At 41.3% G+C, this 115,512-nt stretch overlaps 2 protein-coding genes and 1 long non-coding RNA gene across 3 annotated transcripts; 2 read left to right on the top strand and 1 right to left on the bottom strand.

Moving 5' to 3' along the window:
• Positions 1-24,364: 24,364 nt before the first annotated feature.
• On the top strand, positions 24,365-61,529 carry LOC120404503 (cytosolic phospholipase A2 epsilon-like). The gene is made up of 20 exons (XM_039537198.1): positions 24,365-24,400; positions 26,402-26,474; positions 31,090-31,226; positions 32,080-32,211; positions 34,819-34,859; positions 38,685-38,727; positions 39,359-39,422; positions 40,747-40,913; positions 41,058-41,135; positions 42,057-42,094; positions 45,228-45,363; positions 46,953-47,089; positions 47,818-48,040; positions 49,284-49,398; positions 52,116-52,253; positions 54,100-54,207; positions 55,496-55,687; positions 56,474-56,643; positions 59,335-59,521; positions 61,204-61,529. Exons 2-20 carry the CDS (start codon positions 26,447-26,449, stop codon positions 61,437-61,439), a joined length of 2,370 nt encoding a protein of 789 aa, XP_039393132.1. The 5' UTR covers positions 24,365-24,400; positions 26,402-26,446; the 3' UTR covers positions 61,440-61,529.
• Positions 61,530-68,564: 7,035 nt separating this feature from the next.
• On the top strand, positions 68,565-113,017 carry LOC120404532 (cytosolic phospholipase A2 epsilon-like). The gene is made up of 21 exons (XM_039537266.1): positions 68,565-68,610; positions 69,937-70,055; positions 72,426-72,501; positions 86,075-86,211; positions 87,512-87,643; positions 88,716-88,756; positions 89,631-89,673; positions 90,768-90,831; positions 92,508-92,668; positions 92,808-92,891; positions 96,446-96,483; positions 97,174-97,330; positions 98,073-98,209; positions 99,100-99,322; positions 101,999-102,113; positions 103,924-104,061; positions 106,105-106,212; positions 107,723-107,914; positions 108,755-108,921; positions 109,901-110,087; positions 112,410-113,017. The coding sequence occupies exons 2-21, from the start codon at positions 70,029-70,031 to the stop codon at positions 112,646-112,648; spliced, it is 2,466 nt and encodes an 821-aa protein (XP_039393200.1). The 5' UTR covers positions 68,565-68,610; positions 69,937-70,028; the 3' UTR covers positions 112,649-113,017.
• Positions 94,106-103,408, bottom strand: LOC120404533. The gene is made up of 3 exons (XR_005598032.1): positions 103,380-103,408; positions 98,739-98,949; positions 94,106-94,136 (listed from the first exon to the last, which is right to left on the bottom strand). It is a non-coding gene; the product is annotated as an uncharacterized LOC120404533 (long non-coding RNA).
• Positions 113,018-115,512: the final 2,495 nt, after the last annotated feature.

Raw genomic sequence — 115,512 nt, 5'->3', positions numbered from 1 at the left:
ATTCATTTAATCTCATCTCATTATTTTGAGATCACTAAACCTAGTAATTTGTACAAATGGTTATCCCCTGAATGTTTTGAATACAAAGGCAAACAGACAGAGTTGGTTAACAATAGCAGTCCAGAAGCAAAGCTGTGGTTAAGTTTGAAATAGCCATTCCATTCTCAGAGCAGATCTTCAGCAGCTTGCATCTTTCTCAAAAATGTTCCTTGTGGGATAAAATTTGGCATATTTGTCTTCAGGCTGAAGGTAATTGTTGTTGTTGTGGAAATCTTAAGTAAATCTGAGCTGCTCTTGTGTTGTCTGAATGCAAAAAAGTTTTTAATGCTAACAGACAAAGATACCAGCTGCTTTTTTTTAAAAATGCAATTGGGTACTTGTAACTTAAAACCAGTTTTTGTTTTAAAATGTAAAAATTTGCATCTCTATTGCTTCCACTGAGAAATGTGGCTTAATAAAATATTAAAATAATTAAAAGTAATTAAATTCTAATTGATTACAAACTATATATTTGCATACAGTGTACTTTAATTTTCCTCAATTAAATAAATATGTAAGGGATGTGGCCATCTGAGATCCACGTGCACAAATGTGCATGTATCAAAATAATACATAGGATTTACTTTGGTTATGCTGGTCCATGTGCACTAGTGAGTTGGTGAATAGCTGCAGTCTGCTCTAATATCACAGCAGGTGCCTCTGGGCATCAGCAATTATTGTCATTGCTTCCTAAAAGAAGTGAGAGAACACAAATGTAACTTGGTTGTGATGTAGCCTTAGAAGTCATACAGTGACAGAGTAATGTAGTTCAGTAATATAAAGCATACAGTATTAACCATTTGAAAACCAGGGATCCTTGTCCAGCACAAGATGACATTTGTGTCAGCCAACCAGAGTGCCCAGTGTCAGTGTCACTCAAACTCTTTCTTTTGTTTCAGAGTAGCATCCGAAGAAGTGAGCTTTAGCTCACGAAAGCTCATGCTGAAATAAATTTGTTAGTCTCTAAGGTGCCACAAGTACTCCTGTTTTCTTTCTTTTGTGTGACTTGCATCCTAACTTACAATACATGTATTCACTTAATTATATTGCAATTCCCTAGTTGAACTCAGGTGGCCCTGCCTTAAAAGGATGCTGTCAACTATAATTTTTTAACTATTTTAAAAAAAAATCCAGTTTCTAATAGGGCACCTTTTAAAAAGGATGTCTAGCTTTTGCTTAAAAAAATTGAATAAATTACTAAGGTTTTTTTTGTTTCTTTGACGTTTACAAAGGTTTTTTACAACCAGGGAGAAATCGACTGTGCAGGAGAAACAGTGAAACTGACTCTAGTACACACACCCCCCACAACACACCTTTCAAGATCTATGGGTCCTAGACATGCTTATCACAACATCTAGGGCATGTCTACACTTTCCTCTGGAGCGATCGATCCAGTGGGGGGTCGATTTATGGCATCTCGTGAAGACATGATAAATTGACGGCTGAGTGCTCTCTCATCGAGTTTGGGGGCATTGAACGAGAAGCGTAGGCAGAGCCGACGAGGGAGCGTTATTCACGTAGCTGAAGTTGCGTAACTTAGATCGATTCCCCCCCGCCCAGTGTAGACCAGTCCTTAGCATACCTCATCCAGTGCACTAAATGCCCCAGTAACAACTATGTGGGTGAAACCAGACAAGCACTATGCTCTCGAGTGAACTCACACAGGAAAATGATACAAGACAAAAACACCATATAACCTGTGGGTGACCACTTTTCACAAAGTGATCACTGTATAGCTGAGATGTCAGTCCTCATCCTCAACAGAAACCTTCACAACACTTTCAAAAGATGAGCCTAAAACTCTAAAAATCATGGTCTTAATAAAGAGACTGGATTTTGTGGCTCCTTATACATTGTAACCCTCTAACTCCACTTTTTGTCCTATGACTACAGGGGTATTAACAGGCCACTTCACATTGAATGATTCCTTAGAATATGTGCTAACTACTTATGCTAAACTATCTGTTCAATCTTGTATTTAGCTGTACCTTTCCTAGACCCGAGGAAGAGCTCTGTGTAGCTTGAAAGCTTGTCTCTCTCACCACCAGAAGTTGGGTCCAACAAAAGATATTACCTCACCCACCTTGTCTCTCTTAAATCCTGGGACTGACACTGCTATAATAGTACATCTCATGCTGTCAGACACACATAGTACACTAAAAATCAGAGAAATATTTTCTTCACTAACTTCCTTCATTTTTTACTACCTTTTGGTGTTACCTGTAACTACTGTAGGTATACTGTTTTGAGGCAGAAATATGATTTTTTTAAGTTGATGAGGGTATCTCATTAAATTTATTTTCCTTCCCATTCAAATACATAACCAAGATTAAGGAAGCAAATACACTCTGTGTATTGAATTAAACAAATATTCACATAGTATTTGCCTAGAATGAAGCAGGTCTCCCATCTGAATCTAGTGAGGTAGATGATAGTAGGTCAGGAGTGGCTCTAGCGATTTCGCCGCCCCAAGCACGGCGGCACGCCGCAGGGGGCGCTCTGCTGGTCGCCGGTCCTGCGGCTCCGGTGAACCTCCTGCAGACGTGTCTGCGGAGGGTCTGGTGGTCCCGTGGCTCCGGTGGACCTCCCGCAGGCACGCCTGCGGATGTTCCACCGAAGCCGTGGGACCAGCGGACCCTCCGCAGGCACGCCTGCGGGAGGTCCGCCGGAGCCGCCTGCCGCCCTCCCGGCGACCGGCAGAGCGCCCCCCGCGGCATGCTGCCCCAAGCACGTGCTTGGCGTGCTGGGGTCTGGAGCTGGCCCTGTAGTAGGTGTATCAATGTGTGAGAAGCAGTGTAACCTTATTATATAGAGAGAGCTATACAGACAAAGCGTAGCATACCTTCTGGCTTCTTCAAACTGGCACCTCTTTATAATTCATCAGATTCCATGATACTTTACTCAGGGTTAGGACATAAGAATGTAATAAAACATAGACTAGATGCCATTTACTCCAATAATATGTACAGTATGTCTCTTCTCTCACATTGTTGGCTATAATAGGATCTCCTTAATCTGCAGTTCATGTTCACAGAGAGTGGTAACTATATTTTATCTACAGGGGTTAAGTGACGGAAGAGAAATAGTCTTATAACCTACATCCTTTTTTATATTTATGAGTTAGGCACTGTCATTTAAGATAGCATGCCAGTTCATTGAATTAACAAATACATCATTTAGTTTGTTCAAAACAATAATCCTAATTCTACAGAAGCAGTGACACTCTCCCAGATGCATGTTACTTGCATTCACTTTCCTGCCACAAGTACTTCTGTTCTTTTGGCAGATACAGACTAACACGGCTGCTACTCTGAAACCTTTCCTGTCTCTGTGTTCCTCGGGACATACAGCTTACCTAGCAGGTTCTGCATGTGAAGTAGGAATATTTACTATGAAACTGTAAATACATTTCCCCTCAAAACAATAAAATATGTAACAGTAACTAGAAAACTTTTTTTTTAAGTAGAGAAGGGAAAGCAGGGCTCAATTTTAGATTTTGGGAGCGTTTAGTCTAGTTAATCTTTATTTTGTCTCTCTCTTCATCCCCTCAATGTTTTCCCCACCTTCACATTTCTTTCACACAGCAGCAGATCACTTGGTTCTACCTTTGTATTAGGTTTCTGGCCAATTGGGACTCCATCTCCTTAGTTGTGGGTTTTGAAAGCCAAATATGGGGCTCAGATACCCCTCAAACAATTCAGAAAACTAACTAAAAGGACCTCAAGAAGGCCAGAGGAACTTAAACCTAGGGACTAGAATAACTTGCCTACTCTCAACCTGGAGATAGGCTCTGGAACAGACATAATTTGGATTCATGCTATGATACAAGAATTCTTGATAAAAGAATATGACAAATTTCATGAATATAAGTCAATATGACACTTGTGGATCTGATGCTGACTGAAAGCATCTTAACATTTGCTTCTCTTATTAATTCTGGGGAGCTAAACAATAATTGTAGTTGGATAGTTATTTTCACATAGATACACACACTCACTCAGCATGTATATAGTCATCAGTGCTGCACTAATGAAATAATTCCTCACTGCAATCTGTGTGAAGTAGGCAAGTAGCATTATCCCCATTTTACAGTGGTTAAGTGTCACCCTGTAGTGAGTCAGAGTCAGGATGAGAACTTGAGAATTACTGTCCGCTGGCATCTTGAACAGTTCGCTGGGTCACAACGTTACCAGCAAGTTAAAAAAGTATGGATTGGATGAATGGACTATAAGGTGGATAGAAAGCTGGCTAGATTGTTGGGCTCAATGGGTAGTGATCAACAGCTCCATTTATAGTTGGCAGCCGGTATCAAGCGGAGTGCCCCAGGGGTCGGTCCTGGGGCTGGTTTTGTTCAACATCTTTATTAATGATCTGGACAATGGGATAGATTGCACTCTCAGCAAGTTTGTGGATGACACTAAGCTGGGGGAACAGGTAGATATGCTGGAGGGTAGAGATAGGATCCAGGGTGACATAGATAAATTGGAGGATTGGGCCAAAAGAAATCTGATGAGGTTCAAAAAGAACAAGGGCAGAGTCCTACACTTAGGACGGAAGAATCCCATGCACCGCTACAGGCTGGGGACTGACTGGCTAAGCAGCAGTTCTGCAGAAAAGGACCTGGGGATTACAGTGGATGAGAAGCTGGATATGAGTCAGCAGTGTGCCCTTGATGCCAAGAAGGCTAACGGCATTTGGGCTGCATTAGTAGGAGCACTGCCAGCAGATGGAGGGAAGTGATTATTCCCCTCTATTTGGCACTTGTGAGGCCACAGCTGGAGTATTGCGTTCAGTTTTGGGCCCTCCACTACAGAAAGGATGTGGACAAATTGGAAAGAGTCCAGCAGAGGGCAACGAAAATTATCAGGGGGCTGGGGCACATGACTTATGAGGAGAGGCTGAGGGAACTGGGCTTTTTTAGTCTGCAGAAGGGAAGAGTGAGGGGGGATTTGATAGCAGCCGTCAATTACCTGAAGGGGGGTTCCAAAGAGGATGGAGCTTGGCTGTTCTCAGTGGTGGTAGATGACAGAACAAGGAACAATGGTCTCAAGTTGCAGTGGGGGAGGTCTAGGCTGGATATTACAAAAAACTATTTCACTAGGAGGGTGGTGAAGCACTGGAATGGGTTACCTAGGGAGGTGGTGGAATCGCCATCCTTCAAGGTTTTTAAGGCCTGGCTTGACAAAGCCCTGGCTGGGATGATTTAGTTGGTGTTGGTCCTGCTTTGAGCAGGGGGTTGGACTAGATGACCTCCTGAGGTCTCTTCCAACTCTAATCTTCTATGATTCTATGATTACAAGACAATGTAGCTCTGTTAAGAATTGCCAACAAAGCTCTGCTATTTATATATGTAAGCAGCATTCTTTTTTTTTTAAAGTGTTTGGTATGGTCATACAGAGGGTGGAGTTCTGCTTCTGTTTATATTACACCTGTTCTCCAGATTCTGTCTGTTTTAAAGGTAGCATCAAACTAGAATAGTCACCTCCAGCCAAAGAACTGGTTTCCTTAAACTGAGCAGAAAGTTTTGCTGTTTTTAGCATCTGACCTGCAAGCAACAGTGACCATAATGTCTGAAGGGGCTGTCTGCCAATTCTCATCAGGTAAATATTTTTGAAGAAGATCCAGATGGACACATCTGGGAGCAGATCACAGGTATTGATTTCTGCATTTGGTTTACAGTGATTTCTAACAAATTAGTGTATGTTGGACAAAGCCAGGTTTATAGCCCTTTTATCATCCACAAACTTAATAGAAGTTAGTCAAGTTTGAATCTGTGTTCCCCAATGATAACAGTCATTCTGAGTTTGTCATTAGAATATGAGGTTCAGTGTTATTAGTTGCAGTTTGACAAATATTGGTAAGTACAGTACAGGCATAAACAGTGTTATTTTTGTTTCTATACACTCTGGGCCTGAATGTGACTGTATATGAATGAATGAGAATGTATCTAAGACAAATTCTAACCTCTTCCCAGCCTCTCCTTGGTTATAGTTTCCAACATCAAGTGGTTACATACATTATAACACGATGGTCTGATATGCTGTTCAAAATATTATTATTCTGAGCCCGTTTGGAAATTAGGATGATCTTAGCAATGTTAGGATTGGGAGCAGGCAGCTCTACTTTTAGGTAGTCAGTCTGTTAAATACGTCTCATTACAGACCAGAATTTACCTCTAACAGAAGCTTGAGGTTCTTTCACTGTTGTTTACTGTGCATCCAAAATGCTGAATCATGGAAAAATGAGGATTAAAAAAGCCAGTGTTGCTAAAGAAATTGGCCTCACATTATAGTAAGTATCCTGCACAGTTCTTTTTGTCCTTCACTTGAGGACTTTCTCCTTCTTCTGGGCCTTGGCCACCTGAGAATTATATTAGGGATTTGGTGGCCCCAGTTGAAGACTTGCTAGTTTGCAATTACACAGGGATGCTCTGACATTGAGGGAAGACACAATAGCTGTGATCAGGGGCGGCTCTAGGATTTGCGCCGCCCCAAGCAGGGTGGCACGCCGCGGGGGGCGCTCTGGCGGTCGCCGGTCCTGCGGCTCCCGTGGACCTCCTGCAGACGTGCCTGCGGAGGGTCCGCTGGTCCCACGGCTCCGGTGGACCTCCCGCAGGCACGCCTGCGGATGCTCCACCGGAGCCACGGGACCACCAGACCCTCCGCAGGCACGTCTGCGGGAGGTCCAGCGGAGCCGCGGGACCAGCGGACCCTCCGCAGCCATGCCTGTGGGAGGTCCACTGGAGCCTCCTGCCGCCCTCCCATGGGATGCTGCCTCAAGCGCGCGCTTGGCGTGCTGGGGTCTGGAGCTGGCCCTGGCTGTGATCCAACCAAGTGCTATGAGTCTTGGGTGAGTGGTTTTCAAATCTTCCTTTCAATAAAAAATTTCCAGAGTTTTGTTTTTAGTAAGAGCCTGTTGCAGGAGTTGCCTTGTATCCTCTGGCAATCAAGCAACCTGTGTGAAATTCTTAAGGAGGGCAAGGGTTTCAGGAAAGCCACACAAGCTTCCTTGTAGCTGGGGATCAAGAAAAGTATGATGTATTGCAAATGTCTTATGTAAATCACAGAAGTATACATAGAAAGGAGGGTAAATATGTTCCCTGGGCTAGGAAACATTTAGAGTCCGGTAACAGAAAATATAGAGAAGATAATTTCCCTGGATTCTTCCCATAAAAATAAATCACTGTGAGTTTATTTATCACTGTGAGGGAGGAGATATGATTAATATGTTTCCAGCTGAAACTGCACAGGAATTTTAATAGGCAGAATGGAATGACCCACTGGAATGACTTGGAAATTTGCCAAGCTGCCAGTGTTTACACCTGTCCTACATGCTTCTAGACTGTGCCATGGAGATCTCTAATTATTATGAATGGTCATGACATTATCTCCTCCTTTTTTTTGGAGGACAGCAGCGCAATGCTTCTTTGGCATGGTGCTAGGTTGTTGGTTCAGTAGGGACGCACTAAGTATGAATGCTAACTCCTTAGCATCCAATGGCTGCACCCACCAGGATGAGATGCCCACTACTGGTTTAAAACAAACAAAAGGAAGTATTTTTTTTTACACAACACACAGTCAACCTGTTGTGAAGGCCAAGACTATAACAGGGTTCAAAAAAGAACTAGATAAGTTCATGGAGGATAGGTCTATCAATGGTTATTAGCCAAAATGGGCAGGGATGATGTCCCTAGCCTCTGTTTGCCAGGAGCTGGGAATGGGCAACAAGGGATGAATCACTTGATGATTACCTGTTCTGTTCATTCCCTCTGGGGCACCTGGCATTGGCTACTGCCAGAAGACAGGATACTGGGCTAGATGGACCTTTGATCTGACCCAGAATGGCCATTCTTATGTTATGGAATCTAATCAACTTCCAGGTTATAACCTGCCACCAGGGGCCTGGATGTGATGACCTCTCGAGGTCTCCTCCAGCTATACATTTCTATGACTCTATCTAAGAAATACTGTACTGTACTACATTCTGGTGGATGAAGAACGTGGAACTGTAATCTGTCTTGATATGAGTAAATTATTATTGTTTTGTTTCATATGCTATTGTCTATTGACAATGTTGGTTTTAGACATTTAGAGAAAAAGAAGGATGGAAGAGGGGAGTGGAGAGAGTCGAAGCGCAAAAGTGGGAAGATGACAGGCTGGCAGAGAACAAGGGTAAAGGGGAGAAGAAAAGAAAAAACATCAGAGAAGAAGGTAGACAGAATCAAGGTGAGAGGGAGAATCAGAAAATTAAATTGTTGAAAACAATGGAGGCTGAAGACTTGTGTTAAAGAAAAATAAACATACTTCTAGGTATTTAGCATCCTCATCTTCCACTCATTTCAAAGGATAATACAGCACCTCATAAGACTGGGCCTAGTATTACAAAACCTTCATGGTGAGTATGTGTCTCTATGTATCTAGCTGTTACTTTGTATTTGAGACTGTAACAGGGCGTAGCTGGGCCCGCCTTGGTCCTGCCTCTGCTCTGCACCAAAAACCACTCCGAGACACTTAGGTTCACCAGTGCAGTTTATTTACAGAGTGAAATCCCACCACCTTCTCACCAGTTATATCTTGGGGATTTTAGCCTTAGGGACTTCTCAGTCTCTGCACCCAGGATGGAAGAACTACCACTCTCCTTCCACTCTCTGGCTTCCCCCTCTGGACCTGTATATAGCCCCAGGCTAATTAGGCTGGCAGCTGTTTCCCCTTTTGTCAATCAGGTTCAGGTTTCTCTAGCCAGCTCCAATTTACTTCCCTTAATTGGAGCTGGCTTGACAGAGAGCTGGCTCAGTAGTTCCTGACTGGCACCCTGTCACAGAGACCAAAGATGTTTTTAAGGAAAGATTGTGGCTCCAGGGAACCTCATGTTGGGGAGGAAAAAGACAGCAATTTGGGCCTGGAGACCACATAGTGTGATGAAGAGGATCATTAATTTACCATGGGGGAAATGGTACAGGGATGTGGGGTGGACAAAGTGGCTCTTCCTGGTTAGTCTTGAACATCCATTGAAAATGTATAAGTCTCACTCCTGGCAGAGGACTGGACTGGATGACTTAATAAGGTTTTCTATTTCTTATTTCTATGAACTATGAAGTATTTCAGTCACTTTGTGTCTCAGAGTATCTGTTTGGGACTGGAAGTTTTCTAGACACAGCACTTTGTCAAAATCTAGTGCAATAGAGTCAATCTATTAGATTCCTGATTAGCAAACGCATTATAAAGTTTAAAAAAAGTTTACAGCAAACAAAGGAATTAATTCACTTTTTAAAACCCCCAATATTTTAGTTGAATCTATTTTCCCTATCTACAAACCACACTGGGTAATGCCATTTACTGGCAGGGGCTACATTCATTTAATATACTTGTCCTCCTGTTAGCAGGCACTAGTTCTGGTGCACTAACAATCAGTTATAAATATATTCGTTTTAAGAATGTATATATCAGATTTTCTCTTGTCTGCTGTAGTGAGTGCAGCTGATTGTTATGTAAGCTAGTGGCTGCCAACATCTTCAAAGGAAGAGGCCAAGATGAAAACTATTTTGAACTCCAGTGAACCTGAGTGTAATGAAACCTTTTACTTCAGGATCCAGAACAAAGTTAAGGTAGGGACAGTGACAGCTCTCAGTTCTTCAGGGCTCAGATGGTTTACCCTCCGGTACTACTTATCTAGACCATGAGGGACAAAATTCTTGACCAACCAATTGATAGTTGAACAGTCTTAGTGTTCCATGTTGCCGTGTTGTTTGATCATAGGAATGCTTGCATCACTTCCTTGTTCTCTCTATCCTCCCCCTTCTGTCCTCCCCAAAATAATTCTAACTAGGTCCAAATTGGATAGTACTGTTCCATAATGAGGAATTTCTAATTCTCAAGCATTATGAAAAACAAAAATATGCAACTCTTGAATATCTTATCTTGTCTCCAGAATATCCTGGAACTGAGGATCTATGATGAAGACCCACTCACGAAAGATGACCTTTTCTTCACTGTTCTCTTTGATGTGGCTGAAGTCAGACCTGGAGAGACAGTCCATGCAACCTTCACTTTGAATTCAGAGGTGAGAACTGAAATTCCAGGTAGAAATGGGGAGCACCAGCATTTCCCAATCTCCATCCCATATATTGCCCCCTGTGTACCTTTCTTATGGCTTTGTATTGGAAGATACCATATTCCAACAGGGTAAAATTAGGTAATGAATCATTTTATTTTTCTATGTCAGTTTCATCATTAATTGTTCCTCCTCTTTTTGTTTTTCTGTATCTTTCTCTGGAATGTGTGTGTCTACCCAGCTTTGGCCAAAAATGTCATTAGGCCTCTTCTTTCTGTTTCCCACCTTTCCATTTTTTTCTATTTTCAGAGAAAGGAGGAGCTTGAGGTGGAGTTCATAATGGAGGAGATGTAAGTACAAAAAGGGAGAGGGAGAAAAAGTTGTGTTTGTAATGAAAGCAAGTTATAATCCAGAACAAAGGATTTAAATCATTAATGTTCTCACAGGAAATGCCTCATTAGTTTGCTGACACTTCAGTTCCTGATGGCATATAAATACCTTTTTCTGATGATGCAAAATGACTATTGAAGTGCAGGAGCCAATCAGAGTCCAAGTATGTAGTGAACCAAATGAGGACATGCTGGCTTAAGGTGCTTGCAAGGCTGAAGGCTTCTAGGAGAAATGACCCCTACTTTGCTTTTGCTGGGCATGATTTTTAATTGTGCTCAGTCAGGAAAAAATACAAGCCATTTTAACCCATAGACATCCTCTGTTTCTCTGACAGTTACCTTCTACCCACAAGCTCTCCTCTGCTGGTCACAGGCCTGTTCATCTTTGACGTGCTAGAATATAGTGCATTGTATTATGAAGTGTGATATGGGATATCCTGTGATCCATAGAGCTAGAGAATCCTTACTGGAAATTCCAGTTGAAAGTTATCTATTAGTTTGTACTGTTTTCAGTTGGCCTGTTAGGTTTTTAAACAGAACAACCTGACTAGTAATCTGCAGGCTACTGGTCCTCCTATTGAAACCAACAGAGACCAGTAAAAACCAATAGATGAAGGATTCTAATGGACTTTGCTGGAATTTCTATTGAGGATGCCATATGCCAAGGCTTTAGCTTTGCAGAGAGGAGATGTTTGTTACACAGCAGCAGGTAGGCAGGTCTGTACCACACGGAGGTTCTGCCCCTCTTTTAGTGGCCCCTCTTTTAAAGGAATTACATCCTACCCATCAAAGGGTGTCTTTACTTGTGGGCTATGAAGGGGCTTGGAAGAGGGACGGGGATGGATGTCTGCCTGAAGTGGTGGTTTGAAATGGTGGGAAGACTGGAATGATTGGGAAGAAGAGAGGAGGGAGGAGCATCTGCATTTAGGAAAGAGGTATTTTTGCTATGACCTGTGCTTGCACTTGTAGCTGAGTAACCTGGTGCCTCATTTTCCAGCATATGAGCATCATATAACTTATGAAGTCCAGTAGGAGTTGTTCATCTGCGGTGCCTGAAGAATCAGGCCCATTGCCTATGACCCAGCCAGTCTGCTGTAAGAAACATCCTTTCTTCTGCATCTCTTTCTAAACTGGTTGCCTTTGATTGCATTATTTCACAAAAAATCAGCTAAATTCAATCTATGTTGTTGAGAGAACAGGGAGTGGCATTAGGAAGGCCAGGGCTAACCTGATAGATTTATATCCCTAATATGAATTCACCATCATTCTCCAAATATTGCAATCGCTTTCCTGAAATTTCACATTTTGACACACTGAAAAAAAAGTCAACTTTTAACTTGCAAAAACTGTTTTCCTAGCTCTTGTGAAAAATTCCCAGAAACCAGGAGGAGGAACTTTTGTCTCTGTATGAAGATGGCAAGAAATTCCAATGTGTGAGTTGTGCCTTGTGTGACATTTCCATCACAATTCCAAATGGCCACTGGTTAATGAGATTCTTAAGTGATTGGTTGATGGGGCTATTTCTCTTCACTTTCCACCATGGTTTTGGGAACACTCTTCATCTTGTGTCTGCAGAGGAAGATGACCTTAAGCTTAGAGTGAAAGGATCACATGAGGAGACACAAAGAACTGTTTTGGACTCTGGCTCAGTAGAATCCTTCCTTTTCCACTACCCAACACACTGGGAGCCAGAACTGAATGCCCATCTGCAGGTAACCATTTTTGCCACTGTAACAGAGCTGTGCTATAATTCTTTTGGTGAAAAATGATGAGTTTGGCATACATCTGTAAAATCAAACAGTTTCATGAGTTGTTTTCGCTATGCAAAAAAGAAGTTTTCCCAAGTGAAAAAATGACATTTTTCATCCGGCCACCTGCTTCCCCATCTAGCAGGAATTTTGAGAAACCTTGCTGATTGTCAAAGAAGGGAATTTTCAGGAATTTTTCTTTTTGCAATTCAGCTCCACCCCTGTCCCCATCCCTTTTCAGGGACCCTTCTCACAGAGGTCTCTTAAGACAGAAAGTACAATCCCTCCTGCTCTTAGGGATGATTGACCTTATTCCATTGCTGCTTGTAGGAAAAGGTTTTTACTTTAGATACTTCCTGGTTCACAAGAAAAGAGGATGGTGGAGACTGATTCTGGATCTCAGGACTTTAAACAACTTCCTCCTCTGTCAATGGTTCAGGATGGTAACCCTGGCAGTGATTATTCCATATTTGGATCTCCAGGGGACTGGGTCATCTCTCTGGATCTCTGGGACACGTACCTTCATATAGCTATGCATTTTGCTCAACAACGTTTCCTATGAATGTTTCCTACCCGCTCCTGGGACTCCTGCCCCTAACTACCCTCCAGAACCCCTCCCCCATCTAAGCCTCCCTGCTCCTTGTCCCCTGACTGCCCCCTTAGGACTCTACCCCCTACCTGTCCCCTGACTGCCCCAACCCTTATCCACACCCCCACCCCCTGACAGGACCCTGAGAACTCCCGACCCATACACCCCCCCACTTTCTGCCTGCCCCAACCCCTCTCTACACTCCTGCCCTGCCTTCTGACAGGCCCCCCCCCAGAACTCCCAACTCATCCACCCCCCCAGCTCCTTGTCCCCTGACCACTCCCTCCAGAGACCCCCCCACACCCTAACTGCCCCCAGGACCCTCCTTGCTCCCTGTCCTCTGACTGCCCTGAACCCTATCCACCCCCGCACCCTGACAGACCCCAGGACTCCCATGCCCCATCCCACCCCGCCGGCTCCCTGCCTGCCCCACCCAGAGATCCCCCACCCCCTACCTACACCGCCTGGGATCCCACCCCCTATCTAACCCTCCCTGCTCCCTGTCCCCTGACTGCCCCCACCCCTTCTCCAACCCCCGCGGCCCCGGACCCCTTACCATGAGGCCCCTAGCAGCATGTTCTGCTCTGCGCAGAGCCAAATAAATGGTTTGTCCGATGAGTCTGTTGGCATTTTTTACTACAAACAGACTACCAGTGAAAGATCTGATGGCGAGTAAATTTCCTCTAGAGAAATATTCCTCATCCAAAGGCTAGAAAAACCAGTTTTACAAGATGCACAAGGAAACTGCACCTCAATTGTGGGTGCTCCACCCAAATTTATTCATAATAATTTAACATAGATTTGTTTCAGGGAGGTGTTGTGAAACAGGGATAAGGGGAGGTTTTGGTTCTCTTTGGGATGCAGATGCTCAGTATCCTTTAAAAATACATTTCTAAGGAGTCCTTCAGAGGCTGAACATTCAGATTTTCATCCAGAGCTTTTATACTTTAAATTGGGTCTGCACCAGCACCAGATTATAGCTGTCTGTGTAGTGTACTACTGTGGAGTCAGGGACATTACTCTATTAGTAAGTTACCAGGTCACTCCTCTGTGTGTGTGTGTGTGTGTGTGTGTGTGTGTGTGTGTGTGTGTGTGTGTGTGTGTGTGTGTGATGAGATCTTATGAATAAGGCTAAGATTTTGTGATAGTTATTTTTAGTAAAAGCCACAGACAAGTCATGGGCAATAAACAAATATTCATGGAAGCTGTGACCTGTCTGTGACTTGGTGCTGCGGCTCCATGGTTACCCCTGCCACCTTAGTGGCTGGGAGCTGTGGGAACCCCCGTCTACCGGCGGCTGCTGGAAGCTGCAGAGGGCTCCCCTGTCCATGGTGGCTGGGAGCTGCAGAGTGACCATATTTCCCAAAGAGAAAACGTGACACCTCCAGCTGCTCACCCGAGGCATTCCCCCTGCTCCTCCCCCATGTGAGGCTGTCACCATCGTTGGAACCCTGAGGAGGCCCCCTCAAGAGTCTGTCACCTGTTGCTGGAACCTCACAGAGGGTCCCGTGTTGCTGCTCTCACCGGAGCCCTGCCAGGGCCCTGCTGACTGCCAGCTCCAGAGTCCCGCAGCTCTGGGGCTGAGGCAGAAAATGTCACAGAGATCTCTGGAAGTCACAGATTCCGTGACTTCCATGACCTCCGTGACATAAATGTAGCCTTATTTATGAACTGTGTGCACTACACAGACACTAAAAACACACCAGAAACTTTGGTAAGAATAATAGGGGTTGTCACTGGACAAAATTACCAGTACTTCCTTCCCAAGTGCTGTGCTGTTGGTTGCTAGCCTCCACCCTACAGATGACTGCATTTTAGAGGTGTTGTATGTAGTTTATAAAGTGATTTTCTTTGGTACCCTCAATAAGTGAGTTAACAATAACAGTCAGCCTGAGCTAGATTGTGACTGGGACTAACTACATACCCCTGGAGCGAACTATAACTTCCTTGTATGGGCTTTCTAAGTCCTGGAGCAGGTGGGGAGGAAAGAGTGAACGAGGCAGAGTAGGGACATGAACCTGCATTGCCTACGTTATAGGCAAGCACCCTAATGATTAGGCTGTTGGATAGTCTGAGGGTGGGGAGTGGGTGTTCCATTTGTCTTTGGTTTTGACCAGCAATTTCATCCTGGACCTGAGAAACCTTCCCTGACAAGAGTTGTGTTGAAACTGGCACATTCCCATGCAAAATTTAGGTTTAGACAAATTGGCATTTTCTGACTGAAAAACCATTTTGTTGAAAAATTCCTGAGTAGCTCTAGTTATTACACTCTGGTGCATGGAGGACACAGGGAAGCCATTGTCCCTCAGACGGTGCCTCTCAGGGGTAGTGCTGGCAGGGACTACTTCTGGGATGGATTATATTTATATATATATATATATATTAATTTCTTTTAACTGAACCACTAAAATGAGCAAATTCTTACTGTGAAGCTGCAGGTTCTTATTGCTGTAACCCTTTCCCTTCCTCATCCTGTCCCCCCCCACACTGTTCATCATCTCCACTAGTCACATCTAAAATTAGATTGTAAGTTTCAGGGCAGGGACTTTATAGTTGTACTGTAAAGTGTCCAGTATGCTTTTCAGTGCTGTAAAATTAATTGGCCATATGTGTGTTGATATCCTTTGGGGATTACAGGTGCTGTATAACTGTACTACATTATTTATTATTGTTTTTTGCTAGAAGGCTGTACTTGGAAGGATGGGGCCCCACTGATCTCAGTGTCCTCAGTAAGGTAAATCAAGGCAGCTGCAAAATAAATAATCCCATCTTCCATTAACTCAGTAGACTTGCCTTAATAGGCTGAGGAAAGAAGGAAGAGATTGCTTAATTTTTGGAAATGACAGAGGGGTGGGGCTCTGAGTCAGTTAATAAAACACCTGCTTGTCCACTTCTGCCAGTGTAAAGACTGTAAATCTCCATCAGGAATCACTGCCAGCTGTGCGGGACATAGTACTCAAGTGCCTTTTTAACAGCTGACTTGTATGCAACAGGGAGCGAAATGGGATCAAATTCAAGTTCCAGTCAGGTAAGGAAAACCCCACCAAAGCTCAACAAAATTGTGTGAGGTGCAGGGGAGGCGCCAGGCACCAGCACGCCAAGCGCATGCTTGGGGCGGCAAGCCACGGGGAGCATTCTGCCGGTCGCTGCGAGGGCAGCAGGCAGGCTGCCTTTGGTGGCATGCCTGCGGAGGGTCCACTGGTCCTGCAGCTTCGGCGGACCTCCCGCAGGCGCGCCACCGAATCCGCGGGACCGGGGACCTCCCGCAGGCAAGCCGCCTAAGGCAGCCTGCCTGCCATGCTTGGGGCGGCAAAATACCTAGAGCCGCCCTGGTGAGGTTCCAAATCAGATATTATTTCACATGAAAAGAAGTGGCGAGAGTTCTGCTTGAACTGTGGGGAGGATCTGGGAAGAGCAAGTCTGCTGTTCCTCAGGTATCCGCAGTTGCAAGGGCTGTCCTCCTACTGCATGTGGTTGTTGTAACTAAACTGTATGCCCAACAACATTAATAAAACAAGTGTATGCAGAATAACCTGTTGTTCAGGGCAGTGGGGAACTATCATGGTCTCCGAGGGCTTATTGTGTATCTTTAAATTTGGTTTTAATGTGGGATTGTAAATGTAAAATTATAATAAAAGCAGAAATGGAAGATTTTTTTAAATGTAAACATTTCTGCTCTCTTGATTTTTCAGGGCCTAAGCAGCATCTCAGGACAAAAAACGAGACAGGTGGGTACTAAACAGATGGAACATCACTAAATGCTGTCCAGTGCTGATTATAAGATTCGATACAGAAAATGTTAGGAACAAAATCTGGAAGTTTGGGGTGGGGGAAAGAGTAGTGACATATTTGCTAATCACCATTCAATTTAACTTTAGGTGTGAAATACCTGTATGTATAACAGTTGGATCTATCCAGTCTAATCTATCTATCTATGATATTTCTAATGTATGCCTAGCATTGTCATACTGCATCTATTCTGTGTTCATTTTAAAATGTCTTGCTCTCCTCTGTGTTTTTCGGTGCAGGAACACGCATTCTTTCAGTGTCTCCAACCCTTCAGAGACAGAATTTATTTAAGCGGAGCCTCTGTCATTTATTAATTTCAATTTATTTGATTTACTTTTTGTAGTTGTAGTACTTTGCCATAGCACTTTAAGTGCACTATGCAATACAACATTTTAAAGCATACCCTACAAGGAATGTGTCAGAAATGTGTTTATTGGGTAAGGTGTACACATTTGTTCCCCCCTTAGAGAATTTAGAGGCTAATGATAGGACGGGGAACACTATGAGAGAAAAAAACAATGAGGAGTCCTTGTGGCATCTTAGAGACTAACAAATTTATTTGGGCATAAGCTTTCATGGGCTAGAACCCACTTCATCAGATACATTAAGTGAAAAATACAGGAGCTGGTATAAATACATGAAAGGATGGGGGTTGCTTTACCAAATGTGAGATCAGTCTAATGAGATAAGTCAATTAACAGCAGGATACCAAGGGAGGAAAAATAACTTTTGAAGTGGTAAGACAGTGGCCCATTACAGACAGTTTACAAGAAGCTGTGAGTAACAGTAGGGAGAAATTAGTATTGGGGAAATTAAGTTTAGGTTTTGTAATGACCCAACCACTCCTAGTCTTTATTCAGGCCTAATGTGATGGTATCCAGTTTGCAAATTAATTCCAGTTCTGCAACTTCACGTTGGAGTCTGTGTTTAAAGGTTTTTTTGTTGAAGAATTGCCACTTTGAGGTCTGTTATTGGGTGACCAGAGAGATTGAAGTGTTCTCCTACTGGTTTTTGAATGTTATGATTCCTGATGTCAGATTTCTGTCTATTTATTCTGTTGTGTAGAAACTGTCTGGTTTGGCCAATGTACATGGCAGAGAGGCATTGCTGGCACATGATGGCATGTATCACATTGGTAGATGTTCAGGTGAAAGAGAGAGAAGAAATGCTTCAAATGAAAGAAGGCTCCCAGAGGGATGAGGGTGTAGTGATTGTAGCTGGAATGTTCCTCTAAATAAAAGGCCTTTCCTGAAGTTGTTAAGGGCCAGATTGTGGACCCCTTACTCACACTGATAAACCCTTACTCATGCAAGTAATTCCTTTGAAACTAAGGGCTCCACAATTTAGTCCTAAAGTGTGCTTCTACTCATAGAAGTGCCTGAGGGCTAGATTCTGGTGCTCTTAGTCATGCTGGGTAGCACCTTGCTCCAGAATAGTTGCATTGATTTCAGTGGGACAACTCAGGAAGTAAGGTACTAGTCAGCAAAATCTGGCCCTCAGTAAAAACAATCACTTCCTGCTCCACCTGTATGTGGATTTCTTATATAGGTATTTGGGGTATTGTTTCTAGAGAAGGTTTCTTCAGGTATAAATTGTAAATTTGAAGGTAAAAGATATATATTTGGGGATTTTATCTCGGTCTTCAGAGGTTTCCAGGGAGCCTGGAGTATGGAATAGTTTTGTTGTAAGGCCTTCCGTAATGTTTAGAAATACGTTTAAAAGTCATAGTTGAAGATTATTATTAAGAAGTAGTTAAAATTTTCACTGAGCAGACTGGAGAAGTAATTAGCATGAAACTGCATCCTACAGTTACCGTAGGGAAAAAAAGTTGGGAGGATGGAAGGAAAGGATTTTCCCCAGGTTTATGGCAACATGTCCACAGCTAGAGAGTAGAGATAGACGCTAGTGTATAGCTTGTGTTGAGAACCGGATGGGCAGGTTCTAAGGTTTTTTCACATCTTCCGAGATTGGCCACTGTTGGAGATGGGACACTGTATGGGAGGCCAAGTGCTCTGTGGTGGTACAGAGAATCTTCTTTCTAGATGTCTGGCTGGTGGGTCTTGCTCATGTGCTCATGGTCACATCAGTCACCCCATTTGGGGTCAGGAAGGAATTTTTCCCCAGGTCAGATTGGCTGGGACTTTGGAGGTTGTTTGCCTTCCTCTACAGCATGGGGCAGCATGGTTCACCTGCTGGGATCTTTTGGGCATCTCTCACCTAATCAGTTCCCTGCCATTGACAGGACCTCTGCCACCTTGATCTTTCCTGTTCTCTGCCTGTGGCACACAGTTTAGTCTCCTGAGAACTGAAATGTTCTGGTTTAACTAAAGTCTTTGTGCTTAATATTTGGGTATCTATGGTCCCTTCTAGCCTTAAACTCTATGAAACTATTCCTGTGCACATGCAAAGCCTTGTTGATGTCAGTGAGGCTCTGCATGGGTACCAGGATCTGCCTGTGCAGTTCTCAGTGCAGACTCAGGGTCTAAAGCGTTATATATAAGAGACTTAATTTGAAAAAAATGGAGCCATTGTTAATGCAGACATTTTCAGGAGGGAATTCCACGTCAAAGCGGAGAACAGCAGGAACTTATCCAGCAACTAAAAAGGAGCTATAGCATGAACCAGTAGCATGTACCAAAAGTGTCATATACCAGGACAGAGGCTGTCTGCCTACTGAGAGAAACGGTGACCATCCAGCTCAAATCAGGGATGCAGTGCCAGATTATTATTAATAATTATTATTACTACTTATTTATTATTAGTTATTTTAAGTGCCATGAATGTACTTGGTACTGTTTACAGCTAGTAATAGAAAAGCCTGCAATGGGCACTGAAAGAACGCTGACTGTAAATTTTGTTTTCTGTCTTTGTCAGAATGTGAGAGATCATTTTTTGAATGAGCAGGGTTATTCTGACAGAGGGAGGAAAAATATACAAAACATTTTCTGAGTCAATTCAGTGTATTACATATGACTGTTGAAATGTTCACACTGAGGTTAAAAATAATGGCTTTTGAATATATACATTTTCTTTCCTGTGTTATAAATAGCACCTCAGTTTTTTTAAAATGGAAAGAATTTTGAAGTCAGATCTGGTTTGTTGTTTATATTTGCTGTCTGTACTTTTGATGTTTTTTCCTCATTGTGAATAACAAAAATAGATCAATCAGTTACTCTTTAGGTTCTAGTCAGTTTCCCTCTGATGCATTTGCCACATGCTGTAACAATTGGGTTACAAACACTAAAGAAAATATTTTTATTTAAAAAACATTTACATTAATTACCATTGGCGGTGTTTTAAAAAAAATCATAGAAGCATTTATATTGGTTTAAACTTTAGTAAAACTTATTTTTCACAAAATCTAAACTTGGAGCTCTATTTGACCTGACAGTTTACCATGAAATTGGGTGGGAATTTGGAATTGGTGTCTACCGTAAGCGTTTAATTCTGCACACCCATTCATTTGGTAATAGAGAAAGGAGGACATTTTTTGGCTCACAGCATATATGTGGAAGAAAATTCTCACAAATTAATGTTTCACTGCTCTTCTTGGCAAGAGGCTGGAGAACTGGAGTCAATGGGGTGAGGAGGATGGAGAAGTGCATATGAGGGAAGGAGAAGTAGAGGAGATGACAGAAGGGGCAGTTTTGGGGCAGACGTGATCAGTGGCATGAGAAAGGGCAAAAGTGTGAGGAGGATGCTGGGCAGCTGGGAGAGAAGCAGGTGCAGCAGAAAGAGGGAAAGTTTACAGTAAAGAATACGGATGCCAAATAGGGTGTGATGGTGAAATTTGAAAACTGAATGGGAGAAGCACAAGGCAAGACAAGACAGGAGATCAGGGATCAGGAGCCAGGAGATGAGTGAGAGAAGCATGGTAGTGAGGAGAATGGGATTAGAAAGAGGTTAGACAATTACTGAGGATGGTAAATGATCCAAAAGACTAGGCAGGCAATATATCCGTTAACAATGAGAAGGCAATTAAAGAAGTGAACAAACAAAAAGGCTTCCAAGTAGTCTCAGTGAGAGACTGGTGTAGTGGAAACTATGCAGATGAGTAAAGTTGTGGGGCAAGTTACAAGGAACTGAGGATATGATGGCAGTGATAATGGTGAGGGAATATGTGAGGGCATTCCTTCTGGACGCACTGCTTCTGGCAGCTGTGATAGCTCTGTGGGGACTACGTGTTAGATGTCTTTAGAAGAAGAGTTCTGTTCCTTACTGCGTGGAGTGGTCACTCTGGTCATCAGTGATGGCAGACCCAGCCTGGACTTCTAGAGCTTGTTTCTGTGAGGTTGCAGTGTCAGAATCCCAGGAGACTATTTATAGCTCACCTCAGTAAGTGGAGATTTGGTCTTTGCCTCATGGAGAAGTGACTCTCATTGCTAGTGGCAAAATCTGCTGATAATATAGTAATTGTATCCTGGAATAATTCTGTGCTTTACTTCTTGGGTTTGAAGTATATATACAAGAGTGCAGTGAGGATTTAAACTGCAGAGTTCTCTCAAAAATGACTCTATAAGAATGGGTCAGTGGGGTTCCTTGTTTATTATCTATCAAATGATCCCAATCAGGAGTGCTCAGTGTACAAGTAAAAAAACCTGTTTATTTTAACTACCAGCCTGGGCTCTGTGTCAAGCAGGGTTCCATCCTCCATGCACTTCATCACCTTGTTAATGGATCCGTAGTCCAAATATTTCCTTTCATGACACCCCTACAATCCCATTGTCTTTAAATTATGACTTCTGTTTTCAAGGAACTTGCACAAGTGTAACTGATTTGAACTTAGTAAACATTTCTGTTGATTATCAGAGGGGTACCCGTGTTAGTCTGGATCTGTAAAAGCAGCAAAGAATCCTGTGGCACCTTATAGACTAACAGATGTTTTGGAGCATGAGCTTTCGTGGGTGAATACCCACTTCGTCGGATGCATGTAGTGACTACATGTATTCACCCACGAAAGCATGTATTCACCCACGAAAACTCATGCTCCAAAACGTCTGTTAGTCTATAAGGTGCCACAGGACTCTTTGCTCCTATTTCTGTTGATGATGCACAAGATGGACTAGGATCCAACTCTTTTTCTCTCAGGTGGGTTGGCTGTTCAGTGCTGATAGGAATAAAAAGCAGTTAAAACGTTATTTTTGTCACCGAAGTTGGCAGATGTCACTGTGGATACACAGGGTAGATCTGTACATAAGAAGATGCCATTTTTACACAGTTACCTTTTCAGAGAAGTGCCATACTTTAAAACTTGACTCTGAGGGCAACCTGCAGTTTTGCTTTAGTACAGATGATACTTAAATCGGATCAGTTGGCCGACATAAAACATATTTATTTGGTGGAAAGTTGTTGGTTGTGACCCAAAAGAATATGGCACTCATGCCAAAATGCAATATAATTAATAATTATCCAGCTACTTAAGGCACTGCACCCCATCAAAAGAATGTGAAGCATGCAGATTAGCACTGTATTGATGCACAGTCATCTGAATCATGGCAATGATTAGGTCAGTTTCTCTTTGCGTTTTTGAACCCATCAGAATGAGAAACTCGGAGCATGGGCCTATGCAGATCAGAGGTGAGGAAAAGTTTCACAAGAACTCTTGCAATCTGAAACCAGTGTAGTTTGCATAGCCCTGAAAAAGAGACAGGTCCTGATTCATCACTGTGTTACTCCAGTTTCATGCTGGGTAACTCCATTGAATTCTGTTGAATACAGTAGCGAATCAACCCCCTTAGGTGACATTTCAAAGGGAGAGAAATAAGTATGTTACAGCAGCAAATACAAGTGGAGGTGTTTTAAGTGCAGTTGACTTTGCTTGAGTTAGGGGGCATATAAAGGAAGAAAATGAAATCCTGCCTCCCAGGAAGCTCTGGTGCACTCTAATGGTTATTAGCTGCTATCTACCTGATGGTCAGAGCTGAGAACTGAGCCTGTGGTCTGCACTTGAAGGGCTCCAGATTTCACAGAATCAACATTTTATGTATTTTACTCTTCTATTTTAAAAACATTTTAAATAAGAAGCACATATCCTAGTTCTCTCTCTCTCTCTCTCTCTTTTTTTTTTTAAGAACTTGAAATATAGAAGAGAGGAAAAAAAATTTTGTCATTGTATTTGGCAGGCTATTTTGCTTTGGTATTTACCCTTTTCTCTTGATATAACACAAATGTTTCCCAAGTTTCATTTTATTTTTCACATAAGACTCTCCATATTTTCATAAGTCGTGACTTATTGGGATCTGAGATCGATTTCTCCTCTTTTTTTGCATGTTATATCAGTCTATTGTCTAAGGATTCTTTTGCCACTGTTAAACTGAGTGTAAGAACCCTATTTGGCCATTGTGTATGAAATATCTGACAGTACTGAGCAGTCAGGGTACGTTGACTAAATGTCATTAGGATAAAGACAATCATAATCGTAGTTGTCAGTAGGATATTCCAGAATTTCTGGGTTCATGGGGGACCCCAAAATACGTGGGCCTGAGCCTGGAGGCATCAGTTAGCAAAACACTCCTAGGACCTACTTGTACAACTCTTACATGAGCACTTATGCATGTGGGTGGTTCCATTGACTTCGGTGAGAAAAAATGTGTAAGTAAGCATTGCACAGTTAGGTTCATAGATGTTAATGGGACTTTTGCTTGAGGGATGACTGCATGAAGCATGACTGTATGATCAGGCCCTGTGTTTGTAACCTCATTTTTTAGCAATTCTGGCAGTAGTAATCATAGTGATTACACCGTGCTTCGTGTTTATGAGGTAATAAGCGATGTCCAAAATAGATACAGAGACTGAAAGCTGAGGTATTTGTAACCAGTGAACTCAGAGGCCTTTGGCCTCCAAACTTATTAGCCTATGATAGGGTTATTGTTGAGTTTAACAGGGAAGACGAAAAGTTGTTGGTTATTGATAAAGAGAAGAAGGATTGTCTATGGTTAGAGCATTAGCCTTTGACTTTGGAGACCTGCATTCAATTAACTGCTCCTCCACAGACTTCCTATGTGTCCATGGGCAAGTCACTTAGCAACTCTGTGCCTCAATTCCCCATCTGTAAAATGTACTAGTCAGTAAATACTTCCTTAGTAACTAGTACTTCCTTACCTCAAGTAATTTAGTTGAAAAATGTGGCAAAATTATTAACCCTGTACATTTTTTGCCCAATATTATTTGACCAGCTCACCTCAACTTTCTTATCCATCAACCAATCAGTGCCAATACTGAAGAATGCTGATGACAACAGAACACAGCCTTGCCAAACTCCTGTGGAGATAGAGAACCATGTTGTATGTCTGCCATTGACTCAAACGCAGCTTTCCATTCTATCAACGATACTACCTTCCCAGGGATGCTGAGTCACCTCATCAGATCCCACAAACTTGCTTGATGCTCTGAATCAAAGGCCTGATGGAAATCTAAAAAGTGCTGCATGGGGTTTATTAAACTCATCCATCTTCTCAGAAGCTGTCTCAAGGTACAGATCTGGTTGACCATGGAACAACCTGGTCTAAAGCCGCACTGAGTATCCCAGGCTTTGCTACCCAGTGCAATATCGACATTGAATGGCTGATGGATAAGCTTGAGGAAGGAGCTAACAGTGGCATTGTGGGCTGAATGTTGTTCTGCTTTGAGATCTCAAATATGCCATAGGTTGGCTCAGTTTGATGTATCGCTGCAGATGATGGCTGAACTAGTTAGGCAAAGAACAGCGCAAATTGGTCTGGTTAATTATTAAGCTGGATAAAAAGAAGTCACTGGTTATTACCATCAAGCAGCCTCCAGTTCCAGATTACAACCAGGTCAGTATTAACTTGTCCAGGCATGACACTGAGCAGGTGGCAACTGTCAAATATTTGAGCAATGTCACAATCAGTGCTTGGAGGATGCTTGAAAATGTGGCCACTTGAATAGCAACAGCTGCTGCCATGTTTCAGCCCCTTTAGAGGTCTCTGTGGGGATGCCATGTCATTAAACTTGCTAATAAGCTGTGGATTTATAGAACCACAGTTATGCCAATTGCAGTGTATGGCAGTGAAACAGGGGCACTGAGGAAGGCCGGAGAACAATGGATTCATGTTTTCGATTCTTGTTGTCTTCTTCAACTGCTCCATATCAAGTGGCAGGACAAGATCGGAAATGAGGATATTTGAAGCCTAACCCAGCAATTGCCTCCAACAGCAATGAATCAGTTTTGCTGGCTTTCTTTGTGTAGATATATTATTTAAATGGAAGACCAACAAATACAGAAGCCTATGTACCAAGGAATGTGGCTACATGGCAAATGATCACATGGATGTCAAAACTCCAATGGCACCACAAGATTGCCAGTGAAGGACATAAATAGAATATACAGCCAGACACCACCTGCAGCACCTTGCCAGAGATGGATCTGGGAGGAGCTCAATTTGCACAGAGGCTAGTCCCTTAGATATTTGACCAGCTCTGCTAGCAGAAAGTGATCTTGCCATGCCCCTTTTCATTTGCAGTTGTGAAAAATGTGGTATTTTGTCGAACAAGTCTGACTTTTTAAATTGTTTTCTGGCTCTGCTTATCCCTAACTATGAGTAGCCTGTTTCCCTTTACTATCTCACAGATGTATATGCTTATGTGAGTATTTCCTTGTACGCATTTTTTTCAGAGTATTTTCTTCCATGTTTTCCACATGTGCATTGGACTAGAATCAGTATCATGTAAATCAGAACATGAATAAATAAATAGTGTCCTGAATGTTTGGTATTAGTAATACCTTGTTCAGTGTTTCCCTAGGGCGTTCATGTTTGTTGATGTACTTGCAAATACTTTAACTTTTGGCATAAATAATAAGCTATTTGATGTACTTTTAAATTTGGCAGTTTGAACCCTGCATTGCATAGACCACTATGTCATTTGAACCATTTTAATTTGAGTTTGTAATGTTGCTACAAAAAGATTGAAAGTGTTCTTTCTGTGGCCATGAAGGACCTTGGATACAGCAAAACAGGTGCAGTTTTGCTGCACTGGGGTATGGATGGTAGGATTTCTGGAGCCCATGTAGGGTGTCTGTCTCCATGGTGCCACAAAATCTTGCTCTCTATGGATGAGTGTGCAGTGGAGTGGAGTTTGGGCAGGCTCAGGAAATGTAGAGCTAATTCACCTGCTGGGGCAAAGAGATTGCTCTAAATGATATAAGTTTCCTGGCAACTGCTCTGCTGCCAGAGAATTGCTAGGATGGATTGTGTTTCAGCGCTGCCTCTTCGTGCCTTCTTCTGCATTCTGTGCGCAGGAGTGGGGTGGGTGGACTATGCTGGCTTTACATACCTATGCTATTGGTATCCCAAGCTGTGTTCATATGACAACTGTGCTCGTTCTTTGAAACATCAGAGTGGCTCAAAGAGGAGAAACTGGGGCTAGGGTCTGTTCCATTACTTATATTGTGTTAATGTCCAAAGCTAATGAGGTTGGGTCCCCATTGTGCTAGGCCCTGTACAAATAGGTAAGATTTGTTTCACAGATGTAGAGACGGTATACAACTGAACATTTTTAGCTCTAGTAGATTTAAAAAAAACAGTTAAATATACTGAAAAAAATGGTGGTAAAATACACAGATTTTATTAGCACTTATTTCGGATGACCTATGTATCAGTAACTCGCTTATGCCTTTTCCTCTCTTGAGTAATATGGTTATTGCAAACTCAGGCCAATAAAGCCTTTGTACCATGCCATACCATCATGTGTCTCATTTCTCTATATTAGATGCGTGTCTATTGATGAATACACACCTTAATATGCATCTGTGTATCTTGTTAATCATTCTTCTGCAGGAAGAAGTAATTTCTATCAACTTGCTCCATGTAAAAATAATAGGAATGAGAAATCTCCGGAAGGCTGACTTGTGTGAGTATTTCTACTGTTCTTAGCTGTTTTTTATAGTTCTTGAAAGCAACGAGAGTATTTAATAAAAGTATTATTGTCATTGAGATGCACTCAAGCACTAAGAGCTCCCATAACACCCTGTTTATTATCAGAGTACAAGTACCCATATGGGTGTCCAAGTATAACTAGGATTTAAAAAGCATAAGGTACCTGACACACTACAGTCTATATGGACTACCATACTTATCGACTGTAATGTCAGATTTCAATCCTAAATGGAGTTACCATAGTCTGTACCTTGTACTACAGGATACCCACAGAAATGTCAGACTCCAGCATCTTGGAGCTAACTGGAGGAAAAAAGAGATAATCTTAGAGTAAATAATTCTAACATACAACAATTTTCTAGGGTGAAAGGAAAAGGAATAATCTTTATTGTATATCTGTGCTAGCATTGTATTTTGTTGCTGCAAACTTGCAAGAATTATTTTTTTGTGTGGTGTTAAAATAATATATTTTATTCTTGTTAGTCTTATGGATTGATATTTGTAACAAGGAGGACAATAGATTACCTAATAGGTTACAGGTTAAAAGGGTGAAATGATCCAGTGATTTTTAGGATTAAAAAAATCTCACTATGCCAGATTTTCTTTCAAATAATGATATCAGGACTCAGTTCCAATAAAATAGATGTGTATGAAAGAGTGAAGAATTGATTGACATACTTTTCATTTAGAAACCTGACTAAACTCTCAACAATCCCAAAGGGGGGAACCTGATAATTCAAATTTTAGTGCAATTTTCTTTAACATCAAAGCTCAAAAATAAACACAAAGAAAACCACACCTGAGTTCTTCATATAGAACATTTTGGAGACAAGTAACAAAAAAGAGAGAGCTACGTGCAGAAGACGTGGTAAAACTCAACATGCATGGAAAATGTTCACCACTCACAAAGCCGAATAATATAAGAGTCCGGAAAAAGAACACTCTATGCCACTCTGTGGACCTTAAAATAGGTGGAAATGATGCATAGTGAAGAAGAATCAGGGAAGGGGAAGTGTCCACAACAGAGGTAATTAAAGGACTATCACTATCTGATCACAGCACTAGAGATAATAGCAAAAAAGAGCCCAAGATAGTGGAGACCTTTACAATAGAAGTGGTAACAGAGCTCTACCGACGTCTGATCATGGCAGTGCTGGGATTGGGAATGAAGTTCCATCTTCTCCACCAATACATCTTAGTGAGAAGTAGCTTACTGAAGATTGTGATCATAGATGAGTGATGGATTTAGATGCAAATTTAAGACTGATAGCCTTAGAAAGCAGGGAACTTGTAGCAAGTGGAAAGTAAAGTTAGCTCACTGAGTGGATACTAATTTGACTCTCCCAGCAAAGAATTTGAGTCCCCCTCTGGGTTTAAAAAGGTCCAGCTCCTGGAAGAGCTTGCAGATGGCTGATGATCAAGTCAGGAGAAGTGAGCTTCTTTTCCACCAGACCAGGTCTTACATGGCCCAAGTCCCAGGCTGCAATGAGACCTATTGAAATGCCATTGGTAAATGTGATGATGGAAAAGAGAATGATCTGTGTGCGCACTTTGTTCCTGAACTTCTGAGTGGTCCATCAGGTTCTTCAGAGAATCCTGAGCTACAGAATGTGGAAAGGTAGGTAAAATAAAGAAAGAAAGAAAAAAAGAAAAATGCCAGATATAAAGACTAAGGGAAGAAAAGGAGAGAGCCCAAAATCAAAGCGAGGGAAAAAAAGTAATACGTTGTTAGAGAGCCTGCTGAATAGGACTCTGAATAATCTTGTTGGTAGGCTAGGAGATTCAGGTAGTTTACCATGTTCTCCCATTAAAACTTATATTCAGCCTTGTTGATATTAATATGTGTTATAAATTAAGATTATAAACAAGTATAAATAACCATGGTTTGGGAAGAATGTTTTTGCATTTGGCATGTGCTAGAAGGCACTCAGAGTTAATTCTGTGGGTAATTAATACGCCCATAAGTAGGGCTGACTAGTTGGGTCGCTTCCTGATTATTGCTAACCTCTGCTGCAATCACATGTGACTATGCTTCCTGCTCCTACCTGACCCACAGTATGACCCTGGTAAAGCAGTATGCAGGGTTGTTGTAGCTGTTGGGCCCAGCGTGTTAGAGAGATAAGGTGGGTGAGGTCATATCGTTTATTGCAGGGGTTCTGAACCTTTTTCTTTCTGAGGCCCCCCCAACATGCTATAAAAATTCCACGGCCCAGCTGTGCCACAACTGATTTTCTGCATATAAAAGCCAGGGCAGACATTAGGGGGTAGCAAGCAGGGCAATTGCCTGGGGCCCCAAGCCACAGGGGCCCTGGTGAAGCTAAGTTGCTCAGGCTTTGGCTTCAGCCCCAAGTGGCAGGCAGGGGCGGCTCTAGAAATCCGGCTGCCCCAAGCAGCGCGGAGCGCTGCGCCGCCCTTCCCCGGTCCCGCGGCGGGTCCCGTCTTCCCGCGGCTCCGGTTGAGCTCCCGCCGGCATGCCTGCGGCAGGTCCACCGGAGCCCGGGATGAGCGGACCTGCCGCAGTCATGCCTGCGGGAGCTCAACCGGAGCCGCGGGAAGACGGGACCCGCCGCAGCCATGCCTGCGGCAGGTCCGCTCATCCCGGGCTCCGGTGGACCTGCCGCAGGCATGCCGGCGGGAGCTCCACCGGAGCCAAATGCCGCCCCCCCGGGAAACGGCCGCCCCAAGCGCCTGCTTGGCGCGCTGGTGTCTAGAGCCGCCCCTGGTGGCAGGGCTCAGAGACCTGGGCTTCAGCCCCATGTGGCAGGGCTCAGAGACCTGGGCTTCAGCCCCAAGTGGCAGGGCTCAGAGACCTGGGCTTCAGCCCCATGTGGCAAGGCTTCGGCTTTCTGCCCTGGGCCCCAGTGAGTCTAATGCTGGCCCTGCTTGGCAGCTCCCCTGAAACTGTTCGAGACCCCCAGGCAGTCCTGGACCCCTGATTGAGAACCACTGTTTTATTGGACCCACTTCTGTTGGTAAGAGAGACAAGTTTTCAAAATTACACAGAGCTCTTTTTCAGGTCTGGAAAATGTACTGAGAATGTCGCAGCTAAATACAAGATGGAACAGATTGTTTAGTATAAATAGTTAAAACAACCACAAGACACTAAAAAGTCATGGACTTAGTAAGCCATAAATCCAGTGTCTCTGTTACAAAGATCTATAACCCACTATGACTCAGAGGTGTTAATTAGCCACTTCACCTTGAATGGTCCCTTGAAATATGTGTTAACTACTTATGCTAAACAATCTGTTTCATTTTGTATTTAGCTGTGTACATTTCCCAGACCTGAAAGAAGAGCTCAGTGTAAGCTCGAAAGCTTGTCTCTTTTGCCCACAGTTGGTTCAATAAAAGATATCACCTTACCTACCTTGCCTCATTGATAATGTAACTCTGTCAGACATTACTGTCAGGCACCTCTTATTCTCAGGTTTTAAAGGCATATCATACGGGTGGAATAATCTAAAGTCTTATCCGAAGAAGTGAGCTGTAGCTCACGAAAGCTCATGCTTAAATAAATTTGTTAGTCTTTAAGGTGCCACAAGTACTCCTGTTTTTTTGCGGATACAGACTAACACGGCTGCTACTCTGAAAGAAGGGTATGTTATGTACAAAGCAACTTTACCACCAGGGGCGGCTCTAGAAATCGGGCTGCCCCAAGCAGCGCGGAGCGCTGCGCCGCCCTTCCCCGGTCCCGCGGCGGGTCCCCTCTTCCCGCGGCTCCGGTTGAGCTCCTGCCGGCATGCCTGCGGCAGGTCCACCGGAGCCCGGGACGAGCGGACCTGCCGCAGTCATGCCTGCGGGAGCTCAACCGGAGCCGCGGGAAGACGGGACCCGCCGCAGTCATGCCTGCGGCAGGTCCGCTCGTCCCGGGCTCCGGTGGACCTGCCGCAGGCATGCCGGCAGGAGCTCCACCGGAGCCAAATGCCGCCCCCCGGGAAACGGCCGCCCCAAGCACCTGCTTGGCGCGCTGGTGTCTAGAGCCGCCCCTGTTTACCACACACACATCTTAGTGGTTTGTGTAAATATGAATGCATGTGTATGTAGAGATGTGTTTGCACATAATTATTTTTCTGATAAAAATGTTTTAAGAAAAAAGCTAGGTAGATGTATAGAAGCAGGAAAAGGGCTGAGAGATGTGTTTTGTGGATTGTAAAATGGTTGGGGGGCCTATCTTACAGCACCTGCCTCCTACCAGACCAGGCTTTGCTCTTGTTGAGTCAGCTCACACCCTGGGTTAATTCTGTCTGAACTCTCTGAAGGAATCTAGAGAAGCAGTTTCCAGCAGGGTTAGCTGTTTTATTTAAGCCTTATTTAAGCCTTCTTAACGAACAAATCAAAACCTTGTAGACTCTTCCCTCAAATGTCTGTGGAGGCCGAGTAGTCCCTCCCTCAATTCTCCCACTCATGCCAGCAACTTCAGTAATCAATATTTCCTGGCTATTACCTCAGACCCTCAGCAATGAAGGACTCCACACACTCCCTTCTGTCGTTTTGATTTTTAAGTTTTAAATGAGTCTGATGCACTAATTCCTTCAGTGATACTGCACATCGGGTAGACTGTTACTTATTATTTACCTTCTTTTATACAGTGAGCCAGTCCGATTGCTATGTAGAACTGTGGCTGCCAACTGCCTCAACTCAAAGGGTCCGGACCAAAACAATCAAAAACTGTAAAAATCCAGTCTGGAATGAAACCTTCTGTTACAGGATTGACAATCGTCTTAAGGTATGATACACGAGAGCGCCCCACTCCTGTCAGGGATCTGAAGCTCTCCTGCAGATCTAAATGGAGCCAGAATTTCTTTAGACTTCACCCTGACATTAATTACCCACTCATTTACTGGAACTCTTTGAAGGACCCTTAATGGATGTGTGCATATCTCACCTGTCCTCTCCCATTAATTCATCTCCCCAAGAACTTATTCTAACATTCTCAAGTCCTGGACAGCTTCAAGGGGCAGCCATTTTATTTTCCAATCAACCTATCTGAAAAATGCTTCCTCCTTCTTCCCCAGAAAATTACCCCCATCTGAGGTCTAGGACAGGCAAAATTCAATCCTGGGCCAGGGACTGTTTTCCTAGCCATAACGTTGTTATGAATATGTAAAGTCCTATATCTTGGAATTCTGCAGGATTAAATATGAACCATTGGAAAAGAAAGTTTCTTACTGGGGACCATAACCTACTTCTAGTCCTACAAGGTACCAAGATAATAGACTTAAAAATAGAGACATTTTAAAGCATGGAAATACTATTTTAGGTCATTTTTTGATGTTTTATTCTCACTCAAACCCTATAGTTACATAGGCCCAGAATCAGACTCTAGAGAGATATACATATGCATATACATATGGCCTGAGTGGAACCCGCCCCCCCCCTTATTACTCAGTTTATTTCTTTAAAGTAGAATAAGTGTAATATGGCCTCACCCATTCTGTCTTACTCTCTCACTTCTCCCATTCCTTCTTTTACTACTTGCCCTATGTGCATAGACTAAACACGCATAGCCTCAAGGATTTCCTACTAACAGGGTTCTTTGAAATTATATAATTTATAAAAACCTTTACTTCTGTTCCCAGAACATGCTGGAGCTGAAAGTCTGTGATGAAGATAGATTCAGCAAAGATGATGAACTCTGCACAGTTCTTTTTGACGTAGCTAAACTTCACGTTGGGTATAAAGGTCGTGTGAAGTTCGTGTTGAATCCCCAGGTGAGCAATGAAATCAAGGTGAGAACTGAAGGAAGAGACACTTGTGTGGGTTTTCCTTCTAAATATTTTCTTGTATTGTATTTTATTGGTCCTTCCTGTGGATTGGATTGCCCCCATCCGTCTATCAATCTTTCTTAGATTGTTACAGGAAAAATCTGCTTGAAAATTTATTCTGCCATTATTATAATGAAGAGTTTGGCCAGAATTTCAACATTCTTGACCAGTGGAAGTTGACTGTGGTTTGATACGGTTGGTCAGGTTTGTTTTTTTCTGGGAAAAAATCTCTCCACTGACTTGCAAAGATTGCACTTTCCAGAGATTATGAGCACCCGATAGCACTATTCAGAATTACTCTGTCATAACTTGTTTCCCATGAGTTAGTAGCTCTGACTTTCCAATCAGTTTGGTATAAAACAGCTGATAATTTTTACCTAGGTAGTTCAATGTTAAAACATGAGCCGCCTAAGTAGAATAGCTAACTCCTACCTCTGGATATTCACATTGGCACCGAGGCATCTAAATGTTGATTCAAGCAATCCGTGGCATGATTTCAGCATACAGATTAGGTGCTCTGTTTTGGGAATTGGGCCCAGTATTTCAAGAATTTTCCTAACTGATAATTTACAAAGTATATATAGCTGGGAAAAGACTATGTTGAAGAGTTGTACAGTGTGCCGAACACAGGTGATGAAATGGTGCTGGGGAAGCTTCCTGGCACTAATGAGGGAGAGCAGATGCCAGAATTCTTAGAAGAAGTAGAAAAGATTTTGATAGAAAGCTGAAAACAAAAAGGTGCCAGGAAGTGACAATATAATTGCAGAGTTGCTTCAAGTAGGTGAGGAACACACAGTAAAGATGATGCACCAGCTATTTAACAAGATTCACAAACAAGACTGTGCTGGGAAAAGCATTCACCAAGATTTGCAGAAGAGAATGAAGAGCTATGTGGAACTGATGCTTGCAGGTGAACAGGCCGGATTTAGACTGGGACAAAGTACAATAAATCAGCTCTTTGTAATAAGACAGATATTGGAGAAATAGAACATTCTCTGGGAACCAAACTTGTTACAACAACTTTATAAACTTCAAACTTGCATTTGTCAGAAAGGGTCATGGCAAGTCTTGGGAATGTCTGGCATCCCTGAAAATTTGATCAAGGTGATAGAAAATGTCTACAGTGGGGGTAGTCAATTATTTTTTGTAAGGTCCAAATTTCTTGGTCAAGGTATAGTCAAGGTCCAGACTCCAGAGAAAATAATAATTAGAAAAGATAATAAGTAAATAAAAAGATTTTGGGGCCCATTCAAAATTTGGCTTATGTTCCTCTTATTGATTACCCCGGTCTACAGCATGTAGATGAGTGCAGTGAGAGTAGGCAAGAAGCTGATAGAATGATTCAAGATGGCTATAAGAGTAAGACAAGGATTCATGCTATCACCAGATTTGTTCAACTTGATACTGGAAGCAACAATGGCTGTAGGGCTGAGAGATGAAATGGGAGAAGTCATATTATATTGGAGGACAGTGAATAGAATCTCAGATAATTTTGACCTCAAAGCATTGATCAAGGAGGATTTACAGGGACTAACTGACAAGGTAGATCAAGAAAGCAGAAAATTTGGACTGAGGAACAGCACAGAGAAGAGAAATGTTATGGCAACTGGGAGACAAGAGGAAAAGATCAAAGTCAGATACAAAGAACTAGAACAATTGAAAAAACCGTGTGTACACTGGAAGACTAATATCAAAGAATGGGAATTGTGAAGATGACATAAGAAGCAGCATCAGACTGACTGCTACTGCATTTGGAAAACTCTAAGATCTGGAAAGCTAAACATATTTCCATAAAAATGAAAATCAGCATATATGAGACAATTGTGCCATTACTGCTGCTTGGGTCAGAAAGCTGGAGTATGAGGAAAGACATTGACAGCAGATATGAACTGACTGAAGCTGAAGGACATACCAAGAATTTCAAGACCACAGAAAATAAAAAATGGAGTGATAAGAAAACAGCAAGGGCAAAAAATAATGCTATTACAGAAAATTCAAGAAAGATGATTGTGATGGTTTGAACATGTGTCAAGAATGGACTTGGAAAGGATACCATACATGGTGATACATACCAGAGTGCAAGGAACTAGACTAGAAGCAAATTTGTTGGATAGACATTGAACAATAAGGTTTAAAGATGAAGAAAGCCATGAAGCTGGTACAAGACAGAAAGTGGTGGAAAGACTTCATTTGGCCCAATCATTGCTGTTTAGCTGATGGATGGGAATCATAGAAGAAGAAGAATATAGATAGGATGGTGGGTGTTGGCAGAAAACAGATCTGCCCAATGTCTTATGTCCAGGTAACAATGATGGCATTTGTGGTAAGGTGCTAGATATGTTAGCTAGGAGAGTTAAGAATCTCTCTTCCTCATTCAGTGATGTCCATCTCCACTGAAGTGCAGGAAGCTTTTTCAAAGTAACCTTTGCTATTTTTTTCCTGCCGATACAGTCTCCTTGTACACCTGTGAATCCAGGCTCATACAATCAACAGTTACCCTTATGTGGAAGGGTTATTTCATATTGACTTAATTCACTTCTCTTTGATTTTCAGGAACAGGAGGAGCTGGAGGTGGAGTTCATACTGCAGAACCTGTGAGTAAAACCTTGAATGTTATAGACTCTCTAAATGGTAGAAAAAAAAACAATTTGGAAAGTAATAAATTGGCAACGGGGAATGTATTCCATGTGTCTGCTGCCTCCTAAGGAATATCCAGACCCACCAAAATTCTGTCTTTTTCCAAATTCTTATGGATTCTTGAGTGGAACGATGTACACAACTTATTTCCACAGCTGAGTATGGTAGCTTGTCATGTAATGTAATCATCGTCAAGATTAAGTTTTTGTCCCGGTTATTTGTAGTAAAAGTCAGGGACAGGTCATAGGCAATAAATAAAAATTCACAGAAGCCCCGTGACCTGTCCCTGACTTTCACTAAAAATATCCCTGACAAAAAGGGGAGGTGGGTTCAGCACCCACTGTTGCTAGGGCTCCCAGGTACTCCACTGCTGCGGTGTGTGTGAGCTCTGGGGTTCCCCTGCCTGTGGAGCTGGGCTGCTGCAGGGTCCCCTCTCCCCCGTGGCAGCTGCGGGTCCCCCAACTGCTGGCTATGACTGGGCAGCTGCAGGGGGTCCTCCCATGGCCCGCTGAGGCTGGGCAGCTGCAGGCTGGGCAGCTGAGGATGGACAGTTGCAGGGTCTGCTGGCCGGCTGCCACATCTCAGCACCTGTGGGCAGTTCCCCCGTCATTTGTTGCAGCAGTGCCAGCCCCTTGCTGCCTGCCTTGGCTGCTGGGCAGCTGTGGGGTCCCCCAACCAGGGCGGGAGCTGGGAGCTGTGGGGGCAGGGCTGGCTGGGAGCTCCAGCCCCAGGGCAGAAAATGTCATGGAATTCAATGGAAGTCATAGAATCACAGATTCCGTGACATAATCGTAGCCTTAATCATCATTCATGTAAAGAAATTTAGTCTGATGTGGTTATTGCCTGTTGTCTCCCCAGCTTAAATCAAGGTCTTGTTGATTGCTATTAAGAAAAGCTTATTTGTATGGGTCTGTTACTTTCTTACCAAGATCTTAAAATAATAATTTTATTTAGAAAGTGTAATCACAGGCCCAGTGCTGTGTTGCAGCACAGTACAGTGATCCTTTAACATTTTCCTTTGTTGATTTCATGACTCTGGCCTGCAGTGTGACCGCAGTGGAAAAGTTATGCCTTTTGACTTCTAAAAAATTTTTGTTGAATTTTCTGTACTATTTCATCACCAGAAGGCAGCATGAAATTAATTTTATGCATTTATTCCAATGCACTTTGATTTAAAGGGGAAGAAAATATTTTGGTTGTTTAGTTTCTGTGACTGTGATGAAAACCTTCTTTAGCCTTCTGCCTCCACTCCTTACACCACTACCTGCAGTCTGACAGGTGTATACCTGTCACTAGAGAGCCCCACTTCTTAGTATCAATATTAATAGTATGGTCCAAGAACCAGATACTTTGGTTCTGACCTGCCCAAGTAGCTGCACATGCACCTACCTGCAGACTGCCTCTGCACCAACAGCTGAGCCAAACCATGGCAGACACATTGCCCACTGCCTGTGGGCCCATAACCCAGGCCTGTGTGTGGGTGACAACTGCTTGTCCCTGGGTAGCAATGACTGAAGAGGTAAGTTATTTTTATTTAGGTGGTTGTTTTGTGCCTTTTGTGTTGATTTTTGTTGTGTATTAAACTGTGTTTAATCAATATTCATGTTTCCTTTCTCTTTCATGTTTCCGCTGGTAGGACCCAGAAACGGGGCGACCCTGTGAGAAGGGCTGAAGGGATAGGATCCAGGCTAGCTGGGTGGCTTGGCTTGGCCAATATTCCCATTCTCCGTGATCTAATATAGCCCAGGCCCTGATACCAAGGGGCAGACAAGGACTTGTGGCAGATCCTGGCAAACCAAAAGGTACTGTCAGTGTATAAAGAGGTTGCGGGGACCTAGAGGGCCCAATGGGTTGTTGACTCTTGACATTCTTTCTTCCTTATGTCTGTCTTTCAGATGTCTCAACTTGAGGAGGTGCTTCAGTCTTCTAGGAACTGCAGCAGAAGGCCCTTCAGTCCCCCTCCAAAGGCTTTCATGTCACACACACTCCCTCCCTCGTTTGGAAATGTGAAGGAAAATATTTTTTAAAAACATGTAAAATAGAAGAAATAAATGTAAATAGATGTACAAAAAGTTGTGTAAAATGTCAATGTTAAAAGATAATCACAAAAGGTGAAAGCATGTTTTTTGCAATTTTTAGTAAATAAACGGTCCTTAGTTGCTTTAACTCTGGTATATTATTTCTAGAAGTTTCCCCTACTGTGCTAAGAGCAGCTGATTCCATTAGTTAGCTGTTTTGGGTCCTGCAGAAGGAAATCAGAGCAACAGGCACAGGGGATGGTGGCTTCTGAAGCTTTATGTATATTGTTTCTTTAAATCCGAAGCAGGAAGTCAGGCATAATGGTGGGACTGGGGAAGGTTCTTGACAGAAGCTTGAAAGTGAAGGAGAGGGACAGACAAAGTAGCTTTGAGGCTCATAATTGTTTCCTTATTCCAATATAGTGTTAGAATCTGTGATTCTTTTCCACTGTCCCGTGAACATGGTATTTTCAGGAGATGAGAGGCTGGTGACATGAAAACCCAGACTTATAGCCTGATCCTGCGCTCACCCAGGTTTTACACCATTGTAACTTCATATTCTTCAGAACACATACTCCAGATTTATACTAGTGTCTCTGAGAACAGAATCAGGTCCACAGCGGGCTCATGAATCAAGAGGCCACTGAGCTGAGTGTGGCAACTATTGAAAAACAGGGAGGCCAGGTCTTCCTGTGAAAAAGTTCAAAAAGTACATATTTATCTAGGAATCCATCTTATCTTGTATTTATTAAACACAACATAATCGCCCACCCCTGCCTGTAGCAAGAACTGTAATGACAGTATCTGTCTAACTACAAGTTTAATTACTAACACAGGAACCAAATATCAGGAGCTTTGGTGTCCATTTCCTGGAATCAGCTTTGTGTAACTGTGAATGTGTAGGGTGCAGGTTGTGACATCTCCACACACCCTCCAGAATAACATGCCATCCATCTCTGGTTTTATATGCTCATGTTCCCTATATAGCTCCATTGGGTAGCATATTTACATATTTAATACTTAAGGGCCAGATTTGCAACTGGTGGAAGTCATTTAAGACAATGGAGCAACAATGTACATGAACTTGAGGATCTGACTCTAAGTTATTATGACTATGTTCCATACCTCACTAATAACATGAGTTACATGGGCTGCAATGTGAGTTTGCAACTGTAATATCAAAGAATAATGCATTATATGATGTCTTGAATAGATCAGGAATTGCCTGATTTATCAGAGAGGGACACACACACACACACACACACACACAAACAAAAATCTGGTATTATTTTGAGTTTCATTTCCATTTTGCAGTTCACCTGTAAAATGAGTGTAGAAAATTCTCCCCTCATTGTGCTAGTATGGAATGCATCCAGTTTTCATTTATGGAGGCCTGGGTTTGAACTATTCAGACAGATTTAATGATCTCAAACTCTTCACAGTTTAGGTATGGAGTATATAAGAAATTGCTTCATGCTTTGACACAGTGCACAGCTTCTGCTTGGCACAGTGCCAGGGCTGGAATATCAGGGGCTTTAAAGGTTAACTTCTGTTTTTCACTGTTAAAGAAGTGCATGGAAACTTGCACAATACCCATATACTAGAACTGGCTTCTAGTGCTAGTCCCACTTCTGGGACATCTATGAGTTTAAAAAAACGTTAAGTGAGCAATATAAAAGTTGAGGGGAAAAGTCTGTGTCTGATATACTTAGTCATTTAAATAATTCTAATCTTGACATTTGTATTTTTAATTTTGTTTTTTAGTCTGGACCGTCCTGAAAACATCATTACTAATGGAATACTAGTGGTAATCTTTTTATTTCCTGAGATCTTTCCTGTCCCACACAACAAGTACTGGTATTACTGCTAGCACTAGGAAAATGCGCTGTCCAGTGCTCGAACCACACACTCCTATGGAGAGACAGTCTGGAACTGGGATAGCTGTGAACTCTCTTCTACTCTAGCAGAGTGTCACCTTCTTCTAAAGTCTGAAAGTGGTACAGCTGTGAGCACCCAGTATTCCCACCTTCTAATGCAAGTGTGAGAATTTCCCTAGCCACTACTCCTATGTTGTTCCCTGAAGTGGTTAGTGCTTGATTATTCAAAGTGATAAAAACACACACAAGCAGCTTCCCTCAAGCTATTCTCTCTTAAAAAACCCCTGTTATCTGAATAGTTTTCCATTCCATTATTCCCCCTCCCTTGAAGCGTACATTACTTTTCTGTTCATCCTTGAAAGACGCGCCTATTTTCTCCTCCTTTATACTCCCCAACATGGAAACAATGTCACAGTCACCATCCCCCCATCTAAGGACTAGATATGATTCCCTTTGTTGTCACTGCTTAATCAACCAGAGGAGTTAATGGAGAACAATGTGACTCACTTAGAACTCGATCTGTGTCACCCTTTGTCATTTATTTGGTCATCTCTGTTACAGTCACGTGAAGTTTCCTGTTTGGAAGTTAATGGGCAGGCAAAGAAGCTAAAGCAACAATCCACAAGTGAGGTTATTGCTTCATTAACTGGCTGTTTATATGTTATGATTCAGTAGTTATAATCAAAGTTAGAAAATGAGTAATCCATTATTAAGGGCTTTATAAAGGGGACTGTGTTCAGTTGTTCTCCCTGCTCACTGACAGTAGGACAAGAAGTAATGGGCTTAATCTGCACTTTGGGAGATTTTGATTAGATATTAGGAGCCACTTGCCAACTGTAAGGGTAGTTAAGCGCTGGACTAGGCTTCCAAGGGAGGCTGTGGAATCCCCATCATTGGAGGTTATTAAGAACAGATTGGACAAACACCTGTCAGGGATGGTCCTGCCCAGGGCCGTCCCTAGCCATTTGGGTGCTCTATACAGTCCCACCGCACGGGAGGAAGGGGGGCACTGTGGGGGGCTCCAGGACTCCCCCGCCCCAGGGTCTGTGAGGCAGGGGCTGTGGGAAGTCTGTTTCTGTACTGTGGAGTGCAGGGGAGTCTGCAGAGAACTTCACCCCTGGCAGTACTGGCTTGGCTCGTGTGCTGTGTGGATTAGAGACAGGGTACTTTCTGGCCGAGGAGACCTAGGGACTCTGTGAGAATGGGGGCCAGAACAGGGTCCCTGACAGGGTAGGAAGGAGTGGAATTTTCCCCCCATCCCACCTCCAAGAAATATCTGAATTGGCGCCACTGAATGGAAAGATCGTTTCAGCGGTAACAACACCATTGCTGCCGCTTGTTAGCGTATGCGCAATGTGCCTCAGGTGGCATGTGACCAGGATTCATCACTGAATTTGGTCCACTGGTTGGATCATTAGCTTCCCTGGGCCGGGTACTGACAGGGAGTGCGACATAAATGCTTATCCATGTCCCCCACCATTTCTACTGAGCAGTTATCACAGAAAGACACTGATGAATCAGTCTATTTGAATTGCAATTAGGACCTTTGGCTTTTATAAGGAGTATGGCATAAAGTACAATGCGTATCAGAATAGAATGGCAGTGAATAAATGGCTCCCATATCCAGTTTGAATCGTATTTATCCAAAAAACCCCTTTAATCTGAAATTCCTTCTAATCTAAATCTTGGTTAGAGTCCTCCAATTAAAGCACTTACTCAGTGACTCACTGAATTATTTGAATCCTCATTTACCTGAATATTTGTTATGGGATTTTAGATAGATGGGATTTTTAGTATCTTTTTGGGGCAGTCTCTAGATTTACTAAGCAACCACTATTATGAGGACAATGCAAAGAACTCCTCAGTGAATATAGTGTATAAATCATGAAAAGTTTATTTCTGGGCAACTACTGTTAAGGTTCTCCTTGTTCACTGTCTTTTGTCTTTAGAGGAAGAACTCACACTTACAGTCAAAGGATCCTATGAAGAAACCCAGAAGATTTCATTGGATGCTGACTCCAGCCTCAGGAATAGAGATTCCATTGTGTTTCACTACGTAAAGAATAACCAAACAAAACTGGATGTTACACTGCCAAAGAAGATGCATGACTTTGGTGTATGTAATCATTAGCCTTAATGAAAATATCATTTGGAGTAGAATGTAAACAGCAACATCAGTCTAATTCATGTGTTTTGGGGAGGGTTAGCCCCTTTCTCCTTGTGATAAATCACCACCATTTCCACTTTTCTTTTAATTCAGCCGACCTCAGATAAAGAAGAATCCCTGCCTCTGCCTCTAAATTCACTCCCTTTGCAAAAGAAAATAACAATAGCAATGGTGAGTGCTGCAAATCTTTTGGAATAAATATTTTAACTACACCTCTACTCTGACATAACGCGACCTGATATAACATGAATTCGGATATAATGTGGTAAAGCAGAGCTCTGGGGGCGTGGGGCTGCGCACCCTGGCAGATCAAAGCAAGTTCGATATAACGCAGTTTCACCTATAATGCGGTAAGATTTTTTGGCTCCCAAGGACAGCGTTATATTGGGGTAGAGGTGTATGTTTAAATTTTTACTAATGTGAGAAAGTTATTAACATCATAATTGTTGTGCAAAGTGTAGCTGATTATGTAGGTTTATAAAAATTGCTCAAAAAACATCATACTTATTATTAAAGTGCCAAATAGCAACAATCATTTTTTTTGTCCTGATAATCATTTGAAACCTACAACCTTAAGATTCTATACTTAAATGACCTATAAGACTACAAATCCCTCTGTCACACACATACCAGAATGCATTTATAAAAAATGGGGGTAATGCCTTTTCATTATTGTTGGTGAAAAAATGAATTTTCAGTGTACATTGTTTAATTACAATCAGATGTTCCTTCGGTGTTGATTTTCTTCATTATACTGAAGACAATCACAATTTATTGATAATACTTCTCCCACTATATTCTATCTAACACATGGTATTTTATTAAACTAACAATTAATATTGCATTCTATTACTAACATCCTGCCACAATAAACCTCCAAACAGAACATGAGACTGTTCCACTTATTACTTTATCCATTGAACATGTGCATTTTTCCATTATCTGAAAATACATTTGCAGTTATTTGAGCATATACTATAGTTAGACGTTTCAGATATTGCTAATTGGAGAGCAGGCAAAACTCACTCTAAAACTAAGAGAAAGGAAGGTTTAAAAATATGATGGTAATTTATCTACTTTCTAAATTTCCAGGACAAAACATCTGACTTGCATGTGAAGGCAAAAGGCTGGTAAGATTTCTTATCTTGGTTCTTAGGCATTGTCTATGCTGGCAAGTGAAAGACAAAACTTTTGTCCTTCAGAGGTGTTACAAAACACATAGCCCTGAAAGTGAGAAGGGTTCCATTGCTTCTCATGCATCATCAAAGGAAATGTTAACTGAGATTCAACCAGTTGTATCTGCACAGGCATCACTGAAAGCATTATGTGAAGACAATGAGGTTGCACTGATATAACCGAGGCACAATTTGGCTGACAGAACCTTTATTACTGGGTCTGATGCACAAGTAAAAAAGAACACAGCTTGACTTTCAGGTGGAATTTGTAGGGCCAGAAGTCAGGGAAAAAACTTTTTACTTGTAAACTTAGCACATTTGATATGGAATCACTGAAACAGTAAACATGGAATCCCGTGCTGCCATTTCTGCAGTTGCTTTTGGAGGGGAATAATTACACTTTACAAGCCAACCAAACATAAAAGAGCACATGTTGTGTGTATTATAACACGCAATTGGCCAGATTATGGAGTCCAGGTGAAAGTCTTCCAGCACAAGGTGTGGGCAGGGTGGAAAGCTGACTGTCACCTATGTGGTCTCCCAATGCTGGTGCTGCTCTAAGCTAGGTCAGACCCCAGGTGCCAATGGCCTGCAGGAGCTTGTGGCTGTTGGGAATCACTGGGTTGCAAGGATTTTTTGGTGACCCCCCACTTCTCCTTTCCATGTCCTCTGCTCTAGACAAGGGGAGAGAGTGGCTTAGGCACTGCCAGGGTGGCTCAATGCCACTGGAGAATCCTCTTGTATTGGAGAAATCTTTCTGTGGCTGGCTAAACAAAGATTCCATCTGCACGAGCAAGTCTGGCCCAGTATGGTCATTGTTTTCATGGGGCTCATAAAACAGAGGTTAGCCAGCAATCTGAAATTTAGACACACACTGACTGATGCTTCCCTTCTCCTCAGATGAACCAATAATCTTGCAAGGTAAAACTAATATTACATGTAATATTGTAATTAGAGCTGGTTGGGAATTTTTGATGAAATGTTATTTCACTGGAAAATGTCAATTCATTGAAATGGACCCTTTCTCATGGAAAGTTTCAGTTTCAGCAAACTTTCTGACTTGAATTTTTTTTTAAAAAGGTTTGAAATTATTGAAATGTTTCATTTCAACATTTTCTTAATGAAAAATTCCAGTTTTCCAGGCTGAAGTGTCTTTTTGTTTAAAAATTCAAGCTAATTATAGTACTGTAAAAATGTTTTTTTTAAGGTCAAAAATCTAAACAAAATGTTTCAGAATTATTAAAACAAAGTTCTTCAACTGAAATTTTTTCAGATTTTGTTTTGTGGAAATTTTTGAGATTCTGACTTTTCATCCTGATTCAAGATGGGAATTTTTTTTCAAAATCTTAAGGTTTTTTGCAGGATGGGAAAAGTGTTTCCTGTCTGGCTATAACTTCAATATCTTATAGAATATTATTTAGTCAGACTTGATCAGAGAAGACATGGTAAAGAATATGTCACTGCAGCCTTAAAAAAGTTTTTCAGCTCTTGACAGTACTGTAGTTTACAAAGAAAAAGGACCACATGAACTATACTCTTCCACTTTCTAGAAAGGAGAAAGAGCTATGTGCTTAATCTCAGTCCAGAAGTGAACTTTATTAGAAAGTCTGAAGAAAATAGATACAGCTGTTTGGGATTTTTTTGGGGTGTGAGGGTTTTTTCCCCTACCATTCTGAAAATATTCAGACACATTTTTACATTCAGAAAATCATTAAAATGACTTTGTTTTTAAAGATTAAACTTGGTAAGTGAATGATGTGTGCTTTGCAAAAGTGGCTGGGAATGGAAAATTATAGTAGTCACCCATGAAACATAGGTTTCAGAGTAGCAGCCATATTAGTCTGTATCTGCAAAAAGAACAGGAGTACTTGTGGCATCTGATGAAGTGGGCTGTAGCCCACGAAAGCTTATGCTCAAATAAATTTGTTAGTCTATAAGGTGCCACAAGTACGCCTGTTCTTTTTCCATGAAATATACATACTCATGAACTATCATTTCAGCTAATATCCTGTGTAAGTTTGCAACCACCAGAGGGTAATGTGACCAAAGCCTCTTGTGAAATTCTGACATTCTATCCTGTAGGAGTTTTTGAAGACAAACACACAGATATGAATCACAATCTGTGTTTTTGTCTTTTAAGTCCCAATTCTGCAAACACTTAAGCACATGCTTAATTTTACTCATGTGAGGAAATTCATTGGAATTGTCCATGTGCTTACGTGTTTGCAGGGACAGACACTTAGATTAGCCCAAATGGCCACGGAGGTCTACTTGGGAGGGGAGGTCTTGCAGGATCTGTGCCTTAGATTGCAAGCTCTCCATGCATATCTCTAGGCAACACCTACCACATTTTGGGTGCTAATGTAATATAAACAAATGAAGATAGAACATCGACCTTGCCCAGCATACTTGTTCATTACCAATGTAAGAAGTGCACACAGAGTGGGGTTATCCATCTGTTTTCTAATAGAAGCAAATTATACTTAGAACTACACCTGTACAACTGCACACAAGTCAATGGGGTTTCATGAGTTAGCTGAGGACAGAATTTGACCAGGTGGTGCAGTGGTAACTGTATCACAATTAAGGTTGTGTTGCAGAATTCAGTTTAACAGGAACACTAAACATTTACTTTGTACACAACCTCATTGCAAGGGCAAAAACCAAAAGATGAAACTATAAACTCGGAGTGCTATTTGAATTTTTCAGGGTGGTTTGGTGAGAAATAGATTGACACAGAAAGAATACTAAGAGTTCAAAAATCACCCTTCAGATGAAAAATTGCCAAATTGTCACACTTTCCTTTGTGACTCCTTTTGCAAGAAACCTGAAGCATGCTGGGACCTATCCTTTGTCCACATTGTTGCTCCTCATGTGCCGGTAATAGAAATATCACCCTCTTTTTTACATTGCTCAGTCTATATACAGGTGTGGAAATAGCCTGTCGTGTAAGTCTGATGATGGAGTTTATTGATTGTCTGCTCTATATAGGTCCTAAGTAATAATATATGTACATACATTTTTTGTCATTGCTGAGCTGATGGATGGGAATCAAAGAAGATGACATTTGCTGTGGTTTGTGTTTCAGGCCAAAAGACATGGACGTGCGCTTTGGGTTTGACTTATGCACAGAGGAGCAGGATTTCCTGTGTAAAAGGAAGAAGTATGTTGCTGCTGCTGTGAAGAAAGTGCTCCAGCTAGAGGAGGACCTGCAGGACCATGAAGTATGTGGAACTGAATTGTGGGTATCCCCCCTCTCCTCTTTCCAATCGTAGTGCTGCGTTCAGCTGGTGGCATTTTTCTTACAGGAGCAGTACATCTTCCGAGTAGCCAGGAAGCCTTAGAAGTAAGCAGTGGGTTATTTGCTTTCAAGGAGTGCAATGAGTGGCTCCAGGATTAATCAGACATATTAGGCTGTATTTATTGGTAGCTTTGAACAGAGATGACACTCCCTGGACAGATGCTGGCCACTGGCGGGAGAAACGAGTCTAGGAGTTGTACAGCCTGCCAGTGCCTCCTCCCTCCCACACATCCCCAGGCAAAAGTTTGAGGATGTCCAGAGTACTGGGTCCCAGCCACCCACCTCCACCCCCTGCTCCATGCAGGGCAGGAGTCCTTTCCCTCCTGTTACCTCCCAAGGGCTGGTCCAGATGTCTGGACAGAGAGACTGGGAGCATAGGAGCTGCCAGAGCAGTATGGTGAGCGAGGTGGGGCAGAGCACGTCAGGTGATGTATGTCTTTACAGCCTCTCTACAGTCCCCTGATGTTATGAGTTACAGTTTCCTTTTGTACTGCTCATTTGTATCAAGGAAGGGAGGATGGTTGTCAGGCAAGAGGTTTGTAGTAGACACTAAAGAAGTGTCTGCAATTGCTGAGTGGAGGTAGTTTGAATGATGGAGGCAGGGTGGGAATGTCTGTTGTAATGGGGATCTTTGGCTGACTTTATTTTTTAGTTCAAAATAAAAAGTCATTTGGAACTTTTAGGCAAGTTACACTAAAAAAAATTAACGATTTTTTTTGCAAAGGTCAAAATCAAAACAAAACCAATGTTGCTGAAAGAAAATGTTTCCATTAATGCAATCTGATTTTTGGGTGGGAGGGTGGGGTACTGATTTGCAAAAATTGTTGCCCTCTCAAAAATTCTTGGGGGATGGGAAAACTGTTTCCCACCCAGCTCTACTCATTTACTCTTTTCCATGACAAAAGAACAGCAGAGCACATGATGAAATTAAAAGATAACAAATTTAAATAGGCAGATGAACATATCTTTCTATACAACATATAATCAGCCATACAACTCACTGTCACAGGATGTTATGGAAGTAAATGGCTTAGTAAGATTAAGGAGGACATCAAGTAATGATCAGATTGGGGTCAGGAAGCACCCCCATGATATTGTACTGCACAATTCCACTTATTATAAGGTGTTTGTGCATTTTTCTGAAGCCCTGACCAGTGTCAGAGCCAGAATCATGGATTAAAAAGCAGTTCTGGTAGGGCAATGCCTATATTTTTATGCTGACTTCCAGATGATGCACATTAGGTGAATTCTAATATAGTGAGTTGGTCTCCAATTGTATAATAAAAACAAACAAACACATCTGAAGCAACAGAATGCGAGCTTTCACTGTCCCAGCAGTTAGGAGATAGGAATGGAAGTAGTTAACATAAATCATGTAATTGCTCACAAACTGACATCATTTTATATTGGTATTATCCATGCCTTTACCATTTCTATCCTTCATACCAAATCATTTCTTATCTCTGACATTCAGTTGTTTTTCACCTGTCTTCTCCTCTGTGTGTTGAGCAGGTGCCGGTGGTGGCAATCACGACAACAGGGGGTGGGACCAGATCATTAACAGCAATGTATGGCAGCCTGTTGGGTCTTCAGAAACTGAATATCTTGGACAGTGTTTCTTACATAACCGGTTTATCGGGCACTACATGGTAAGCTGGACAATGAGCAACGATTTTATTTGATCTTTCTGCATGCCACTATTATTTATTTATTAGTTATATAACACTGTTGGTTTGTGTGACACTTTACAGATAAAAAATAAGCCCACATATTTCCCTATGTATCCACTGAGAACAAAAATACCATAAGCTAAGCGGTGGGCAGTCACACTGACCAATTGCCTGTGCCACCTAATGGATACTGTGTGTGTCTTAGATCTCAGAAGCAGAGTTCAAATCACTGTTAAGAATGTATATTTATTTAAATGTCTATTACCTTTCTGTATTATGTCAATTATACCCTAGATCCATCATACTGAATCTTGTCTTTGGGATAGGATTGGAGACAGGAAGATGAAGGGGTGGGATTTTACATCCTGGCCATGCACACTGACCATTTCCTCCTACAGTGGAGTTGGAGGTGTAATTTGCAGTTTGGATAGACATACCCGCGCTAGCTTTAGCATATTAAAATTACCAGTGTAGCCATGACAGCGGGATGGGCTAGCCAACATGAGAGCAATCCCATCTGAAACCCTAGGTGTGTACTCAGGGCAGCTATCCCATCCCACTGCCATGCAGCCTCAGCTACACTGCTATTTTTAGCAGGCTGTCTCAATAAAAGTAAGTGCTAGTATGTCTGCCCAAGCTGGAAATTATATCTCCATCTCCAGTGTAGGCCTACCCTTACTGTTTAATATCCTATCTCCCTTCCTCAGGACTATGGCAAACTTGTACGAAGATGCTAATTGGTCACAGAAGTATCTGGAGGAAGCAATCAATAACGCTCGGAAGCAAGTGACCAAATGCAAGATTAAGGGTTTTACTTTGGACCGTCTGAAGTACTATTACAACGAGCTGAAAGAGCGGCGCCAACAAGGACACAACACATCTTTTATAGACTTGTGGGGGCTCATGGTTGAATACATGCTACATGATGAGGTATTGAATATACCATTCTTTTCAGAGACCTGATGAACTTCTATCGCTAAGAATGAGCAGAAAATAAACACGGAAAGGGATGCCTAGCCAACAACACTGTAGGGTTATTGAGGCAAAGAATTTGTTAGGATCTTTTTTTGCAAATAGATAAACTATATATTCAAATATAAACACTGTTCTCACTTTAAAAATGTGGCAGACCTATGGGTACCATGGCACTTTAAACTGTTCGAGCCAAGAAATTCCAACATGCCAGCCTTTGGCTGCCACTTTTTGTCTTTAAAAATCTGAATCCCTGGGATTCATTTTGTAATTCAGATACCTATTTGCACATTGCATATGCTCGAACATTCATTTTTGGTTAAAAACTAAATTGACACTGTAAAATTGGTTTCAAGAAGGTGACATAAATCCTAGTTACATCACAGACCACTTGTTTTGTATGTGTTTGAATGTATTATTGTATGGATTTCACTTGTACTCATTGAGAAATGTATTTGCCAAATGGTATTAGATCAGCTATGCAACTAGTTAAATCTGTTTTTAAAAAAGTATTTGACAAATGCATTTTTTGGATGGAAAATGGTGAAATTTGTCAAATATATTTGCTAAATATTGGACAGGTCTTACTGTTATATATGCATATCTAAAGAATTTTAGAACAGCTAAGGAAGTAAAGCATGGATTTATTAAATCATTTGGTGCTGGAATAACTCCAAAATGTTTTTAAAACTTCAGGCAATGTCACATTAGGATGAGTGCCATTAACAAGGTTGAAAAATTTTTTGTTTAGAAATAACAGTATTTGAAACCCAACCAAAATAGATTATTTCCTAATAATTTCTTTTTACAAGCAAAGAAGTTTAATGCATCAGATCCAGTATAATGCATACCTCAGCACTTATCTATCTGGAACATTGCAGCATAACCTGCCTAAGATGATCATAACTTAGACAGCTCCAGTCCCTGCTGCACTCTAGTCACCTGTCTCTTCCCATGAATTCCCTCTCTGTGCTTGTTTGAATCTACAATCAAACTGACCACATTTCTTAATAACATGTAAGCATCAAAGAATTGCTGCTGTTCCTAGGACTTTTGGGAAGTTTGGAATAGCCTAGAGAAACATTTGTACACAGCCCAATGAGTTGAGAACATAAAAGAAAACCTGGCTGAAGTTCAGATGTTACATAATAAAAATTCAAATGCACATCCATTTTTTCTTATTATTTTCCTTCAAAAACAGAAAGATAACCATAAACTCTCGGATCAGCGACAGGCAATCAATGAGGGCCAGAATCCGCTGCCCATTTACATGGCTATCAACCTCAAAAACAGCTATAGTGCGCAAGATTTTAGAGGTAATGGTAAGATTTTAGAGTATGTGATAAACCAGTTCCACTAACATTATAACCCTTTGTCCCTAGCCCCAAACTAACCCTTTTTTTAAAGTTCAAAAAACTGTGGATACAGGTTTAAAAAATAACGTTAAATGTTTTTGTTTGGTGCATGTGGTCTTTTGAGTTCTGACCTGGACCAGAAATGAAAGTTCATTTCTAGCACAGGACATGTCAAGTTCAGAGTTTATCCTCACTACAAAAATCAGGAAGTCCAAGATAAACCGGTGAACCTGTGGGTGCAATGCCAATCAAATATACATCTCATTTATTATTGATTTAACTATGCTTCCTTAGTATGAATAGTCAAGAGGAGAGAAAGCAAATAGAAGTACTGGGCTTCTTAACAGTGTTGGCCTGGAGGAAATAACTTTTACCTCAGCTATAATGTATGTCTGTTGTATCTGATGGTGACATCACAGCATCACGTGTGTTGTCATGTGGCTGTATAGTTCACATCTGTGAGGAGCATGAACACATGTCACACAGGAATACAGAAGTTCCCACTGAAGACTTGGTATGATGCTTGGTCCTTTAAAAAAATTTTTTTTTCATCTGTCTTCCTTAAAGTATTTACAACCTTTACTGATAGTTGCTCTCCATTCAGGTCTCTCCTTGGCTATGTCTTCAAAGTTGTAACAATTTATGCTGCATTAGGTCCGTTTCTGCCTAAGGATGTCTTTGAAGTGTTTTTGTTGACCGCCCTTCCTGCATTTTCCAAGTGTCAGCTCACCACAGAGAGCTTTTTTTTTTTTGGGAGACTGTCATTGCCCATTCTGATAACATAACCTATCCCTCTAGAATTTTCCAGAGGCCATTTCTACCCATCTTGTCAAAACAAATTGTTTAGATCAACAAAGACAGCATACAGTTCAATGTTTTGCTCAGTGCATTTTTCCTGAATCTGCCTCACAACAAATATCAGGCCTGTGGTGCTCCAAATTCACACTGGGTCTCTGATAGAAACTTCTGTGATACTGTTTCCACAAGCTGACTGAGAAAAATGCAAGCAAGGATTTTACTATCAATAGATAGCATGGAGATATCCTGGTAGTTACCTCAGTCAGATTTGTAGCCTTTATTGTTGTAAAGATTAACTAGGATTGTATATTTGAAGTCCTGAGGAATTTCCTTGGCTTCCCAGATATTCTTAATGATTTTGTATAGATAGCTGACAGTTTTGGGACCTGCAAGTTCAAAGATTTCAGCTGGGATGCTCTCTTAATCTGGTGATTTACCTGACTTCATTTGTTCGACAGCTTTTTTCACTTCCTCAGTGATAGATGGCTGGTCAGTTTCTTCATATTTGGGGTACTAGGTTGGTTCCTCTAGCACCTGTTGGTTGCCCATAGAGGGGTGGTTGAGTAGTTCAGTGAAGTTCTACACTTATTTTTCAGAGATGCCTCTTGTCCTCGATTAAGGTAGATCCATCTGAACTCTTTAAAGGAGCTAGTCTGGATTTCAATGGGCCATAAATGGTCTTCAGGAACTCCCAAAACAACTTTGTGGTCTTAGAATTGGCATATTGCTGTATTTTTCTGCTTTCTTTTCCAACCAGTTATCCTGTAGAACATAAAGCTGTCTTTGATCCTTGGCTTGCGGATATTTGAACGTATCTTTCTTTGATGTTGATTCTTTGTCTATGTGCCAAGACATAAACACGTCTTTAATATCACCAATCCTGGTGCTATCTTTGATTTTTGCGTAGAGTTTCTTCTGAGGCTTGAAGCATGGCTGATTTGAATATATTCCACTTTTTTGAGTCGATTCCTCTAAGTTTTCCCTTAGTTTTTGTTGATGAAATGGATGTCTCAGCTTTGCTTGGTTCAATTTTGATTTAATCTTGTTCAGCATTGTTTCGCTGAACAGCATGTAAATTAAAAATGGCTCTGATCATCCCGTGGCCAGCTCAACAGTTTGTCCCTTGCAAGTTCTGGTGATCTTGATGACCCTGACGCCTCTTTGCCTTATCATGGCATAATCAATCAGGTGACAGTGCTTTGATCTTGGATGCATCCAAGAGTTTTTATGTCTGTTGGCTTGCCTGAAGATTGTGTTGATAATAACAAACTCATGCTCAGCACACCATTGCTGTTTATTTTTCTGACTCCATTGCTCTTTATTACAGCATTCCAAACCTCACTATCTTTTCCAACTCTGGCATTCTAGTCTCCCAGAAGTATGAGCTTGTCTTCGCAGGGTATAGATTTAATTATGTCATCCAAATCAGAATAGGACTGTTCCTTTGTTTGTTCTGTACTGTTCATTGTTGGAGCATAGGCACTTAAAAGACTCTTAGAGCATGATTTTCCAATGGGAATTTGACCTATATAAAACATTATAGATGAACAACTATAGCTGAGTACTAATGGCTTTGTTCAGTCCAAGCTCCTTCCACCCCCAAATTGCTGTATTAATGGACCTCAGTCCGTACATGGAGGGACCATCCCCTGCTGCTGTATGAGGAAAATTTGCTTTCTAGGCTTATTGGTGTTGCAACCAGTATTGAATAGAAATATAGCTAGTTACAAAATCTGATGGTTTTTAAATTAGAATTATACACAAAGAAGTTGATGCTGGAAGGTGTATTCCACTTGATTTTTTTCTAGTCATATGATATGAGTGTCTTTCCCCACAGTCTAGCACTGCAGTAAAAGCCCTTTTTGTTGCTCTCGCTATAGAATGGTTGGAGTTCACTCCCTATGAGGTGGGATTCTGGAAATATGGAGCATTTATTCGCTCAGAAGATTTTGGAAGTGAATTTTTCATGGGAAGGCTGATGAAGAAGTTCCCAGAAAGCCGGATTTGCTACATGGAAGGTGACGATTATCTAGATTAAATGTTAACGTAATAAAAATACAGCTGGGTGTATATCTAGGCATTGGAGAGCAAGTGATCTATCACTGGTGACACTGGTGTGGAATCACCTGCCAGAAATCTACGTATGGTACCACCTATATCACTAACAGATAATGATTTTCCATGTGAATTTGAATTGTCCTAGTGTAACTAAACCTGTTGTATGTTTGGTTGAACTGTGCTATGAAACCAGGCAACTCACAAACATAGGGCAGCTGCTAGAGTCTATACACCTTTACTTGAGTTGATTTGTCCAACATTGGCATTTGCTACCTTTTATATCACAATTATTTGGAATTCAGCCCTTTTCAGTTTTAAAGCCTGACTTGAAACTGACCAGACCACAACAAATTTGAACCTGACCCAAGCTAGAGATCGTTGAGTTGTTTTCATACCCGACCTGAACCTAACTCTTGCAGTTCAGTCCTGTTGCAGTTGGGTTGGGTTGCAAGGGGCTTGTGTGTAATGGGGGTGGAGAAGGTGTGGGAGAGAATGGGAGGGGGCAAGTGGTGCCATTGCCTGCAGAGCCAACAGCTACTGCACCCGTTGTAGCTGTGCCCAGGGTGAGGATGGTGGTAGTAGCTGGAGCTGCTTCAGTTTCAGTCTTTCAGTGGCTGCCAGGCTCCCCGGCATTGTGCCCCATCTGTGATGGCTCCACACTTTGGCTTCCCTGCCCAGGGCCCCAGCAGCACTGGGTGAGCCCCTGGCTTCCCACACCACCTCCTGTGGATGCTGCCACACAGACAATGGGGAGCCTGCTCAGGTGAGCCAAGTGTGGAGCTGCCTGCAGGGCAGAAGGGCAGAGTTTTGCTTCCTGCAGCTGCTGCACAGTCCCCGGGAGGGAAGGATGAAAGGAGACACAATGGCAGTAGGGTTGGATTCAGGAGGTCTGGCATGGTAATGTGAAGCAGGGTGTCCTCTCGTTACAGCATTGCCCTCTGCGGACTTAGGTCTACTTGGGCATAATTTTAAAGCCTAATCCAAACATAACCTGAGCCGAGAATTTTCAGTTGTTTTCGTATCTGACTTGACCCACGCCCAACCCTTGTTGTCAAGTTTGGGTGGGGCTGCTAGGGTGTACTTTGCAGCATAGTCCAATTGCTAACTTTTAACTGTAGCTTCTGAGAAAATGTTCATCAAAACAAGATTTTGACCAAAAATGAAACAGAATGTTTTTACTTATTCTATTCTTTTCCACTTGGCACTTATTTGAATTCTGATGCATTTAACAACATAGCATTGAAATGTAGCCTAATAAACATCAACATCATTAAACAGAACAGTAATGTTCTGAGACAGTAGAATACAAACCAGCTTTTTAATGCAATCTTCAGAGAGCTAATAATGTTATTCAAAATTAAATAATAATAGCAAAGGGAGAGAGAAAGTGAGATATTAAAAAAGGAACAAAATATCTATGTTTTTCTGACGAAATATGGAGAAGCTGCAAAGCTGAGATGGGAAGATAACTTGAAAACTGCTACCTTATGTAGTTAAACAATTTAACATTTTCTGAGTCTGACTTAACTTGGAACTAGATAGCATTTAAAGCTCCTACAGCTGAAGTAGTTATAACAGTAGCTCAGATAGGCTCCAGTCTTGCAAACACTTGATTTCAATGGGAATACTCATGCAAAGAAGTGTAAGCATATGTGTAAGTGTCTGCAGTATTGGAACTATGCCCACAAAGATGTCTATACAATTTGGAAGGAAATGTTCAAGGGGTAGGACAAAAGGCAGTTTTTAGTTAAAATGCTTCCAAGACTTCATCAAATTAGTTTCCACTGAATCTCTTCCACTTTACAGGCATGTGGAGTGGTATATTTTCCTTGGATGTGATGTACTTCTGGAATTTAGCCTTTGATTCAGAGGACTTCTGGTACAGATGGACTAGAGACCGAGTAAAAGACATTGGTGGGTGGTTTATCTTTTTTTTTATCTCATTCACTTGTTTTTGTTTTCCTGTACTTGGTACTCCATATTTGTTTGACGTATAAATAATACACACTCATTGTAAAGTATCAGAGGGGTAGCTGTGTTAGTCTGGTTCTGTAAAAGCAGCAAAGAATCCTGTGGCACCTTATAGACTAACAGACGTTTTGCAGCATGAGCTTTCGTGGGTGAATACCATACCCACGAAAGCTCATGCTGCAAAATGTCTGTTAGTCTATAAAGTGCCACAGGATTCTTTGCTACTAATTTTGAAGGGATTTTAAAGCCTTACTGCAAAGATAGCATAGTCAGAGGGGGAAGGGCAGGAAAGGGGTTAGCAGGATCTTCTATTGTTGTAAAGCGATCTCTTTGCTTGATTTAGGAGCTGCTTTGCCTTGAGTAAGGGAGATGCAAAGGACATAGGAAAAATATTCAAGGGTAATCGCCAAATTACCACCTCAAAAGTTGAGGGAGCAGTGTTGTCTTCATAGAGGGCCCTTGACTCTGCATACTATTCCCTGCACCATACACCAAATCATAGGCATCAACTCCATGGGAACTCTGGGGCTGGAGCACCCACAGAAAAAAATAGTGGGTGCTCAGTACTCCCAATGGGCCCTGCTGATCAGCTCCTCCCACCTGCCGGTGGGCCCTGCCAATCTGTTCCTCTCCCTTCATCCCAGCACCTCCCGGACGTGGATTAGCTGTTCAGCAGTGAGCAGGAGGTGCTGGGGAGGGAGAGCGGAGCAGGGGCAGGAAGAGGCGGAGCAAGGGTGGGGCACATTCAGCAGAGGGGTGGAACGGGGTGAGAAGAGGCAGGAAGAGGCGGGCAGGGGTGGGGACTTGGGGGAAGGGGTGAAGAGGGGACGGGGTCTGGAGCAGAGTGGGAGTTGAGCACCCCCCGAGAAATCAGAAAGTTGGCACCTCTGCACCAAATTACAAATGGGACACCATTCTAGTTAAGTCTAAAATATTAGGTTTTAATTGTAGACTTAATGTTTTATTTGTGGGTAGTAGTTCATTTAATGTACTGAGTTTTTGTGGGGTTTCTTTATCATTTTGCTCCCACTCTGAGTTTTATTTGGATTCGAGGCCGTAGCTTATTACAATTATCCTTTTTATGGGTTGTTCCAGAAATTCAATTTATGAATGATTGCATTATTATTATTATTATTATTAATTATTATTCTTTATTGCTGCAGAGAACTCCCCATCCCCAAATTAATCTAGACAAACTAAGAATTTTAGATTTTTTTCTCTCTTTCTGCAGAGGAAGATCCTGTTCTGCACATAAAGCCTCATGAGACAGAGACTCGCCTGTTGACTCCCGCAGGCGCCCTTTCTACTGCTTTCCGAGATGTCTTAACAGGGCGCCCAACAATTGCAGAATTCCCCAATTTCCTAAGGGGTTTCCAGATGCACAATGAGTACCTGGAGAATGAGCATTTTTCTACATGGAAAGGCACAGTAATAAAGCATGATTTGCAGTGGTATATTTTGAGATGGTTTGGAATGCACTGAGGAGAGCTACGTGCTGTGGAGAATATGTGGATTTCATGTTTAAATTCCACCTCCCCTTCCTCTAGCACTGAAGTTTGAACTAAAGTTCAGTCTGTTGGCTTGTACAGGGCTGAATGTTCATAATGAAATTGCTTTGTTGGGTCTCAGTCAGGGCCGGATCTACAGTTTTCGCCTCCCCAAGCAGCACACCGAATTGCCACTGCGGACGGCGGGGGCAGTCCATGTGCACTTAGGGCGGCAGGTGTATTTCCGCGGCGGCGGCAATTTGGTGGCAGCTTCTATGTTTAGTTGAAGCCACCGCGGACAGCTAAACATAGAAGCTGCTACTGAATTGCTGCCACAGCGGAAACGCGCCTGCCGCCCTAAGGGCACACGGACTGCCCCCGCCGTCCATGGCGGCAATTCGGTGTGCTGCTTGGGGGCAAAACAACAGGGACTGCCACCCCTTGCACATTGCCGCCCCAAGCACCAGCTTGGAATGCTGGTGCCTGGAGCCGGCCCTGAGCTCGGTTAATTTTTTGTTGGGTTGCATGTCACCAGGCACAGTGACTGCAAAGTTGTGGGGAAGGGCAAAATAGATAGACAAAAAGGCTGAAAACAATGTGAGGTTGCAATGGGGTAGGGGCAGAATTCTCCTTTCTTCTCTTTGACCCATTTATCATTATTCATCAGGGAAGCAGCTCATCTATTCTTATGGTAGTTATAACAGGACATGTTTGTATTTCAGACACTGTGATAGACACTTACCCTAACAAACTAATTGAAACAGCACAGCACCCTCTATCCCTGGCAGATACTGGATTTTTTATCAATACCAGTTACCCACCACTCTTGATACCTCAGAGGAAAGTGGACGTCATCCTGCATTTAAATTACAGTGGAGGATCACAGACATTGGTGAGAAGAGTCAAATTATCCTTTGGTTTTTCCATTATGGCCATTTGCCTCAAAGCGTTTAGTATTTAGTAGCCAAAATCATAGGCACCAATTCTGTGGGTGCTCCAGGGCTGGAGTATCCATGAAGAAAAATTAGCTGCTGCTTCTTAGCACACACTAGCAGCCAAGCTCCCCCCTACCACCCACTCCAGCCCACTGATCAACTCCTCCCCTCCCTCCCAGCGCCTCTTGCATGCTGAGGAACAGCTGTTCCACCACATGCAGGAGGCGCTGGGAGGTGCGGGGATGGGGCGTGCTCGGGGAGGGGGGGGAGAATAGGTGGGGGGGTGGGGAGCGGGGGAGGGAAGAGGTGGGATGGGGCTTTGGGGGGATGGGTGGAGTGAGCCCCATCACTATCACCTGGGGCTGAGCACAGATTGAGCGTCCCTGGGGAAAATTAGAAGCCGGCGCTTGTGGCCAAAATTACTAACTTTCCAATAGTAGAAGAGGAAATTGATTCCAGAAGAATGAAACTTCATTTAGTTTGCACTACTAGTTCGACAATGGCACACCTCCTTGTCTTAGAAACTGTGGCCTAAATTCTCTATTTAATTGACACTATCTATGCTTCTAATTCTCTGTTTTAATTACTAAATCTGTCAATGGCTGATCTGACAAGAAATGCTAACAATGGCATTGGTCCATTACTAGTTCAAAATGGTAGAATTGTTAATAATAATGCTGAAAAATAGAGGTGTTTGATCAATCTTTCTGTTCTGTGTATTGTACTTGAAGCAGGACTTAATTCAGGGAAGTCCTATGGCCTGTGTTATGCAGGAGGTCAGATAATAGATGATAATTGCCCTTAAAAATCTATGAATCTATATTATTCCAACAAATTCACGGAAGATAATTTATGAAGCAATTCTCAGTGTTCCTCAGTAATTTTCTAGTAAAACTAGGAAAAGTAATTGGCAGACACACACAATAAGAAAAAATAATTATTAAGGCTGATAAAAATTTCTTGTGAAGAAAATATACCTACCAAAAAGTACAGTTGTGTTGAAACTGATTTTTTTGTGGGGGGAAATGTCAATTCCGACAAAAATTAGATTTTCCTACATTAAATCTCAAATGACAAATCAACATTTTGAAATTAAACTCATTTTTTCATTTTATTGCAACTTACACAGTTGTGTCATTTCAACTTTTTGGTTTATAAAAAACCCTAAAAACCCAACATTTTATTTCAAAATGGTGACTTGAAATGACAGTTTTAATTTTGGACTTAAAATGTTTCATTTTGGGTTTCTGAAACTCAAAAACTTGAAACAAAATAACATTTTAAGTTCTATTCTATATAGGTTTTCATATTGTGCTCATTACCATAATATCTGAGTGCCTTCCAGTATTGCATTAAGCAATGTGACTACACATCTGTCACATGCTGTTTGTTCTCTCATTTTCTCCCCAGAGGGAGAAGTGCATGGTGTGTCTTGTTTGGTAGGTGATGGTTGTTAAATAAATGTACCTGTTGATTTGTATTCCTGTTAGAGGAGGCAAGATCAACGAAATTCCCCTTGCACTTGGAGTGGAAAGTGATGAGGTTTTTGATGGTCCTTTGTGGGGGAGTTCTTTTCACTGTCTCAGATCACCTCTGGAGAAGGTTATATCTCCTGCACAGACCAGCTTTACTCTTATTGTGGAGAGTTCCATTGTGACATAGGAGTGAAGTTGTCTAAATGAAATGAAAAATGTTTCATTTTGAAATGTTGATTTGAAACAAAAAATGTCACTTTTAATCAGTTCAAAAATGTTTCTGAAGAAAAAACTGTTTTCTTTTTTTTCTAAAATATTTAAGATGAAGATTATTTTTTTTGTCGTTCAAAATTGCTTACAGGAAAAATTTCAGTTTTCTGACTAGTTCTAATAGCGACAGTGTTCATCACAAAATTACATGTAATTACATGGCTATTACTTCCTTTTTGATTAGATGATATGAGGTTTTCTGGCAGCTGACTCTGGTAGATGGGACAATTCAATACCTTTTGGACTCAAATTTCTACAAGGTCTTTCATTAACTAATTTTGCATGTTACAAATTATCCCAATGAAGGGTGGACTGGTAGTTGGAGCACTAGCCCAGGCTTTGGGAAGTCCAGGTTCAATTCCCTGCTTCCCCACAGACTTTGTGTGACATTGGATAGGTCACTTAGCTTTTCTGTGCTTCATCCTCTGATCTGTGAAGATGGGGATAATTGCACTTCCCTACCTCAGAGGGGGGATGTAAAGCTAAATACATTAAAGATTGTAAGGTGCTCGGATACTTTCGTGATGGGGCCCATATAAATATCTTAGAAAGATACATATACTCTTTGTGCTTTTCTCTCTGATGTTCCATTTCAAAATCTATTTAACGAATCCTCTTACTCCGTAGTAGATTTAAATTAATACTTTAGTTTTCATCTGCCTGTGGAATCTATACTATTGTAACTGCTTCCTCATTTTGTTTAAAGTGCTACAGGGAGCAAAATAAACTGCAACATCAGTATTCTATGATGTAGTCTTTCTCCAACTTCATGTGTTCCCGTAGGAATTCCTGTGTAACCCTTGAGGTATAGAAAGGCAGTTTAACATTGGTTACTGTGTTTCAGGAAATCCTGGTCTTTGTCCCTTCTTTGAGTTCTAAAATCTTTGTTCTGTGATGATTCAGCCTCTGGACCTAATTGCGAAGTACTTCTCGGAGCAGAGAATCCCATTCCCCAGAATCGAGATGAGTGATGAAGACCGGAAAAATCTAAAGGAGTGCTATCTGTTTGAAGATGCTGAGAATCCAAGAGCTCCTATAGTGCTTTTTTTCCCATTAGTAAATGACACTTTCAGAAAATACAAAGCTCCTGGTAAGTTATCAGCAGACAGTAATGTTATCTCCCTGATCAGCCTGTCCTGCCCATTTCATATCTGATAACTCTCTGTTGGCTGTATCCTCCTTTCTTATTTCAATATGATCAGCTTTTCCACGGACAAGAATTACCATTTTCCCTGAGTCAATGCCACTGAACCATCCATCATTAAAGGCACAGTGCTCATTTTAGCCACACAATTATTTTGATCTCACACACACAATGTTGTCTTGCTGTATATAAATGAAAATTAACTTAATAAAAAATGCAAATCCTTAAAATGGAGGGTCTGAGAAACATTATATTGTTGAAGCGAAGCCCAGAACCACTACAAGCTTCATTGACATCTACTGGTTTTGGGGTTTTTTACACACATTTAAAGGCATGTGTCATACACTTGGGTCTTGACGGGTTGAGAACTTTGCTTTCTGCATTGTTGATAAATTGTATAGTCAATTGCTTGACCACACTTCAGTTTGTTATGAAATATACTCAAGAGACCAAATAACCAATGTCGGTCAGGTTTATTGCTATAACTCAATAATAATATAGTACAGGAAAAAGGTTCTATGTGATACCACTCTCAGAGAAGCCATCTTGTGCAGCAGTGTTACATTCATTTTACGCAGAAGGTGTGCTCCCAAAGTTACACCTCATGAGCCATGTTTTTATACCCTGCCGGTTTACAAGCAAAAGATATTGTGTACATCATCTGAGACGGGATTTAAACGATCAGCTTTCTACCTTGTTTTTCTGGTACTATGATGTACTTCTCTCTCTGTTCTGAACACCTGCATTTCAGGCACCAACAGGCATGAAGACACCTCCTAGGTTTGTACTAGGGTAGAAGAATCATATGTCTTGTCCTCTTTTCTTTGGGACATTGCAATACAGGCCTGCGAGAGTAATAGACTTTCTGTTGCCATGGTAAAGCACTCATCTGTCCTGATCTTGACAGCTTTCTTAATTGCTCAAGCCAAAACTTACTTCAGGGGATGCAACGGGTTATGAGATACTTAGCATAAGTGAGCAGCATTATATAAAAATCATAGGCCAATTTAGGCCATATAATGCTATATTTGTGCTTAATGATATTTGTGCTGAACACTTACTAATACTATTATTAATAGATGTATATATGATAGCCAGCATATATTAGTCAACGGTATCAACAATCTGCTCACTGAATGGGTCATCGTTTTCCCTTCAGTATGGCTAGCCTGTGTTGGCTGGGTCATTCTTTCACTAATTATAATACATTTTTGAGTGGCCACCCGTCTTTTACATTTTCTCCGGCTCTCAGTATTCCATTTTGTTTTTGCTCACTACCATTGAGGCATCTTTCTTTCTTGATTGGGGAAGCAGATATGCAGGTCATGTAGGTTCCCTGTAAATGATACTCAGAGGGCTGACCTGTAGTAAGTGTTGTTACAATGGGTTCTTCCCCATCCTGACCCTATCAGCAATCTGGTTTTCACCAGTTCTGGAGAGTGGTGATGTAGAGATTGAAAAACTTGATTTTGCTAGAGATACTTGTACATCCCTATGGCAATTAACTTTGCAAGCTATCTCGCTAGAGAGAAATCTCCCTCCCTGGCCAATTATTCTCTTGTTAATTGATATAAGCTCCAAACTGCAGTAATGTTTCATTGGTAAAACTTGCAACATTTTTTTCTTAGGTGTGGAACGCAGCCCCACAGAGATGGAGGAGGGGAAAGTTGATGTCTCCAGTCGCCTTTCCCCATATACTACAAGGGAGCTCTCATTCAGTGAAGAGAATTTTGACAATCTGGTGAAAATGACTGACTACAATATCCTGAATAATGAAAACTTGATTATTCAGGCCTTGCGCACAGCAGTGGAACGGAGGAAACAGCAAGCTCCCATATACTATAAGGGAGCACTCATTCAGTAAAGAGAATTTTGACAATCCGGTGAAAATGATTGACTACAATATCCTGAATAATGAAAACTTGATTGTTTGGGCCTTGCGCACAGTAGTGGAATGGAGGAAACAGCAAATAAAATAGTCACTATCCAGTAGACTTAATCTCCTGGGATTCTATTTCTTGTGTCTTCTACTATGTAGAGAGACCAAAGCCTTCTGATGGCTTGCTAATGTTATATATCTAATAGTAGCCTCATCGTCATGCCTCCATGGACTCCAGTTCATCCCAGTTAAGTGAAGGTTCAAATAAACAGAGTTTTCTAAATCACATCATGACCAAGACTTTACAGATGGTTCAATTGCAACCAAACTTCACACCATCAAGGTTAAATTTTAGATTTTCTTACCTTATCAGTTTATCCACAGATATACATTTATTTTAAGTTAAAGAAGTGCACCTTATCATGTTGTTAAAATATACAACCCATTAAAAAGTATTTTAACATGCTCACACAAAAATATAACTGTGTCTAAATCATCCTTTTAAAAAGTCAGTAATTGTGCTTTGTTTTCTGCCAGAAATGCTGCTTTGTGAATTGGAGTCTTTATAGCACATAGCTAATCCATTTTGCTGGCACTATTTCATTGTCGTGGACACACAGGAGAAGAGTCTGTCATCGTTGATCTGATTATTTATCTCTTGTCTCTGTTATTTTCAATTGGCTCTCTCTGCTGCCCTCAGCACTTCAGTTTGATGACTCTTTGGCATTCTTAAAAAAAATCTGTAAAGTCGTCACTGTCCATAAACAATATCACAAGGTTCAGTGATTTTTGTTACAACTAATTTTCACTGCCACGCAAATTTTTAAATAACACATTATTAAAGGAGTAGTTCAAGGTGTATCTTTTCATAGGTTGCCATGCATAAGGCAGCATGAAGATTATTAGGAATGTGCAACTTTGATAGTGATTTTCAAGATACGTTGTTTGTGTGACCAAATATTGACTAGAAATATGTGGGTCCCAAGTGTTCAACTTGCCCAGCCTTCAGGTAGAAACACCTTCCTTCCCCTTCCCCAAGTGGCCTAAAATACCTCTCCCCACCAGTCTAACTTATTTTGGAGCTGGATGGCCCTTCAACTTCTCCCTGATCTTTGGGAGGTGGTAGGTAGCCACAACCCTTGCTATAAATGGTCTTCTAGGGGGCTGCCCTGGGTGGTTCCTCTCTCTCTCACCTATCTTAGAAACATTTTGTGGGTTGATAGTTGCTTGTGACAACCTTCCCACAATCCTGCAGCAGCTAGATCATTCATGAACTATTCCTGCAGACAGTGCTAGCACTAGACAACATGGCTGAGGTGTTCATCTGGCCTTGCCGCAGCCTCTAAGGAAACCCCAGGCATTTTCTAGCTGCAGCTAATGGGCTCATACTCTTGCTACCTATTTACAACCCAGAGCCAGTGAATCAGAACTGACAGTGAGAATGGGAGTGTGTTTTGCTCATGCTCAGGCAGGATGGACAGGATACTTCTAGCTCATCCAGAAGACTTTTCTGGACATGGGTGGGAGCAAAAAACAAGTCTGTTCCCTCAGAGAAACAGTGTTGGGGGGCAGTCAATCGGAACTACTTGAATATTGGATGAAGAGAAGTGGGCCATCATTTTCACATACTGTAGTGGTTATGCAGTAGGTATGCACTTGAAAGGATATGATGTAATCTTGTTTTTGTGTGTGTGTTCTGCACCTTTAAACGTAGAGAAGTCTTCCTGCTGGTGACAAGGACAGTTGTGAGACAGCCATAATTGTATGTTTCAGGTCAGACTCGGTACGTAACAGAGTCAGCAACAGTTGCTCACTCTATCATGGAAATCTATATATGTACTTTTGTTGTTTGTTTCTTAATTGGAAATAAAACACATTCAGACTAGAGGTACATGTTTTACTCTTTGCATATGGGGAAATACAGACTACGAAAAGATTCAGGTTTGAAATGATTTCAATGGCATAGGCAGAATGCTCTTCATTTATTATATCATTTTGCCAGCTACCTTTCAATTCTTAGTTACAGCTATGAAAAGAGATTTGAAAGATTAGCACTGTTTCTAATTTAGAGAGCAGATGAATAAGAGAATGCATCATAGAGGAATATAAATTAATAAATGGTACAATATAGAGATCAGTTGGGTACTCCTATTTATCCTTTTCATAACACAAGAGCAAGGGGAACCTTACAAAAGGTTTACATGAAAAAGGTTTACATGAATACTAAGAATATCATCCATTGTTATACTAGATAGAATAAACATACGCGGATAGCAATTCTCATGCTCCAGGGCACAAGACAATATATCACTGCCTGGTATTAGGAAGGCTCTTTTCCCACAAGCACACTATTGAAAAATTGTACTATATGGGGGTTTTACACTGGGAAAATTTTGCTACAATATTTTTTGTCTTAATTTGTTGATTCAGCAAAATTGAACCATTTTGTGGAGAAGGTTCAATTTGGCTGAAGTTCCGATGGGTCTATGGGAAACCTGACCATTTTACTAGATGCTTACCAGTCTAGCTCTTTAGCAACTTGGACCACCAAGGTCCATGGCTTTGTGGCAGCTCAGCTCTCCGTCAAGACTGCCTCGGGGTCATGAATTCCAGTGCTTGCAGGGTCTATGGCCTTAGGGTAGCCCACCAGGAGACTACCACAGACAGGGCAACCTTAGTGCTTCTACTGTGACTCTGGGGCAGCCTCACAGCAGGACAGCCCTGGGCTGTATTCTCTTTTGTGGAGAATGATTAAGTTTTTGGTTTTCATTCAGAATGAATCCAGATTTTTAAATATCAAAATCTTCTACAAAACAGAACCTCTTTCCTCACCCAGCTCTATTTTACAATGTCCCCATAAACTTCAGGTACTGGCCACTGTTGAAAATAGAATCCAGTATGGCATTTCCTACAGTGCTGTGTTCCCTTGTGAAAGGGTGAAGATTTCACTGCTGTGAGAAAGAATCACAGTACCATTCAGTCACTGCTGCCTTTAAGGGAACTCTGTCAAGACAAAGTTGCTGTATCTGCCACGGCTTGTAAAATTCATCTCTGCACCAGCACAAGGATAAGCACATGGACACAGGAGCTATTCAGGAGCTGCCGAGGGCTAGCTTTAGGACTGCTTCAGTTTGGACCCTGGTTCCAGTAGCCGCTATGGTGGCAAACAATTGTTGTTCACGGGCAGAGGGCAGGGGGACTACCATTTACTTCCCTTGGCAGTGACGGTGTCACTGCTGAGGCTGAGAGCAGTGATTCCAGATGGAGTGCATGGTAGGGTGAAGCTGTCAGGAGCAAGAACTCAAAGGAAGAGCTCTGGTGGCTGGCAGCTTACGAGGTTGGCAGGTGGGAATGAAGGTGGGAGGAATCATGATTTTTTCAGAAAATTCACTGAGACAAACTTAAAGGCAAAAGGAGTCAAAAATCAAAGATGTGGAAGAGCTTGTAACATTCACCAGACCTCTTGTGGAAGTTCTAATACATTTAGAGACACCCCCCCCCCCAATAGGATAACTTTTTCATACCAATTTAGTGCAAACAGTCCTGTCCACTAGCCCTGATGGAGTTTAGTATGTAGAATAAGTCTGACTTTTTTGGATTAATTTAATTTTGAGTTACGAGTGGACCATCCCCTTCCCAAAACAAAAGATAACAAAACTCCAAGAAGTCCAATTTCCCAAAAGTGCTTAATAAATGTGGTAATTTTCTGGTTAGGAAGTTTTATAGTTGCTACTTAAAGCATGGCTTTGTGTGTTTATATCCTCACACTACATGGTGTCAGGAGTGAGTGAATCCCTTTCTTTAAAGGAATAAAGGAAAGAAAAGAGACCCCCTTCACCTAGACTAGCAGAGTGGTGAGTGAGTGGGGAAAGTAGAAAATAATAATAATGTAATACAAGGACTAACAACTCCTGTACTGGGATTGCCAGCAATACAAGGACTACACCTAGCAGAGAAATTGGAAAGCATTAATGGAAAAAACAAAAAACAAAACAACAACCAACCCCGCCCCCCACAACAACAACACCACAAGCTGTACTGGAGATGTAGCCACACCTTTTCACAGGCCTAGGAAAGCTACCAGGAGAGTACAAAATAAAACTGGTTCCATCAGTAACTCCCTTTGCATCCCTATATCCTTGCTAGGGAAAGTAAAAGAAAAATTAAAGAGAATGGAAGATATGGGGATTATTTCCCAGATAGGAGAACCTACTGACTGGTGTGGAGGGATGCTTGTAATACCAACACACAATGGTAAAATCCAAATTTGTGTGGATCTTGCACAACTTAATAAAAGCATGTACAGAGAAAGATGTGCATCCTACAGTTGACCAGACATTAACTCAGTTATCAGAAGCCAAAATTTTCTCAAAGTTATATGCTACAACATCTTCTGGCAAATCACTCTGGCTAAAGAATCTATATCATTAACTACATTCATCACCCTCTTTGGAAGGTACTGTTTCAATCATCTTCCATTTGGCATGTCTTCAGTGCCAGAACATTTCCAAAAGAGAATCTCTCAGATCATGTCAGGTTTGCCTGGCATCCTTTGCTATGCAGATGATGTGTTGATATATGGGAGAGAGGAAAATGATAACATGCAGTTTTGACATGCGTCCAACAAACTAGCCTCACTCTGAATGAGAAATGTGAATTTGGAAAGGAGCAGATAAAATTTGTCAGAGCCATAATTAGCAAACAGGTACTTCATCCAGATTCAGGCAAACTGAAAGCATTACTTGCCTTACCTGAACCCAAAAATGTCTCTGGGCATGACAAATCATTTTGCGAGATTCTTACCAAGAAATCTTAAGATATTTCTTTAATGGTCACAATATGTGGATCTGAGCTAGTCCACAACAAAACACATTTAATAAGATAAAAGAACTACTGACCTCTCCATCTATTTTGGGACAATATTTTGTTAAACTATTCAACAATGATAGCAGTGGATGTATTTTTACAGGGTTCAGGAGCAGTACTCACACAAAAGTAGACCCGTTGCATTCATATTAAGAAGCCTTACAGAAACCAGGCAGCTATATTCTTGAGTGGAAAAGAAAGGTGTAGCAGTCACTTGCACCTGTGAATGGTTCACTGCATGTCTGTCTGACTGGAATTTTAATACAGAAACAAGCCCTTAGTGGCATTATTGGATTCAAAAGCTGGATGATCTTCCACCTAGGATTCAAAGATTTCAACTGTGTCTGATGAAATATCTTTCAACATTCAGCATACGAGGGAGAGCGCTCATAGGAGCAGACATTCTATTTAGACCCCCAATAGTTCAGACACAAATGGAAGAAGAAAAAGCTTTAGAGAAAGATGTCAATCTGTGTTTACTTTGTTGTTGCAGAAATACCAGCATGAATTGACAGCTGCCTTCAGCAAATTAGAAATGAGCAACTAAAGGATGATACTTGCCAGAAACTGACTCAACTCTGCCAAAGAGGGAGGGGGTGAAGAAGTCAGCTTCCAAGAGACCTATTACCATATTGGCAATAACATTCAAATGGGTGATGGCCTGCTTCTGAAAGGACGGCACATTCTTGGCAGTGTAAAACCACAGATTTGTTTTTCTGGAAAGGACACACATATATTATTGTAGTTAGTTACTTCTTCAGATGTATTGAATTGGCTTTACTTACACAGACTTAATCAGCACAAGTCATATAGAAACTAAATAAAATATTTGCAAGACATGGAGTTCCTGTAGTTATCATATCTGATAATGCACCTCAATTTACCTCTGAAATATTCCTAGCATTTTCATAGGACTTTGATTTTGATCATTGTACTAGTAGAACACATTACCTACAGAGCAATGGGGAGGTGGAGAGAGCAGTGCAAACTTTAAAAAGACTTCTGCAAAAATCAGTGGGCCCCAATAAAGTACCCCTGTCATATCAGTTAATGCTGCTTGTGTCTAGACCATCTCCAACAGAATTCTGACAGGAAGATGACTAAGGACACTTTTATATGTGGTGCCAATATAGCTTAAACCTAAATGGCCTGATCTGAAGGAATTTTGATAACAGGATGCTGAAATAAAAATCCTGCCACAACAAAACTTCAGTGTTCCACACAGAACAAAAGCACTATCTGAACTGAGACCAGGGAACAAAGTTTGTCTCAAGAGCTCCCAGACATTTGGAACTGTTCAGAAGTTGGTGGAAACTCCGAGATCCTACCTAGTGGAGATTCCAAGAGGATTTCTTTGGAGGAATTAGGTTTATCTTCAATATTTTCCAAACACAATGAAAAGAGGATCTGGGTCCTGCAGGTACTCTATCAGGAAGTGAGCCCCTCTGTGAGGAACTCCATGCACAAACTCAAGAGAAGTGAGAACATGGTGTGGAAGACTGATCAGATTCCCCTCAAAGACGTGGTCTTTAAAATACTGTTCAAGACTATTTAAATGCAGTTGATAAAGGGACATAGTAGTGTAAATAGTGTTAAAGAATTTGAAGTTTATTTTGAATTGTTGTGTTTATATATCCATTGGTGTACAATTAAGTTTTAATCTTTTAATATAAAGAAAGAGAGGTGTGGAGTGGTTAGAGAGTTCCTAGTACTTCACAATTACCAGAGAAGACAAAGATGTGTTGCATCAAGGAGCTTACTAAAAATAAGAACTTCTTAGGAAGTGCTCTAGTTGCTGCTTACAGCAGTCTCTGTGTTTCTGTCCTCAGACTACATGCTAGACCCAGGACAGACCCCTGCAGGACCCCCGCCCCCATATACACCCTTCCAATCTGACAGTGAACCATTGATAACTACTCTTTGAGATAGTCTTTCAACCTGTTTTATACTCACCTTATAGTTATTTCACCTTGACCATATTTCCCTATTTTGGTTAAGAGAAAGTCACCCGGGACTGTGTAAAAAGCCTTACTAAATTCAAGATACATCATGTCTGCAACTTCCTCTCTATCCATTAGCCCAGTAACCGTATCAAAGAAGGAAATGAGAAAGCCACCATGGATTTGTCAAGAACAAATCATGGCAAACCTATTATTTGTAACCCTATTAACCTCTAGGTGCTTACAAATTAATTATTTAATAATTTGTTCCAATATCTTTCCAGATCTGGAAGTGAGATTGACTGGCCTATAGTTCCCTGGTTCCTTTTTGTTCCCTGTTTTAGAAGTAGGTAGGTAAGTTTGCCCTTCTCCAGTCCTCTGGGACCTCACCCATAATTTCTCAAAGATAATCACTAGCAGTTCTGAGATTGCTTTAGCTAGTTCCTTTTGTGCCCTAGAGCAAATTTTATCAGGTCCTGCTGACTTGCCTACATCTGACTTTATCTAAATATTCTTTAACCTGTTCTTTCTCTATTTTGGCTTGTATTCTTTCCCCCTTGTTGCTGTTAATAATAGTCTTAAGTATCTGGTCACAGTTTACTTTTTTAGTGAAGACTGAAGCAAAATAGGCATTAAATACCTCAGCCTTCTTAATGTAATCAGTTATTAGCACTCCTTTCCCCCTAAGTAGAGGACCTACATTTTTCTTTGAATAGAACTTCTCCTTATTTCCTTTCATGTCCCTTGCCAGGTGTAACTCTTTCTGTGCCTTAGCCTTTCTGATTTTGTCCCTACATGCTTGTTATATTATTTTGTACTCTTCCTTAGCATTTTGTCCATGTTCCTACTTTATGTGGGATAGTTTGCTGTTATACCTTTAATATTGTCTCCTTGAGAAGCTGCCAGCTCTTCTGAACTCCTTTATCCCATAGATTTTCTTCTCATTGGACCTTACCTACCAGTTCTCTGAGTTTGTCTGCTTTTTTTGAAGTCCATTGCCTTTATTCTGCTGCTCTCCCTCCTTCTTTTCTTTAGGATTAAGAATTTTATCATTTTATGATTACTTTCACCCAAATTACCTTCAGCCTTCAGATTCTCAGTGCATTCCTCCCTGTTTGTCGAATCAAGTCTAAAATGGCTGTCCCTCTGGTTACTTCTTGCACCTTCTGAAACAAGAAGTTGTTCCCAGTAGATTATCAGAACTTATTGGGCATTTTGTGTTTTTCCATATTATTTTTCCTACAGATACCTGTATAGTTAGAGTCCCCCATTACTACCAGGTTTTATGTTTTGGTTATTTTTGTTTTCTCTTTCAGAAATGCCTCATTCTTCACCCCCTTCCTTTTTTGGTGGTCTATAGTAGTCCCCTATCATGACATTTCACCTCCCCACCCTTTTTTTAGTTTGAAAAGCACTCTGGCATCATTTATAATGAAAGAGGTTATAGAAATAAAAATCTTATTCATTATTTATATGCTATGCACTCATAATTGGAAGGATAGGGCCCCTTTTGCTGTGTTGTCCCTTCCCCCCAATCACTAAACCTACAAAGAAAATCTTTCCACACCTAATGAGAGAAAGGAGATGGGAATTACTTAATTTTTGGAAGTCATGGAAGGGTGGGGCTCTGAGTCAGTTTATAATGCACCTGCTCATTCACTTCTACCTGTTTAAAGAGTATAAACCTGCTTTGGGAGCCACTGTCAGCTCTGCGACCTACGCGCAAGGACCACTTTTAGCCTCTGACTTGAATGCAGCAAAGATCACAATGGGGTTATCTACCAGTTCGTACCAGGTAAGAAAGAACAAAATAAGAGTATTTGCAATTCAGATGTGCAGGCAGCTTCTGCAGTTTGTGTGCTTTCAGAGTTCTGCTTTAACTACAGAAGCAATCTATAGTAGGCAGCCTTGCTATTTGTTCTCTAGCTACAGCTGTGAGAAGCCTTTGTCCTACCACACCATCTTTCATAGCCATGAAGGCACTTGGATGGGTTTTGTTTGCTCTATACCTCCAGCTTGATCAATTAATACTGTAACTTTGTGTCAAATAGGTAGTCAGATGACATGGTGATGGGCACAGTATAAGAAATTATGTAATCAAAAATGACCCTGGTTTTCATGCATCTGGGGTGATACACAGGGGGAACTGTGGGAAAGGTTAAAACACTTAAGGGGTTAATGAACGCCTCTAAATTTGGGGGTCCACATGTGACCCTGCAATAATGATTTATACCAACAACTGAAACTGAAAAGATGTTTCCTTTTAAATGTTACCACTGCCCTCTCTTGCTTCCTTTCAAAATGAAGCATGCAAAGAAATCCATTGTGAAAGGTAGATAGACATCGGATGAATCAGTGCACAATGCAGTGCAAAAAACTGATCTTATGCAAAAAGTACCAGGAGAACAAACTAGGTTAGGTTTTTATGTGTTTTTAGTGGGGGTGGAAGGTGGGATTGAATTTGCTCATCACCAAAATGTTGAATAATTAATTAGCGATAGCAACGTTCCCTGCTTCATAGGTGAAATGTCCTTTTGTTTCTGCTTTGAATCCCTTCCTCTATCCTTTCTTCACAGTAAAGTTCCTCTTTTTTGTGTGTGTGTGTGGATTGGAGCATGGAACTTTTATTAGTTTCTATCTTAATTCCTTTAAAAGGAAATTAATTTACGGAATGCCCTACCCTCCACTCCCACCCCTCATGCTTGTGGACATGTGCCATGTTTCTCTGATCCTTACCCAAGATAAACGTTTTGCCCGAGACAGCCTTATGTCTCACATTCCTGACAGGATTGTTAAATGCTCTTCAGTTTTCCAATGATTTCCCTGTGTTTCCAGGATAAATTTTCTTTCTGGCTCCTTCTTTGAAGGAAAAGTTTCCCAACCAAGGATAGTGAGGGAGAGAATTCTAAAGATGTCAGTTTCACTTTCTGTATTCTACAGGGGTCTGAGTCTTTGAGACCCACTTTTGTTGATATTCTGGGCCAGATCCTCAGAGGGTGTGAGTTATGGTGATTTGAATCGGATGAGGCTCTGGTGCAGAATGTCAGCAGTATTGATATTAGCATTTTTTGTCCTGCTACATTATCTCCTGTTGACTGTACAATATGCAAAATAGTCACATCATGTCAGAATGTGATGGTTTCTGTGGAGATTCTCTCCTTGTGTGTAGCCCACTGGTTAGTGTGTGTTACAGTTCCCCCTTCTGTGCCAATCCACAGAAATGAGAGTTTTTACAGCCACTAGCATTAGAGCTTTAGATTAAAATGCTTTCAGCTTTGGAGATCCCTGGAATTGCTGCATCTAGGTATGAATTGCCAGCCATTGCAGACTCTGAAGGATATGCAATATGCTTCTTAGGAAAAGCTCAACTAAAAGAGAGGCAGCAGATTTTTCAAATAGTTGAAGTTTTCATGTGGTTTTCAGTTGTAGCTCCATATAGAGTGTATTTGAAATATCACTTAAGATTTAATAAGGAAAAGACATACTGTTCATTCCTATACAGAATATGGTGCTTCTGCTTGGAGTCCACCAGATTAGCTGCAAATGATTACATAAACCCCAAAACAAAAGGAATGCTGTTCAGTGAGTTAGTAATAGAGTCTGCTGAAATTTAATTTGTTAATAAAATTATGGTGGATATGAAATGCCTTCCTTTGAATTTGCACAGATCAGTGGAACTGGTGTCTTTATTATATATATGTATATTAACTAGTATTGATAAAACAAAATACATTTATGAGCCGCCATATATTTCCATGTCATTGGATCATAAGATGTTAAGTCACACCTGTCATATTGATTGGTTAATACAATCTTCTCCCCAGCTCTTTTTATTGACTATTAGTGAGTGGAATAAGTTATAATAAATAACCTCAAACCTCTAAAGTGGAATCTTCCCTAGTTCACCCAGAATAAAAAAAGGGAAGAATCTGGGCAAATTGGAGGCTTGACCAGTGGTTCCACCCCCAGCACAGATCTACATGGTCATAAACCTGCACAGAGAAAGAAGCTGAACATGTCACAGGGAAGAATTTCCTCCAGAAACTCTTTGGCAATCAGTATCAAAATATTTAAGAGGACACAATAGCAGACTCAGTTTACTCTGAAGTTTATTTCTCTCTCTCTGCATATGTTCATTCCAAGTCTTTTGTTTGTCATTGTTCAGCAGATGGAGCCCTCTCCCTGCAACTTGCTCAGTGTAAAAGTTATCAGAATGAAAAATCTGCGGAAGGCCGACCTGCGTGAGTATCTCTCCAGTTCCCAGAGCTTCCTCAGAGATGTGAAAATACTGGCTGTATAACTAAGCAACATAAACACCATACAGGTTACAAAAAAGAAAAGCGGAATCCCTGTGCTGTACCTAGATCCCAGGTGTACACTTAGAGGACTTTGTATATTATGTGACAGAGACCTGTGGCACCTTATAGACTAACAGACGTATTGGAGCATAAGCTTTTGTGGGTGAATACTCACTTTGTCAGATGCATGCTTGTATATTATAAGAGCCTTTGTCAGTGAAATTCTAAAATCCAATTACCACATTGTACACAAGAAGCTTTGGCAGAGTATCTTGTCCCACCGAAACCATATAGCACTGTCAGATTCAAAAGTTCCTTAGAACATACCAGAGAACCAAAGTCCAGAGTCTGCCCTTAGGATCCACGCACTGACAGGAACTTCTGTGTTTGGCTCTCGCCAAGTAGATGGTTGAAGGGTCAAGCACCCTCACAGTGCTGTCCCTCCCCGTCCCCCATTTCTCTGAAGAGCACAGGGTGGTGCGTGCAGGTCTAGGGATTCATGAGCCGAGAGAGGGGATGTTCATCACCAGTGTACTGTGAAATATAATACAGCCAAAGGCATTATTTCCCTTTCTATGAAGAGCTCTTTGGACTGAGGAACTCCTTAAGGAAGGTGGGGGTCCCTTGCTTTGTGGCTTCCAAGGACACACAATGTCAGGAAGCCAAGGTAGAGCTTCACGGAGTCCAAAGCCAATGCAGAGGCACAAGGCCTTCATGTGGATAGATGTGTGTCCACAGTAGATTCCCAAGGGATTGGTGGGGTGTATGGGTCAGATCTCCAGTATCTTCCTCAGGGGGGCAAACCCCAGTCTTTGACAAAATAATGCAGAGAAAAATAATGAGAGGAACCTTGCCAAGCTTTCTGGTCCCTACATAGTAGTTTCTGCCCAGAGGCATTATCTCTCTCTGAGATAACCTTAGTTTAAAGAGAATAGATGATACTATGCCAGAGGAGAAGGAAAAGGAATCTAATTCACATCTGTTCTCTTATGGGATTTTCTTACTGCAAATGTGTAGTAATAATTTTACTACTTGTGCTTTACCTTGCTATTATGGAAGCTGATACATTTCTCAAAATAGGTTAAGACAGGTTACATGACTAAATGAAAAATGCCAAGCTTTAATTTCACATTTCTTCCAGGATCATGTGTTGTGTGTTTTCTTAAAGAGTCCAGCACTTGGTGTAAATTTGTTTATACATTCCTTGTTTATGTACTGAGGGGACAGTTTCTGTTGTCCATAATGACAATCTCCAGGACTTTTTGGTCACCCTTGGTGAAAAGGCATCAGTCTCTTTAGGAGACACATTACCTCCCGCATCTCCCACTGGGCAGTCTGTGCCTTCAAGGCATAATTGAGCCCTCAATTGGCTAATTGTTTTTATTCCCATTTACTCTCCTAGAAGCCCCAGAAGGTTATAGATATACAGATTAGTACTTTAATGATACTCTTAAACAATACATGAAATTCATAGTACAATAGAAAGTGCTGTGAACAATGATGATCTCTCTTCTTCAGAAAACAGTAGGTGGTCATTTGTCTTGTATCGGCGAATCTATTTTAAATAGAGAGGCTGAAACCAAAATGCCTTTACATGAACCAGCCTGAACTACCTTGGTTCAGATAAAAAAAGCAGAATTGCAACAATCCAGAAGTTTTAGTTTCCTGATGCTGGTGTTTTGTTTGGGTCCCCTATGGGCTTCCCCACTGACCAATGGATGTGAAGAAGAGCCTTCTGATTCCCCTCTCACTGTGGAAGGGGAGTGAAGTGATCAGGAACATGAAATTTTACCTAAAGATCCTTTTCCTGTTGCTGAGTGTAAGGGGAGAGGACTCCTAAGTGAGTGCCCAGGCCCCTTCACCCAATGGCCCAGTGCAGGAGTCTGAACAGAAGCCTTCAGGACCTCTCCCAGAGCAGAAAAGGAGGTTCCTCCCTCATCTCAATCCTGTTTGAGGAGATTGAAATGGCCTATGGGCCTGAAGAATATCTCACCCTGTCAAGCTAATTCTGGGTCCTTATCCCCACACAATTCCCCTCTAATGGGCCCTGGACACTTGCCTGAAATTGACTTTACCATACTCCTTCACCAGCTCTTTTCCTTTCCTTTCTGTAAATGTCTTCAGGGAGGGAAGCCAATGCGCTTTATCCTTCCCTCGCATTTGATTTTCTTTTTTTGCGGGAGTTGCCTACAATTGGATTACTGCCCTTCCTAATTCAATAAGATTTTTGGATAAAGGACTAGGCAGTGGAAGAGCCAGGATTAGAAGTCAGGAGTTCCAGGTTCCCAGTCCTATACTTATTCTATTAGATCATGCTGCCTGTTAAAGTCATTGCTTGAATATAAAAGGCATATTCACACTGTAACAGAATGCAATCTGGAGTCTGGAACCAAAACAGTATTGGACAAAAGGTGTGTTTACCATGCTGCAGCCTTTCTACCTTACTCTGTGAAACATAGACAAGTTATTGCCTGCAAATAGATGCTGAAAGCATTTCATCAACAACACCTCTAAGCTATTATTCACACAAAGTGGCAAGATAAAATCATGAATAATGAGAAGTTGCACAAACAACATTGAAACAATGCTTGTGAAAGGAGAGCTTTGGTGGACTGGGTACATCCTTCATATGGTGAACACCAGGCTCCCAGAGAAAAAATTCCAAGGTGCAAAAGATCAAGAAGGAAAAGAAACAAAGTGTTGAAAACAAAGAGCATCACCCCTTCTGAGGCAGATATTAATATGCAGGAAGCTACTGCTGTAAACAAATTGGTTTGACATTCTTTGGTATCTGATTCAGGATGTTTTGATATTAATTGAGAGCATTTTGCAAGTCGGAGTTGCAGATAATCTGTACTTACTGATGAGTGAGTAAAAGTGACTAATCCACAGGGTTGAAATGTGGACAGTAAAAATGGTGGCACTTGTGATTCTGGCTTCCATGCCCACATTCGCAGAACTCCTCACTCACCATCCCTAGTACTCAATACTACAAACACTGCCCTGAAAACAATCCTCTGAGAAGTATTTCTGTATTGAGCTCAATCTTGCAACTAAAACAATGAGGACGGACCCTGTGCAGAGCCTTGTTGAAGTTCTCTAGGCTCCTACTAAATCCATGGGTTCACCTGCATGGATCTAGCTGCAAGATCAGGGCCTAAATGACTGCTGTTTAATTTCAGTAATATTTGTTCTCTGTAATTCACTGCATCTAATTTGTATGTACTAACGGGATCTCTTATGACAAAAATACAACTTGCCCCCATGAAATACATAAAAATTGGTAGAATATTATAATTGAACAGGTTTTAACTAAAATGTCTTTTAAAAAATGTTTAAACCCTTTAGGCCAAATTCCGAGGTGACAAAGGGTGGTGTAAATTACATGTTGGCAGCTGGGTGTAACTTACGCTGTGAAGAAACAAATGGGAGGGTGTAGCAGGATAAGTAACTTAATAGGAAGGTGTAAAATAACACTAGCCTCACCAGTTTTCATAGAAAGATGGAAGACTTCATTAGATCACCAAGTCATCTGCCTACAGTACCTTTCTCTAGTGTTTTGTTTGGTCTAGTTTTGACATTCTGGAAGGATGAGCCTCCATCACTGTCCATGGGAGATTTCTCCATAGTATCACTTTCCTAATATTGAGATTACATTTTCTTCTCTTAGTTTCATCTCATTAGTCCAAGTCAACCCCGGGGTATGACTATAAGTAATTCTCTCTCCTATGGATACTTGTAGCTAGAACATCTATCTTACTTATTGCTGAACCAACCTGTATGTACACAGCTTTTTAAATCATTCTTCATAAATCAGTCCTTGCCCCCTTTCTCCATTTTTGTTCCTCTTCTCGGAACACCCTTCAGTTTGTTGGTATCTTTTGGGAAATGTGGTGTCCAGAAGTGAACAGACTATTCCAGAGATCATTGCTCAAGAGCCAGACGGTGAGGGACTGCTACTTCTCCTGTTCAGTCCATTATCACTCACAGGTGGCTTTATCCATCAGAGCTTTCCAGCCTATTTTCTCCCACTGAATATCTGTATTTAAGGTTATTTTTCCGCAGGTATTTTACTCTGCATTTTTCCATGATGAACCTCATTTTGTTATTTTCAGCTCAGGTTTCTAATCTCTTTGTATCATTTATCTGTCTCAGTTGGTGTTTAGAACGCCTCCTAATATAATATCATCTGATTACTCCTTTTTCCAGATTATTAATGAAGATGTTAAATAAGGCCTTTCCTACCACCACACCCTCAATATCTTGCTAGCAACTCCCACCAAGTAAATACATTACAGTTATCATCACCAGGGGCGGCTCTAGACATTTCGCCGCCCCAAGCACGGCGGCATGTGGGAGGTCCAGCGGAGCCACCTGCCGCCCTCCTGGCAACCGGCAGAGCGCCCCCCGCGGCATGCCACCCCAAGCACGCGCTTGGTGTGCTGGGGCCTGGAGCCACCCCTGATCATCACTATTTGTTTATGGCTGGTTTAGTGAGTGTTCATTCTGCATGGAAGAGTTTTTGTCCAAGACAATTTGAAGTCTTTATTTAGACTTTTTATCTTGCATCTTCATACTCTCTCTTGCTACTCCTCCTCCTCACCCTCCACTGTTCCATTAGTATGCAAGCTACACCTACTTATACCAATTTGCATCTGTTTACCAATATATAACTGACAACACCATTGGCCATCTGTGAATTTGGCCCATTGTCTGTGCCCTAGATACTCTCTGCTCCCACATTACAGCCATACAACTCATTTTAGACCATGTCTGGGACTTGGTTGTTTATAACTAGATACGAATGCAGATTATTTTAATCCTTATCAGACTCACTGACCTTCCAGACCTCACTATAAACATTGCCCAGGAAATATCACAAAAACACCACTGCTGTTATTGCCAGTGGTGTTTGTGTTCAGGAAAATCAGAGACCCAATTACTGGCAGTATAATAAACAATACATCGCTATACTGGCATATTAGTACCAATCTTTTAAAACGGGAACAAAAAAGAACCAGGGAATTATAGACTAGTCAGCCCAACTTTGACACTGAAAAGATACTGGAACAAATGACTGAACAATCAATTTGTAAGCACCTAGAGGGCAACAGGTTTATAAGGAATAGCCAGCATAGATTTGTCAAGAACAAATCATACCAAACCAACCTAATTTTCTTCTTTGACAAAGTTACTGACCTAGTAGATGGGAGGTGGGGGAAGCATAGACATGATATATCTTGATTTTAATAAGGCTTTTGACAGAGTCCGAGATGACATTCTCATAAGCAAACTAGGGATATATGGTTAGAGAAATTACTATAAGGTGGGTGCACAACTGCTTGAAAGACCATACTCAAAGAATAGTTATCAGTGGTTTGCTGTCAGACTGGCAGGGCCTATCTACTGGGGGCTTGTAGGGGTCTGCCCTTGGACTAGCACTATTCAATATTTTTATTAATGACTTGTATAATGGAATGGAGAGTGTGCTTATAAAATCTGTAGATGATACCAAACTGGGTGGGATTGCTACACTTTGGAGAACAGAAAGTTAGGAAGGAAAAATGAGGGGCACAGCTACAGAATGGGGAACAACTGACTAGGCCGAGGTACTGCTGGAAAGAATCCGGGATTTATAGTGGATAATAAATTGAATATGAGACAACAATATGGTGCAGTTACCAAAAAAAAAGCAGCTAATATTATCCTGTAGTGTATTAAAAGGAGCATCTTATGTAAGACATGGAAAATACTCTAATTGGCCGTGATGATACCTTGACTGGAGTACTGTGTCCAGTTCCGGGCACCATACCTTAAGAAAGATGTGGACAAATTGGAGAAAGTCCAGAGGAGAATAACAAAAATGATAATAAGTTTAGAAAACCTGACCTATGCGGAAAGGTTAAAAAAACTGGGCATGTTTAGTCCTGAAAAAAGAAGACCTGATAACAGTCTTCAAATATGTTAATGGCTGTTTATAAAGATGACAGTGATCAGTTGTTCTCCATGTTCTCTGAAGGTAGGACAAAAAATAATGTGCTTAATCTGCAGCAAGGAAGAGTTAGGTTAGATATTAGGAAAAACTTTCTAAGGGTTTCTGGAATGGTCTTCCAAGAGAGGTTGTGGAATGCCTATCATGGGAGATTTTGAAGAACAGACTAGACAAACACTCATAGGTGCCAACTTTTCCCAGTGCTGGTCGGTCCTTGCCTCCGGCCCCGACCTGACTCTACCCCTGCCCTGCCCCCATTCCAACCCCTTCCCCAAAGTCCCCGCCTCAACTCCGCCCCCTCCCAAATCCCTGCCTTGTCTCTGCCTCTTCCCGGAGCGCACTTGTTCCCCCTCCTCCCCACTCCCTTCCAGCGCTTGCCGCTGTGAAACAGCTGTTTTGCGGTGGCAAGCGCTGGGAGGAGAAGTGGCGATGCGGCGCACTCAGGGGAGGAGGTGGAGTGGAGGTGAGCTGGAGCACCCACAGAGTCGGCGTCTGTGCAAACACCTGTCAGGGATGGTTTTGATTTACTTGATCCTGACTCAGCACTGGGGGCTGGACTTGAGGAATTCTCCAAGTCCCTTCCAGCCCAATATTTCTATGATTAAATGCTAATGGCATGCACTGGCACACATTATTGCTCCTCGAACAGTTCCCCACCATATTAGCCATAGGATTAACATTCAGCTCTTATGCACAGCACACAAAGTTGTGTAGTATAAAGATGCAGCTGTCTGTCATGCTGTTTGAATCATCCTTGGGCACTGAACTTTGAACACTCTGGGTTTGTGCAACCACAAGTAGTAAGCACATCACTTATACAGCAAATCACTGACATTTTAATATTTCTTTATCAGCTCATTGATCACATGGGATTAGGAGCAGGAAGAGGGCAAGAGTATGGTTATCTGGACACAACAAAATTGATCTGGTTTTAAAGCAAGTGGTCGTACAATGGCACCATTCCCTTTGTGTCTGATGGGTTAACTTTGGAGTGTATAGGCACATTCACTATTTGCTTATTTATAGTATCCATGCAAATTAGCACTATGGAAGATTAAATGGAAATATATATACACAGTTTATAATTTCACTTGATCCATGCCCTACTGTGGGAATGTCCTGCTGTCCACCATTATGTACTGGTTCATACAGTGTGCAGTACATTATTGCCTAAGGTCATCAATAATAATAAAAACAATGATGAGTCCCTGTGGCACCTTAGAGGACTCCTCATTGTTTTTGCTGATACAGACTAACACGGCTACCACTCTGAAATAATAATAATGTGTTGCCATGATTGTAACCATCACATGCCTAGACCAGCAGCTGAATCACCTCCAATTTAAAATTACAGAGTGACTGGAAATCTTTGAAGAAATATGGCCTCCGATGTTTGTTTGTTTTTCTCCAGTTTACATGCTGGTCATATACACTGTTGTAGTGTTATTAAAACAGACGATTCCAAAGCGGTATGCATTGTTTCCTGTGGTGCATGCCGTGCTTGAGGTGTTACGACATTGCACAGATATCTGCTCTCAGGGGTATACGGAAGCTTGGAAGCCTGGTTTCTATTCATGACTGAGCCTCGGGTTCCCCATCTGTAAAAAGGGGTTTGTTGTCCTACCATGTCAAGTGCTTTGAGATCCTCGAATGAAAGATATAAAAGTGCCAAGTACTATTATTTATCATGATTTGTTTGATGAGGTATATTTCTGTGTGATACCTATTATGGGGACATCAAACTTGGTTCCTTGCTCTGGTATTGGTATTATTATCTTGAGCAATATGAGTCAGTGTGGCCGTGGTATTTTCAAACTTGGATCATGTTGCTGTAATGATCTCTGATGGTATCGTGCAATTAAGACCCAACCCTGCTTCTATACCAAAAGATAATTAGTAACTTGTTTGATAGCCTAATAAAGTGGCCTGGATCCTATAAATGCATGCTACTCTACCTTTTCCAGTATATTGCTCAACACTGATCCTAGGCCTGACACATCATACACACTTTTAGGGACTGCCTATACTATGATTAGAGCTGAGTGAGTACTGAGTGGTTTTTCATTTTGGTGAGTACGTGCATCTAGCATGGTAGAATACAAAAGAAAGCTATGCAGAAAATGTAATAACAGCAATTATTGGCATTTCTATAGTGCCTTCCACCTGAGGATCTCAAAGTACCTCACAAACATGAATGAATTAAGCCTTATGACACTCCTGGGAAATAGGAAAGTATTATGAGATATATTTTACCGACGGAAAAAGAAATACAAAGCGGTTTAGTGACTTGTCTAAAGTCACCCAGAGGGACTGTGGTAGAGCTAAGAATAGAACCTAGATCTCCTGACCCTCATCTTAATTATATGTAATTACTATTATTTATCATGAATACAAATCTGTAGACGTGCACAGTACTGTGCAGTAGCCTGTAAAGATCACACAGATAACAGGACTCTGCTCCTAAATATTTTTGGTGTGCCTGTGAAGCAACATATTGCTCTCCACAAACTCCAAGCATGATCACACCACTGTACACAAGGCTGGTCTGAGAATTTTGGGGAGGGTCAATGAAGTGATCCGCTGGGTCACTCAGAAATGAAATGTCTCATTTTATATTAAAAAGGGGGCAAGGACAGCTTCCCCCCGTCCCTTCCAGGTCTCCTGCTGCAAGGTGTAAGGAGCGTAGCTACTTGTGCTGGAACCTCTGTGCTGTTTCCAATATTTAAAAAAGTTTTTCTTGGGATGGTTCCCCAAACAAGCTCAGGTATTGGAGCTACTAGGACCATTGGGGGAGGTGGTGGTTATGTGTGAGATTTTACAAGCACTGACATATTCATCATCACAACCTCCTCCATCCCCTACAGGGAAGAGAGATAAACATTATTCTTCCCATTTTACAGATGGGGAACTGAGGCAGAGAGGTTATGTCACTTGACTAAGAGTCACAGAGGGAATCAGAGCAGGGTTTAGAGTGCAGGAGTCTTACTCAGAAATGCTAAACCGTAGCAATGGGTTTATACTTTCCGGTCTATTTGTATGAGGGAAAGGGCAGCAAACAAAAATCAAACAACCAAACTGACCCGAGAGAGCTTTGTCACTTTCAACTTCCAAATATTGAGGAAAGGAAGAATAAAACCATTGACTTTGTGATTCCCAAAGGTCAGGGCTACCCATAGAATGTACAGTTTAAAGGCACAAGCAAAACTAAATAAGACAAGACACAGCATATCCAGATTTGGGTGTGTCCATTGTACTGTAGCTTGAATGTTTGAGTGGGTGTGTATTTCAAATGGAAAAGTTTTCCAAATAGCTTCATAAACACTATATAGTGATTTGTACTCAGGACCCGTTTCCTCCATGCCACTTGCAGCAGTCTTCTCTGGCTAGTCATCCTTTAGTAGTAGACCTTCTTTTTTTAGGGTACACCTCATAAAGTTTTAGGGCTGGGGCACAATGGATGGTGTAACCCTATGATTCACATTTATCCTTTGGTTCCTATTGCCTGAAACATTGTGCATTCACACTTGGGTATAATTTTGCCACAGGATTATTCTTATCCATATATAACTTCCCATAGACTGTGTCATGCATACAGCTGCTTTAATGTGGCCTATTTTAGGAAAAGACCTGGGATTGTCATGATGGTAGAAAGGGCCGAAGTCATATTTGTAAAGTGCTGTGCAAATAAACCCAATCAAAAAATCATTTTAATTATTTTACCAGGTAGAGAGAGAGACCTCATCATTCTTGAAGGAGCTAAAGTGCTCCAGAATGATCCAGATATAGCAGCGTAGTGCTAGAAATCATCCCATACTGAAATCCTGGATCTGAACATCCCTCAGCTATAAAGGAGCTCAGTTCTGAAGCCAAATTTCATAGCTAGCCTATAATTCTATAACCGACTGAAGCAAAACCCCACACCGAATACCCCTGAATTTTAGGCAAATTCAAATCCAGATGTGAAGTTTGTGGCGTCAGCCCATCTCTAATTAAAACAACCAGACTGAAACCAACACAATGCCATGCAAAAGAGCACCCTCATCTTACTCTGCTGCTTTGACACTTAGGCACATTTTCACTCGTGTAGCAAAGAGTTTTACAAATTTTATCAGCTGCACTTTTGGGCTTATATGGAAATCACATGACAAGATAAAATTGCAAACAATGACATTCCTCAAACCGTAATAAAACTATGTTTATAAAAGTGTACTTTTGCTGACTGAGACTCATCCCTAGCAGGTTCCCAAGGCAAATGTTACACAGTCAAACTGTTCAAGAATGTTAAAAATTGCAATGACTTTGGTGGGTTTTTTTGGTTGCTGTTTTTTTGACCAGCTTATGGCATGGTAATTTTTTTCCCAAAAATTTTCAAAACTTGGGCAAAATATGTTGACCAGGTCTATTCTATAGTATTTTTAGAAATTTAGTAAAAAATCAAGAGCAGACAGAAGTAAAGATTCAAAGCTGTCCTGAACAAGGGCTTTCTTCTTTCTGACAGACCCTACAGAAGCAAATACATCAGTTTGATGAGTTCCCATTGCAGAAAGTTGTGAAGCCAGATGTATTAGTAGGAAAAGAGGATACTCAGCAAGCAAAAGGAGCAGGAATCAGTCACAATTACCATACCAAGCACTAACGCATTTCCTTGCCAACCCGGGAAAGCTCTAGCAATCTAGAATTGGATTCTTTGTCTTGCTAAACCAGTCATCTAGTACGCTTGAAACAAAAGCTGATAAGCTGTCTATGCTGTTGTCACAGATCCATAAGATCAGTGCTATGCCCAAGCTCCTAAACAGTTTCTTGTAGCAACCCCTTTAGTGTAGCAGATCCCCAAGGGGTCTCAACCTTCCTTTAGGGTAGGGCACACCCTGCCTCCTAGACTGAGTGGACTTCAGCACTCCTGCGTCACACTCAGCAAGTCCAACTGAGATAGGTTCCTAGTGGTGACTTGGGCAGTCTTCGGGACTAATGAACCCTAGGTATTTGCAGCAACACCCAAGCAGTGTTTTCAAAACAGAGTAGGATTTATTAGTCAACTGGACCACAGCACTGAAAGTCCTTATGGTAGCCTTATAGAGAAATAAAGCTTAAAGCATAGTCCATTATGGTCAAGCCACAGTTCATCAGCCAAGCTGTAGTGAGTTCCATTTTCAGGCTCTGTTCCTCTCTGATTTCATTAGTGCCGGGGGAGAGCTGCATGGTTCTTCTAGAGCCCACACTTATTGCGCCATCTCACACCTCTCAGTCCTTTGTTCTCGAGCTGGGGTCTCTGTTCAGCTTCCCTGCCGAGAGTGTCAATTCATGCATCATTTGGTGTTTGCATGGTCTCTCTGAACACCCCCCTGATCTGGATCAGTTTCAAGCAGTTCCTTAATGACTCTGTTCATTTCACCTAGACATGGAGACATTTGGGGCTGGTCTACACTAAAAACATTGCGTCAGTGTAGCACTTAAGTAAAGATTCTCCTATGTAGACGGGAGAGAGCTCCCCTGCCGGCATAGTTAATCCACCTCCCCAAGAGATGGTAGCTATGTTAGGGGGAGACGCTCTCCTGCCAACATAGTGCTGTCTACATGGGAGGTTAAGATGCTATGGTAAGCTGTTATGATGCAGTTGAGTGATGTAGTTATACTGACATAGGTCTGTAGTATAGCTCTGCCCTTAGTCTGCCCTGAGAGTAAACTTAATCTTTTTTCCCTCAGTGGGTAGCAATGCAAAGTCTGACTGTCCCTGGTACCATCCTGGGTGCACCCCAACTAAGGCAAGCCCTATACAGGCTTCAGCTGTCACAGCTCTTTGGGCTGTAGAATCTTGGTAGGTTCCAATAACACCCTTCAACTACCTTGAAATGCTTTGCTCCTGCCAACAGCCCCAGAAATCCTGCCTCTGTGATGCATTTCTCCCAACTGCCCTGGATTCTCCCCTGTTGGCCACCCATCGCCTCCCTGAGCAGGGAGAAATGAGCAGCTGTAGAGTTACCATCAGTAGACTCACCAAACTTCCCTCTGCTGACCTACCAATGCTCAGCTGATTCACAACAAAACTATAGATCAGTTCTTCCCAGCCTATGGGCTGTGAACCTCAAGTGGGCCATAAGGGCTCACCCACTGGGTCACACTGCACCAACTCAGAGTTTCACTGCACTATTCAGGCAGACAGAGGAAGAGGAGACGCTGCCTCAACACACAACACTAGCCATTCCTTCAAATACCCCCCGCCCAAAAAAGCAACAGGTTCCTGCACTAAGTATCCAAAACAATTTTGATGCCTTTGACAGGCATGAAGCAGTCATTGCTTAGGTAATACAATACTGCCTGTGATAAATAAAGTGTGGGAGGAGGAGCTCCCTTTGGTGGACACCCAGCCAGCCAGTTAGCTGTAAAATCCCTCTTGGTAGCTGTTCTCTGCTTGATTTATCTGTAAAGGGTTAAAAGTCCCCCAGGTAAAGAAAAGGAAGTGGGCACCTGACCAAAAGAGCCAATGGGAAGGTAGAACTTTTTAAAATTTGGAAAGAAAATTTCCCTTTGTCTGTTGTTCTCTGGAGAAGGGGACACGGAGCAGAAATGCTATAAGCATGAATGCTGTGTAAGGCTTGAACCAGGTATAAAAATTTATCTTCCATACCAAGAAAAAAATCATTGTACAGGGCATGTTTAAATAGACGCGATTAGGTTTATTTCTTTATTTTGGCTCGTGGATCTCCTTTGTGCTAACCCCAGATGCTTTTGTTTTGCTTGTAACCTTTAAGATGAACCTCAAGAGAGCTATCTTGATGCTTAATTTTTTTTAAGATCTAGCAATAGCCTAAGTTCCAAATGTATTTTCTTTCTTTTTGTTTTTAATAAATTTTACCTTTTTTAAGAACAGGGTTGGGTTTTTGGTGTCCTAAGAGGTTTGTGCATATGCTGTTTGATTAGTTGGTGGCAACAGCTAATTTCCTTTGTCTTCTTTCTCAGCCCTTCCCGGAAGGTGTGTATGAAAGGGCTTGAGGGTACCCCACAGGGAGGAATTCCCAAATGCTCCTTCCTGGGTCCAAGGGTGTTTTTTTGCATTTGGGTGGTAGCAGCATTCACGAAGCCAAGGTCAGAGAAAAGCTGTAACCTTGGGAGTTTAATACAAGCCTGGGGTGGCCAGTATTAATTTTTAGAATCCTCGCGGGCCTCCACCTTCTGCACTCGGAGTGACAGAGTGGGGATTCAGCCTTGACAACCCCAAATAATGCAAAGCATAAAAACTGATTCTCTGTCTCCTTGGTAGAGAGTACAATATAGCTATGCATTTTGAACAGGTTTTAGTTTATTCATTATTTTTCCAATAATAAAAAATGCTAATAGTTTTGATAAAAGAGAAAATTGGTTGGGGCAATGGGCACCATATTGGACAGACATGATGGAAGATCAGCTACCGCAGTGTACTGAATTCTCTATATCTTCATATATACATAGAGTAAATTCGGTAAATAAATTAATACTAAATATAGTAGATTACTTCATTGCCATTTAATCTGTACCTTTCTTACACAGTAACTCAGTCTGATTGTTATGTGAGCCTATGGCTACCGACCGCTTCAGTCAAAAAGGCCCGGACCAAAACTGTCAAGAACTCCAAAAACCCAGTCTGGAATGAAACCTTCCACTTCAGGATTCAGAGTCAGGTCAAGGTAAGACACTGTGAACAACTTGCTGTCAGGGGCTGGTAGATCTCTAGTCCTGCCAACCAGACTGAGTCAAGTTGTTCAAGTTTTCTGCCCCTGCACTTTACAAACTCCTTTCTTCCTAGATGATAAAAATACCACAGGCAAAACTCCTCAAATGGCACTTGCACTTTTACAATTTCTGAAATAGTAAAATTAGACTTTTCACAGCAATGAAAGTTCTGCTTTGTATCCCAGCTGTGTGCTGCAGCCTCAAAGTAGGAAACCCCTCAGCCCAACCTGGATGCTGAGCTGCAAGGCCTAGGCTGGTGAACTGTGCACAATACAACTCATGTAGTACACGAACACCAAACAGAGTAATGTGGAACGGCTGGTTACACTGGAAAAGATGGGTGGACACAACTGAGCAGCAACTAGTATTGCACAAGATGTCACATTTCTACTCAGATGCTTTGCTGCCACTAGAGAGGTTTTTTTACCTTTGTGTACAAGACATGAGGACACGTATCTCCACCTACCTACCATTGCTCGCTGATGACAAATTGAATTACACTTCCAAACTAGTTAGCAAGCCTCACATTGTTTGCAGAAGGGGAGAATATTTAGGGTAACTATTTTCCCCTCTGCACAGCCCCATCACATATTTTTGTGCGGTTTTGTTCTCCTCTTCATCTCATAGTAGGAAGGAGCATACGGCGTATATAATTATGCAGTAATTACACAAGTTCCTTTTATATTATATGCTATTACATTTACTGGGTACAAAAATAATCACCAGCTGACCTACAGTGTGGATTACTGGAAATAAATAAATATGGATTGATCCTGTAATCACCAGGAGCTTAACAGTAATTTCTCTGCCCCACTATAGTACTTGGGATGGATATACCTGGCAATGACCATATAATGGTTACCATAATATGTATAGTATGTAACATTAAGTCTTCCATTTCTTTCTCACAGAGGGGATAAAAAACAGAGGGTTTTTTGGATAGCAGGGATTACTGTAGATAAATCTTTGAGCCAACTCAGTCGAGGTTGCATGTCTTAATTCATGAATAGGCTGCTGAGTATTTGACCACACTTCTAGCCTTTGACACTAAAACTGAACGGGCAACAAAGCAATATTTTATTTAGACTTTAAATATACTTATTCACAGTTGGGTCACTGCCAAACATCCCCTTTCCTGTTTTCTCTGTCTCATTTAATCACTCACCTTTTAATTCTGCAGCTCATTTCCCCACTTGTGAGGGCAGGAACTTTTGCTTCCTACACTTTTACGCATTATTTTACTTTTGTTTCTAGAATATCCTGGAGCTGAAAGTCTGTGATGAAGATGATCACACTCCAGATGACCATCTCCTCACTATTTTCTTTGATGTATCTAAAATCCAACTTGGAGAAACAGTTCGGCTGAACTTTCAGGTGAATCCACAGGTGAGGATTGAAATCAAAGGCAGAACTTGATGAGAAGGATACACTTGTCTCAGTTTTCCTCATAAATGTTCGTAATACAGAATTTGTTTTTTCCTTGCAGTGTATTTATGGTATTAGCCATCTCCCCATATCAACTTCTTAGCTTGCTTCACTGTAAGACACCTCAAAATTGTTTCTGTATTTAAAATAGAAGTGTGGGCAAGCACCTTCACACAGTTGTTCAAAGGACGTTGGTGGGAATTTGACATTGTTGACCAAGTCTGTCTTATTGCTCATCTTCATAGCAAGGCTAAACCAGCCAAAGACTATGGTATCACCCCCTAATGGTATTAGAGGTTCTTTTGCAGTTGGAGCTAGTGGTTCTGATCTGTGGATGAGGTATTATTTTGCACTGACACAGAAACAACTGATGCTGCAGTTATGTACTGTGAGCCCAATGTTCAAACATGAATGTCTAAATAGGACTTAAATCCATGTCTTTGTGTTAAATACAAACTGATTCTATGATGGGGTGCTCAGATCAACACTGAGAAATATTAATGTCAATTTTATGATTTAAGTCTCCAAATTCAGATTTGGGTACATATATTGGAAAATTGGGCCCGTATTTCATGTTTTCTTAAGTGACAAATTATTGTCAGTAGAATGTAAGGTTGGTTGAAAGGAAAGTTTAATGTCTGGTGACTTATATGGTATATTGTGACCAAGCAGGTTAGGTACTGTTGATGCTAAGATCAGGAATGCTTTTAAGGACAGGCGAAGCTGTCTATTGCTCATTCAGAAATATTTCTCTCTCCATCATTCCCCAAAGAGGAAAAAGAGAGTGACAGATATGATTTATCTCAAAAACCTCTCCTTATAATGGGAAAATCAGCTACTGGGAAGCAGAATAATATAATGGATATAATATAAATTGGATTGAAACTGAAGAAAATGAAGCACACTGCATTTGCACCAAGAAGAGGGGAAAGTTACTTTGGAGAAGGTCTATGCATATCAAGGGGTCAGGTTTACACAGTATCTTTATGGAGAAGAGTAATGATGTAGTGACTTAACTCATTTTCATTTTTAGGGAAAAGAGGAGCTAGAGGTTGAGTTCACAATGGAGAGCAGGTGAGTAAAATCCAAGCGTTGTCAAATAACGTAATTGTTAGAGGTGTCGGAGATTAATTAACAACAAGGAACATGATTTGTACACCTGCGGTCACCTAAAGCCACATGGCCAGACCTATGTGGACGTAGTTGATAGTGTATGTTCAGCCTCACTGGACAGTAGCTGGATGTTTCTGTATGGCATTGAGTAGTGCCAATGTTGTTTTTATGAGGTCACACTTAGGCATCCAGGTGAATTTTAAAGCTAAAATGAAAATTGAGTGAAGTGCAGGAATGTCTGCTGATTTCCCCCACCAGTTGGTCTGTATGTGGCATTTAACATAGATTTAAGTACTAAACAAGATTCAAACCCATTTCTGGGAAATAATAAGATGGGCATGTATATCTCAGTTTTAAATTTAGTTTTGTTATTGATGTGCAAAATGAATGGGGGAAAATTGTCTCCTTACGCTTATTATGACACGTGGGACTAATTCATTAGCCTTTCAGCTCTGGAACTCCAGGGTCAAGTATGGATATTTTTGGCCAATGGAATAAATTCAGTGGTTTCTATCTGTCAGCACACTCAGCTTGATGTACATTTGAAAACTACCCTGTTTTGGCACAATGAGCAGTCTCTGCTCAGCAGAGCTCTAGTACTGGAATAGTAGGAGCTTTAAAAAGCCAGATTTATTTAGAGTTTCCCAGGAATGTGAGGAAAACTGGAACATACATTGAGAATTCCTAGCCTGTACTGTCAGACCCAACACTTCCAAGAGTGACAAAAAAATTAAAATAAGCAAAATACAAATAAAGAACAAAAATGGCAATTCATGTCCTTAAATTATTATTTAAATACTAGTTATGAACTGAGTACGTTTCTTTTTATTTTTAGTCCAGATCTTCCTGAAAACATCGCTACAAATGGTGTATTAGTGGTAATTTTTATTTTCTATTATCTTTCCTCTACTGCAGGGGTAGGCAACCTATGGCACACGTGCTGAAGGAGGCACACAAGCTGATTTTCAGTGGCACTCACACTGCCCGGGTCCTGGCCATCGGTCCGGGGGGGGCTCTGCATTTTAATTTAATTTTAAATGAAGCTTCTTAAACATTTTAAAAACCTTATTTACTTTACATACAACAATAGTTTAGTTATATATTATAGACTTATAGAAAGAGACCTTCTAAAAACGTTTAAATGAATTAATGTATTAATAGAGTGAATAAATGAAGACTCGGCACACCACCAAAGGTTGCCGACCCCTGCTCTACTGTACAGCGATGCACATCATACCGCTTTGAACAGAGAATGAGTTGCCCCACAGTTATCCTTCCAACACAAAATCTATTCTGAGGAATAGGCTGGCATTGGATCCCAGTGAACATGACAGTCAGCTCTCCCACATCTCCCATGTTAGGAGAAACTGACCTGGAAGAGCTGTGAACTGCCCCAAACTGCGCTCCTCCACAGTCCCACAGAGTGTCACCAGATGGCAAAGACTAGAAGTGGTACAGCTGTGAGCATCCTCACAGCCAGTGTTCCCGCACCATTATCTAGAGTGACTCCTGTTGGGAGAAGCTAAAATTGGAATAGCTGTAAGATTTCCTGTACACTGTTACCTACAGTGTGGCTGGTATGAGGTAGCAATATATCTATATAATTATAAAGTTTCTTCTATGGCTGGTCCTTTCAATTACAGCTGTTATTTCCGTAGCTTTCTCTCATTTTTTTTCCTGGGGAATCTATTGCCTCCTTGGTGCAGGCCTGAGGATACTTCTGTTTTCTCCATCTGTATACACCCATCCTAGAAGTCATATAGTAAGTCTCAGCCCAGAGTCTCTCCAGAGACTTTCATTGGAAGCTGTTGCAGAGCATCATGAAGTAATTAGTCCTCCCAGGGGCTGATCTTGCAGTCTGCACAACACTCCTGTCTCCTTTCCATCTGGATAGCAAGAGACTAGCAGGGGAAGCACACTTAGTTTTGTCTGTGTCATTTTATCTATCTTTTATTCGTTGTCTCTGTTACAGTCTCGTGAAGTTTCCTGTTTGGAAGTTCAGGTGGATGAGGGGAGGATAAAGAAGGGATCCACAGGTTAGTACTTCCTTAACTGGTAGAGTTGGATGAAACTGGTTAAAATTTTATAGCAAAATTTCAACAGAAAAATATCTGCCATTTCTGGGATGATTTGTTTATATGCATTAGAGTAAGGGCATTCCATGTTTTAAAGGAAAGGAGAAATTCCCAACGTGTCCTGTGGGCTTTGGATCATGTTCTAATTGGTCAGACAACATATAGGGAGTATTACAGCATTCAAAGTTGAACACCAACTGTAGTTAATTAAACAGAATAGTTTCCATCACAGCATCCTGTTGTCTGATGCTCATAGCTTTCTGAAACATTCATATATGGAGAGGAAATTTTCCATGCCTCATCTATTCCAAGAGTTGGAGTGAAATGCCTCCAGGTGTTTGAGTTCAGAGAAGATGGGAGTAAGTAGGGTGAGAAACAAAACTCTTCTCAATTTAAAAAAATTTTAATTGCCCTTTTTCAGACACAAATACCAGCAGTTTGAGACCTGAAATATATTCTATATTACCTGAGATACTCATTGCACATCTTGGGCTGTGCATAGCCATTTTGTTTCCTCTATATCCATAGCCTTATGGATTTGCAATGCAACTTTTAAAACATTCTGTGTTGGTCCCTGATCCAGCAAAACATGTAAGCACGTGGATCACCACATTGAAGTCAGGGACGCTTGCTCTCATGCTAGATAAGAGCACAAGTTCCTTGACTGAGAAAATCCTTTTAGGGATTTCATGGTTGGCCTATATAGCTTTAAATATGTGGTTTGATGTGGTACTTTTCCTGTTGTTCATAGAGATGGGAGAGGTGGGCCCAAACCAAACCTATCTACTATAAATACCAATTTTTAAGTTTATACAGACAAACTTTTGAATTCTCTGATCAAAAAGTGTCTAAAACATTGCATAAGAGCTAAAAGTGTTTTAACACTCCCATGCTAACTAAAAATAATCAAGTAGATGAAGGGTTGGATTCTCACTGATTTCACTGTAAACTGAGGTACGCCAGCACTGAGCTGGTTTGAAAATCCCACGCTTCCAGAAACAGGAATTTCCAGAGAAAGTTATAATCAACTGAAACCAGTGGTTTTGAATGTGTGTGTTATCTCACCAGCAGTGAAAGAACTGCTACTGCAATGCTCTAACACTCTGAGCAAGAATTATAGCACAGATCATTAGAATATAATGAGATGGTTTTATAAAGGAACTAAAGCTGAAGCCAAGACGCACAGATAAATGAGTATAATTATTTATGTAACCTAAGCCACTGACTGTCAAAATGAATATAACATATAGTAGAAGAGCTTTTCTGTATTGGAGTGTAATATAACTAAATGAATGACTCTCTTATAGGGCAATCCTCCCAATTACCTGGATCCCTTTTATCCAGAACTCCCTTGTATTCTACAGTGTAAATGCCTTATGGCCTGATTGTGAAAGGTGCCAAGTCCCCTCATTGACTTCACTGGGAGTTGTTGGTGCTCACAGGACTGGGCCCCTAGACAATGTTTATTATGGCTATAAAAATATGGATACATGGTTTATATGGTGTCTTGGAACATTATTGGCTTATTAAGCAGCATCCACATTATGAACTTAATGTAGAGAACTCTGAAATGTTGTTTTAAATGAGTTAAAGATGTGATAATCACGGGTTCAATGTTTGTTTTGTCACCTGTTTAGAAAGAAAATTCGCACTTACAGTGGAAGGATCCTATGAAGGAACCCAGAACCTTTCACTGAGCTCCTGCCTTTGTCCTGCTTCTCCTGCCAGATTCCACTATATCAAGTATAATCACTCAGAACTGGGCATTGCACTACCAAAGATGAGACAGCTCTCCGTGGTACGTTATCATCACGGACCTTTCTGAACACAGCTCATTCATTTATCTTTTCTGGGGACTTGGAAGTGTGGAGGCGAAATGTTTCACCATTTTCTCCTTGTTGTATTACAATTAACCTCCCCTACCACTTTCTTTTTAGACTTCCTCAAGTCAAGATGAAAGTGAGTCCCTGACTCTAGCTCTGAATTCACTTCCCATTCAAGATAAAGTAACAATAGGAGAGGTGAGTGTCAACCCACCAGTCTTGATAGAATAAATACCAAACCAGGATGCTTTCAACTTATAGGGAAACAACTTTGCATTGTTGCTAAACTCCAGTCAGTTTATATGTTGTTGCATACACACAGACACATACACATGTTAAAAGAACATGAAGGTTGCAAAGTCAAGCCACTTGAAAGTTAGGAAATACCAGAATTAAGATTGCCTATATAACTTCAGTTCGGTTCCCTTAAGCATATGCATTATAATACAGTTTTTAATTATATGACTACATGATATTTTTTCTACAGGACCTTTGCCTCATTCAGCTCACAGGATGGATGGTGCTCATTTAATAAGCAGCTGTTCAATTTGTTAAATTTGGCTTCAAGCCTTATTTACTGCCCACTATTCAAACCCTGCTCCACAGACAAAATTATTAATTTCCTCATGGGATTTTGTATGGTGCTCATCACTAAGGCTGTGAGTTTGTCATGGAAGTCATGGATTCCGTGACTTTCCATGACCTCCATGACTTCTGCAGTGGCCGGTGTGGTTGGCTCCAGAGCTCCCTGAGCAGCTCGGGCAGCCCCTGGGCCAGTCACACCAGCAGCTGCTGGAGCAGTCTCGGGCCACTGCTCCTCCCACCCCCCGAGCTGGGGGACTGGGGCGTCAGGGCTGGGGGTTGGGGTACAGGAGGGAGTGAGGACTCTGTGCAGTGCTTACTTTGGGAGGGCTCACCGGAAGTGGCAACATCCCCTTCCCTCAGGTCCTAGCACCATGTGCTGCCTCTGCATGCAGGCACCGCCCCCGCAGCTCCCATTGTTCGCAGTTCTAGGAGCTTAGAGAGGGACATATTGCTGCTTCCGAGAAGCTGGGTACAGAGCCTGCCAGTCCCACTAACCCCCGCTCCAGCACCAGGGGGGCTTCTGGGCTGCTACCACCTGAGCACCCACGGTGCCCCTGGACCTCCCCTCAGCATTTGCGGTGCCCCTGGACTGCCCCCAAGCATCGGAGGCCCCCCGTGCCCTCTGGGCCACCCCCCCCAGCACCTGGGGCATCACCTGGGCTGCCGCCCCCCAGCACTCACAAGGTCTTAAGGTAGAACTCAATTCATGACCACCTGTGAAAATCTGGTTTAAATTAATTGCCCAGCATCCCTTAGGAATTCTGTAGGAGAGGCAGGGATAGAAGACAGTTCTTCAGGACAGCATTCAACTGCCTTAACCATGAGACCATCCTTTCTCTTCCGTAAATTCCAGGGGTCCTGTGGGGAAAAATAGTATGTAATCAAAAATTAAAGACTGTATCATAATGTGGATGCACAAAAGGCCAAATTAAGGTTGCACCAGTAACCTTAATTGTGGCATTTCCTAACTTGTGAGTGCTTGACAGTGAAAACTTAATATTCTTTTAATGATTTTTTGTAATTGTAATTTTGATGTTTTAAAAATGGCAAACTGAAAAAACAGAAATTCCATCATATGGTATCATATTGACTCCCATGTGGATCATCATCAGAGTTGGAACTTTTATATTCACTGCCCAGACATCTGCCTCTTGAGCTAATGGAGTAACCGATAGCAGTAGTAGGTTGTCATTCTCTATATGGAACAGCACTAGAAGGGGATGTGACACATGCCCTTTGCTAGTGGGTTTCACAGATATTTGCTGACAGCAGAGGAATTTAGAGATTCAGGAATATTGGGTCCCATTCCAAGCTCTGGAGGTTATCACATCTAGTGGTCAAAGATCCTTCTGTCCATTGCCACCAAGATTGATCCCTTCTCCTTCATCTCTTTCCACCTGTCCATGGCCTAGTCCCCTCTTTTCCACACCCTGTCTTCACATTCCAATCCCAATCTCCTTGCCTAGCCAGTCCCAGTCTTCACTCCAACTCTCAGTCCCATTCTCCACCCACTCAGAGCTTCAATCCCAATCCTTCTGCAATCAGCCAGTCTGTGTCTCGCTTCCTCCCAGTCTCCCCACCACCACCTTCCAGTCCCAGTATCCTTCCCCAGTCAGTTCTAGTCTCACCCCCCTCCCAAATCCCACTGTTCCTTTTTTACCTCCATCACAGTTTCGAGTCCCAGTTTCACCCTGTCACCCCACCTCCTTATCCCAATCTACTTTTGTTTTTCTTCTTGGTCTGGCTTTTGTTTCACAGAATTACAATTTAGTCAAATGTGGGTGGATTTTCATGGGAATAACAAATGACACATCCTTGACAGAAAGGCCAAATTTCAAGTCCCTGCTCCAAAGCATTGGGACACTGCAACTTCCAATGAAAATGTTGTAAGAATTTTTCTAACATGAACAAAAAAAATAATTTTTCCTTAAACTCATTCCCGGAAATGACTGAAATATGTTGTCTGAAACTTTCCAAAAATATGCATCCTGAGGCAGAAACCCAGCATGGAAAATCTTAGCCCAAACATTAAAGCCTGGCAAAGTTACAAACAGTTGAAAATACAGGGTCTATAATAGGAAGTTTGGGCAACCTTAATAAAAGGCAGTGCTACCAGACTTTCCTATAATAGGAGAATTTCTTTGTGCTCTGTGCATCAGCCTAGCTCTGCCGGCTTTGGGGAAGGATTTACTTCCTTCTTCCACTCCTTCCTTTTTCATCAGTGAAGATGAGAAATGGAGTCCAAATTAAAACAACCACAACAAACCAGAGTGAAATCCACACACACATGTAGGATAAATGTAAAAATCAGTTTGCACTCAGAGGATTGGAATCTCAGATGGTCTAAATTAGCATATTCTTATTGACCTCAATGGAACTATGCTGATTTATAATAGCTGAGGCTCTGGCCCATTATTAACCCATGTCCATGGCTAATTAGCCTGGAATTTAGAGCATACGTTGGTATGCCATAGTTTAATTAAAGGTGGGTATTACTGGCTGAGGCCCTAAGTCTTTTTAACTGGTGCAGGTGCCTGAAACATTGGAAACATTGAGTTAAAATATTAGACTGAGAATTAACTAGTGGTGTTAAGTAGAACTGTGTGAAATTTTTCAGATGAAACTTTTTTATGAAAAATACAGATTCGAGTTGATGAAGACTTTTCACAAATTTGTGTTGAATTTGCTGTGTTGTTTCAGTTGAACCCCCCCCAATAAATTAAAAAAATTAAAAATCCATTTTTGAAATGAAAGGCTTTTGATTTTTCAATTCAAAATAACTCTTTGTTTTGAAATTTGCCTCAATTTTAGTTGTAAAAAAGATTTAAAACTTGAAAGTGAAATGTTGACTGAAACATTTAATTCAACCCCAAACCATTTTTTAAAACTTTTCATTTAGCCAAAAAATTGGAAAAAAATTAATTTTGGATCTATTTGAAACAATTCCCACCACATTTTTTTTGCATTGTTCAGTAAATCAAAAAATCAGTTATTTGCACAGCTCTAGTTTTGAGTCTGTCTATAACTATCTTTCTCGAATTATTTATGGTCAGGCTATGTGGCTTCAGTGCTAATTGTGGAGCAGGTAAAACTCATACCAAGGCTGAGAGGACACACAAGCTTAAAAATATGATGGCTCTTATAATTTTCCCATTCTCGATTTTCAGACCAGAACGTTTGATTTGCATGTGAAGACAAAAGAATGGTAAGAGAGTCCCAATCTTGCTTTTGGATATGTGTGGATGGGCCCCCGCAGAGCCCAACTGAAATCAACAGTTTGTCTTTTGATCTGTACAGGCATGGGGGTCTGTTAGTTGCAAGAGAAGGCCATTTGTTCTTTGGAAATGGATAATGTCAGCAGAGCTTTTCCCTTTCCTTTCTGGGGAAAAATGTCTTGCTGCAATCGTTTAACAAAACATAATAATCTGTAATTGATTTCAACAGCAGATGAGAATATGTAATGAAACACAACACATTGTAAATAGGCTAATCGTTTTAATGAAACTCTTTCATTAGATGCCATAGAAGCACCAGTCAAACTAGCAATTAGAAATCTGTACACACATGCTGGTCTGGTGTCATCGCCCTTCCCACAGCCTTGTTCTTCTACGGTACACGATTTGGGCTCTATCCGGCAAGGGGTTGAGCTTTTTGGCACCGATCTAGCAAAGCACATAAACCCATGCTTAGCTTTAAACGTGCTCCTAGTCCCATTGATCATTCATGGAATTAAATTTAAGCACACATTGCTTTCTCTTTCTCATTTCTTACATTAGTCTGTCTATATAGAGGTGTTGGAATGTGTTTTCGGTAAACATATCCATATATATATATATATGGAGAGAGAGACTTGACTATAACAGGTAATAATTTGTGGGTTTTGCCTTGGCTTCAGGACTCAGGGCCTGTTTAACAGCTCAAGAAAACTAGATGTACGTTTAGGATTTGACCTGTGCACAGAGGAACAGAATTTCCTGAAGAATCGGAAGAAAGTGGTTGCTGCTGCTCTGAAGAAGGTTCTTCGGCTAGAAGAGGATCTGAAGGACCATGAGGTAGTTGAGGCAGAATAATCTCGTGTCCTGTATTGCCCTAGATGAGTGCTCAGCCTATTGGTACAAAAAGCCTAGTCCAAAGCCCATTGAAATCAATTGGGAGTCTTTCATGGTGTTTCAGTGGGAGTCACTGCTGGTGCTAGTTATGATGAGTGGTGTGTTGTTGGAGGGGGACTGAGGAAGTAGGGTGGGTCCGGTTTAGAAAGGCGATACCCAGGGGATCATTCTCTCTCTTTTCCCCAGGCCAGGACAATAGGCACATGAGTGTTCTACCCCCTTCAGGGCCCCCATTCAACCCAGGAGAAGGGTGTTCCATGAGGAAGTCTTCTCTCCAGGTCCTGTTCAGGCCAAGGAGATCTCAAGTTTGACAGACCAATGTTCTAGTCTGGACTGGCTATTCCTATGTTGGCCTTCAGGTGAATACCCAGTTTAGGAGAATCCCAAAGCTGAATTTGATCCCAATTACCATACATATTTAAAAAAAACCCCACTTTGACAATGGAAGAATCTGAACTTTACTGTATTCAGCAGCAAGGAGAGTATCAAACAATTTAGAATGAAACATATGCAGTGCTGCCCTTTTTGCATTATTTTGCTATGCCAGAGTTTGTGGGAATGCTGTAACCACTCACAGATCAGATTGATTTTTTGCTCACCTTTTGCTTATCTTTCTCCTTTTTAATCATTAATGCTCCTCAGTGTTGTTTGTCACCAACTTTCTGCTTTTGTGTGTGTTGAACAGGTGCCAGTTGTGGCTGTGACAACAACAGGAGGTGGGATAAGAGCTTTGACAGCCATGTATGGCAGCATCTTGGGTCTTCAGAAACTGAATGTTCTGGACTGTGTTTCATACATCACTGGCTCATCTGGCACAACATGGTAAGTAGGTCATTTTTTAAGGTTTTATTTGATCCTTCTGTAAGCTTCCGGGGGAGAGAGAAGTGCTCAAGGAATGTGTTATTTTGCTTGGAAATACATTACAGGGTTATGCCAGCATAGCTACAGCATCCTAGCCATTCAGCTACAGTCCCTGTAGACACGGCCTAAGGGTAAAATTTTCAAAGTTGCCTAAGTTTCATTTTAAAAAGTGATTTAGGCACTTGGGACCTTAAGTCTCATTGAAAATCAATGAGATTTAGGCTCCCATGTCACTTTTGAAAATGAGACTTAGGCTCCTATGTCACTTAGGTACTTCAGAACATTTTCACCTAAACCTAATTTTTTCTTATTGTCTAACTAATAGTTCTTTTCCTGGCACTTAGATTTCAGCTGGCAAAAATAATGATAACTTTAGGTAATTTAACCCCATTCATGAATACCAGTGGGGAGTCGTTGGATAGCGTACCGTACAGTATGTATTCTGAATGGAGTGGAGTAAAAATTACCAAATGAAACAAGGAGCATTTACCTGAGATTTGTGAACATTTCCTCAATCCTGGGTAAGGTTTCAAGCAAACCTGTGCTGAGTTTTGACAGTGAACCTAGACTGAATTTTTTTGCGGTGGAGTGGAAACCATGTTGAAACTTGGAAATTGTGGATTTGCGCATCTTTGACCCCAAACCCAATGTTGTCAGATGAGTTTCCCTCTGAGCTTTGGAATCTGTTCATCTCTAAAACTCTAAACAAAACATAGGTGGTGTGAGTTAGCTTAAGTGAAGTGAATCTGAAAAAAAGTTTGCAGGAAGCTTTGCCACATAAATCCTTTGAGTTTCACAGGCTCCTAATTCTAATTCACTGTTGTTTTTAACATGGTATTTTCTGTCCCTAGGACCATGACAAACTTGTATGAAGATGATGATTGGTCACATAAGGATCTAGGGGAGCTAATCATTGAAGCTCGGAAGCAAGCATCCAAATCCAAAATGAGTGCTTTTTCCTTGGAAAGTCTGAAGAATTATCATAGGGAGCTGAGTCAACGCACCCAAGCAGGATACAAGACATCTTTTATAGATCTCTGGGGGCTCATGATTGAATCCATGTTGAATGATGGGGTACTGTATACATCCCTCTTTTTACTAAGGACTATGGTCTCTTTCTAAAAATTAGAAGAAAATTAAACCCTAGGAAGAGAGACCCATACAATATCTTTATAGAGTTATTCACTCAAAGAAATTCCACTGGGTTGGTGGCAAATCAATATCTCATGCACAGAATAGGAACTTACGATCACATGTTAATGACAGTGAGATACAGAGTGAGTTACTAAATTTAGTGACATAGTGAATAAATGAACAAACAGAAGAGAAACAAATCAAGGGCAATGAAACATGTACTGCATTTTCATCTATTTTCTCAACTGTCATTTCAGGTTAATTATTTAGGACAGAGGTTCACAACCTGAAGGGTTGCAATCTTCTTGCCCTTCTCACAGAGTGAAATGGCAGAGGGGAACCTGGCTAGATCCTGACTAAATGAAAGGGGAATTCAGATGTATGGGGGCAAGTTTTTGTTATGGAAAAGGGGTATCAGGATGGAGAAGATTGAAAACCACTGATAAGCTAATATGGACGCTCCCCAATTTACGCAAGTGTTCTGTTCCTGAACGCCTTGCGTAACTTGAATTTTGCGTAAGTTGGGAACGCATACCCGACCATTAAGCAAAATAATAATAATAATAAATAATAAAAACATTTCTAGCTTATGGAACTTTTTCCGTAAATGTGGATTTGCGTAAATCGGATTTGCATAACCCGGGGAGCATCTATAATCCCGAGTATATTAGTAAATTAAAGAGATAAGGTGGTGGAGGTAATATCTTTTATTGGATTAGTGAGACAGTTAGCCAGAGCTCACTAACAGAAGTTGGTTCAATAGAACATATGATCCCACCCATCTTGTCTTTTAAATATCCTGGGATCGACACAGCCACAACACTGCATATACTAGTAAATGTTCTGTAGCATATTTTGTAAAAAAATAACCAAATCTTAGTGTGCTGAAGCTCCCCTATAGCATCAGCTATTAAATCTTTGCTGAGAACTGGAGACTGTCAATTTTTGTGGTGGTTATAAGGGGTGTGATTTAGCAAGGTATATGTTAGTGAGATTCAACTGTATTAAAATACATTGTATGGTCAATGCAGTCATTAAAAATAGATAGTGGATCTATTGTTCTGTCAGACCTTAAACTTACAGGACCTTTAAAATTGCTGTTCATCAGCTTGTGGGAGCTGTTTTGGATTTTATCTCAAGCAGGTGTTTCTGTGGCTAACTTTGAAAATTATTGTAAGATGTGCACAAGCAAAGCTTGAAAAATCATAGTATCTTAGTGGTATTGCCACACTAATGGTGAAAGAAGCCCTTTCAAATGTTATGGGCAAAGCCAACCTCCTTTTTCATGTGACATTTTTCATTCTTATTCTCGGGCCAGAAGTTATTTTGTAAAATTTGATAAAATTCTGTTTCGCTGTTTTGAGAGCTCATTTAAAAAAAAAATCATTTCAGATTTTTTTTTCCACTATAGAGACAGTAGAACCTCAGAGTTACAAACACCTTGGAAACGGCAGTTGTTTCTAACTCTGAAATGTTTGTAACTGAACAAAACGTTATGGTTGTTCTTTCAAAAGTTTACAACTAAACATTGGCTTAATATAGGAGTTCTCAAACTGGGGGTCGGGATCCCCAGGGGGTCGTGAGGTTATTACATGGGGGGTGGTGAACTGTCAGCCTCCACTCCAAACCCCGCTCTGCATCCAGCATTTATAATGGTGTTAAATATATTTAAAAGTGTTTTTAATTTAGAAGGGGGGGTCGCACTCAGAGGCTTGCTATGTGAAAGGGGTCACCAGTACAAAAGTTTGACTTAATACAGCTTTGAAACTTTACTATGCAGAAGAAAAGTGCTGCTATCCCTTTATTTCTTAGTAGTTTATGTTTAACACAATATTGTACTGGATTTGCTTTTTTATTTTTGTCTCTGGTGCTGCCTGATTGTGTATTTCCAGTTCCAAATGAGGTGTGTGGTTGACTGGTCAGTTCATAACTCTGGTGTTCATAACTTTGAGGTTCTACTGTAACTCAATATTGGCTTTTTCTATCCCCCGCCCCCCAAACTTTGGAATTAATATAGCAGGAGTGTCATTGACATGGTGGCTTGACAAAATCATATTTTAAAAAGATGACATTCAAATATAGGAGAACAGTAGAAATAGCATTGTCTATCCTATTTTTTGCACAATACATGAAAATGCAATGCGAAAGGATATACTGTGTAGTCTGCAAATTCTAGTATCACACACTGAAATAGAGTGTAGGCTGGTTAATAGGATCCATCTTAACCAAGACCACTCAGAGGCCCCTGATTTCTACCCAGATCTCGCTTTCTGTGTGTGAAGTACATAGAGGAGAACCTAGGAGGGAATTCAGACATTTCAGTGATTTCCAAACTCAGATGTTGTGGTAGTGCAATGATTAGTGTAGGCAGCACCTCCACCAGTACATGGAGCTATATCCTTATCTTAGTGTTAAGTTGTTGTCTTGTGTGTTACGTTGTTGATCTGACCTGAGGGAGGAGTGGGGGTTAGCAGAAAGTTCAGTCCTGTCAGTGTGTGCTGGAGTTGGTACCTGCAGTATCCCAATAGAACTCTGTGATTCTATAAGCAAGTATTACAGTAGATTCCTGTGTCATTGCTGTTGTTTCTCAGTTAACCATTTTTTCTTCAAAAACAGAAAGATGAACATAAACTCTCAGATCAGCAACAGGCAGTGAATTGGGGTCAGAACCCACTGCCCATCTATCTGGCTCTCAATGTCAAGGACAATGTTACCACTAAAGATTTTAGAGGTAATGATTATATTTCAGAATTACAGCTGAGTTTAAATCTAAGAAAGTCCTACTTAGGCTTGGACAAACCAATTAGATAACACAGGAACCTTCCAAACTTCCACCCTGTTATTGAAACAATCCTATTAGGAGGGTTAACAAAGTTTGCATACTTTAACATACATATATTATTGGGTTTCCTTATGTGTGTGCACATCTACACTGGGATCTAGCCAGGGCCTGAAGTTAAATGTGCAGGATTATGATGAAATAGGCTGTTCTCCCAGTATTCCTCCATCAGCCTGATTGGAAGCAGGGATTGTGGAAATCTTGTAAGAGCCCATTCTCATGAGGTTTCCAGACACATCTTGCAGACCTTAGAGGTCTGGACATTCAGTTAAGTATCTAAACTTACAGGCCCTTAAATAAACTTCTCTGAACCTTTTGGAGATCACCTATCCCTAGTTCAGTGCTTCTTTTGCATGACAAATCAAAAGTAATAGAAGTCATATAACATCCTGGTCTCCCTTTCATTGGAGGAATGAACCCTTTCATCGATGAAAAGGAAGTTGAATCTATATTCTCTTTCAGACCCAATATTGCTCCATCAATGAAACTGAAAGGGACAGGAAGTGGAAAACAAAGTGGTTTTACACTATTGTTGGTCTTCATTTGACACATTCGGCTCTAGCAATTTGGCCGCCCCAAGCAGTCATGAATGCGGGAGGTGCACCGGAGCTGGGGGACCAGCGGACCTCCCGCACGCATGACTGCGGAGGATCCGCTGGTCCTGCGGCTCCAGTGGACCTCCCGCAGCTGCGGAGGGTTCGCTGGTCCGGCGGCTCCGGTGGAGTATCCGCAGGCATGTCTGCGGGAGGTCCACCCGAGCCGCGGGACCAGCGCACCCTCCGCAGTCATGCCTGCGGGAGGTCCGCCGGACCCGCCTGCCGCCCTCCAGGGAAAATGCCGCCCCAAGTGCGTGCTTGGCGCGCTGGGGTCTGGAGCCGGCCCTGGACACATTCATAATTCTGATTTAGAGGGTGTACATGGGATTGAAATGATGCATAGACCTCTTGCTGGCCCTTGCCTGGGGACAAATATCACCCTATATATATCTCTTACATTTACTTAGTACAGGAGTGTTCTGACCATTGCCAGATTAATTGTAAATATACCTTTTACCCATTTGAAATAAAATGTTTATATCCACAGAACACTAATCCCATTCCACTGAGAGTTCCCATCCATTCTTTTTGCAAGGGTGGCTATGCCCCAGGAGATGCTCACCAGTTTTTGCAATGCTGCCCACCTTTAGGTCCTGTAAGGGGGAGTTACTTGAATTGTCATTTGGGGCTGCATAGGAGCCCTGTCACTATAGGTTGCCATGGGGATATGCTGACTCATTACTCCTCCCCATTGCTCCTAGCCATGTCCCTCTTCTGCTACTTTGGTTGATTAGCTGCAGGCTCCACTGTGAAGGGGTTTGGGGTTCCTTGAGCTGCCACAACTCCCAGACTGGGTGGACCTTGTGCCTCCGGTGACAAAGCTCATGTAAATTGAAAATGAATTAAGGCCACTGTCTGGCCCATTTTGAGGACAGAGCTACCCTCTCCATTTGTTAAGTCCTAAATCACTCTCCAGGTCCTTCAGTGGCACTCACAGTAAATAAAAATGGCTAGTTACAAACAATGGTGGTTCCTATAACATAGTTCACCTTGAAAAAGCTGAAACTCAGAAGGTTTATTCTACTTTTCACTCTCTTTACCTGCTGGCTAACACCATGTCTAGTTACCCACTGCAGTTAAATAGTTTTTTATGGCTCTGTTTGCAGAGTGGGTGGAGTTCACTCCCTATGAGGTGGGATTCCTGAAATATGGAGCCTTTATTCGTGCGGAGGATTTTGGAAGCGAGTTCTTCATGGGCCGGCTGATGAAGAAGCTCCCAGAATCTCGGATCTGCTTCATGCAAGGTGTCTTATTCACTTGGGAAAGTGTTTACCTAATAAGAACACTAATAGCAATGGAAACCAGTGCCTGGCAAGCCACTGTTCTGTGACTGGCTGTAGTGGTGTAGTATTAATTGCAGAAAATGTTTCTATATCTTAATGAGCAGCAGATAAAGTTAAATGTAATTCTAAATCTTCCCAAGTGTTTTAAACAGTTGCACTTGGTTTCCTTTTCTTGTGATTCCAAATGATAGATTCAGAGCAGATATGAGATTTTATACACCTTTAACACCTGAGTTTGCAGAAAACATCACACACTTTTATATTCCAAATCTCTACAGTTCAGCCCCTTAGGGCATAGTTCTATTGTTGATTTATAACCCTGAGGAATACAGCATGATAACACTGAAAAGATAGACATGCTGCTATTTATTGGGCTAAGCCCAGTAGTAATGTCTTTCATTCATACTGTATGCCAATATCTCGTCAAGGATTTAAAGAATAGTTACATGAATAAACAATATATAGTAGCAAACGGGGGGTTACGAAAGAAGCTGGAGAAGCAAGGTATAAAAGAAAATTATATATCCACAGAAATTTGAAAAAAAAAAGGAATAAATAGAGATACAGAAAGTCTGCTATCTTCTGGCAGTTAGAGAGATAAGAACTAGAGCACCTCAGAATTTTTTTTGACAAATTGTTTTCATTGAATAATGCTGATTTGTCCAAACTGAAACTGTGAAACAGGGTCAATTTTGACAAATTTCCTGACTTAACGGAAAAAAAAAGTTGGAAATTGTCAAAATGGGAAAGTATATTGTCATTTTTTTATACAAAAAATGTTGGTTTTCTGCTTCAAAATGATTTTTGTTTTGAAATGTAATCTAATTAGATGGGGGAAGGGCCTAATAAAAGAAAAAAGTTGAAATCAAAATGCAAAATTTCACAATTATCCAAACAAAATGTTTTACCTGACCTGAAGTGGTGGAAAAATTGGAATTTTGGTTTGCAAATATTTTTGAGATTTTTGACTTTCAGAAATGGGGGAAAAAATGTGAACTCTCAAAAATATTTGTGGGATGGGAAAACTGTGTCCCATGCACCTTTAAGGATGACCTCTGTGGCTGATTCCCTGAATTAGTGCTGATTAGAGAGTTTTCATTTGAATATTTTTTTGATTAAAATGCCTTTCTATTCAAACAAAGACTTTTGAAAAAGGTCATTTATGTATTTTTAATTGTCTAGGTTTTTATCAAACTAAATATTTTGAACTGTGTTCCCTCCCACTTTTCCACCCTTCCATTTCTGTTTGCTACTGAATGCAGTATAATGAATGATATCTAGGGTTCTCCCTCACCCCACACACTTTTTTTACTTTTCTTTTCTATGTTTCCTTTGGCCACTCTGTAACTTTTCAAGACTTTTTCCACTTTGGAAAAGTTACAGAATGGCAAAAGGAAAAAAACCCAAAATAAGTTGGGAATGGGGGAGCCTGACTTTGGAGATTTTTTTATTCTGCTGCATTCAGTGACAAAAAGGGAGGGGAAAAAGAGAAAGGGGACAAATTAAAATTCAAAATTGTCAAGACATATTTCAGGGAAAAAGAAAAAGAAATTGTTCCAGGTCAAACCCTAGGAAATGGAAACAACTTTGAAATATCCTGTGAAGTTTTTACCATTTTTGAACCATCTTTCTCATTGAAATACAGAGTTCCAACAGCTGAGGAGCAAAAGCTGGATTGAGGAATGTGCCAATATTCTAGGCGATAGTCCAATTTTGGAGGTCTCTTATTTTGATAATTTACAGTGATTATAAATATGGGTGCAAATCAGCTTTGCAAATTTAACTCATATAAGAACTGCAGATGTTGCACCCTCAGGAGAGACTTGCTTTACATCCTTCTTTTCCCGCTCTAAGAATCTAGTTGTAGAAGCCCGGGCTATATGTTAAAATTAGAAAGAAATGTGAAACAGATTTGTGGGGAGGGACAAAAGGTCGTGTTCACTACAAATGCATCAGTCTTCACTTGGACTCATATGTTGCTATTAAATCTCTTCCTCTTGATAGGAATGTGGAGTAGTGTGTTTTCCAAGAATCTCTTGGATGCATGGCATGCAGCTGACAATTCAGAGGACTTCTGGCACAGATGGACCCAAGACAGAGTGACTGAAATAGGTAAATCTGGCTTTCCCTTCCATTTTGTTTTGATTGCTCCTGTATGCTCATCTGATGTGAGAACTATACCAACATTGGCAGTGTGCTCATTCTCAGGGCCAGGGCAGGACCAGGAAAGGTAAGCAGTGCCTGGTGTTGCACTCTCTTTGTTGATCCTGAAGCAGCAATAATAAGATACTCTTTAGGTGAGGGAGAGTTGCCATAGTGTAGGGCCTAATGAAAAGGAGCTAAGAAAAAATGAGGTAGTCTCAAGATGTTGTCTCATAAGGACTGGGAAGGAGAATTTCTTCTACTGAACTTAGTGTTCATGCAGGAAAGCACTTAGTGTTGCTTCCCACATAAAGCATATTTTGCCTGTGTTCTGGAATCTCTGCTAGCCCCCAAGTTCGTTTCCAGATGTAATTCAAAATGTTACTTTTTACGCTAAACATTTTCCCTGGACTACGTTGGACACTACCTTATTCCTTGTGTGAAACAGCGGCAACTAAGGTCATCAGGACTGTACAGTCTAACACCTTTGGATGTAAATGGGTGGGGCTGATAGCAGGGCATTTTCAATGAGGGGTCTTTGACTCTACAATTTGCCTCCCCTTTCCTCTGCATTTGCTGGCTTTGAGGTCACGTTACAAAGTCCGTCTATTTCCCCAGTTTTCCTAAGCTAGGTCTTATGCTAGGGAATTATGTCGTTATAACTATGTTGTTCATAAGTATATGAACTCCACCCCTGAGCAATCCAATTAAACTGACATGACCCCCTGGTGAAGGCAGTGCTATGTTGACAGGAGGGCTTCTCCTGTTGACATAGCTACTGCCTCTTGTGAAGGTGGAGCTGAAGTACCTATGCCAATAGGAGAACCTCTCCCGTTGGTGTCGGTAGTGTCTTCACTGACGTGCTACAGCTGTGCTGGTCCAGTGTTTTAAGTGTAGACTTGCCCTTAGAGTTGGGGTGCTGTGGGAGTAAGTAGAGCAGGGGAGGGAAATGTTAGTTTTGCTGGGTCCAGGACACTATTAATATGGGCTTGAGGCCTACTGGATTTGAATGTTGTTGTTTTATTTTTTGTAATGTATACGTATGTATTTTATTTGGACCTTTACAAATGAGCCCTCCTTCAGTTTTGAGTGCATGTATCCAATATACCACACAGGCAGTGAAACTGTGTCACAAATGGTCTTCAGAAAATTCAGATCAAGGGAAATGAAATAGTCTGGGCCAGTTCTTCCAATTGCTTCCCCCAAGGAAAAGAATATCATGACAACGTTGTCTAATTTGAATCTCAGCCCTCATTCTGAAGGTGCCTTAAGGTCCTGATCTAAAGCCTATTGTAGTCTGTTGAAAGACTCCCATTGACTTCAGTGGGCTTTGAATCCAGACCTTAGGTGCACGTTTAGAAAATTATATAGATAATAAATTATTATTATTACTACTATTGCAGAAGACTATTCCACACCTCCCCCTCCACCTGCCCCTACGACATGGATAATTTATGATATTTCTACCACCTTTCTTCAGAGGAAGAACCTGATCTACCTGAGAGGCCACATGAGATGGCTACTTGCATGTACACTCCTGCAGGAGGCATTTCCAATGCACTTCGAGATATTTTAACGGATCGCCCAGCAGTATCAAAGTACCACAGTTTCTTAAGGGGTTTCCAGATGCACAACGAGTACACACAGCATGAGCAGTTTTCTAAATGGAAAGGTATAGTACTGCCACTCAATTCTGAATGGCTTCCTTTGAGATAATTTGGGGGTCTGGAATTTAGTGAGGGAAACTTGCATGTCTTGGAGAGAACTGAATGGGCTTTATGTTTAACTCATGCATCCTGACTAGGACAGGGAGAATGAATTAGCTTCATTTTTTTAATCCGTTCATCCGAAATCGCAAAACTTGAAGCTAATTTTTAACAGAACTATTTGATTCATCTTTTGAATTGTTTGGAGCTGAAAGTGCTTAGTAGAATTGCTTTAGTGGGACCCCACTCATTTTGCTGTAGGTCAGATGGAAAAGCTCTCTCAGGTTTGGCATGCTTCATTGATTTTGATGAACAGACAGAAGAGACTGAATGGACGGTCAGAAGAAATGCCTTCTCAACAGAGGAGAGGCTGCTACTAGAGCCAGAGCCTGGGGTGAAGTAATAGGAGGATGCCAGAAATGGAATGACCATCTATATCCGAGAGGACCCTTGTCAAAGCATGGATTCTCAGCCTGAGTGAGAAAGGGAGTTCCATAGCTCCAGCTAGATTTTAACAACTTTCCTTTTCTTTATGCCTAGATAAAAAAGGGTCCCCAAATGATGGAGGTGGGGTCCTGAAACTCTCCCCTCTTGTGACATGGGGTCACAGTGCAAAAAATGTTGAGAACCACTGCTGTATGGCACGGGCAAGCTATAGTGGTATAGCTGTCACAAAGCAAAGGAAATTGTGCATGCCTTGGGCGAGACAGAAGCTGTACTTCTCTTTTCTGTCTGACCCTTGAAATTCAAGAGGTAGCAGATTTGATCCTGCAATAGTTCATTTATAAGAAATACTTACCTTTCAGACACTATGCTAGACTCTTTGCCTAATCAACTGAGACACACTGCAGAGCATCTGGAGCTGGTAGATACTGCATTCTTCTTTGATACCAGTTACCCACCACTTATGAGACCAGAGAGGAAAGTGGATGTCATCCTGCATTTAAACTACAGTGGAGGATCACAGACAATGGTAAGAGCAGACAGCTTCTCCTTTGTTTTCTTCAGTAATGGCCAGTTGTCTGTAAGTCTTTATTAGCCAGTGTTAGTAACTTCCTACTTTTAAATATTAGAAGAGAAAGGTGATTCCAGGAGGAAAAATCTTGATCTAATTTGAACTACGTTGTAGATAGTGGCATGTATCCCTGTTTTGGGAACAATGGTCTATGTGCTACATTTAATTAAAGCATTGTGTGGTGTGGCACTAAGCAGTAGTAATGGTTGAGATGCCACTTCCATTAGAAACCTGTCCCGTATCTTAAGGAACAAATTCAACTTTCTGACAGTCATTAGGGTTTGAAAGTTCATTTTCAGTCCACATGTGATTGAAAAAAAAGTTTGATAAAACTTGATTTGGTCTTCTTTATTTATTTACTTCTTGAGTTATCCAAGTGTGATTTAATGAATGAAAAAATTCTTCACATGCTTGTTGGTGTTCCCATTTAAATGTCAGGCTTGTTTTATGAGAACTGCTCACTAGATTTCAGTGCATTAGAGTCAGATTTTGACTGAGAGTCCTGCTTCTGATTTGTCCTCAAACACAAACTCTAAAACAGAGTCTAAACCAGATCTGCAGGTCACCTCTCTGACCCATCTATATTTAAATGCAGACATTATCTTCGGTAACACCATTCTTGCCCTTGAATTCTTGCTGTGTTGTTCCCAGTCAAATTCCTGTTTTACAACTCTCTTGGCCACTTGTGTCTTTAAATGAATAGTATAATTTTGTACTGTCTTTACAATCTGTACTAAGTGTTTTCCTGTTTTGTGCAGTAAGATTATTTTTGGACAGCCCTCCAAGGAACAAAGTAAAATGTATTGTCAGCAACCCTTTTAATGTAACCCATGTGTCTCCAGTCGCTCGCATTCCTACTGGCATCCCAGTACAATCCCCATCCTGACTTTTGTCTGTTTGTTGGTTCTAATGTTTGTTCCATTCTATGTTGATCTAGCCTCTGGACCGGGCCTCCACATACTTCTCAGAGCAAGGAATCCCATTTCCTAAGCCCGTGTTGAATGAGGAAGAAAGGAAGAATCTAAAGGAGTGTTATATGTTTGAAGATGCAGAGACCCCAGGTGCTCCCATACTGCTTTATTTCCCACTTGTGAACGACAGCTTCCAAAGATACATAGCACCTGGTAAGTAAACAACAGTCAGTCATTGCATTACAGTCAGCATGAGCAGCCTGTTCATTCTCTAGAGTTTTGTGTTTTATTTCACACCAATAAACATCTCTCTTGTCTGGGTCCCTTTTTCTACTTTCAACATGACTGACTTCTAAATGACCACTTTCAGCCAGTAATATCACTCATTTATAGAGTTTGGGCAAAAATTTTCAGTTTTCTGGCAATTCCCAAAAACTCAAAAATAAAAATTTGTTTTGGATTCAGCCAAAACCATTTTTTTTTCAAAATTTGTGACACATTGAAAAGTTTTTTTTTAAAAAATTCAAGCTGAATGAAATGTTTCATCTGAAATGAACTATTTTGTTTCAATTTCAAGCTTTTTTCATTTTTAAATTTTAAAAAGTGAAAATAAAGGACATTTAAAATAAAAATGGTTTTGAATCAAAAAATCAAAATGTTTCAGTTCAAAAATATCAAAACTTTTTCTCCAATATGAACATTTCAGAGAATTTTTTGCGAATTCATGAAATGTTTCCGTGGTGCAAAGTCTGATTTTTTCACCGAAAAAAAGATTGTTTGAAAAATTTCACCAGCTCTACTCATTTGTTCCATATGACAACCCTTATTTTAGTCTCACATTAAACTTGGTGTTATCTCACCAAGTACTAGTGTCAATTAATCAAGACCGCAAAAGTTTAACATTGAGGTTATAGAAAACATTCAGTTTAATATAGGTTCAGACACTTTTACAATATTTTTTTATTCCATGACTTGTTTTTTAGGCCTTTGTTGAACAATTTGGAAGGCCAGCACAAATTATTTAAGTCTTGGATGGCTTAGAGCTAGGCTTTCAGTATAAATCATGTGTTCAACATGTAAGTTACTTGAGGCAGCTGTGAGAAAAGGTGAGGCATTTGAGGTTGTAATTCTCTCCATATGTTGGTGTTACTCAGCTTTATACAACTTTTTTCATCAGATTTGGGTACTGCAGTTTTCTTGTTTTTCCAGGGTTTGCCTCAGACAGGTATCTGGATAAGAAGGAGGTGAAACTGATTAGCAGACTGCAATAGATCCAAGAAGCAGAGCAGAATTTCTGAGCAAATTCAGAATCATTAGAGTTGATTAAGCATTTGAAAAGAATTTTTTGTTCACCTTGTTGTATAACTGGTATTAAGTGTCAATTGATGACATAGAAAACAATTGTACCCCTTCACAATTTTTTCCCTGAAACAAAATTATGTTCCTATACTAATCTCCACTGCTCTTTCTATTGGCCACAACAATTCACAGTTTTAGGATACTTTTGGACCGTCATCTACCCATGGATTATGAGGGAGTAGTGGTAACTGTGTCATGTTGAAAAAGGATAAGTTAATCATATGAATGTGGGTATGTGCCACTATTTTTTGTGTCTGTAGTTAGTTAAGATGACGTGGCCTTTCTCTGTTGATATGGAGTCAGCCACCATCATTCATATCTTTGTCACTTCCTGCTCAGTCTAATGCACTGTGCTGTGCTTGGGGATACTTTTGCAGACCACTCAAAAACTTCAGCGAGTACAAAATGTAGTGGGCCATCTGCTCAGTGGAGTGAGCTCACATGAGCACATTATACCTGTGGTCTGTGAATTGTACTGACTTCCTGTGCACTGTGGAGGAAATTCAAGGTGCGGGGTTTCATTTATAAAACCTTGAAGACTTTAGGATCTGGCTATGGGTTCTACACACAACTGAGGTCTGGAGGAAAAGTGCTCCTTGTTGACATCTTCCAAAGTCCAAGTTTTACAGCCTTTAGAGTACAGCACAAGGCATATCTTTTAAGTTGAGCAGTTGTTTGATTTCAGATGATTGTTGGGAAGGTTTTTCTGATGGGGTGAAGCAGACATGGGAGGAGGCTGTTTGTACTTTATACTGTGGGCCATTTGAGGAGGTGGTTGTTTATGTTGCAAAACTACTGGATGAATCACAGTTTTTTCTTTTTATGATCATTTCTGGAGATACCAGTTTTCTACTTCTTCCTGCTCTCAACGTCCCGTTTTATTTTTTCCTCACTGTCACTGAAACCTCTTCCTCTCCAGACTGGGTGGTAGACATGCAGTCCTCTGTAAGACCCCTATAAATGACTTTTCATGGACTGGACAGTAGGAGGTGCTGACAGCAATGCAGTCTCTTCATCCTCACCAATGTTCCAGAGATCAAAGTACTGGATTGGCAATTAAATCTGTCAGCACCCTCTGGGCTGTTCTTGACGTAGTGTATTAGATGGGTATGTACCATGAGGTACAACAGGGACTCAGTAGTGAAACCCATTGTTTCTGTTTTTTTCATTCCCCAGGTGTGGAACGCAGTGCATCAGAAATAGAACTGGGCAAAGTTGATGTCTCCAGTTTCTATTCCCCATATTCTACAAGGGAAGTCTCACTGAAGGCACAAGATTTCAACAAGCTGCTGAAACTAACCAATTACAACATCCAGAATAATGAAAACTTGATTCTTCAGGCCTTGCATGCAGCTGTGAGGCGGAGAAAACAATCTCAGACCCAGTCCCCATCCCAAGCACAGTCATCTTCCTGAAAGAAATCTTTCCTGAAACCCCTCTTCTGGCCTTCAGACAACCCCCCCCAATCTCTCCCAGATCATCATCTTCACAGACAAGGCCACACTAACTCAAAGCGGCATCAGACCCTGCCAGAACAACAGATGGAAAACCTGCAGACCTATCTCCTCTGCTACAATGATCAACACCCCACTCAACACTTCTTTCAAGATCCATGGGTTCTACACATGCCTATCGCAACATGTCATGTACCTCATCCAGTGCACTAAATGCCCCAATAACAACTATGTGGGTGAAACCAGACAATCACCAGACTTTTGAATGAGTTCACACAGAAAAATGATAAAGACAAAAATACCCTATCATCTGTGGTGAACACTTTTCGCAAAGCCATCACTCCATATCTGATCTCTCAGACCTCATCCTCAAAGGAAACATGCACAATTCCTTTGAAATATGATCCTGGGAGCTTAAATTCATAACTTTGCTAGACGGTAAAAGTCATGGACTGAACAGAGATACTGGATTTATGGCTTATTATAACAATCTATAACTCACCATCCCTCCCCCCTCCATCTTTCCCCGACCCTTTTCCCCTCTGACTAGTAAGGTGCTAACAGGCTACTTTACCTTTAATGATCCCCTGAAATATGTGTCAACTACTTATGCTAACAATCTGTTCCGCCTTGTATTTAGCTGTGATACTAAGGGCTTGGCTACACTTTCAAGTCACAGCACAATAAAGGAGCCTCAGGTGCCCTAACTTACTCCTCGTCCACACTGGCAAGGCATGTAGAGCGCTCTGTCTCCGCAGCTACTCTGCTGGTACTCCACCTCGGTGAGAGGAATAATATTTGCTGCGCCTTGGCTACAATGTACGGGCATCAGTGTGAACAAGGTGTTGAGTTACTGCGCTCTGATCAGCCTCCGTAAATGTCCCATAATCCCCTTAAGTCAAGTGGCCACTCTTGTCATTGTTTTGAACTCCTGTAGAAAAGCAGAAATGCCCGTTCAAAGCTCCATTTCTGACAGCCGGCATGCAAGCCATTAGTGTGAAATGCTGTGTGTGAGAGAGAGAGAGAGAGAGGCGGGGGTGGAGGGTCTGCTGCTGTCTGAACTTACAAGACAGCATGCTGACATGCTCTCAGCCCCCCAAAAACCCATTCTCTCTCCCCCACAAACACACAACACACTCCCTGTCACACTCCACCCCCTTCATTTGAAGAGCACATTGCAATCACTTATAATAAATAATAATAATAAAAAAACTTGCATGCTGGGATAGCTGTCCATAATGCACCGCTCCCAATGCCACTGCAAGTGCCGCAAATGTGGCCACACCAGTGCGCAAGCAGCTGTCAGTGTGGACAGACTGCAACGCTTTCCCTACTGCGCTCTACAAAGGTGGGTTTAACTCACAGCGCTCTACATCTGCAAGTGTAGCCAAGCCCTAAATACATTTTCCAGACCTGAAGAAGAGCTCTGCATAAGCTTGAAAACTTGTCTCTCAAAAGTCAGTCCAGTAAAAAATATTACCTCACCCGCCTTGTTGCTCTAATCCTCCTGAATGCTCTATCTTCTACCACTTGGGAGTGACGAAAGCTTTCTCGTGTTTTGGCCAGACCACGAGTTGTTTAACCTGGGATGCTTTGGTGGATTCTGATTCATTCCAATTAGATAGCCATCCCAGGAAATAAAGTTAATTGAGTCATGACCTAGGTATTTGTTTTAAGTAAAGGACAGTTCATGGTATTTTATGAAATACTATACATAATATACACATTTAAAAGCCATAATAAAAATGACAGCACAGTAAATGAGCATGGAAATAATCTTTTAAAACTTCAGTAATTCTGGTTTAAGTCAAGAATGTCTGCTCTGTGAATTGACTCTCTGTCTAATAGTTTTACTCACACACTGACTAGTCTACTTTTCTGGCTCCATTTCACTGTTGTGGAGAAAATGCAAAGATACTGCTGTGAGCTTAGGGCAATCAGTGTAACTCCTCATCTATCTGTTTATTTTCAGCATCTGTTCTCTTTAGAGTGCCTAGTACCTTTTCATCCATAAAATCTCCTGTTGTTTCATTGGCATCCATGTTAACAAAATCCATAAAATCCTCGCCACTCATAAGAGGATCATATGACATTACTGATTAAAGCCATTTGTTTCGGTTTTGTTCTCACTATCACACAAATTAAATAATATCTAGCCTTTTAAAAACAGCTCGGTCACGTGTATTCTTTCATGAATTGCTATGCTCAATGTACATAGAGTATCAAGGAGATTCACTTTCTTCACAGTTTCATCAGCATTAACACGTTGCCTTTCACCTGTAGTTTTTATAAATGTTTTGTTTGATGGTAGCCTTTAAGTTTATAATTATGCACATGCTTATTAGTCAGACCAGTCTTGTGATGTTTGAAGAAGACCATCAGCCTCCAACAGTGTCTCTTTTTTCCTGTTCATGTGGGTGTGAGCTGAAGTTATCCACCCAAAGTGAAATTTGATCCACCTCATCTTAGCTCTTGTTCAACACAGTGAGCGAAGCAGGAATCTTATGGCAACAACTAGTATGTGTTCATATACTTCAAGATCATATCTTAATACATATACATAAGAAAGGAGTAAAATACCAATATGCTGTGGATTGCACGGGGGGGTGTTAGCTGCTATACAATCACATAATATCAAATGCAGCTACTAGGTGCACTGGTATATAATTAAATTACAGCGTGGTAATTATGCTGTCCTATATGCTATTGACTAGCTGATGATCCACTACACTGACACAGAGCATGTGCAGTGAAACAGCTGAGGAGTATATTCTGTAAAATAAAAGCAGGGCCAATTAATTTTCATAACACTGTCAAAACAATGT

This window comes from Mauremys reevesii, linkage group 4 (assembly GCF_016161935.1).
Source record: "Mauremys reevesii isolate NIE-2019 linkage group 4, ASM1616193v1, whole genome shotgun sequence".
NCBI classification, from domain to species: Eukaryota; Metazoa; Chordata; order Testudines; family Geoemydidae; genus Mauremys; species Mauremys reevesii.
Note: the sequence above shows the minus strand (reverse complement) of the source record. Positions and strands in the feature narration are given on the sequence as shown.

Bases quoted from the DNA above. Each gene is read 5' to 3' on its own strand.
- LOC120404503 (XM_039537198.1), top strand. From the start codon at position 26,447: ATGAGAAATCTCCGGAAGGCTGACTTGT. The intron at 31,227-32,079 runs GTATGATACACG...TTCTGTTCCCAG, and splicing joins GGATTGACAATCGTCTTAAG to AACATGCTGGAGCTGAAAGT. The intron at 59,522-61,203 runs GTAAGTTATCAG...TTTTTTTCTTAG, and splicing joins CAGAAAATACAAAGCTCCTG to GTGTGGAACGCAGCCCCACA.
- LOC120404532 (XM_039537266.1), top strand. From the start codon at position 70,029: ATGGGGTTATCTACCAGTTCGTACCAG. The intron at 87,644-88,715 runs GTGAGGATTGAA...TTTCATTTTTAG, and splicing joins ACTTTCAGGTGAATCCACAG to GGAAAAGAGGAGCTAGAGGT. The intron at 88,757-89,630 runs GTGAGTAAAATC...TTTTATTTTTAG, and splicing joins GAGTTCACAATGGAGAGCAG to TCCAGATCTTCCTGAAAACA.